The 144,179-nt window shown below is 43.4% G+C and overlaps 2 protein-coding genes across 3 annotated transcripts; one reads left to right on the plus strand and one right to left on the minus strand.

Annotated features, from left to right (window-relative positions):
- Nucleotides 1–14,993: 14,993 nt before the first annotated feature.
- NAA35 (N-alpha-acetyltransferase 35, NatC auxiliary subunit) lies at nucleotides 14,994–88,735 on the plus strand (the record flags this gene model as incomplete). 2 transcript variants are annotated; one of them, XM_080709205.1, is made up of 22 exons in its annotated part: nucleotides 14,994–15,122; nucleotides 31,008–31,041; nucleotides 33,315–33,429; nucleotides 34,753–34,827; nucleotides 37,682–37,849; nucleotides 42,428–42,494; nucleotides 42,576–42,619; nucleotides 44,399–44,449; nucleotides 45,068–45,151; nucleotides 46,473–46,587; nucleotides 56,891–57,069; nucleotides 60,962–61,021; nucleotides 69,192–69,298; nucleotides 73,020–73,086; nucleotides 75,660–75,758; nucleotides 76,499–76,677; nucleotides 82,060–82,196; nucleotides 82,900–82,967; nucleotides 84,295–84,435; nucleotides 85,431–85,553; nucleotides 87,574–87,654; nucleotides 88,676–88,735. In XM_080709205.1, the coding sequence occupies 22 exons, from the start codon at nucleotides 14,999–15,001 to the stop codon at nucleotides 88,733–88,735; spliced, it is 2,178 nt and encodes a 725-aa protein (XP_080565331.1). The 2 variants fall into 2 exon arrangements, with proteins under 2 accessions (XP_080565331.1, XP_080565332.1); XM_080709206.1 differs by lacking the exon at nucleotides 45,068–45,151 and having other exon boundaries at nucleotides 14,999–15,122.
- A 6,712-nt stretch (nucleotides 88,736–95,447) lies between these two features.
- On the minus strand, nucleotides 95,448–121,339 carry GOLM1 (golgi membrane protein 1; the record flags this gene model as incomplete). The annotated part of the gene is made up of 9 exons (XM_080709005.1): nucleotides 95,448–95,749; nucleotides 96,910–97,020; nucleotides 98,894–99,115; nucleotides 99,800–99,929; nucleotides 104,741–104,867; nucleotides 107,575–107,677; nucleotides 110,217–110,271; nucleotides 117,831–118,010; nucleotides 121,211–121,339. The coding sequence occupies 9 exons, from the start codon at nucleotides 121,337–121,339 to the stop codon at nucleotides 95,448–95,450; spliced, it is 1,359 nt and encodes a 452-aa protein (XP_080565131.1).
- Nucleotides 121,340–144,179: the final 22,840 nt, after the last annotated feature.

The following is a 144,179-nucleotide window of genomic DNA, read 5'->3' on the forward strand; positions in this document are numbered from 1 at the left end:
CAGTAGTAATTGATAGTAAGAATATCTAATTAAAAATACTGTGTGAAGCCAAGTATGGTGGTGCATGCCTCTTATCCCAGTACTTGGAAGGCTGAGATAGGAGGATCACAGGTTCAATATCAGCTTCAGCTACTTAGGGAGACCCGCACAATGGAGCAAGACTCCAGGGGTGTAGCTTGGAGGTAGAATGCCCCTGAAAATAAATAAATAAAATAAACTGAAAATAAATTAACAAATAAAATGCATGCAAAAATGTAACCATGTATATATTGTGCCCGTATTGGGGAATGGCTTCAAAGTGTGTTGGGAAATGACTTTGGTATTAATGTATTAGAAATTAATTTCAAAATGTAAAAAAAAAAGCAGTCAGGGCCTGCTTGCTGCCAGGCACTCAGGCCGCTTGTTATAAGGCAGAGTTCCTGGCACCAAAAGTGATTAGCAAGAACTCAATAAAGTCGTAGCCCAAGGCCTTCATATTTTAAAGACAGGTTGACATAATAAATAACTTCTAGCACATAGGCTAAAACTCCTCAAGAACGCAGGAAGATGGGAGACACCGCATTTTGGTCTTAACAAAGACCTGGGCCTACACCTGCATCAAAGCAGGAAGACGGCTTTAGGCAGAGCAAGAAAGCCCTATAATCATAAAAAAGGGGCCTGCATGGAGTTAATGGGTGGGCTCACACCTAGTCCAGTAAGACTACTGGTTGGGCAAGATGAAGCCGGGCGTGGTGGCGCAAGCTTGTAATCCCCGCGCTTGGGAGGCGGAGACAGGAAGATCGCGCTGGTTCAGAGCCAGCCTCGCTGGCTTAAGAGACCCTGTTTCCATATAAAAAAAAGTTAAAAAATAGGTCTGGGAGTATAGCCCGTGGGAGTGTATACCGGAGGTAGAAGGGCTGCCAGGAACCCCAGTACCACCAAAAAAAAAAAAAAAAGATGAAGGATAATGAATCTTTATAAAACTGTTTGGTATTCTAAAACTTCATGACTTATTTTCAAGTCACTCCACTCTGTCACTCTCGTTCTCTCTCTCTCTCTCTCTCTCTCTCTCTCTCTCTCTCTCTCTCTCTCTCTCAGATGTAGTGCTTTAATGGTCTGTCCCTTCTTTCTGCCTTTGTAATAATAAAATTGCTTAAGCTTACAGCAAAAGAGTTCTGGCTATTCTTTTCCAAAATAGCTAAGAACAAGAACCCATGACTACATCTTACACCGTAACATATATAATGTAGATATTCTATAAACATCATGAAGATGATAATTATACACTATTCCCCAATGCAACAATTCATTTTAACATTTTTATAACTTTACTAGACTATTATATATTCTTTTTCTTTTTTTATTGGTACATCATAAATATGCAGAATACTGAGGTTCATTGTGACATATTTGTACATATTATTATGCATTACTATGTAGTCTTATGAGACAATAAATATAAGACTTTAACTGGAACATAAGAAACCTGGTATGGTGGCACATGCATGTAATTCCAGTACTTGGGAGACCAAGACAGGAGGATTGTAGGTTTGAGGCTAGCCTCAGCAACCTAGGGAGGCCCTCCACAATTTAGTGATACCCTGTTTCAAAATAAAATAGGGCCGATAAAGATAGGGTGTAGCTCAGAAATAGAATGCCCCTGGTAATACGGTGAAATATGTTACAATGGAAAGGGAGAAATAATTCCCCCAACAAAACCACATAAAGATAAAAAGCACAGGTTCTTGTCCTGAGCTGATGGCAAAAACACATTAGCTCAGACTCTTGCTGAAGATTTAAAGAAGTTTATTAAAAAGATAGAAATACAGAAGACAGTTAGAGCCCCACGCCATTCAGAAATGGCACAGGAGGGCAGGTCAAGCAAATTCACCAACAATCCCTGCATGCTGAGTGTTCTTATCCAGACCAAGTCTGCGGCAGGTCCTTTGATATACAGATATGCTGCCCTAGCCCAGGTATCTGCTCTGAGGCAGTGGGGGCAGCTCTGTCTCCAGCACAGACCCCACACCTTTTGTTACCCTCCCAAAATGTGTTAAGTTGCTTATCTGGGATCTGAGATTTCCTCCCATCCTTGAGGCAGTTTGTCTCTCTTTAGAAATGTAAAGAAGCTGGGCATGGTGGTGCGCGCTTGTAATCCCCGCGCTTGGGAGGCTGAGACAGGAGAATCGCATGGGTTCGAAGCCAGCCTCAGCTACTTAGTGAGGCTTTCAGCAACTTAGTGATACCCTGTTTCCAAATAAAAAATATAAAAAAGGTCTGGGAGTATAGCGCGGAGGTAGAAAGCCTCTGAGTTCCACCCCTAGTACCACCCCAAAAAAAAAAAAAAAATAGAAATGTAAAGAAGCCCTTTTCCCTGGTGTTCCTGGCTTTCTTTACTTCTCTTTAGAAATGTAAAAAGGCCCTTTTTCCTGACAGTCCTGGCTTTCTTTACTACCAAAGATATATATTTTTTTTAATTGGAAATCTTTCCCAATACTGGTACATTAATACATTTTGAAACCTCTTCCCAGTACTGGTACACCTGGATCAATCTCCTTTTCCTCAAAAGGAATGTAAAAACAGTAAGATTTATAAACTGGCATTAACTGTTACGGTGTGAGATGACATGGTTTGGGGGAAGCTGTCCCCAAGGACCCTGGTTAGGGTTCTGGACACAATTTCCCTCAGAACGCAAAAAACCACAAACAGAAAAAAATGCAGGTTCTTGTCCTGAGCTAAGGGTTAATACACATTACCCTGGCTTCTTTTTTTTTTTTTTTTTTGGAAACAGGGTCTCACTAAGTTGCCGAGAGCCTCACTAAGTAGCTGAGGCTAGCTTTGAACCTGTGCGATCCTCCTGTCTCAGCCTCCCAAGCGCAGGGATTACAAGCATGCACTACCACGCCCGGCACTACAAATATTTTTAAAATTGGAACTCTTTCCCAATACTGGTACATTAATATATTTTGAAACCTCTTCCCAATACTGGTACATTAACTATACTCATAAATAAAAAACAATACCATATTTCTGTCTGTCCTATGATACGGTAGTATATTTCTACTTTTTCCTTTTCTGAAAATGTTTCCCTAAGCCGCCTGATGCCTTTAGTGTATCCTGGATCTCTTTTATATAGCTGTAAACTAAATTAAATCAAATACAAAATTCACTTCTACTTGTAGTTGGCTCTCATGAAACTCATGTTACACTATTTCATGTCACAGCATATTGTCAAGGGACAGCACGAGAAGCTCTGTTAGGTTCCTGGCTTCCATGGTGAAAAGAATTTCAGCACATGCCAGTCAGAGATAAAGGCAGAAGTTTTAATTCAGTTAAAGTAAAGATACATGTTCAGGGGAAACACAGGTCATCTCAAAAGCAGGAAAGCAAGCCGGGCGTGGTGGCGCACGCTTGTAATCCCTGCGCTTGGGAGGCGGAGACAGGAGGATCGCGCTGGTTCGGAGCCAGCCTCTCTGGCTTAAGAGACCCTGTTTCCAAATTAAAAAAATATAAAATACGTCTGGGAGTGTAGCCTGGAGGTAGAAGGGATTCCAGGAACCCCAGTACCACCAATAAAAAAAAAGAAAAGAAAAAAAAAAAGCACAAAAGCAGCACAGAAGAGAGACAAGAGCTGCAAAAGTGCCCCAGAGCTGCCCCAACATGGCCCCAAATGGCACAAAATGGCAAGAGGCTCTTAAAGCTATACTTCTCATAGTATAAGAGCCCTCTAGAGGGCGTGGCCAGGGCACATGGGATGGAGCCTCTTCTCTTCGAAGCATTCTGTTTCATGAAAATTTCTTTTACAAAATTTCTTCTGGGACATGACTCCATAGAGTAAAGACAGGAAGCCGGGTGTGGAGCACTTTTAACAAAAGGTGTAACTTTTGCTGGAGATCTTCCTAGAGACCGGCAAAAGATGAAGCTCTCTCAGGTTTTAAAAGCCCCAGAAATTTTTGAACCAGCCCATTATGATTGAAAAGTATGGGCCTAGCTTTCTTAAGACGAATCAAGCTCTGTTAAGCTGAAGATTTCAGATTTTAAAACCATATCTTGGACTTCCGGTAAGATGGCGACCGAGGAAAGCGGCACTTACAAGTCCCGCTAACAATCGAACTCTATTACCACAAAACCAGCGCCTTTCAGAGCCAGAAAACACCACCAGCAAAGAAATAAAAACGGTAAATACAAGGGACAGAGAAAAAGGGCTGGAAAAACAAGACACCAGAAAAAAACCAGCCCGAGCGGCCGGAGGAGCCAGAGCGGCCAGAGCCGCGGCGCAAAGCGGGGCGGCCGGAGCAGCCGAGCGGAGTGGCCAGACCAGCCAGAGAGGAGCGGCCAGAGCAGCCGGAGAGGAGCGGCCAGAACAGCCGGAGCAGCCAGAGCCGCTTCGCGGAACCGCCGGAGCGGCCGGAGTGGCCAGACCCGCAGTGCAGAGCAGCCGGATCCGCGGTGCAGAGCAGCCAGAGAGGCCAGAGCGGCCAGACCCGTGGTGCGGAGCAGCCTGAGCCACAGCGCAGAGCGGCCGGAGCGGCGCGGCTTACATCTCCTCTAGCAGCACCAGGCTCCAGAGAGGAGGGAGACTCAAAACAGAGCTCAAATCCAGAGAGGAGGTACTCTGGCCTCGCAGCCTAGGATGCAGAAGCAGCGTCTTACCGCTGGCGGCAGCGGCGAATTCACCAGACGGCCCTAGACCAACCCACACAACCAGCCACCAGACGCCTGAGAGGAAGGGTGGACAGCGAGCCAAGGTAAGCCGCTGCTGAACAGCCGGGCGGCAGTCAGCAGTTTCTCCGGTGCAAGGAGCGTCTAAAGCTCCCAAGGGCCGGGCACAGCACACCTGGCAGGGACTCAGCGGAGCTCAAAACCAGAGAAGAAATAGGCCACATCACGGCCGAGGGCGTGGCAGTGGTGCCATATTGCCAGTGGCGGCAGCAGCGAATCCACCGAGTTCACTACAGCTCCATCAGCGCACTCAACAAACGTGAGTCAAATTGTGGCCCCAAGGGGAGAAATCCCAGTACTGCACTCCCAGGGACTTGCACAGATAGTCTCCCTGGGTTGGAGATTTTAGCAGTGCAGCCCAGTGGGGGAGTGGCAGTGGCAGAGATATCATACCATAGTCACAACTCCCTGCTAGAGAACACGCAACTTGGCACCCCCCACGGTCTAAGCAGCCTCAATTGACTCCCTGGGTCTGAGACTTTGTGATACAACTCAGTAAAGGAGTAGTGGTGACTGAGATACCACAGACTCGAGATCCAGAACATCTTAAGTGAACTCGTAGTGACTCAGGGAAGAACCCAGAGAAGGCACAAACATCCAAAATCATGGGAAAGAGAAATAACAATGGAGCAGTGAATGCCCACAACCCCACAACATCAGAATCTGATAACACAGAAATCCAAAGATCTCTAGAAGATCAAATTAGGAAAATAACTCTAGAAATAATAGAGGACTTTCGAAAAGAATTTAGAGAGAGTCAAAAAGAGATAAAGGATGCAATTAATGAAGTGAAGGCTTCAATTCAAAGTATAAACAACAGATTAGACCACATGGAGAATAGAATCTCGCTTCTTGAAGATGACCATTCCAAAAATGAACGCATAGTTTCTAATTTAGAAAAAAAAATCCGACAGCAGGAATCTGACATTGAAGAAATATGGGCCCATTTCAAGAGAGCTAACCTAAGAATAATTGGAATCGAGGAGGGAAAAGAAGGTGAAACCAAAGGGATCAACAATCTCTTCAAGGAAGTAATAGCAGAAAATTTTCCAAACATACAGCAAGAGGTTGATACACAGGTCCAGGAAACTTATAGAACTCCCTTTAGACAGGATCAAAGAAGAGGATCCCCATGCCACATCATTGTCAAAATGACTAATGTGGAAGCCAAGCAGAGAATCTTAAAGGCAACAAAAACAAAAGGCCATGTGACATACAGAGGCAAACCAATTAGAATCACTCCAGACTTCCCAAACCAAGTCATGAGAGCCAGAAGGGCATGGAGTAACATATTCCAAACTCTGAAAGAAAACAACTTCCAGCCAAAAATTTCCTACCCAGCAAAACTATCCATCAAATTAGATGGGGAAATAAGAAGCTTCCATGACAAACAGCAACTGAAGGAATTTATGTCTTCAAAACCAGCGCTAGAGAAAGTACTCAAGGAGATTAACTGCAAAGAGGAAATGGGTAATACACGCCAGAACCAAAGAAACAAGAATTCCCATCCAGCAGACAACTAAGCAAAGAAGAATAAACAGTATCTCAAACAGAAATAAGATCTTAACATGTTGGGAATTAAAAATTATCTCTCTATAATCACACTGAATGTAAACGGCCTCAACTCCCCAATAAAAAGACATAAAGTGGCAAAATGGATTAAAAGCCAGAATCCATCCATCTGCTGCTTACAAGAAACACACCTTACAAGTAAAGATAGGAACAAACTCAAGGTAAAGGGCTGGAGCAAGGTTATCCATGCTAATGGTACTCAAAGACAAGCAGGAGTAGCAACTATGATATCAGACAAGTTAGACTTCAAACCCAAACTTATTAGAAGAGACAAAGAAGGTCACATTTTACTGGTAAAAGGAATAGTCCAGCAAGAGGAAATAACAATAATCAACATCTATGCCCCAAACATAGGGGCAGCTACTTTCATAAATCAAACTCTTTGTGACATGAAGTCACACATAAATCCCAACACAATAATACTGGGAGACTTCAACACACCTCTCACAATACTAGACCGATCTTCCAGACAAAGGGTCAGTAAAGATGTCTCAGAACTAAAGAACACCATTAACCAAATGGACCTGTTGGACACATATAGAATATTTCACCCAACTACAGCAGAGTTTACATTTTTCTCAGTTGCTCACGGAACCTTCTCCAAAATAGATCACATCCTGGGACACAAAATGATCACTAGCAAATTTAAAAAATGTTACATACTTCCCTGTGTCATTTCAGACCATAATGGAATGAAACTAGAAATCAACTATAAGAAGACCCAAAGAAACAACATAAACATGTGGAGGCTGAACACCACACTTCTGAATGAAGAATAGGTCATAGAAGATGTAAGAGGTGAAATCAAGAAATTTCTAGAAACAAATGAAAATAAAGAAACAACATATCAAAACCTCTGGGACACTTTGAAAGCAGTATTAAGAGGAAAATTTATAGCACTGAGTGCTCACATAAGAAAAACAGAAAATCTTCAAATAAATAGCCTTACGACACACCTCAAAGCCCTTGAAAAGCAGGAACAATTGAACCCCAAAGCCAGCAGAAGACGGGAAATTATTAAAAGTAGAGCAGAAATTAATGAAATAGAGAATAAAAAAACAATACAGAAAATCAACAAAACCAAAAGCTGGTTTCTTGAAAAGATTAACAAGATTGATAAACCACTGGCCAACCTAACTAAAAAAAAGAGAGAATCAACCCAAATTATGAGGATAAGGGATGAAAAAGGAAACATTACTACTGACAGTGTAGAAATCCAGAGGACTATCAGAAACTACTTTGAAAAACTATACTCCAACAAAATGGAAAATCTGGAGGAAATCGACAACTTCCTAGATAAATACAACCTTCCTAAACTGAGTCAAGAAGATATAGAACACTTAAACCAACCAATAACAATCAAAGAGATTGAAACAGCAATAAAGAGCTTACCATCAAAGAAAAGCCCAGGACCAGATGGTTTTTCAAGTGAATTCTATAAAACCTTTACAGAAGAGCTAATCCCAATACTACTCAAACTATTTCGGGAAATAGAAAAAACCGGGACTCTCCCAAATACATTCTATGAAGCCAACATCACACTAATACCCAAACCGAATAAAGACAGTTCAAAGAAGGAAAACTACAGACCTATATCTCTGATGAACTTGGATGCAAAACTATTAAACAAAATACTAGCAACACGTATTCAAAACCACATCAAGAAAATCATTCATCACGACCAGGTAGGGTTCATCCCAGGGATGCAAGGCTGGTTCAATATATGAAAATCAATCCATGTAATTCATCATATAAACAGAATCAAAGACAAAAACCACATGATCATCTCAATAGATGCTGAAAAAGCATTTGATAAAATTCAACATCCATTTATGATAAAAACACTGCAGAGAATTGGAATAGAAGGAACATATCTCAACATTATTAAGGCAATCTACAATAAGCCCACTGCCAGCATCATATTAAATGGGGAAAAACTTCAAGAATTCCCCCTAAAAACTGGAACGAGACAAGGATGTCCACTATCACCACTTCTCTTCAATATAGTACTAGAGACTCTAGCCAGAGCAATAAGGCAAGAAAAGGAAATCAAAGGAGTACAAATAGGAAAAGAAGAACTTAAGCTTTCACTATTTGCTGATGACATGATACTATATTTAGAAAACCCAACAAACTCAACCAAAAGGCTTATAGAACTGATCAACAAATTCAGCAAAGTATCTGGATACAAAATCAATCTTAAAAAATCAGAAGCTTTCCTGTACACCAACCATAAATCCACTGAAAAAGAAATTCAGAAAACACTTCCACTCAGGAGCTCCCACAAAAAAATAAAATACCTAGGAATAAATTTGACCAAGGAGGTAAAAGATCTCTACAAAGAAAATTATAAAACACTGAAAAAAGAAATCGAAGAAGATCTTAGAAGATGGAAAGATCTTCCATGTTCATGGATTGGCAGAATAAATATCATTAAAATGGCCATCCTCCCAAAAGTGATCTACAGATTTAATGCAATGCCCATTAAACTACCAAGATCATTTCTCACAGACATAGAAAAATCAGTCCTTAAATTTATCTGGAATAACAAAAAGCCCAGAATAGCCAAGGTAGTTCTCAGTAACAAAAACCACGCAGGAGGAATCACAATACCTGACTTTAAACTATACTACAAAGCCATTGTAATAAAAACAGCATGGTACTGGCAAAAGAACAGATATATAGACCAATGGAGCAGAATAGAAGACCCAGAAACAAGCCCACACACTCTCAGCCAATTGATTTTTGACAAAGGGGCCAAAAACATACACTGGAAAAAAGATAGCCTCTTCAACAAATGGTGTTGGCAAAACTGGTTAACCATATGCAGAAAATTGGATGTTAATCCCACTTTTTCACCCTGTACAAAAGTCAACTCACGATGGATCAAAGACTTGGAAATTAAACCAGAGACTTTGAAGCTCCTTGAAGAGGGCATAGGTCCAACACTACAACACATAGGCACAGACAAACATTTCCTCAATAAGACCCCAAAGGCACAACAAATTAAAAGGAGAATCAATACATGGGATTGCATGAAACTGAAGAGCTTCTATTCAGCAAAGGAAACTATCAAGAACCTCAATCGAGAGCCAACAGAATGGGAGAAGATTTTTGCCACCTACCCCTCCGATAGAGGACTAATATCTAGAATATACAGAGAACTCAAGAAACTCAACACTAAGAAAACAAAGCATCCAATAACAAAATGGGCAAATGAACTAAATAGACACTTCACAAAAGAAGAAATTCAAATGGCCAATAAATGCATGAAAAAATGCTCAACATCACTGGCAATCAGAGAGATGCAAATCAAAACTACCCTGAGATTTCACCTAACTCCAACTAGAATGGCAATCATTCAAAACACAAACAACAACAGATGCTGGCGAGGATGTGGAGAAGTGGGAACTCTAAGACATTGTTGGTGGGATTGCAAATTAGTGCAACCACTTTGGAAAACAGTATGGAGAATCCTCAGAAGAATGGGAACACACCTACCATTTGATCCAGCAATACCACTGTTGGGTATCTACCCAAAAGAAAAGAAACCAAACTACCAAACTAATGCATGTGTATCTATGTTCATAGCTGCACAATTCACCATAGCCAAACTATGGAACCAGCCAAGATGTCCATCAACAGATGAATGGATTACAAAACTGTGGGATATGTACACAATGGAATTTTACTCAGCCATCAAAAAAAACTCAATTACGTCATTTCCAGGGAAATGGATGGAACTGGAGGACATTATGCTAAGTGAGATTAGTCAGTCACAAAAGATAAGAAATCAGATGCTTTCCCTAATATGTGAGAGTTAGGGAGAAAAGAGGAGCAAACAAGATAACCTAAAGGAAGAGAAAGGAGGGGGAAGAGAAAAATCTCTAAAGCACACAATGTACTTAAACATATCGAAGTCAATCACTAAGCCAAGCAAGGAAGGGAGGGACGGGGAGGGAATGGGGTGGTATTTGGGTAGGGATTAAATCAGCGATGAGTACATGTTTATACACACAAGTTTTTTACCCCAATAAGTTGTATGAATATAATGCACCAATAAAAAAAATAAATTATAAAAAAAATAAATAAATAAAAAATAAAAATAAAGTAAAAAAAAATAAATAAATAAAACCATATCTTCCTTTCTTTCCCAATGTGTCTCCTTTTTGTGTGTGTGTGTGTGGGTCTGGAGATGGAACTCAGGGGCATTTGACCTCCAAGCTACACCACCTGCCCTATTTTTTAATAATTTATTTTGAAACAGGGTCTCACTAAGTCACAGAGGGTCTCACTAAGTAGATGAGGCTGTCCGGAACCACGATCCTCCTTTCTCAGTCTCCAGAATGCTGGGATTACAAGTGTGCGCCACCATGCCCGGGTCCAGTGTGTCTCCTTTTTACCTAAAATTTTATTTCTTCTATTCTACCTTATCAATATTGTACCTAGTGCAAGTATACCCAGCTAAATTTTCTCTCAACAGTGTTTACATGTGGAACATTGTTCTGATCAGTATTCTTGCAGCTAAAATCTAAAATACTGATCACATAACTTAAAATAAAAAAGATTTATTTTCTCATAGTCCTCAGTTCAGTCCATGTGAGGCCAGGAACTACGGATCTCAGGACTGGCCAGGTGGGGGCAAAAAAATTGAGAGCACATGGCCTATGCTTTTCACACCATGGAGGCAGGAAGCAAGAGAGAGCACAGGAGGAGGAGGAACCATTTACATTATCCCCATGGTCTCACCTCCGGGGAACCCACTTCCAGCCACACCCTCTGGCCTGGGCTGCCACCTAGATGTGTCCATTACAATGGGTTTATCCACTGCTGGGATCACAACCCTCATGATTTAATTACAGCAGGTCCAGACATTAAAAAATGAGCTTTTAAGGGGACATTTTATATAACAAACGTAGGATTTCATTCACTAGCAACATGATTTAGATTTATAGGAATTAGTTTCCATCTCTCAAATCCACCCTTTTACAATTGGTTTAGGCAAACTATTTGTCAATCAGTTCTTTTGCATCCATTAATCAAATAGTCTATGCCTAAAATGCCCATTATTATTTCAATACTAGGAAACATATTTGATGTAACCACAAGTTATACCTCTGATTCTTAGAGGAAAAACGGTTTTTGGTTGTTTTTTTTTTTTTTTTTTTTTCTTGGTGGTGGTACTGGGGGTGAAACCCGGAGGCTTTCTACCTCCAGGTTATACTCCCAGACCTATTTTATATTTTATTTGGAAACAGGGTCTCACTAAGTAGCTGAGGCTGGCTTTGAACCTGTGGGATCCTCCTGTCTCAGCCTTCCAAAAGTGCTAACCACTGCCTTCTGTGGAGGTACAGTTTTGATCAAAACAGGCAAAATCCTCAGGAAGTATATTCTGTAAGGTAAACACAATGCATTTTTCATCAAAAATCAACTTTATTAGCTGGGCGTGGTGGCGAACGCTTGTAATCCCCGCGCTTGGGAGGCGGAGACAAAAGGTTTGCACAGGTTCGAAGCCAGCCTCGCTGGCTTAAGAGACCCTGTTTCCAAATAAAATATAAAATAGGTCTGGGAGTGTAGCCCGGACGTAGAAAGTTCCATCCCCAGTACTTAAAAAAAAAAAAGGCTGGGGGTGTAGCTCAGAGGTAGAACGCTCCTGGGTTCTATCCCCAGTTCTGCAAAAAGAAAAAAAAAAATCAACTTTATTGAGGTTTGATTTGCAGACAAAATGAGCACGTTGTGAGTATATTTTTCAATACTTTTTTTTTACAAATATATTCACTCAAATAAAACCACCACCATAATCAAGATACAGAATATATCAGTTCCAATCACCAACCTCTATCCAAGTTAATTCTTTCTTGACTATGAGAAGCCACTGATCTATTTTCTGTCAATATAGACAAACTTGCCTTTTTTATACTTTTTTTTGTGTGTGTGTGTCTGGTTTCATATATATATATATATATATATATATATATATATATATTTTTTTTTTTTTGCAGTACTGGGGTTAAACTCAGGGGCATTCTACCTCTGAGTTACACCCCCAGCCCTATTTCTTATTCTTTATTTTGAAAGGTCTCATTAAGTTGCAGAGGGCTTCACTTAGTAGCTGAGGCTGTCTGTGAGCCTCCTGTCTCAGCCTCCCAAGTATTGAGATTACAAGCTTGCACCATGCACCACCACACTCAGCTCTGTGATATATATATAATGGAACCCAGGGACATTCTACCTCCAAGCTATACCCCTAGCCCTGTTTTTTATTCTTTATTTTGAAACAGGGTCTCACTGAGTTACAAAGGGCTTCACTAAGTAGCTAAGGCTGTCTGTCCATGAGCCGCCATCCTCCTGTCTCAGCCTCCCGAATGCTGGGATTACAAGCATGAGCCCACGCCCGGCTCTGCACAATATATTTTTGAGATTCATACATGCTGTATGTCAAGTAGCTGCTTCCTGTTGATTAATAATTAGTATTCATTACACTGTATGAATATGCTACAAGTTGTTTATTCAGTCATCAGTTGGTGGACATTTGAGCTGCTTCCAGTTTCTGATGACTAAAAACAAAGCCGCTCTTGAGGAAGGGCAGAGGACCTGTGAACCAGAGGGATTCAAGCATCCATCTGCGTCCCCCTTTCTGAGTTTGGGGGAGGTGAGCAGGAAAGTGAGATGGATGGGAATTACATCAGCCCACAGATAGAATTCAAATTAGAGACTGAAACTGTGCAAAAGTCATTGGTCCCCAAAACCCAAATCTGACCAATCCTAAAAGAACAGAAAACCTAAAAGAATAGAAAGCCCATTCCCCAAGGGCTTCAAGATCATTCCCTTTCCAGAACCCCTCCACCCTCTTTGGGGAGGCTGCTTTGTCCTCTATCTCTAACTTAAAAGAAGACTTTTCCCCCCCAGTACCGGGGATAGAACACACAGGCATTGTACCTCCGAGCTACACCCCCAGCCCTATTTTTTATTCTTTATTTTGAAAGTGTCTCACTAAGTTGAAAAGGGCCTAAGTAGATGAAGCTGTCCTCCAACCGTGATCCTCTTGTCTCCGCCTCTCAAATGCTACGATTATGAGCGTGTGGCGCCATGCCTGGCTCAAACTTTCATATTTCTGTACCCTCCACTAGTCCTTGGCCTTAATTTGTCCAGTTCCATTGGACAAGAGCCCTAATAAGAGTAAACTATGAACATGAATATACAACTATTTGTGTGAAATGTTTTCATTACTAGGTAAACACCTAGGAATGTAATTACTGGTAAGTATACAATTATGAAAAAAGATAGTTTCCTAACGTGGTGATCCTATTTCGCGCTTCTTTAGCCACACAGGAGAGATTCAGCTGATTTTTCATCTTGCCAATATTTGGTATTTGTTTTTTCAATTTTGGCCAATCTAATGAGCACACAGTGATCAAGCTGTGGCTCTTAGTTGTGTGAGTTCTACTTATGTAACCATTTTATAACTGCTTATTTTATTCCTAAGTTTTAAGGAAAAATTAAAATACACGAGTCTGGGGAAAAATGGCTGGCTGGGCTCTACGAATTATTTTTTCTACGTTCCTTCAGAAAACTGCCAGGCGCTGTCTAGAGATCATAAGCCCGATGTCGGGTAGTACTGGCACCACGGAACTGTCGAGGTCTGTTCTTTCACGACCAGGCTCCATGGCCGACAGGAACCTCCCGGGTGTCCTTCCGCCTCGGTGTCACCTGCTTAAGAATGGCAGGGCCTGCTGCTCTGACCCCGCGGACACCAAGCTCCCAGGCCCCGCCCCTTCCGGGACACGCCCACCGCCGACACTGGGCCTGAAGGTGCGAAAGGAAGGTGACTTCCGGTCTCGCGGTTTCTCTAATCTCGCGAGAAGACGTCCGCCGGCGGCCGAGCGGCGGCGGTGGCGAGAAGGGGGTGTGGCCGGGGAGCGCGGAGTCCCGGGCCTCGAGGGAGGGGGCGGGGTCGCGCGCACCGGCGTACGCATGCGCGCACGCGGCCGGCCGGGCTGGGCTGAGGGGAGGGGGCGGCAGCGTCGTCGTTTCCGCGGCTCGGACGGTGCGTGGTGGCCGCGGGAGAAGTAGGTAGGGGCCGCCCTGCGGAGCCTCTCGGGCCGCGGGCTCGCGTGTCGGGAGCCGCAGACCCCGCCGAGGGGCGGCCCCGGGACGCCGGGTCACCCTGCGGCCCCGGCCGGCCCTCCCCCGCGCCTCCGGCCGCCCAGGCCCGGCCCGCCGCTGCTCCCCGGCGGCGACCCCCGCTTCGCGGCCCGCGCCCCGGTGCCCCGCCAGGGCCCGGGCTGCGACCTGCGGCGCCCGGCCGGCCGCAGGCTCCGTCCCGCGGGAGCTGGGCCCCGGGGCTGGCCAGGGTCCAGGGCAGGGGGTCCCGCAGTGCGCCCTGCTCGTCTGTGGCCCGGATTGAAAGTTGGGTTCTCTGGAGTTGGTTCTTTTTGGACCCGTGATGGGATGGTTTGTGATTCTTCTTTTTAAACAGTGAGAGGGCAAACTCTGAGCCCTGGCAGGTGATGAGCTCTTAGCGAGGAGCAGAGGTGTGAATTAACGTGAGATGCAATTGCATCCAGGTAGTTTTTTGCAGAAGCGTCCCAAGAGTTAGAAGAGGTTTGCTTAAAGAGTTTAGGAAGTCTTTTATACAGTACAGTACTTAAAACCAGTTTTGTAAATACTCTTGTCCTGAAAGCTACGTCCCCTCTCTTAAACCAGCGTTCATTTTACAGGCATAATGGTTATGAAAGCTTCCGTAGATGATGATGATTCAGGATGGGAGCTCAGTATCCCTGAAAAAATGGAAAAAAGCAATACAAGCTGGGTGGACATAACCCAAGATTTTGAAGAAGCTTGTCGAGGTGAGTTTGAATTTTTGGATTAGAAATTCAGAATCTAGGACAGGATAAAGGAAAATTATAATTGTAATTCCGAAACTTTCCTTAATAAGTAAAAACTCAACAGGTAATTTTGGTTTATCAAGTATGTTGACCACTCTTATTCACTGCCCTGTATTTTAACTTGTTTAAAGCCAGTTTGTATTGGATGAAGCATTATCGATGTTGAGGCAGTTTTTTTTTTTCTATTTCTCTAACTTGGAATAACAGGTTAAAGTATATATCAATAATTTCTAGCAGGAAATGCTAATTATTATTTTTGTGGGCTTGTGTGTGGTACTAGGTTGGAAGCCAGGGGCATTCTACCTCGAAGCTACACCCCCAGCCCTGTTTTTTATTTTGAAACAGTCTCATTCATTTGCAAAGGGCCTAAGTAACTGAGTCTTATCGAACTGCAATCCTCCTATTTCAGCCTCCAAAATGCTGGGATGACAAGCATGTGCCACCACACCCAGCTAATTATGTTGACAAAACTAATATTTTTGTATGTTTGAGGTTTAGTCCAATCCCAGTATTCCCGGCTTACAATCTCCCAGTGGCTTGTTGCAGGTAGAATCAAGTGTGGACTCCTTCCCTATGGCCTTATAAGGTCTGGTCTCTGCCTACCACTCAGGCTTTGTTTTTGTAACATTGCCCCACCAGTTCCAGGCACAGATACTTTTTAATCTTATTACTCACATCAAGGTAGTCTCCTAGGGTCTTTGTGCATTTTTTTCCCTCTTTTTTGGTACTGGGAATTGAACCCAGGGCATTCTACCCCTGCTGTACCCTCCACCCTTTTAAAAATTGTTTGAAATAGGGTCTTGCTAAGTTACTGAGGCTGGCCTGGAACCAGAGATCCTCCTATCTCAGCCTCTCTAGTAACAGGAATACATGGTACACCACTATGCCTGGCTACATTTTGTTTTCTTAAATTGCTTGTGCAAGCCTTCAAATCACTGGCTCAGTCTTCAAGCTAAAAATGTTTCCTCTCCACTGAGGACCTTAAAACAACCACTGTAAGCAGATTCAATCCCTCATTCTTCTCTACTTCACTTCAATTTAGTTGCTCTGTTTTGTATTCTTCAGAGCACTTCACTAGACATCATTTTCAATTATTTCTCATTGTGAGCCTCACCCACTGGAATATAACTTCTGTGAGGGCAGAGAACATATCTGTATCCCTAGCACACAGAACATTTGGTACATAAATAAGTTCAATATTTGGAAGTAAATGATTGGAGAAATGAACATATTTGTTTAAGGGGAAAGAGCCTTAGGGAGTTACTGAGGATATACCAAAGGAACAAATAACAGAGTGCTTGCACTTAAAAAGAGAAGATGGAATCAAGAACATGGTAGAGGAATTAGCTTGGGGAAAGCATAGAGGCACAGGGAGGCAGGAATTACTGAAGTCAGGATGGAGAGGTGAGGTGTTGCTAGTTCTTTAGCAGCTGGGGAGGGATGATAGAGGGATTCATACCAGATGACTTCTGTTTCCCCAGAAGCCTGGGTCATGGCGAGGTGGGTGTGTTTGAAGAGTGCTTTGATGGAAGGAAGACTTGGAGCAGCTGCAGGTGGGAAGGGAGCCAGCTGAGTATAAGCAAAATGATAAGTCATTTGCCTCCTATTTGAAATACACATCTAGTTAAAGTATGCCTCAGTGAGGTACTAGAAAGAACATTAGATTGGGAGTTGCCCACATATGTCTGTCTCAAGGAGAAAGAAGGGTAAATTACAGTGTATTTTTTTGCTCAGAGCTCTTAAATTGTGTCATACCTATCATCTTGCACTGATTTTAAGCATCCTTATTAGAGGGTCATCATTATCAACTTAAATGGGGAAAGGTGGCTTCATTTGGGCCTTAAAGGAAATGCAGAGTTTCTATAAGTGAAAGTAAGGGGATAATCAGTCTACACTGAGATGACCATATGAACCAGTTCAGTGAGAGGTTTTTTGGGAAGTGAATAATTCTGCTTGACTCAAGAACAGTTTTCAGTGGAGATCTCAGTTTTTTGTTGTTTTCCTAGCTTGTGTTTGTTTCACGAGCACGTACAGTCTATTAAGAGTTTTGAGCATAGGAGTGAGTGTATCCTCGTGTTGTTTAATAAATGAACTGAGTGGAGTGGCTTCTCAGCAGATAGTAAGCTTTCTAGTCAGATTGGGCAGAAGTGTCAACTCTGCCACTGAAATAGCAGTTACCTCGGCTGGTGTAATTAATGTGAGTCTTACTTTCCTTCTCTGTAAAGCAGAACTTCTACTTTATAGAATTTGGGAGATTAAGATAGTGGGTGTAAAGTATTTGATCTGCTCAGTGATGGTAGCTGAGTGACGGTAGCATGCTCTTGCTCATGGTAGGGGTTGTGGTGTTGAAAGCATAGTATGAAAGCAGCATGGTTTGTGTTGCATCGTCATGGAGAGAGCCTCTAACTTTCCACAAGCTTGCACTCTGCCAGGCTGAGGTATTAGAGCTTTGGACGAGGATAGTGATAGGATGGGATAAAAAGTTACACATGAGAACAAAGACCGGCCGTGTGGCTCTGATGGTGAATATTGGGCGGTGAAAGGAACATGAGAGATGATGTATACCTTAAATATTTTCCTCTGCAAACAGGGGAGTGAGCACAAGTAGTCTTCAACGTCCCCTTCCCAAATCATACGGGTAGCTTTCAGAAAGCCACTCAAATTATAAAGAGTATTAAAACTCTTTATAATTTCCTGTTTTACCTTAGCGATTCATGGAGAAATTTGCACTTTACACTGTGTTGCCCTTTATATTAAAGGTCTTTCCCTTCCATATTGTCATGTATATTTGACAGCTCTAGGCAGCTGTACTATTTTTTTTTTTTTTTTTTGGTGGCACGGGGGTTCATAGAAACCCTTCTACCCCTCCGGGCTACACTCCCAGACCCATTTTTATATTTTTATTTGGAAACAGGGTCTCTTAAGCCAGAGCGGCTGGCTTCGAACCTGTGCTATCCTCCTGTCTCCGCCTCCCAGGCATGGGGATTACAAGCGTGCGCCACCACACCTGGCAGCTGTACTATTTTTTAATCCTGTGTTTTTGAATACTTTTGGATCTTAAGTTCACCCACAGTTGTGCATACCACAGTGTGAAGACTGCAGATCTGCAGAACTTAGTCCCAATTAAATATAATTTAAATAGCACTACTTGTTTTCATATACATGTATATTTTTTGTACTTTTCAGTTAGATGTACTTTTTTTTTTTTTTTACTTTTTCCAGTTGTAAAGAGGATTGCACTCGAGTAAGCAGCTTAGAATACTGGTGGGAGAGATGCTTGGTGTGGCTTCCTGTTATACTGTAAATTATCCCTAGTTCTTTGTGGAAGAACCCTGAGAGTAGAAGATAAGGTGGGATCTGCCTCAGTGTGGATTGAGAGGGTGTGGCATTGCCACATCATACCATCCTATTAATGCTGGCATAATTGGCTCCTGCACTGTCTCAGGCAGCACAAACGCGAGATGTACTTCTTAGAATTAAAAAGTCAATGCAGAATTCATCTTTCTTTATAGACAGACTTAGGACTATAGATTTTTGATAGTTTTTTTTTTTAATTTTTGTTTTCAGGGGCATTCTGTCTCCTCAGAGCTACCCCTTCAGCCTTTTCTATTTATTTATTTATTTATTTATTTAAATTTATTTTTGCGGTACTGGGGATGGAACCCAGGGGCATTCTACCTTCAAGCTGCACTCCAGCCCTATTTTTTACTCTTTATTCTGAAACAGGGTCTCACTGAGTTGCAGAGGGCCTCACTAAGTAACTGAGGCTGTCCTCAAATCACAATCCTTCCGTCCCAGCCTCCCAAATGCTGGGTTACAAGCGTATGCCACCATCCCTGGCTCGCTCTTTTTTATTTTGAAACAGGGTCTTGCTGAGTTGCTGAGGCTGAGTTACTGAGACTGGTCGTATACTTATGCTCTTTCTGTCTCTGCCTCCCAGCTATTGGGGTTACAGGTGTAAACCACCCTTCTGAGCTTCTTGATAGGTTTGAGCCTATATTTATTATTAATAATTGTTCTCCCTCATAATCACATTTATGGTCTTGATTATATTTTAGACTTTAGTGATCTCTGAAAACTTTTTTGGGGGTGGTACTGGGAATTGAACCCAGGGATGGGGAGTTCTACTACTGAGTCCCAAACCTTTTTTTTTTTTTTTAATTTTGAAACAAGATATCGCTTCATTATTTATTGTGTGTTGGTCTCAACCTGCAATCCTCCTGTCTCAGCCTCACAAGTACTGGGATTACAGGCTTGGGCCCCTGCCCCTAAAAACTAAACTTCTCTCTCTTCTTTGGTAACAGTGTGATTGCATGTGGCTGGACTTTGGTGAATTTCTTCATTCTTGGTCTATAAAATTATCTACTCATGACAAAGTTGTTTTCACATACATTTTTACTCATCCTTTCAGTACTTTGGAGTCTTTCAAATCAAATTTAAACTTAAATTTTCATCATTTATTTTATTTAGTGTCAAGCTGGTAGTATCTTTCCCTTGTGCTTCCTGCAACTGATCTTTATGCTCTTTTTTTTTTTCTTTTCAAGTTATTTTGAATATATGGTGACCTCGTTATTTTGCTTGATCAATAATAATTATGTGACTATTATAAGTAATACTTGTAGGTTTCTCTCTAGGAAACCTTGCTAAGTTAAACCACCTCACTTTGCTTTCTGTCAGAAGTCCCTGATCTTCATATTCCATTCATTTTCTGTATTTAGATGCTTTCTGAATTAGAGTCACAACTTAAAAATCTCATTTAAATACATGATCCTAACAGGACTGCTCCTCCTATTAGCTGCCAGATTCCTTCTTCCAGGCCGTGGCCGGCCGGTGCATCTCCTTGCTCCTTGTCCCTGACACCAGCAGGTGTCTAGCGCCTGGATGTAATCCACAGTCACTTCCTTCCTCTCTGGGCTCTAGTTTTGGAGGCCTGTGCCCCAGACCTATCTTCTCATCCAGTTTCCTTCTCTCTTTGGTGCTTTAGTTCACCCAGTTTCTTCTGCTCTTGCCAAGTACTTTAAAATTTTTTTATTGTTCTCTCTTCAGTCTGCTATAGTGTAGGATGCTTCAGCTTAGTCTTTCTCTTCTGTCTTCTCTCACTCAAGACATTGGTAGGTGCGCAGAATGTGTTTGTTTTATAAATAAATGGATAATCTCGGTATTTTTCTCCCGCCCTCTCTCCCTTTCTTCCTCTTTCTTTTTTTCTTTCTTTCATACTGGGAATTAAACCCAGAGGCTACTTATGAACTACATGACCAGCTTTATTTATTTATTTATTTATTTATTTATTTATTTACTTATTTATGGGTCTGGGGGTGGAACCCAGGGGCATTTGACCTCCAAACTACACGCCCTGTTCTATTTTTTATTCTTTATTTTGAACCAGGGTCTCACTAAGTTGCTGAGGCTGTCCGCAAACTGCAGTCTTCCTGTCTCAGCCTCCCTAGTCCTGGAATTACAAGCATGCACCACCAAGCCTGGCTTTATTTTTATTTTGAAACAGGGTCTTGCTAGGTTGAGAGTCTCACTACTTGCTGAGGTTATCCTTGAACCTGTGATCCTCCTGTCTCAGCCTCCCAAGTACTGGGGTTACAGGTGTGTGCCATTATGCCTGGCTCGGTTATGTTTATTTAAAGCCAAAAATATTTGGATCTGAGACTAAAGAAATTTGAGAACTACTGCATTACATCAATGCTGTCGTTTTGGGTGACTACCTAGAACCAGCATAATTATGAATAAAAGCGTGGGCATTAAAATTGTGATACTTGATTATGTTATCATTGAAGTGGTCTGGAATATGCTTCTGTGATCTTTTTGTTTTTTTATTTTTTTATTGGTGCATTGTAATCATACATCACATTGGAATACAAGACTTGAGAGGATATACAAGCACACATCATCCAATTAGCCCTCATCCAGTCCCCATCCCATTCGCTCCCCCTCCCTCGATCCCATGCTTATTTGGTGATTAACTTCGATACATATGTTTATGTACCTCCTGCTTTTAAAGAGGCTCCATCCTCCCCTATTCCATACCCTCTGATTGGTCACCTTAATTGCTTCACTATAGGGCCCTTTCTATAGCTCGACCACTTCCTGTTGCCCCTTTCCTACTAGTTATTGCTGATTAGGGGAAGCATCTGGTTTTTATTTTCTGCGATATTTCTCTGCGCATGCCGCGTTGCAAATACCGATCCCACTCTTGACGGCCCCAGTTGTGGCCTGGCTACCCGGTGGAATGATCCAGACCTCGCTGGCCCCGACACTGGCCTAACCCCTCAGCTGGCTCCGATCCTGGCCTCGGAGGCCCCAGCACAGGCCTTGTCTTACAGCAGGCTCTGATGCCAGCCTCGCTAGCTCCAGCACCAGCCTAGCTGGCCCCGGCACTGGCCTAACCCCTCAGCAGGCTCCGATCCCAGCCTCGGAGGCCCCAGCACCGGCCTAACCCCTAGGCAGGCTCTGACCCCGGCCTCGGAGGCCTCAATAGCGGCCTTGCCTCACAGAAGGCACCAATGCTGGCTGTTGGCCCCAGCACCGGCCTAACCCCTCGGCAGGCTCCAATCCGGGCCTTGGAGGCCCCAGCACTGGCCTTGCCTCATGGCTGGCTCCGATGCCGGTCATTGGCCCTGGCACCAACCTAACCCCTCGGCAGGCTCTGATCCTGGCCTTGGAGGCCCGAGTAGTGGCCTTGCCTCACAGCTGGCTCTGATGCCGGCCATTGGCCCCAGCACCGGCCTAACCCCTCAGCAGGCTCCGATCCCAGCCTCGGAGGCTCCAGCACCGGCCTTGCCTCACGACAGGCTCCAATCCCAGCTTTGCTGTGTCCGTCGCCGGCCTCACCCCTCGGCACGCTCTAACCCGAGCACCCTCTTCGCCCAACCATTTGTCTCACATTCTCGAGGGTGTGTGGTGGTAGCATTCTGCCTCTGGGGTCATTACTTCAAAGGTTCCAGGTGTAATGCATCAGATCTCTGCCTCCCCTGAGTACTGGCCACTGCCATTGCCACTGCCTCCATCATTTCAAATCTTTCCCAAGCTCTTTTTCCACTCTGAATGTTGTCCAGTGTTCCTGAACATGCGCGATGGTAGCATTTGACCTTTGGTGTAATTTCTCCAAAAAAAAAAAAAGGTTGGTAGGATCCGATTTCTGCTTCTCACGTACCCTTGACCTTCTGAGATTGGCTGATCTCACTTACCTTAATATTCTGTAGTTCTATACATTTTGTTGCAAAAGATATGATTTTGTTCTTCTTGATAACTTGTAAGATATAACTCTTTTCACCCTCTGGTTCATTCAGTGGTCTCTGGTATGGCTAGGTTCAGGTTGGGCGTAGCGGGGGTTTCTTGTTTCTTGAATTCTAAGCTATAGAGTGAGAATTGGGGATTGTAATCTTCCTCTACTCTGCTTTCTTTCTAATGTAATCTTTTAAAAAGATTATTATTGAACTAGTTACATAGCATTTTAAAATGAGCAAAAGAGCAAAAATAGATTCTTGATAAGACTTCTGTAGACAGCTTCCCATCTCCAGTCTATGAGTCTAGTTTGATTATTTTTCTAGGGATATGTTGTTTGTTATTTCTTTATTCTAAGAAGGGGTGGACAGAAATTGTCCTGGTAAAAGATCTGGGCCAGCCCAGGACCTTATAACATGCTTATCACCATTCTCTAAAACATTGTGCTCATGAGCTCATATTAATTATAATACAGTAGTCTCTGCTTATCCAAAGTTTTACTTTCTTTAGTTTCAGTTACCAGTGCTAAACCATAATTAAAAAATATCAAAGCCGGGCGTGGTGGCGCACGCTTGTAATCCCCGTGCTTGGGAGGCGGAGACAGGAGGATCGCGCAGGTTCGAAGCCAGCCGTGCTGGTGTAAGAGACCCTGTTTCAAAAATATAAAATAGGTCTGGGAGTGTAGCCCGGAGGAAGAAGGGCTTCCAGGAACCCCAGTACCACCAAAAAAAAATAAAAAATCAAGTGGGAACATTTTATAAAGTTTTTAAAGTTTTTATACTTGTTTTTTTATACATGTCTGTAAACAACTTTTAAAAAGATTTTGTTTTTAAGCAGGGCATGGTGGCGCATGCTTATAATCCCAGTACTTGGGAGGCTGAGACAGGAGGATTGCACAGGTTCAAAGCCAGCCTCAGCTACTTAGTAAGGCTCTCAGCAACTTAGATCCTGTTTCCAAATAAAATATAAAATAGGTCTGGGAGTATAGCCCAGAGGTAGAAAATCCTGGGATCCACCCCCAGTGCCAAAAAAAAAATTTTTTTTTTAGAAATGAAAATTATGTTTTCCTTGTTTCATGCCATGGTGAATATTTTCAAAGGTAGGACCTGGGTGGAGTGGGCAGCACTGGTATTTGTGAATTTACTTTAGTTTTTTATATTATTTATTTATTTATTGTGGTACTGGGGATGGAACCCAGAGACGTTCTACTCCCAGCCCTCTTCTTTTAGTCTTTTTTAATATTTTGAAACAGGGACTCACTGAGTTATGAAAGACCTCGCTAAGTAGCTGAGGCTGTCTGCGAACCGTGGTCCTCCTGTCTTAGCCTCCCTAATTCTGGGATTACAAGAGTGCGCCACCCCACCTAGCTGTATTTGTGAATTACTTTAGATCAGTGGTTCTTGACTGGGGATGCTTTTGTACTACAAGGGACATTGGCCACTGTTTCATGACATTTTAGTTGTCACTGCATGCACATGTGTATGTGTCTTGTGTATTTTAGTGTGTACACATGCACATTCTGGCATTTTGAGGATACTTGCCAGGAATGCTGCTAACATTCAAGTGTGCAAAAAAAGTTCAAAAAGCATTTTTCTCCCTAAAATATTACTAAGTATTACTAATGCTGCTTAATTCATTCTGTTTTGAGTGTTTTGAAGAATGTTCAGCTACCATTCAACTTCCTGGGTTCTTCAGGAAAGGAATGTGGACGTTGGATGGTTTACATGTCTGACAACTAGAATTAACATAGAGGAAGCAGTGTGAAGGGAATGGGACCTTCGGTGCACCTCGAGGGCCCTTCTGCATTGTTGAGTGCATCTTCTCAGATGTTCTCCCAGTCATGTTTTGTGTATCCTGCATTAGTAGCTTCTGGTCAGTAGTAAAGGAGTACCCAGCCAAGCTTGGTGGGCACACTTGTAATCCCAGCATTTGGGAGGCTGAAACAGGAGGATCATGGTTTGTGGTTAGCCTCAGCTACTTAGTGAGGCCCTTTGCAACTCAGTGAGACCCTGTTTGGGTGTAGCTCGGAGGTAGAATGCCCCTGGGTTCCATACCTAGTACCACCAAAAAAAGAAAAAAAAAGGAGTACCTGAAAGTCACCACTTTCTTTAAGCTGATTATTTTGGTATTTATGATTCTGTATAGCATGATTTTATTGTTATTGATTGATCTCTTCTGCCCAATTTTGGCATTATTTATGGACTTCTCTCCATGTAGTTATTGCTACTTTTGGTATGCAGATATTATTTATGGGCTGGGTGTGGTGACACAGGCTTGTAATCCCAGGATTTGGGAGGCTGATAAAGGAGGATCGCGGTTAGAGGACAGCCTCAGCTACTACTTAGTGAGGCCCTTTGCAACTCCGTGAGACCCTTTTTCAAAATAAAGAATAAAAAATAGGGCTGGGGTGTAGCTCGTGGTAAAATCCCCCTGGGTTCCACCCCCAGACCCGCAAAAAAAAAATCCCAAACGTGTGTGTGTGTGTGTGTGTGTGTGTGTGTGTGTGTGTGTGTGTTTGGGTTTATATGTATGTAACATGTACATATATGTATGTTTTTTATATCTATCATATGTTTTTTATATAATATATTATTCATGGCTGAGCCAAGGGATAAAACTATTAGACATTTTCCTTCTTGCATAGTTTATTTTCCACAAAAATTTGTTACACAAAATTTAACATTGATTATGCCTCAGACTCTGCCAGTAGTCTAACTCTCCTTTAACAGTCATTTACATCTAATGTCCTATTTATTGGTTTTATCTCTTTAAAGGACTTTTAACCAGTTGCGGTGGTGCATGCAGTGGTGCTTGGGAGGCTAAGATAGGTTTGTAAGTTCAAAGCCAGCCTCAGCACCTAAGCGAGGCCCTTAGCAACTTATCAAGATCCTGTTACCAAATAAAAATGGGGCTGGGGGTCTAGCTCAGAGGTAAAGTGCCCCTGGCTCAGCCTGGAATGTTTTTTTCCCCTGTGAAACATTATTACTAATTCCTGATTAAAACAATTTTGGAGGCAACAATTTTCCAGGGCTCTGAGTGTCTGAAAATGTCTTTATTTTGCCCTCCTACTTGATTTTGTGGCATCTCTGGGCAGCTTGGAGAATTTGAAGGCATTTAACATTGAATATTGCTTCAGCGTTGGTGTTAGTAGTTTGATTCCTGAGCTTTGGTGGGTAACCTTTTAGGATTTTGTTTTTCCCCAGGCCCAGAACTTTTATAGCAGTTTGACTTGTTGCCTTTGGGCTCTTTACATTTTGATACTAAAGTTCTAGGAAATCGCCTTGAATTACTGGTTTTCTTCTCCTCCTCCTGCTTCTCTTTTTCTTCCTCTTCTATAGGCCCTTTATTTGGCATCCACAGGGTAGATAGATACTGAATCCCCTAGGGTGCGCATCTGTTTTTTTTTTCTCTCTCTCTCTCTTTTTCCTCGATTTCATCTGTCAAACTTTCTATTGAATTTTTCTTTTCTACCGTGTTTGTTTGTGTGTGTGCGTACATGTGTGTAAGCATGCTGGGGATTGAACCCAGGACTTCACACACAGGCTATGCCACTGATCTGCACCCCTGTGGTTTTTTTTTTGTTGTTGTTGTTTGTTTTTTGTGGGTCTGGTGTTGGAACCCAGGGGCATTTGACCTCCGAGCTACACCCCTTGCCCTATTTTTTATTCTTTATTTTGAAACCGGGTCTCACTGAGTTGGAGAGGGCCTCACTAAGTAGCTGAGGCTGTCTGCGAACCATGATCTTCCAGATCTCAGCCTCCCGAATGGAATGCTGGGATTACAAGCGTGCACCACCACGCCCGGCTCCCCTGTGTTTTTAATTTTAAATGTTTTTCTCTGAAGTGTTTTATTCCTCTTTTTTTTTTTAAATGCCATGTTTTTCTCTGAACATTTTCTTTCTCTGTGTTGCACTACGTTATCTCTTTAGTGATAATGATGGTTCTTTTGAATTTTTGTTTCTCTTTGTAATAGATGTATAATATGTTTCCTCCAACTTGGGTAGGGGACTAAATCTGATTCTTGGAAGTGCTGAATTTCTGAGTTGAGACCCTATGACTGTGGATACTACTGTAGCGTGATCTGATCTGACTTTCTTTATTTTTTAGCCCTTTGGAATTTTTTATTCCAAAGGGCTGTAAAATAAAGTCTTGTTAGGTCGCTAAGGCTGACTTTTTTCTTTTTTCTTTTTTTTTTTTTAGCTCTTTCCTCTTGGAAAGACTCTATTCTTTAGAGAAAATTTGTCTAATCTCCTGTCTTCTGGTTGGTTGAAAATTTGACTTGACTGCCAGTGACTTAACAGTTAAGTGAGGGGGAAACCCTGGGGTTGTCAGTGTTCACGTAATGCCCCTCCTAGCACTATACCCTGACCTTCAGATGACTTGTTGTCCCTCAGGACTTGTTTTGCCCTCTCCAGAAGAAGTGTTCAGCATTCTCCAGGCTGTCTTAATAGGTTGTAGGAACCGCATCGTTCACACCTTCTTTTTGTAGATGAGAGAACCAAATCCCAGAGTGACTGGTTTGCTTCCAGCTTATGGAGTATTTTTTGTGCTTGATGAAGCAATTTGGTGACCACGTCCACCCTAAATATATGATGATGGTTATAGCAGTTCTCAAACTGGTTGCAGGATTCCAGTATATTCTAAGTCTGTATATGCCTCTGTGTGTGTGTGTGTGTGTGTGTGTGTGTGTGTGTGTGTGTACATATTAGAATTTAAAACAAATTGGAAAAAATACTTAATTTAAGACAATTATAATAAACTCATTGAATACATACAAATACATATTTTAAATGAAAAACAAATGTGTTCCAGAACAAAAACCAAAAAAGAGTGAAATTATTTTAATTTTTGCAAATATCTTTTGTTTGGGGAGTGAGGAGTACTGGAGATTGAACCCAGGGACATTCTATCTCTGAATGTCTCCTTTTATTTTTTATTTTGAAAGAGGGTCTTGCTAAGTTGTTGAAGTCCTGTTTTTGAAACCCTGTTGTAAAAAAGTGAAAGGGACTGGGGTGTAGATGTCCTCAGAATGTTAAACAGTCATATACTCAAATTGAGATCTAATAAGATTGATCAGGGTGACATGTACTTAAGTTAAAGTGAGTCAGGAACCTACAAAATTGAAGAAGGTAGGAGCTGAAAGAGAGTGCTCCTCACATTTTGTACTGTAGATACCTCTACTTTCCATGCTAGAGTCCTGGCCCTGAGATTAGTAATTTTTAAAACTTTGAGAACATTCAAGAACATTCTCTTTTCTAGTTGTTTGTGTTAAGATCTAACATAAAGTTTCCATCTTAATTCCTCGTAATTATAGAGTTCACTGGTGCTAATACTTTAGTAGTGTTGAGTTACTATCACCACCATCCATCTCCAGAAATCACTTTTCATCTTGTATCCTCAACTCTGTAGCCAATAAGCAGTAACTCCTTATTTCTCCCTTCCTCCGTTCATTGGCAACTACCACTTTACATACAGCCTTCTCAATGATTTTAAGTAAGTACCTCATATAAGTGGAATCACACAGTATTTGTCTTTTTGTGGGTTTATTTTCATTTAGTAAAATGTCCTTAATGTGACATCCATGTTGTCATCCACGTCACATATGTCAGAATCTCTATTTTTTTTTCCTTTTTCCTTGTACTAGGATTGAACCCTTGAACCCAAGGGACATTCTACATCTGAGCTCCATCCCTCCCCCCCAAGCCCAATTTTATTTCTTATTTGGAAACAGTCTCACAATTTTGAAACAGGGTCTCACTAAGTTGCTAAGAGCCTTGCTAAATTGCTGAGGCTGGCTTTGAACTTGTGAGTCTTCTTTCTCAGCCTCCCAAGTACTGAATTATAGCCATACACCACCATACCCAGCTAATCTCCTTCCTTCTTACAATTAATAATAATATTCCATTAGATGTGTTACTATAGTTTGTTTATCTAGCATTTTCGTTGATGGTCACTTAGATTAATTCCATATTTTCGCTATTGTGAATAATGCTGTCATAAACAAGGGTGTACAGATACCTCTTTTGTTTGTGTGGCATTGGAGTTCAATTCAGGGGCATTCCATCTCTGAACTATACCCTCAGCCCAATTTTATTTCTTATTTGGAAATAGGGTTTCACTAAGTTGCTGAGGGCCTGATACGTTGCCAAGGTTGGCTTTGAACCAGTGATCCTTCTGTCTGAGCCTCCCAAGTATTGGGATTACAAGCATGCACCACTATGCCTGGTTTACAGATATCTCTTCAAGACCCTATTTTTAATTCTTGGTGTATGTTCAGAACTAAAATTGCTGGGTCTTATTGTAATTCACTTTAAATTTTTTGAGGAATTATCATATCGTTTTCCATAGTAGCTGTATCCTTCTCCAATATTACCAAAAGTGCACAGGGGTTCCAATTTCTCTACATTCTGTAACACTTGTTATTTCTGGATTTTTTATTATTTGTATTTTATTGTAGCTATCCTAATTGGCTTGAGATGGTGTCATTATAGTTTTGATTTGTATATCCCTAATAGTCATCAAAGACATTCTTACATGAGATTGGAAAAAAATTTTGTCTTACATAACTAGAAATACATGGCAGTACAAGATGGGTTACTAGTTTAGCTTGGGACCTTTGTCTTGACTGGTGCAGAAGCAGCAGCAGTTTGACCACTGGTTTTTTCTCCTTCAGCCATTGCTTTGTATCATCAATACAAAGGTTAACAAAGTGAAAAAGGCAGAAAATAATTTTTAATATCACCAACTCCTAGGTTCCCAGGCCAGACCACCCTTTGAGAATCTCTGGCTTATAAGTGTATGTTCTTATTATGCTTTCTTGGCACATTTTGATATGTGTTTCCTATTTATCTATTTTAGTACCTGGAGCTATTAAATTTTTATGTTATTTAACTTTCATTAGCTAGGAGGATTGGATAAAATTCTGGAAGTGGCTTCTTTACACCTTCTACAATTTGGTCATTGGTTCCCACCTCACACCTGCACATGGAGACCTGGAGTGTGTTAAGACCACTGTGTGCTTTAAGACCATTTTAAGACCCACTCCTAGATGTCATTGGTTTGGAGTGTTGCTGGGATATTTGAATTAAACAAGTTCGCTAGTTAATTATACAGTGCAGGCGAGTCTGAGGACTGCTGCCGTGTGTGTGTGTGTGTGTGTGTGTGTGTGTGTGTGTGTGTGTGTGTTTCTAGAGATTGAACCTAGGGACATTCTACCTCTGAGCCACATCCACAGCCCCCCCCCCCCTTTTTTAACACAGGGTCTTGCTAGGTGCTTAGAGTCCTGTTACATTGCTGAGACTGGCCTTAACCTGTGATCCTCCGATCTCAGCCTCCCAACTCATTAGTGGGATTACAGGTGTACACCATCATGCCTGGCAAGACTACTGCTTTGTGGTAAATGGGCACTTTTGGTTTGCTATTTACTTCAGTGTTTTTTGTTATTTAAATAAAATAGAATTTTTTTCCCCTTCTTTTTGTGGTACTGGGGATGGAACTCAGGCTTCCTACCTCTGGACTACACTCCCAGACCCCCTTTTTAAAATTTATTTAATAAAATAGAATTTTTAAAAGTGATTTTGACACACTGTTCCTTGAATAAAAAGAGATCAGATTATGCTACTGAGTGGCTTAAAAACAACTTGAAAAATAGAAACATTTACAAGGGAAAATGGATATGCTGGTGATTTAATTTTTCATCCCCTTCCCACCCTATACTGGGAATTGACTTGGACACTCTACCATTCAGATATGTCCCCAGCCCTTTTTTATTTTGAGACAGAGTCTCACCAAGTTTCCTGGGCTGGCATTAAATTTGGAATCTTCTTGCTTCAATCTTTCAAGTAGCTGTGATTACAAGTCTGTGCCCCCGTGCCTAGGTTTAAAAGTTATTTTTTAAATTTGTAATCTCAAGCCGGGTGTGGTGGTGCACGCTTGTAATCCCAGCATTCGGGAGTCTGACACCTGGAGGATCGTGGGCAGCCTCAACTACTTAGTGAGGCCCTCTGCAACTCAGTAAGACCCAGTTTCAAAATAAAGAATAAAATAAAAAATAGGGCAGGGGGTGTAATCGGAAGTCAAATGCCCATGGGTTCCATCCCCAGACCCGCAATAAATAAATAAAATAAATAATTAATTAATTTGTAATCTCATTGGAATATTGTGTTTATGATGAATCATTTGTTTTTCCTGCTATTGGGAATTGTGTTCACGGGCATTTTACCTCTGAGCTTTACCCTCAGCCTTTTTTATTTTTAGTTTGGAAACAAGGTTTTGCTAAGTTGCTAAGGCTGACCTCGAAGCTGCAAAATCCTTTTGTCTCAGCCTCCTAAGTACTGGGATCACAGGTGTGAGCCAGCCACCATGCCCAACAGGTCACTGTTAATTCTCAGAAGTTTCCATTTTTTTCTAAACCACTTTGACTCATAATATTCTTAGTATTTAGGTACCACTGTATAGAAGCATTATATTAATAACTGTAGATATAACTGTTTCTCTGAAAGTGAATGTTAAAATAAGACAAGCACATTTCTTAAAAAATACTTATGTTTTTAAAAATTATTTTGGATGTTAAGTATAAATATATTCAAAGACCTTTTTTCTCTGCTTCTTTTAGAATTGAAGTTGGGAGAACTGCTTCATGATAAGCTGTAAGTATTTATCTGTACTTTAAAATAGTATAATATTTCAGTCTATTTTTTCTTCTGTGTAGTATAATTATGTAAATTTATATTTCCAAAGTAATAATGAATAATAAACATTTTTAACTTTGGTAAGATGATTTGGGGTTGCTGACCTGATTTGTGATATAAAATGGTGGTACCTGGTGAAACTGTGACTTACTTTTTTCTTGAGGGTAGAGGTACTGGATGTGGAATTTCTTTAAGAAAAGATAGCATTTGTATGTCATATGTAATAGATTGGTTGATGACCAGATATCTGGTGACTGAAGGCTTGTTATGAAGTAAATTAAGAACATAAGTATAAAGAAGGACTGTGGGTATAGCTCAGTGCTCAGCACCCCTGGGTTCAATCCTCAGAGTAAAACAAAAAATGAAATAAATAAAAAACAAAAACCCATATTGCTGGGTTCCGTCTCTAGAATTCTGTATTTAATAGGTTTGGGAAGAGACCACAGATTTTGAATTTTTAACAGATTTCCAGGTGAAGTTGATGTTGCACATCTACTTTGAGAATTTATTATCTCAAGTGCAATATCACCTTTTTCCTTTATGGCTTCAGACGTTTTATCTGAACTTTTTTCAAATTGTGTGAATCAACGATATCACTTTCTCTAAGTAGTTAGCTATTTTTCTTTCCTCTTTCCTCCTTTTATTTTTTTATTTTTTTGGTGTAATGGGGATTGAACCCAGAGGCATTCTACCTGTGAGCTACACCCCCAGCCCTGTGTTATTTTTATTTTGAAACAAGGTCTCACAAAATTGCAGAAAGGCGGCCTCACTAAGTAGGTGAGGCTGGCTAAGAACCTGAGATCCTTTTGTCTCAGCCTTGCAAGTACTGGGATTACAAGCATGTACCACCATTCCTAGCTGATTTTCTCAAATTAATTAACATATTTATTTATTTATTGCGGTACTGGGGGTGGAACCTAGGGGCTTTTCTACTTCCAGGCTATACTCCCAGACGTATTTTATATTTTATTTGGAAACAGGGTCTCACTAAGTTGCGGAGGGCCTAAGTAGCAGAGGGCCTCACTAAGTAGTTGAGGCTGTCCACGAACCGTGATCCTCCAGTCTCAGCCTCCTGGATGCTGGGATTACAAGCGTGTGCCACCGCGCCCAGCTATGATTGTTTTTATAATGTGATGGCCAAAACTTTGGGCATTATAGACTGTAGTGTATGAGATCATTATACTTTTAAGATATGGAAGAAGCTAGGCTTGGTGGTGCATGCTTGCAATCCTAGTTCTTGAGAGGCTGAGACAGGAGGATCACAGGTTCCCAGCCAGCCTCAGCTACTTAGGACTTCTGCAACTTAGACCCTGTTTCAAAAAATAAAGAATAAAAAATAGGGCTAGAGGTATAGCTCAGAGGTAGAATGCCCCTGGGTTCAGTCTCCAGTACCACACACACACAAAAAAAAAAAGATATGAAGAAGACGAAAAAAGGAAAAGTTATATAATGATTATTCAAAAATATGACTTTCTAAATGTTACAGAAAATTACTTAAGGAAGGCAAATAGAAATCTGTAATAGATCACTTGATGTCTTTTTTCCAAGAGTTTCTACTGCACAACCGTTTTGAAGGAAGTATAGAAAAAATGTTTTAATTCTTTTCTCCCCCACAGTGCATGTAAAATAATTTGAATAGCAAGTACATGAAAGATTTTTTGTGTTAAGAGATAATTAATTAAAATGCAAGTGTTAGCAAGTTAGACTAAATTAAAAACTAGTTATTAAAAGTAGTGTAATAATTCTTGCACTACTATAGAAACCTTGGATTGGGTTCAAAAGCATACTGCTGATCTCGGTGTGGTGGCACACACCTGTATGTATTCCCAGTATTTAGGAGGCTGAGACAGAGGGGTCATAGGTTCAAGGCTAGCCACTGCAACCTAGTGAGACCTTTAGCCAACTTAGTGAAACCCTGTCTCAAAAAACAAAGACAGACAGGCGTGGTGGCGCAAGCTTGTAATCCCAGATCTTGGGAGGCAGAGACAGGAGGATCGCACAGGTTCGAAGCCAGCCTCAGCTACTTAGTGAGGCTCTCAGCAACTCAGTGAGACCCTGTTTCCAAATAAAGCATGAAATAGATCTGGGAGTAGAATAAGCCTCTGGTTTCTACCCCAGTACTACACACACTAAAATAAAATAAAATAAAATACAATAAAATAAAACAAAGACACACACCAAAAAAAAAAAAAAAACCTCAGAAACACACTGGGGGGTCAATTTATTTGCAGATTTGGACTTTTTGAAGCCATGTCTGCTATTGAAATGATGGATCCCAAGATGGATGCTGGCATGATTGGAAACCAAGTTAATCGAAAAGTTCTCAATTTTGAACAAGCTATCAAGGTAATCACATCGTACTTTTTGTTTTCTTTTGTCTTTTGTGGTTTCATATGTTAAAATGTGCTTAATATGAAATCAAATGGAGTATGTTAACTTACAGTGAATATTTTAAAGCATCTCATCTGTATAACCAGTAAAAATCTACAAATTATTTGAGACCTTCATTATAAAATTGCTCTAAATTTGTTCATTTATGTATTTTTCAATTAATTTTGAAAGCATTTGAGTATATATTCAAATACCAAGGTAATTAGCTTAGAAATTATATTTCATAAATTATTAATGTAGTAAGCAAAATGCTAATGGTTATAAATTTAAAATTTACTTACTGAGAATTAGCAATTTATTTGTAACTGCCAAGAGTTTAATTTTGCATGTTTTATGAATAAAGATTAGCTAAGCAAAATGGATAGTATAAACAATTTATAAGTACTATATAACTAACTGACTTCTGGAAAGATTTTTTTTTTTTTTTTTTTTGCGGTACTGGAGATGGAACTCACGGGCCTACCTTTGAGCTACACCCCCAGCCCTCATCTTTATTCTTTATTTTTTGAAACAGGATCTCACTGAGTTCGCAAAGGGCCTCACTAAGTAGCTGAGGCTGGCTGTGAACCTCCATCCTCCTGTCTCAGCCTCCCGAATGCTGGGATTACAAGTGTGCTCCACCACGCCTAGCTAGAAAGATTTTTTTAAAACGCTTATTTTAGCTGGGTGTGATGGCACATACCTGTAATCCCAGTATTTAGGAGGCTGAGACAGAAGGATCATAGGTTCATGGCAGGCCTCCTGAGCAAGTTAGTGAGACCTTCAGCAAGCTAGTGAGGACCTGTTTCAAAATAAAAATGAAAGGGCTTGGGGTGTAGCTGAGAGGTAGAATGTCACTGAGTTTAGGCCCCAGTACCAAAAAAAGACTATTTTTTTTCCTTTGTTAGTAGTTTTGAGTCATTAAAAATGACTCCGTTTTATTAATGCTTAAAACTAATTTGAAGCCATGCATCGTGGTGCATGTTTGTAATCCCAGTACGTGGAAGGCAGAGACAGGAGGAATGCAGGTTCATGGTCAGTTTCTGTATTTCTTATTGAAATGACTTGTTTAATATGTTGTTTCTATAACTATTGGTTATTAAAAATAAAATTTTAAAAAGATGTATAGTTTTCAAGAATCCAGAGTTAACTTAGTTTCTTGGTTTTATCAGATGATCTACATTTTCCTAGAATTGCTGTTTTTAAGTATCTAAGTTTTGGTATCAAAAATGCTACTATACAGAATACTCTAAACCTTAAAAGTGTTTCTGCTTATATGTCATTTTCCCCTTTTTTCAGGATGGCACCATTAAAATTAAAGACCTCACCTTGCCTGAATTAGTAGGAATAATGGATACATGTTTTTGCTGTTTGGTAAGAATTAAAATAACACTGTTATCTTTGAATTTCAAAGTAAACACCAGTATTGAGCATGAAATATATGTAGTACCAGGCCAGTTAAGAGAGAGGTACATAAGATTACCTAGCTAGATGATGCCATAGGACATGTCATTTCATTTCTCACCTCGATGACTTTAAGCTTTCATTTTTTTGTAAAGGGATATTTTCTTTTCAGTAAGATATTAGTGTAACTCTTATCCAAAATGACCTTTTTGTTCTGAAATTACCTAGAGAAACAGATCTGTAATTGGAAGGTTCCTGGACTGTAAGATAAACGTAATTGAACCAAAGGGAGGTTTCAATTGGTTTGGAGAGATTTTTTGTTTTCATTTATGTACTATAAATTCTGGTCAACTGGTAATTTTCTGTGAAGGAAATTTTTTTTAGTAATTTATCTCTGCTGGATAAATGTCCTCCATAGACAGTGTCGTTTAATTGTAGAAAAATTCTTTTTGGTTTTTATGGCTTTTCTCACCCTCTGCATTTCTGACCATCCTTTCTTTTTGAGTTGACATCAAAGCGTCATCTTTAGAAACATGTAAAATGTATACATGTGTTCATGGAGCAGATACTGTGTCAGATGTTAGAAAGAGACACTTGAGTTATCTTACATACATCATTTTCACTTGGACCTTGCATCCACTAGGTACCTGTGTCTTGGTAGATTGTGTAAGTTACGCTGCTGAGAAGGGGATAGCCAGAATCCTGATCCTGGTCATTTGTTCTCACTCCAGTTAGAAGGGCATTCATCAAGAATACAAATAATAAATGCTGGTGAGGATGTGTGAGAAGTAGAGACATTTATACATTATTGCTGGGACTGCAAATTAGTACAACACTATGGATATCAGTATGGAGGTTCCTCAGAAGACTAGGAACAGAACCACCATATGATGTGCATGTACCACCCTCAGTATATTTATCCAAAAGAATTAAAGTTGGCGTACTGTTGTGATACATGCATACCCATGTTTATAGCTGCACATTCACAGTAGCCTGTGTGTCTGTCAACATCTGGTGGGTATGGGTAATAGAAATGTGGAATTACACAGTGGAGTTTTACTCAGCCATATAAAAGAATGAAATTATGTCATCTGCAGGGAAAATAGATGGGGGATGTCATGCTAAATGAAATAAGCCAGAGTCAGAAAGTCAAGGGTTTCATATGTGGAAGTTAGGGGGAAAAGTGATCTCATGAGAACAGAAGGGAGACCAGTAGATTAGATGAAGGACATCGGGGAAAAGGAGAAGGGAGGGAAAGGGAGGCGCTAGGGAATGAAACTAACTAATCATATTACATGTATGTAAGTAGGGATCACAATGAGCTCCGTTGTTACGGGCAGTTATAATGCACCAATTAAAAGTGTTTTTATAAAAGATCTCTCTGGTTGCAGGTATTGAGTTAGAGACGGGAGGTAGGAAACCACTGCTATTTTCTTGTAATCTAGATGAGAAAAACTATTGGTTAAATTAGTGATGTATGAAGAAGTTGAATTAGAGGCAAGAACTTGTAATGATTAGTTGTAAAACTGAGTTCCCCAGTTTTTTGCTTTCATTAATTGCATTGTATACTTGATTGAATTTGAATGTTACATAAAGAAATGGTCTAATTTTATTCCAAATATATTGCAAACTGTGTAGGACTACAGTGTATGAAAATTCTTTCCATAGATGATCATTTATAGTTCAGGTTGAGCATCCTTAATCTGAAAATCTAAAATCTGAATTTTTTTTCCTTTTTTGGTGGTACTGGCCATTGAAACCAGGGGTGTTTTGACCACAGAACTATATCCTTAGTGTTTTCCTTTCTTTTTAGAACTTAATATACTCTGGCTTTGAACCTGTGATCCTTTCTCAGTCTTCCAAGTACTTGGATTACAGGCTTGCACCAATGGGCTCCACTTAAATTCTTTTTTTTTTTTTTTTTTTTGGTGGTACTGGGGTTCCTGGTAGCCCTTCTACCTCCGGGCTACACTCCCAGACCTATTTTATATTTTTGAAACAGGGTCTCTTACGCCAGCGCATCTGGCTTCAAACCCGCGAGGTCCTCCTGTCTCCGCCTCCCAAGCGCGGGGATGACAAGCGTGCGCCACCACGCCCGGCTAAATTCTAAAAATTTTTAAGCACTGACATGATGCTCAAAACATTTGATATTTTAGAGTGTTTGGATTACAGATTAGGGAAGCTCAACATGTAGAGTCTGTGTGGATATTCCAAACCCAAAAAACTAATCTGAAACATTTCAGATGTTGAAATGCAGGGTTCTAAGCATCTCAGATAAAGGATACCCAGCCTGTGTTTGTTTGTCTGTCTGCTGTTTGTTTTGCAGCACTGGGAGTGGAGCCCAGGGGTGTTCTGCCTAGGGTTCTAAGCATCTCAGATGAAGGACGCCCAGCCTGTGTTGTCTGTCTGTCTGTACTGGGAGTGGGGCCCAGGGGCGTTCTGCCTCTGAGCTTCTCTCCTGGTCCTTTTTTCTTTCTTTCTTTTTTTTTTTTTAAATTCTTGATTTTGAAACAGAGTCTTGCTAGGTTCTGGAGGGCCTCACTAAGTAACTGAGGCTGGCCAAGAACCTGCGATCCTTCCACCTCAGCCTCCAGGCACTGGGATTGCAAGTGTGCACCACCACCCACTTGTGTACGATTTCTGAACACCTTTAGTCAGTGAAAGTGAACTCCAGTTTTTCTGTCTCTTCTGACCTTACCTTTTGAGTCTTGTGGTTGTTTCTACTCATTTGGGTCTTCGGTGCTCCAGCCTTTGACGCCTGGACCAGTGTAGACTTGCAGACTCGTGTCATCTCGAATTTGTCTGCCCTTTTATTTCTTTATAGATAACATGGTTAGAAGGCCATTCCTTGGCACAGACTGTATTTACGTGCCTTTACATTCATAATCCAGACTTTATAGAAGACCCTGCCATGAAAGCTTTTGCTCTGGGAATCTTGAAAATATGTGACATTGCAAGGGAAAAAGTAAATAAAGCTGCTGTTTTTGAAGAGGTAAGCTTTTGTAATATAAGAAGTCCTAAAGTTCTGTCCACCGTACCCATGGTAATGTAGTTAAAGTTTTGTGGTACATATTTTTGCTTATATATATAAAATTATGAAGTTTTTTTTTTCTTTTTGTTGTTGTACTGGGAATTAAACACAGGAGCATTCTACCTTTGAGCTACACCCAGCCTTGTTTTGTTTTTTGTTTTGAAACAAGGTCTCACTCAGTTACTCAACTGAACTTGACTTGTCTCAGCTTGCCAAGTACTGGGTCTGTAGATGTGCACCATCATTCCTGGCTAAGATTCAGTCCTTTTCAATGAGGGTGTTAAATCTTAAAACTTTTGAAACGAGCACCATGGCGATATCTATTATAATTTAAAATGGACATAACTTGACTTAGCGGTTTCACTTCTAGCATTTTATCCCCCAAATATTTGCCCTTGTAAGTGTACAAGGACCTTAATCATGCGATTGTTTGTGGTTACCTAAAATCTAGAAACTGTCAATAGCTCTTAATAGAAGATTCATTTTAAGATGCTATATTCCAGTCTCATGGTGTAATTTAGTGGTAGAGTATTGCCAAGCATGTGCACAGCCTTGAGTTTAATCCCCAGCATTGCAGGGGGGGAAAAAAAGATGTTATATTAATACAGTTGAGGATATGCCATCTTTAGAAAGTAGGTAGAGGCTGGGGGTATTACAGCTCAGTGGTAGAGTGCTTCTTGTTTAGAATGTATGAGGCCTTGGATTCCATCCCTAGTACTGCTAGAAAGGAAAAAAATAGGGTAGGTTTTTGTGTACAGATAAGTATAGAAAAGCCTATAAACATTGTGTACCTTTTTTTTTTTTTTTTTTTTTTTTTTTTTAGGCTGGAGATAGGGATACTGAGGGTATCTGCTCACCTCTCCCCCAGACACACATCTTGATTTCAAGCATACTGCCCTTTGATCACTTCCCTTACTTTCTGGTTTTTGCTTATGTATCTGTTGTATGTAGCCTTCCCTGTTTTATTTTTTATTTTGACAGAGTGCCTCATTAAGTTGCTAAGGGCCTCACTAAGTTGCTGAAGCTGGGCTCAAACCTGTGTTTCTCCTGTCTCAGCCTCCCAAGTACTAGGACTAAAAACACATGCCACTGCACCAGCTTCTGAAATATTTTTGATTCCCTCATTCTCAAGATCCTTGAGTTCCACTGTTAACTTCCAGTTCATAGATGCTACCGCTTGATTATTCTGTTATTTTTATTTCCATGGTCCACTGCTGAAATCACTCAGATATCCTCAGTTCTTTTGCCTCGCTCATCATTTGTGTCACTTATCTGGCAAAACCCCAGCCATCTGCCCCCTGCCTCTAAACCCAAGCAGCAGAAGCTGCTAGAGAAAACCCACATCTGTGTGTCTGTTCTCACTTTAATTTTAAGACTGCAAATCTCAGATGGAGATGATCCTGTCGTACACTGCTGTAGGGAATTGGTTTTTTTAGTCTCTGAAACTGCCTTTTTTTCCTCAGGCCTCCAATGCCAAGCCTCTTCATCCTCAGATTGCTTCCTACCTTGTTGAAATGCTAGCTGCAGTCAGATGTTCTTAGAAGTGCCGTCTTTCACTGTCAGAGCTACTAACCTGTCTGTTTATATCCACTACTCTGTACTCTGGCTTCTGTCCTATACTCCTAAGCCTTAAGCTCAGCCTCTCCACTTGTATTCTAGAGTCCATCTCTCCTAGATCACTGCAGTTAGGAGAGCATTTTATTATTAGTGTCTCTTTCACTATTACATTATTTGCATATAAATATGTTTTAATGTCTTTTTTTTTTAATGGTCCTTAGGATGGAACCCAGGGCTATACTTCCAGACCTATTTTATACTTTATTTGAAAACGGTCTCACTGAGTTGCTGAGAGCCTCACTAAGTAGCTGAGGCTGGCTTTGAACCTGTGCAATCCTCCTGTCTCAGCCTCCCAGGTGCTGGGATTATAAGCATGCGCCACCATGCCCAGCTAATGCCATTCATTTAAAAACAAAACACCACAGTTCTTTTGATCCCATGGCTCCCTATATCCAGAAAACCATTTCTCTTTCACCCTCCACAAAAAAAGCTGCTTGAGTGAGTTGTTAGTTTGCTTATTTTACCTTCTCTCTGTTTTTCCTTCAAGTGGTTATTCTATACCACTGTTGAGAAATTGGTCTTTATCTTGTTAAGTCCAGTGTTCCAACCCCTTCCTTTTTTCTTTTTTTTTTTCTTTTTTTTTGCAGTTCTGGGGGTGTAACCCAGGGGCATTCAACCTCCAAGCTACCCCAGGACTATTTTTTTATTCTTTATTCAGAAACAGGGTCTCACTAAGTTGCGGAGGGCCTCACTCAGTAGCTGGGGCTGTCTGGGAACTTCGATCTCAGCCTCCAAATGTTGGGATTACAAGCATGCACCACCAAGCCCAGCTCAGTCCCTCCTTCTTAAACCTGTAAATGTCTGAAGATACAGTTGACCACCTTGAAATACTCTTCTTTTCATCACCTTGAAACTATAGTTTTAGATTTTTTTTTCCACCACACTGGCTAGTCCAGTTGCTGTGGATTCCCTCCTCTTTGATTTCCTCTCTAGGTTGATATTCTCTGCTTCTATGGCTTTTCATGCCAACTATATGCTGGTTAAGTCCAAATGTACATCTCGAGTCCTGATTCCTTCCTCAGCTTCAGACTCAAGTAGGTGCGCTCCTGAAATCTTCACTTGGATGACCGAGGAAATTGCAAATATTGAAATAATAGCCAGGCCGGGCGTGGTGGCTCACGCTTGTCATCCCCGCGCTTGGGAGGCAGAGACAGGAGGATGGCGCAGGTTCGAAGCCAGCCGCGCGCGCTGGCCTAGGAGACCCTGTTTCCAAATAAAAATGTAAAAATTGGTCTGGGAGTGTAGCCCAGAGGTAGAAGGGCTTCCAGGAACCCCAGTACCACCACCACCAAAAAAATAATAATAATAATAATAATAATAGCCAGAATTATAGTCCATTCTGTCCTTGTTTCCATAAACTTTGGCAGCTATAATCCAAAAGATTGACCTTGTAATTTAGAGGAAAGAAGATGTCTTTTCTTAGGGTTTCAGGTCCAGTCCGTGTGAGGTGGGATCGGCAGCGTCAGGGCGTGGCGGGGGGAGGTGGAGAGCATGAGCTGTGCTGTCACACCAGAAGCCTGAAGGAGAGAGCCAGCAGGGAGAGGGTGATCATGTCTATAACCCGAAGGCCACACCCTCTGCCTGGGCCAGGCCCAGATAAAGTCCTTGTACATCAGCCCCAAACATTAGTACATGTGCTCCTTAGGGGACATTTTATATCCTAACTATAACAGCCCTTAATCCTGTTCCTCCCAAAGCCTTTCCCATCTCAGAAAAGGGCAGCATTTGTTGTCTGTTACTCAGACTGAAAACCTACAGATGACCTCATACTCACGTTCGGCTCTGCCATCTCTTACAGTCCCGACCCCGTCCACTCATGGCCTCCTGGTTGGTTCTGGTTTTGTCCATTAGTCCACAAAGCTTCCTGAGTGGTCCTTGAATGGCAGCAGTCTGTTCACATGACTGCACTGCTCTCAGTCTTCGTTGACTTAGGTTAAATTCTTGTTGTTGAGGCTTATGTTTATTACACAAAACCTGTGGTATTCTCCCTGAAAGGTAGTTATTCTTAGACTCTTCTTGGCACACTAATATTCCATACATAAGCCTTAACAGGTATCTGTTTTTTGGTTTATGTATAAAAGATTGACTTACTTGGTTTTTAAAAATTGAACGTGGTGGCACATGCCTGTAGTCCCAGGACTTGGGAGGCTGAGACAGACTTAGTGAGGCTCTTAGCAACTTAGTGAGACTGTTTCAAAATAAAATATAAAAGACTAGGGGTGGAGCTTGGCTGTAGAGTGCCATTTATTTCGATCCCTAATCCCCAAAAAGTGGGGGGAAAATCAGAAGGTTATACATGTTGAAAACAAAAATTTCTAGATTTTTCTTCTGAAGAATTAGGAGGCCTGGCCACACCGGCCACAATGTGGTAAGTACTGGCTGACTTCCCATTAGTAAGCCTTGTTCTCCAGTTTGCCGTGGCCCTTGCCACTCCCCACAGGGTATCTTGTAGCCCCCCAGTTGTACTTAGACAGTAACTTGCCTTCCACGTTTTTTATCTCTACCCTGAAGCAAGTCATTTATTTATTCAACAGATGATTATTGAACAATAAGTATGGTGCCAAGCAATACTCTAAGCCCTGAAGATAAAGCAGTGGGTAAAACCCCTGGGCACATGGGTTGTATATCCTTGAGATCGAAGTAGTCACTGTCTAAGTAACCAGTTGCATGCAGGCCGTAGTAACTGTTTTTGCCATCACTTTGAGTAATTCTGATTGACAGTGCTTAACCTTTATAGCATAGCAGGTCAGATCTGAAGTAAGTCTCATATAAATCTTGAGTGTATGCTTGTAAACATGTATGATAGTAATATGTAGACAAGCTGGATGCCATTTTACTTTTTTCTTATTAAATAGTGATTTTGTGAGAGAAATACTAAGTTTTGTTGCTATACAAGAACATAATTATTCATTTTTTGTATAGGAAGATTTTCAGTCAATGACATATGGATTTAAAATGGCTAACAGTGTGACAGATCTTCGGGTTACAGGTAAAACCATTTATAAACATAATTCACAAGTTTTGTGTTTTGAGCTGTTTTCCTTTACAAGCTTGCTCTTTCTCTTTCTAGGCATGCTAAAAGATGTGGAGGATGACATGCAAAGAAGAGTAAAGGTATATATATATATCTCCCCCATTTGGTGTAGGGCGTTGAAATTCTTCTAAATGTCAGATTCGCTACCTAATTATAAGTAGCTAATATAAGTCAGGTGTGGTGCCACACACCTGTAATTGCAGTACTCGGGAGGCTGAGAGAGGAGGATTGTAGGTTTGTGGCCAGCCTCAGCACTTAGCAAGGCTCTGTTTCCAAATAAAAAATAAAATAGGGCTGAGGGTGTAGCTCAGAGCGATAATGGCCCTGGCTTCCATCCCTTATACTAGAATAAATAAATGTACTAGAATAAATAAATAAATAGCGAATATAGGTAGAACCATCTCTCTCCTTTATATGTTCTGCCTTTTTTGTAATGACTTTGAGAACTAATAGAGGAGTTGCTGATAATGTCATTTTCAGATTTTGAAAACTTAGCCCTCTCAGTTCTTTTGGGTTTTTGCCAGTGTTTTAGACTTTCAGTATGCTATTTTAAGAATAGTATTTACCCCACTGGGGTTTTAAGGTAATCAAAGGTAGACTGTCTTCACCTTTGTATCTTGTGTAGAGCAGGCGAGCTCAGTACATGGTGACACTACAGACCTGAGGAAGCCTTCTCAGTGGCATCCTTCCACTATATGACCCTGGTGGTCTGCTTCTTACAGATTCAGAGGGGGACATGTTACGTTTCTACTGTTATTTTATAATTGTATAATGGTATGGCTGTCAAACTTTATTATATATTTATTTACTTACTTTTTTTTGAGGTACTGGGGATGGAACCCAGGGGTATTCTACCTCTAAACTACACCCCCAGCCTTATTTTTTTTACTCTTATTTTGAAACAGGGTCTCACTGAGTTTCAAAGTGCCTAAGTATTAGCTGAGGCTGTCCTCAAACCACTGTCCTCCTGTCTCAGCCTCCCAAATGCTGGGATTATATGCATGCACCACCAGCCTGGCTACTTACTTATTTTGGTGTGTGGTACTGGGTCTACCTCTGAGCTACACCCCTTCAGCCCTTATTTTTATTTTTATTTTGAAATGGTCTTGCTAAGTTGATGAGTCTCACTTTTTGCTGAGGTTGTCCTCAAGCCTGAGATCTTCCTGCCTCCGATTCCAAGTACTGGGTTACAGGTGCGCCACCATGCCTGGCTTGTTTTCTTTTCATTTTTATAGTTATTCACCAATTAGGCAATTAAACACACAATACCCCACTTACAGGTGAGGAAAATATAGCTCAAAGAAATAAGCTGACTTAGTCTTACTTAAGTGTGCCTACTTATGAGAGGCAGCTCCGCGGCTAGAACTCTACTTCCCAGTTCTTCCTGTGCTAATATCCCTGTAATTCAGTAAAACAGTCAGCTGTAACTATTGTATTGATGAGATGTTTTGCATTGTAGTGCATTAGTGTTGACCATGCAGCTTTCTTTTTATGATGTGATTTTTTTAAAGGTTGCTACTTTTTAAAAAATACTTAATTTTGAGAGTATCAGGAGCTTCAGTTAATAGATCCCTTTAAAGGAAACTAGTACTGTGTGCTTATTGAAATAGCTTTTACTATTTCAATGCCTAATTGTTTTGATCATTTTAATTTATATCAAAGTGAACTTTCTGTATATAACATTAATAGGAGAGAAATAAATCCTGGACATGACTTTTTTTCCCCAGATATTTTTCCTAAAAATAGATTTTTATGTATACTCATTAAATTAACATGGTACTCTCTTTACCTTGTATATTTATAATGAAGTACTTCTCCAGAATTGTATTTGTTTTAATTTACCTTTTTTAAAATTTTAGAGTACTCGAAGTCGACAAGGAGAAGAAAGAGATCCAGAAGTTGAACTAGAAGTAATTGAACTTATTTTCTGGTAGATAATATCAGAGAAGTCTACCTCTTAATATTATAGTTTTATGAACTGCGTTATAATTTATGGAAGCCCTTTTTAAGGTATTTCTTTAAGAATTGGACATTGCAAGGGACTTTACTTCCCTTGTATTTATTTTGATAAAATGATAATACCACTCTTTGAAATACATGATTTCAAAACTCTCCAATATTCCTGTGAGGTAGGAAGAAAAATACCAATCTTTTACAGATGACATAGCTAAGCTTGGCAAAGAACTTCCCACTATCAAAAATTGCTGAGCTTATGTGAAGATGCTCTGCTTATAATACTGTTTAATCCTTCTTTTAAAAATGCTAATTAAATCACTTTTAGATAATAATGCAACTTTAGACTTAGGAAAAATTGTTCCAGTTGCTATAGAAACATTTCTACTTCAGAATAATAGGTTTTGATTTATTATGTTTTCTGCAGCTCATATTTTAGGATTTAAAAACCTGGAAGTATACAGTAGTAAGTTATTGACATTGAGATCAAGGAGTTAAAATAATATATTTTAACGTGAGATTCCTTTGCTGGGGAATTGTGTGTTCTAACTTTTAGTCTTCTCTTGTTTTTTCAGCACCAGCAGTGTTTAGCAGTGTTCAGCAGAGTGAAGTTCACTCGTGTGTTATTGACAGTGCTTATAGCCTTTACTAAGAAAGAGGTAAGGGCGTTCATGTAGTGTCACTTGTCTGTTTTAGGGATTGCTGGATGGAATCCCTTATTGAAGACATGGGCATATCATGGGATAGAATATGAAATTCGTATCACTGCTCAAGAAAATCTCCTAAGATTCCTCGGACCCTAAATACACTGAATGCTGACCTGATGCCAAGCCCTCAGCATTCTGTGTATTTACACCAGGGTCACAGTAATAATTTTCTTGAGAAGTGATACCAGTTTTATGTTCTGTAATATGTCTACTTTTGTTGTCGATTTAAAAGTAACATTTTATATTACATTTTAGTAGTAGAAACTGAAATCCCTTGTGGATTATCATATTTTGTGGATTGAAAAGGAGAAAATAAAAATGAGAATTTTAGGTAGGCCTGTTCAGTTAATAAATAGTTAACTGTTGGATTTGCATAGAATAAAAAAACAGGTCCCAGACGGTATTTTTCGGTATTTTTTCTTGTGTGTATTTTTGCATGGACACAGTCAATTACAGGCAGATTTGTAAATCATAGATGATGAGTAGATCTATGTTACTGTTGATCTAACTACTAGAGTTCCGTATTTTCCTGCTTTATTTTTCTTCCCCACATATTGGTGAACATACCAGAAATGGTGGGACAATAAGATTAATATTAGAACTGCCATGGTTACAAATGCCTATAAACCCAGTACTAGGGAGGCCAGAATAGGATTGCAGGTTCCAGGACAGCCTCAGCAACTTAACAAGACACTGTTTCAAATAAAATGAAAAAAAAAAAAAAAAAGAAAAGCCAAGTGTGTTGGTGTGTGCCTGTAATCCTTGAACTTGGGAGGCTGAGACAGGAGGATCACAGGTTTACTAGCCTCAGCAACTTAGCAAGGACCCCTGCAACTTACTGAGACCATGTTTCAAGTAAAAAGTAAAATAGGGCTGGGGGTGTAGCTCAGAGGCTGACTGTCCCTGGGTTCAATGCCCAGTACCACAGAATAAATAATTAGGAAAAAGAGTGTGTGTGTGTGGGGGGGTGTAGCTCAGAGGTAGAATGTCCCTGGGGTTCAATTTCTAGTACCAAAAAAAAAAAAAGATTAGTACAGTAAACTTGAAGTGTTTCCTAATTTTTTAAATAGATCCTCTAATATAGAAAAGTGAAGGCAAAAAACAATTGTATCCTAGCAGGATCTGGGCATCCTCTATGGAGAGAATAATTTGTAAAAACCAGTATCATTGCAGTAGGCACTTAATTTCATTATTGTTTATAGGATTTTCCTATTTAATGTATATCTTTCAGTGAAAGAATATGTAAGAATGTTTTTGGTGATTTGTTTGCTAGACCAGTGCTGTTGCAGAAGCTCAAAAATTGATGGTTCAAGCAGCAGATCTTCTTTCTGCCATTCACAATTCATTGCATCATGGCATCCAGGCCCAGAACGACACCACAAAAGGAGGTAATTGCCCATTTTGCGCTTGCTTTTTTTTCCTGTAAAATATATCGTATTTGATGTGAAATTTTATTTTAAGTTAGTCTGTCTGGACCTTGGAAGATTTTCTCCAAAGACTTAAAAGAGAATATTTTGAGAGCCGGGCATGGTGGCGCACGCTTGTAATCCCCGCACTTGGGAGGCAGAGACAGGAGGATCGCGCAGGTTCGGAGCCAGCCGTGTGCGCTGGCTTAGGAGACCCTGTTTCCAAATAGAAATGTAAAAATGGGTCTGGGAGTGTAGCCCGGAGGTAGAAGGGCTTCCAGGAACTCCAGTACCACAAAAAAAAAAAAAAAAAAAGGAGAATATTTTGGGCTCTTTGTAAGTTATTTTAGACTGAAAACAGTATTGTAGAACTTGTCTTTCTACTCTGTCTTACTGTCTGGACTTTGCACATGGTCCCTGTCTTGCATTCCTGCTGTGATGTCAGCACTGCTTCAGTTCCCTGCCCTTGTGCTCCGTGGTCTGAGAGGTCGTCACCTCTTGTGCACTCCACCCTCACTCCTGTAGGTAGGCCTAGGTGTCCTGGCTGCCGCCGTGTTGACCCCACACATACCTCTGTTAAGATACTGCATTGTTTTTATTCCTCCTGTTTATCTTTCTAGCTGATGTGACTGCTCTTCTGCAGGGCCTGTGTCATTTGTGTATTTTTAGTGTGGCATGTTGTTGGCGTTCATATTTATGAAATATGCCTTAAAAGAATAGTGTACTTTTGTTGTAAATTTTTCATCCAGGTGAACATTTTAGATACTATGTAGCAACTCTGATTATCCTTAAAAGTCATTAAAATGAAATGTTATTTATATTCTTTAGGCTAGTGTTTCCCACTTGTTGGTCTTATGGCCAGGAAGACAATATTGACTGATTCCCACCCTTTTCCTTTCTACCCCTTCTCTTTTAGGGATGGGAGTCTCTTTTGTGAATTTTATTTAAACATTACAAAGTGGAGCAGTCCAGAGGTGATTGTGTTAGAAAATCAATATTCTCATAATCTCTGTTTCTAGTAAGTGTAGTAAATGTGTAGTAGTGCGTTCACACTTTTTCCCAGGAGGGGGAAATAGTTGATGAGATGTGTGACAGGATGGCATTTTATAACCATGGGACATTGAGCAAAAGGCAGCTCTGATGGATAGCAACCTATGGATGTGTTTACAGAGAGGTGCAGAATATCCACAACTCTTAGAGACCTGGAAGTCTAGTACAAGAATACTTTCTATGAAACTAGTGTGTAATAGATGACTGCAAAATAATTTGTCAGTTTGTGTAGTGAAGATATTAGTGGTACAGAGAAAGTTTTCCAGAGTATTGAAGTGCAGTGCTCCTTTCCCCATAACTGACTACTGTGGGCTCTTCTGCTCTGTGTCTTCAGTCACGTAAACAGGAGGATAAAAACTGCCACAGGATCATTAGTACTTACAGCTTATAGCTTCTTTCTGTTTCAGATCACTGTTAAAAAAAATTCAGCTGGGCATATGTTCTCTACTATTTCTCTGATTTTATAGTTTTTTGACAAACTTCAGGAAAACTATTTCCATAAAACTAGCTTGAGCAAACCTTTTATAAAACATAATCTATGACTAAGCAAGTAAAAAATTTAAATTTATGAATTCTTAATCCTGTCCTTTGTTTTAGCTGGCTTAATTTAATTTTGTAATTATCCCCTAATTATATAAAAGTCTGTAATAAAGGCAATGCCTTCCTAATGTCTGTTCTAAGAAGAATGATAAGAAAACAATAGTGTAGATTAGTTTTTGTTTCAGATTACTTATTTTGCCTTCTGATTATTAGTATACCTCCGGCTAGTGACAGAATGCCTATATAAAGCTTGAAATTACTGTTCATTCATTTTAATTTCTCGCTGAAATAGTATATAATGTGTAGGATTTTGAAAGTAGAAGGAATCTGACTTGATCTAAGAATTACTTGCTGGTGGGTTTATTCAGTGAATGTTAATATCAAGATGCAGAAGTGGTTTGGGAGGTGGATGAGAGGATAGCACAGAGAAAATTTATTTCTTGATGTGACGAGATGGGGCAGTCCTAGTATAGTCAATATTTTACTTTGGAAAATAGAAAACAAATTTTGAAGTCATTTTTGTAAGCATGTATTGAAACTTAGGGATAATGTGATTACTCATGGTTGCTGGATTCAGAAACTTGGGTTATACCTTTGTTGAAAGAACAAAGGACAGAGAATCGGTTAAGCTAATAACTGCTTTTTGTTCTCTCTCGAATTTTATACTTCTTATATCTGTAGAGTAACATAAAAATGGCATTAACACTGGGCATGGTGGTGCATGCTTATAATTCTAGTACTTAGGAGGCTGAGACAAGAGGATCACAGGTTTGATACCAGCCTCAGCAACTTAGCAAGACTCCCAGCAACATAGCATGACCCTGTTTCAAAACAAAAAATGAAAGTGCTGAGGGTATAGCTCAGAAGTAGAATAATGCCCCAGGGAATGGACTCCAGTACCACATTACACACAAAAGGCATTCAGATCATCTCTTGCAATAAGGCTTTCCAGGTACCACTTCTCCAAATATAGTTCTCTGCCGTATCTTCTTGTAGTTCTCTGTGAGTTCTAGTTTACCCATTAGATGGCCACCATCAACAGTTGCTCATGGGAATAAACAATGTTTTTCAATTTAAAGCTATCTGGGGCCAGGTGTGATGGGACACACTTGTAATCCCAGCATTTGGGAGGCTGAGACAGAAGGATTGCGGTTTGAGGCCAGCCTCAGCTACTTTTTAAGGTCTTTTGCAATTCAGTGAGACCCTGTTTCAAAATAAAGAATAAAAAATAGGACTGGGGGTGCCTCCCAGAGGTAGAATGCCCCTGGGTTCCATCTCCAGTATCTCTCACACACAAAAGCTGTCTGGGGCCAGGTGTGGTGGCGTACGCTTATAATCCCTGCATTTCCCAGCATTGGGGAGACTGAGACAGGGGGATTGAGGTTCGCAGGCTGCCTCAGTTACTTAGTGAGCCCTCTGCAACTTAGACCCTGTTTCAAAATAAAGAATAAAAAATAGGACCAAGGAGGGGGGACAGCTTGGAGGTAGAATACCCTTGAGTTCCATCCCCAGTACTGCAAAAAATAAATAGATAAATAAATAAATAACGTCTGGTTAAAGTTGGTAGGTTAGTGGCAGTGGTCCAGCTGTTGAAGAGTGTAAAAACGTGCAGTTGGTAGATTAAGCAGATGCATTTACCTCCTGAAACCCCAGAGAAACAATGAAGATAGGGAAAAAAAAAAAAAAAACAGACATGAGGAAAAGTGCAGGAAAGGAGACAGTAGCAGCAAAAATTAGAAACTATAAAATAAAACGACACATCGTCATCTCCAAATACTAGAATTCTCAGCCTCACTGATAGGCAAAGCCTCCGGCAGCCCATCTTCTTCATGGATCCCTTTAAAGGCTCCATCACTAGTATGTTACCAGGAGGTAAGGATGAGAGTTAAGGTAAAGACAGGAGAACTGGTTGAAAATGTGTTCAGAAGCAGAGGTTTTCTCCATCTTGTTGGGTGACTTCTTTAACCTCAGAATACTAAACGTTTACAGGCCATAGTAAGGAACAGAGGCATTCTGGCTTGAGGGGATATGAGACACAGTTGAAGAGAAAGAAAGCGAGCATCTAAGTACGGAACGGGACGGCCCCCGTGCTTCTGGCTATGGGATGCCAAGGCCATTGCCTCAGAAGTCCAAGGCCACACTGCGCAGCTTAGTGAGACCCTGCCTCAAAAAACAAGAGGGCGCCGAGCACGCTTGTCATCCCCGTGCTTGGGAGGCAGAGGCAGGAGGATCTCGCGGGTTCGAATCAGCCTCAGCTACTTTAGTGAGGCTCTCAGCAACTTAGTTAGACGCCGTTTCCAAATAAAATATAAAATATGTCTGGGAGTGTACCCTGAAGGTAGAAAGCCTCCCTCCCTTACATCCCTAGTACCGCAAATAGGGCGGTGGAGGTGGAGGGGGCTGTAGCCATAGCTCAGTGGCAGAAGGCCCCTGGGTCCCTTCAGTCCACTTTATTAAGAGGAAACAAAACTTCCTAGAATAAAATGATACAGATATCTAGATTGAAGGAGCCAGTAAGCTGGGAATATGGCTCAGTTTTATGTGTAAGGCCCTAGGTTCAGTCCCCAGAACCACAGAAAAATAATAGTGAGTCCACAAATGTTTTTATTCTGTTATTACAAAGTAAGAGAGGGACAGTAAAGAGTCACCCAGCACAGACAGGATGAAAATTGTTTTGGTTTTTGTTTGGTTTCATTTGCAGTGTTGGGGATTGAACACAGAGCCATGTACATACTAGACAAGCACTCTACCACTGAGCTGCACTCCCAGCTCTGAAAATAAGCCTTTCCCTCAAGGCATTGAATAATGAAGTTACAAACTGTAACAGTAAATAAAAGGCCCTCAGGTTTGAAAGAGACAAAAGCAAGTTACAAGACAAGACCACACTCCTCACAGGCCTCAGCAGCAGCGGTGGAAGCAGCCATCGGTGAAGCAGACCACGCTTCCTGCATCTCAGTGCCTAGTGATCAGGATCGCGGGTGCTGGATGGACAGAGGAGGAAATATGTCAGTGGCATAGAACAGAATTGAGTCCCAGAAATGAAACATCATGTTTATGGTCAGGTGGAAGAAGCAGATCATAAAAGGCCACATTTTATGTGATGTCCATTTAAATGTCCAGAACTGATCAGCTCAGGGAGGCATAAGGTAGATTCGTAGTTCTTTAGGATTGTGGGCGGAGGTGGATATGTGAGAAACTGACTGCTGATGGGTGCAAAGTTTCTTCCTGGAGTGATGAAAATTTTCTAACTTTGTGGCGATAGTTTCAAAACTCTGATTATACTAAAAACCATAGAATGGTATAATGTAAATAGGTTACTTATAGGGTTTGTTAATTGTATCTCAGAGTTGTGGGTAAAAGAAAATCACTGGAGTAATCTTTTCAAATTTTTGAGGGGAAATGGTTTCTAATATAAAAACATTTTGAGGAAGGAATTTTAGGCAATTAAATAGTCTCAGAATATTTACTTCCCCCCAAAATTTGGAAGATACAGTCCACTAAAACAAGGCAATAAATGAAGAAAAAGGAAAGCATGGAATTAACATGAAAATAATGAAGGAAATCCCTAGGATGGTGGTAAAGGGAAATCACAGACAACAGCCATACACCATGTATGGAGGCCCAGTCTGGATGTAGACTCACAAAACTGAGGGAAGATGTCCTACAAGAAATGCAGGCTTCCCTTGGTATCTAAAGGGTTTGGTTCCAGGAACCCCTGTGGTAACCAAAATCCTTGGCTGTTCATGTCTCTTCTGTAAAATGGCACGGGATAGCTGGGCACAGTAGTTGCACGCTGTAGTCCCAGTACTTGGGAGGCTCAGGCAGGGGGATCACAGGTTCATGGCCAGCCTCGACAACTTAGCAAAGCTTTTTGCAACTTTGTGAAACCCTGTTTCAAAGTAAAAAATAGAATAGACCTTGGGGGTATCTTCAGAAGTGGAATGCCCAGGGTTCAGTCCCCAGTACTGCATGCACCACACCCCCCCCAAAGGGCATAGTGTTGGCATATAAGCTATGCATATTCTCTCTTAGATTTAAGATCACTAGTAATACCTAACAACGTAAATGCTATATGGTGTATTTTTTAAGGGATTTGACAAAAGTCTGTTCGTGCTCAGTACACATACAAACATCGTATATGTACTGCACAGTCACTGGCTGTTGAACCCTCGAAACTGAAATCTGCAAACACAGAGGACTGACCCACATTTACAAGAAATTGAGGGAATTTGCAAATGGTTTGTGGTTGAATTAAGTGTTAAGAAACAAAACAAAAATGAAACAAAAGTTTGCCTAGATGTGAATATCATTTAACCAAAACAGTGCATGTGTTGAATATTAGTCATAACCAGAAGTTTAACTATATTGTTAAGTGAGGGGATAGAAGTGCATATATGTATTAGATATGCTTGGAATACTTTGTCCTGAGTAATATTTTCTCCTTTGACTGGCTTTCCATCCTTTTGGTCTTTCCTTAGTCCTCACTTCCAGTAGTTCTTTCCTCTAATTTTTCAATGGGCTAGGTGTTCTTGTTGCATCCTGGTATAGCCACAGTAAATTATAATTACTGACTGTATTGTCTAGGTGAGTGGTTCTCTGTTGGGCCCACCCAGGGACGTGTGGCTTAGGTACGTATTTCAGTTCACAACTGGGGCAGTGGTACGAGTAGCATCCAGTGAGAAGAGGTCAAGGGTTCTTCGGGATGCCTTATAGTGTGAAAGGACAGCTGAACTAGTTTCAGAAATCAGTACTGGTTAGCGGGTTATTTTGGTGTGGGAGTGTGTGTTTTACTGGAGATTGAGCCAGGGGACATTCACTTTGAGCTGTATATGCCTAGCCCTCTTTTATTTTTTATTTTGAAACAAGGTCTTCACTAAGTTGCTGAGTGTCTCATTTAATTCCTGAGGCTGACCTGCAGTTCTCCTGTCTCAGCCTCCCAAGTACTGAGATTACAGGCATGTACCATCATGCTTGACTTGATATTGTTTTATACTGTACTTTTGAGTTTGTATAATAATGTACAGAATATATTGTATTCGTTGTTCATTTCCCCCTAGTATTTACTCTTTTCTTTGCTAATAAAGGTTTTTATGAGTGAGTATTGTCCATTTCATCTTCTACTTGTGGTATAGAGACGAAAAAAATCTGTGTATCAAGAATGCAGTAGCTGGGCACAATGGTGCACATCTATAATCCTAGTACTTGGGAGGCTGAGACAGGAGGATCACAGGTTCAAAGACAGCTTCATCAACTTAGTGAGGCCCTCTGAGACCCTGTTTCAGAATAAAAAATAAAATTGGGCTGGGGCTGTCGCTCTAAGGAAGAGTGCTTTTAGACTCAATCTCTAATCTCTCTCTCACACACACACACACACACACCTAAAAAACTAGGTGTGGTAGCACATACTTGTAATCCCAGTACTTGGGAGGCTATAATGGGAAGATAGCTCAGTGGTAGAATCTCCTTGGGTCCAGTTCCTAGTGCCACCAAAATAAATTTAAAAGAATATTAATGGGTAATAATTTTAGATGAGTGTTAGAATGCTTTGAGGAACAGTAAGGAAAATGTACTATTTAAGTATTTGGATACGTGCATTTGTCAGTAAAGTTCAAAACCTGTTTATGTTGTTGTGGTCAAGAAGCTTCTATAGCATTGTTGCTGCTACTTTTACTGCGTTAAATGAAGTATTAAAATCAGAACTTAAAATTTTATTTAAAAAGACTGGTAGCAGTCTTTTTTTTTCTTTCCTTTGTTTTTGTACTGGGGATTAAACCCAAGGACCTTCTACCTCCGAGCTACACTCCAGCCCTTAATCTTATATTTATTTGTTTGTTTGTTTGTTTGTTTATTTATTTTTGTGTGTGGTATGTGTGGTACTGAGGATGGAATCCAGGAGCATTCTATCCTAGAGCTGCATCTCTAGTCCTGTTTTTATTCGTCTTAACTAAGTTTTGGAGGGCCTAAGTTGCTTGCCTCAAACCTGTGATTCTCCTGTATCAGCCTCTCAAGTACTGGGATTACAAGAATGCACCATCACACCTGGCTCCCTAGCCCTTTTTAAATTTTTGTTCTGAAATAGGGTCGCACTATGTTGCTGAGTCTTGCTAAGTCCTGAGACTGGTCTTGAACCTGTGATCCTCCTGTCTCAGCCTCCTACTTACTGGGGTTACAGGCATGTGCCACCACACCTGGTTTCCATTTTATTTCAGGTGTGTTTCGTATTTTGTGATTCAGTAAACATATTCAGTACCTGTTAGGGGCTGGGTGTTTGGGACGCAAGCCACTTGTTTTCATAAGGTCTGAAAGGGACCTAAGGATCTAGTTCAGTGATAACTTCAGGTAGTATTTAGTATATGATCAGGGAGAAGAACTGAAGCTATATCAAGTTTTCCAGGCTAAAAATAAAAGGTATGTTTTACAGGTAGAGAAAATAATTTGTGTAATTTATGGGTCACTGTGTTTACTTATAGTTTATGGTGCTTAGGGAATGGTAAAAGATGATTTTCAGAAAAAAATGAAACCAGAACTCTTGATACAGATATAAATATGAAAATACATTAAAGAATTTTATTAAGCTCATTTATGAGATATAACTGGTTTGCCTTTTTTTTGCCATTGGGGATTGAATCCAGGGGTTCTCCGCCACTGATTCACACCCTTGGTCCTTTAAAAGACGTTTGTTTTGATTTAGCGCCTCCCTAAACTGTCCAGGCTGCCTTGAGGTTGGAGCCTCCTTCCTCAGCCTCTTGACTCACTGAGATTGCAGACGTGCACCGCTGCACCCAGCTATCTAATGAAAACAATTGTGTTTTAACCCAGGGGCATTCTACCTCTGAGCTACACCCCCAGTCCTATTTTTTATTCTTTATTTTGAAACAGGGCCTCACTAAGTAGCAGAGGCTGGTCAGGAACCCTCGATCGTCTTGTTTCAGCTTCCCCAGGCCTGGGATTACACGTGTGTGCCACCATGCCTGGCTTCAAATGAAAAACAACAAACATTTTATGGAGTGATGCACTGGTGAAATATACTGCAAGTGGGCACTCAGAATTGGAAATTCTACCAGTCAGATGGAATTTTCTATTAATTACTTACAATTGATAGGTTTGTAAAGTAGTTCCCATAGAATAAATTTGACAGTGCATAATTTTATGTTGGAGTTTGCTAAAATGTTTGTTTGTTCTGTATGAGTCGAAGGAAATTGTAGAGCACTTGTCAGTACAGTCCCAGAGAATCTGTATTGTATAGGATAGGGAGTGAAAAGTTTGGAGTGAGGAAATGGAGTCAGGCTGTATTTCAGGTAGAACAGTTGAAGCAGCCCGTGTAAGATCAACTTAATGGAGGAGCAGTCACTGCCGTTAGACTGTTGTAGGGGCACTAAGAGTGAAGAGCGGACAGATACGGTAGACATTAGATAGAGTCCTCAGGTGATACTAAGTGAGGAGATGAGGCAGCGAGAAGAGAATAGTGGGTTTGTGTTTTTTTGGGTTTTACTCGAAAAGGGAACATATGGAGAGGGAAAATGTTAGCGGGAAGATTTTTTTTTTTTTTTACATATCCCTTTTGAGATGATTTGGGATATCAAGGTAGAATTTCATTTATGCAGTTAAAAATTATAGACTTTCCAAGAAGAAAGATGGTGAGCTAAGGATTTTAGTCTGGTATTCATCAGTTATATTGGAACTTACATAAATGTAAGTCACACCAGGAAGAAGTTAATGTGGAGAAGAGGAAGAAGTCTAAGAACCTTAGGAAACACCTTTGTTCAAAGAATCCTAAAGAAGAGTCATAGTGTAAGCCTCAGGAATGTTGTTATAATTGGGCTGTCAGTTCTTCTTTGAATTCTTAGTAATAAATTTTGTTCAGCTTTCATTTATCTTTCATTGGCATCTGAAACTGTTAACTTTGAATCTAAAACATAAAGTGACTTCTGACATCCTCATTTTAAATTTCAAGTCGAGAAAGACCTTATTTGGAGCTTTCTACTAACTGAGAAGTGAGATCTCTAGCAGAAAATGAGAAAAAAGAATTCACCCTCAGGTCTCTTTAAAACATTGTGGATTTCTATAATCACATCTCGGCATCAAATGCATTCAGGGCTCACTGGGACCTGGGGGCTGCTCTGCTCTTTGGTATTATTATGTAGCTAAATTTGAGTTGATACTCTTCTTCAGTAATGGAAGGGAAGAAGAGCTGACATTTTTGTTGTTGGTACTGGGGATTGAACCCAGGGGCATTCTTCCTCTGAGTTCTACCCCCAGTCGGTTGCACTAAGTTGTTGAGGCTGGCCTCCAACCGCACATCGCCACAGCTGGCTACCTACATTTGGTATGTGTGTCCCCATTTTACATTTCTTCACAATTACATGGTTTAATGGGACAGTTTCTCCTTTTTGAGAAACTATATTAAACCTGTATTACCACATTCTTGGCATGGAGTTTTTCATCACAACCACCATCATATAGGTAGGAAGTACAATTTTGAAGTTATTGAGTTTGCTTATTTCATTTAAGAAAAATGTGTATGTAGGCATATTGGTGTTATAGATTATAAAATCCATTTATAAGATTTTGTGTTTAGGATTTATTTAGAGGTATCTTTGAAACTGGCATTTTTCTTTTTATATTTAATAGTAGTTACAGTTTAAAATTCAAAGAAACATTGAAAATTTTTTTCCCCTTTCTTTTTTCCTTTTAGATCATCCAATTATGATGGGTTTTGAGCCCCTTGTTAACCAGAGGCTACTTCCACCTACCTTCCCTCGATATGCAAAAATAATTAAAAGGGAAGAAATGGTCAACTATTTTGCAAGATTAATAGATAGAATAAAAACTGTCTGTGAGGTTGTGAATCTAACAAATTTACATTGTATCCTGGTAAGTACAAATCTCTTTTCTGGAGTCTAATTTTTGTTTAATAATAATTTATCATTTTTTAGAAACTGGCTGTCTGAAGGATAAATAATAATAAGTAATGCTTACCTATTTTCTCTGATAGCTAAAAAATTCATTGAGTGTGTGTATATACATATGTATGTGTATATATATATCAATATTATATTTAATTTTTTTGTGGTACTAGGAGTGGAACCCAGAGGCTTTCTACCTCTGGGCTATACTCCCAGACCTTTTTTTAATATTTTATTTGGAAACAGGGTCTCACTAAGTTGCTGAGAGCCTCATTAAGTAGCTGAGGCTGGCTTCGAACCCGTGCAATCCTCCTGTCTCAGCCTCCCAAGCGCGAGGATTACAAGCGTGCGCCACCACGCCCGGCTATATTTAATCTTAGTAAAGGTTTTATACTATTCATTCTAGAGATTAAGGAACTAAATTCATTTTAGAGATGAAGGAACTAAATACCTTGCAGGTTAGGTATTTCACTCAAGGTTTTAAGAATAGGGCTTGAACCCTGGATTCTGACTTTAAAACCTTTTTACAGGGATGTGTATATGTGTGTTTGTGCATATATTCATATGTGCATATTTTTGCATAAAAAATAGGATCATGGTGTTTGGTAAACAGTCACCTAGTTTTAATCACTAACCTGTTAATGGACATTTTCCTTTTCATATCAACAAATAAACATACCTGTATTATTTTAATGACTGATACTCAAGTCTTCCATTACAGGTTGTTGTTTTTGGCTCATCTTTATATTATGTGTTTCTTTCCCCCTTAAGATAAGTTTCTAAAAAATGAAATTGCTGGCTGAAAGGGTATGTACTTTTTTTTTTTTTTTTTTTTTCCCCCCCGGTACTGGGGATGGAACCCAGGGGCATTTTGCCTTCGAGCTATACGTATACCCAGCCCTATTCTTTTTATTTTTATTTTTGAGAAACGGTCTCACTGAGTTGCAAAGGGCCTCATTTAGTAGCTGAAGTTGTCCGTAATCTGCAATCCTCCTGTTTCAGCCTCCTGGATGCTGGGATTACAAGCGTGCACCACCACGCTTGGCTGGGTATCCACATTTTTTAAGCTTCTGTGACTGGTTTATGTGATTTTTTTTGGGGGGGGGGGACCCAGAGGCTTTCTACCTCTGGGCTACACAACCAGACCTATTTTATAGTTTATTTGTAAACAGGGTCTCACTACGTTGTTGAGAGCCTCACTAAGTAGCTGAGGCTGGCTAAGTAGTTGAGAGCCTCACTAAGTAGCTGAACCTGCTCAATCCCGTCTCAGCCTCCCAAGTACTGGAATTACAAGTGTGTGTCACCACGCCTTGCGTGATTTTTTTTTTTAATATTTTAAAATATAGAGAAACAGGGCTTATTTTAAGAACATTAGCCAAGTGTGGTGGTGCATTCCTGTAATCCTAGTACCTGAGAGGCTGAAACAGGAGGATCCCAGGTTGGAGGACAGCCTCAGCAAGTAGTTAGACACTCACCAACCTAGCAAGACGCTGTTTCAGAATAAAAGTAAAATAGGTCTGGGGGTGTAGCTTGAAATAAGGATGCCCCTTGCTTCAATCCCCAGTGCCCCTCACACACACAATAACATTTAAACATTCAAGGATAGAGCTTTTTACTGTAAAGGTAAAACGGCTTATATAAGTTAGTAAGAAGCTAGAAAATATGCAAGATCATGCTGTTTTCTTAGGACGGAAGTACGCTAAGTGCATACACCAGCATTTGACTTACAGATTTGCGTCCTCAGGCACATAATTCCCAGCCTCTGTTCATTTTTTCTGTGCAGCCTTCCTTTGTGGTTGCAGGTTGCCACTATACTCTGTTCCTCGAGGCCGCAGGGATCTAGTTAGATCCCAGCGCCAGCTGAACTAAATATATTACTAAGAATTCAAAGTAGAACTGACAGCCCAACTTAGCAAGACTATCAGCAACCTAGTCAGATCCTATTTCAAAATAAAACATAAAAAGGGCTGGGGCTGTATAGCTCAGAGGTAGAATGCCTCCGGGTTCAATCCCTGGCACACAAAAACAAAAACAAAAACACACGTTCCTCTCCTAGTAATTCATTTAGAAGTACAGTAATTTGCCGGGCGTGGTAGTGCGCGCTTGCAATCCCCGCGCTTGGGAGGCGGAAACAGGAGGATCATGCAGGTTCAAAGCCAGCTACGCTGGCTTAAGAGACCCTGTTTCCAGCCAGGCATGGTAATAGATGTCCCTTGGGTTGAGGCTCTGGTAGTACAAGAGAAACTTGGTAGATTTTGGTAAAATATCCATTTAAACTTGGAGGTCATGAGTTTGGGAATAAGTATAGAAATAAAAGCAGATAAGGGGCATTCATACTTGAGATGAAGAAGAGAAGCTAATAAAAGCTAGAATGAATGATCATAAAGATAGCAAGCATAATTGAAAAGTATAGACTCTCCTCTAAAAGAGGAGAGAATTGTTGGGCGTGGTGGCACACACTAGTAATAATCCCAGCATTTGGGAGACTGAGACTGGAGGATTGCAGTTCACAGACAGCCTCAGTTACTTAGTGAGGCCTGTCACAACTTAGACCCTGTTTCAGAAATAAAAAGGGCTTGAAGTGTTGGTCAAGGTACAATGCCTCTGGGTTCCATCCCAAGAACTGCAAAAAAAAAAAAAAAAAAAAGAATTTACAGTGTAGTGCTTGAAAAGGTCAAGTCATGAGGTGGTAAACAGGGGCCTTTGTACTTCAAGGAGAAAAAGAAAACTTTTTTTTGTTGTTAAGCTAGGGAGCCGGACACCATCATGCATCCCTGTAATCTAAGTACTTAAGTACTTAGAGGCTGAGATAGGAGGATTGCAGGTTTAAGGCCAGCCTCAGCAACTTAGTAAAACCCTCTTTGAGAATAAAGGCTAGGAGTATCAAATAATATAGGTACACACATGCATACTAGGGAGACTTAAGGAGCTTCTTCCTTTCTCACCTTTTTCTACTCCTGGCTTCCCCTTCTTTTTCTCCCCTTTCCCAGCACTCTCCCCAACTTGTGTTAAGTGCTTTACATATAGAGACGAGGAGTGCCCTCGTTCAGTAGCGTTGCTTTACATATAGAGACGAGGAGTGCCCTCGTTCAGTAGCGTTGCTTTACATATAGAGACAAGGAGTGCCCTCGTTCAGTAGCGTTGCTTTACATATAGAGACAAGGAGTGCCCTTGTTCAGTAGCGTTGCCTTTCTGGGATGGAGATGGACGGCTCTGAGTTACTGATGAGTGAGGACAGGGCTGCCCACCCTGACTGACAGCAGGCGTTTCCCACAGGGTAGCCATCTGGGTGACTCTGTCTCTTTCCAGGAGAGGAGCCTGTAAGTCCTATTTATTTTTCACTGGCAGCCTGAGGCAGTGCCAATGGTTTAGGTGTCCCCAAGCCTAGAGACCTATCTTTAACAATCTGCAATCCAAATATTAAAATATGTACATTTTAACTACAAATTGGAAGTATGCAGAGAAATATGATTATCATAAAGGTGATGAATTATCACTATCTGTAGATGTTAATATTCCAGTGAACTTTGTAATCTTTCTTCCCTTCTGTGCAAGTCTGTATCTTGGTTTTTACACAGTCAGAAACAGTCAGTAATGAGAGTCCAGTTGACCTGGTTACTAAAGTTCTACCATTATATAGTTAATTATTATTGATGTTATTTTTATGATATACAAATGTATATTGGTATCCATACAATTCTATTATTGTTCAACTTTAGGCTCTATAATTATCTCATATCTTTTATATAATTATAGAAATGATCTTTATCATATTTTAACTAGTAATATGTCATTTCTGAAAATTATATCTGCAAACATTTTTAATCTTTAATCTATTGTTACTGTCTTTTCTCTATTAGGATTTTTTCTGTGAATTTAGTGAACAATCACCGTGTGTTCTTTCAAGATCTTTGTTACAAGTAAGTTTCACTTAGTATCAAAATTCCTCTCTAAATTATATGTGTAGTGACATGATTTTATTGACTGAAGAGCTGAAGATAGATGCTTTTAAAGGATATCACAGCTGGACATAGGTGCCCACACATGTAATCCCAGTACTTGGGAGGCTAAGACAGGAAAAGTCACAGGTTTCAAGGCAGCTTTAGCAGCTTAGTGAGAATCTCAGGAACTTAACAAGGTCCTGTTTCAAAATAAAAAGGGCTGCTGTATAGCTTGGAGTTAGAAGGCCGCTGGATTCAATTCCCAATACCAAAACAAAAATAGATATTCCACATTTAGTTTTAGACATTTATCAAGAACATGTCTTGGCCATAAAACCTTAATAATTATAAAACAAAGTGACCGTTTTAGGATTAAAGAGGTGACCAGTAGACAATATGTAGAAAGATCTCCAAATATCTAAAAATTAAACAACAGAATTCTAAGTAATTCACAAGTCAAAAACAAAGTTGTATTTGAAAATAAAAATATTTTTAACTGAATGAAAATGAAAATGTAACATGGGAATCTGTGGGATATAATGAAAGCAATTTTTACCTGGAAATTTATAGCATTGAATGTTTATATTTTAAAAAGAACAATTTGTTAATATTTTGAGCTCTCACTTAAACTAGAAAAAAAGATAAAATTACAGCAAGCAAAAAAGAGGAGAAAGAATCAGTAAAATATGAAAAATAGTTGATAAAACCAAATCAATCAAAAGTTGGTTCTTTAAAAATATCAATAAGTTTGATGAATCTCGAACCATACAGAATAAGAAAAAGAAAAGATATGGGCTAGGTGTGATGGCACACGCTTGTAATCCCAGCATTCAGGAGGCTGAGACCAGAGGATCGTGGTTGGCAGACAGCCTTAGCTACTTAGTGAGGCTCTTTGCAACTCACTGAGACCCTGTTACAAAATAAAAAATAGGATTGGGAGTGTAGCTTAGAGGGAGAATGCCCCTGGGTTCCATCCCCAGTACCACACACACACAAAAAAGATACAAATGATTAATGTCAAGAATGAAAAAAGCAACCAAGACATGGTGGTTTATGCTTATAATCCCAGTACTTGGGAGGCTGAGATGGGAGGATCTGGGATCACAGCAACCTCAGCTACTTAGTGAGGTCCTCTGCAACTTAGCGAGACCGACCCTGTTTCAAAATGAATAATATGGAGGAGGAGAAAATAGCGACTGTAAGACATAGCAAATCAACTACTGAGAAGGCAGTTCCCAGACAAAAAAAGTAGTGAAGATATATATGAATGAAAACAGAAAAGGGAACCACTGCAGAATAAAATCCAATAGTCAGAATGCGAGATCAGTAGCAAAGAGCCCAATCATGGGACTGACCTGCTGTGGTGGCCCAAGCCGCATCTGGCTTCACATTCCCAAGAAATCCTGGAAAGAAAACCACAGACTTGAGGCAATCTGTGGCAGAACTCTAACATCATAAGCGGCCAGCACCACACTTCAGGAATGGAGAAGAAGAGCCAAAAGCTCATGTGCTCATCAGAACTCGCCATGCACAGCCGCACCGGGGCCCACAGGACAGTAAGCTAACAGTGTTTCTCAGCAGAGCAGCCCCAGGGGCCCCTACAGGCTAAGTTTGGGTGGTACACCCTTGAGGTGATTAAGTTATAACCTACAGAGACACAGGAAAGGCCCAGAGCGCCCAGGGCACAGTATCATCACAGATTCACAGGGGGTTGCTCTGAGATTACATTGGACATCCTCTGCTGGTGCGAGTAGGGAGGTGCAGGCCCAGGTCTGGAAAGCACAGAGCCCTGTGCTCACACAGAACCCATTTAAGGTGACACCGCCACCCTGACACACAAAGCGGTGAGAAGCGAGAGAGGAGCACACACACTCATGAAGTGGGTTCAGAAACTGACAACAGGTTACGGAGCAAATGAGAGAGATTGAAACATGCTCCAGAATCTACTACAGTGACTAGACATTAAATGAGCCCTGTATGTGTAAGTTGGCACTATTGCTTTTCTTTCTCACTGTAACTTAGTTTTCTTTTTTCTTTTTTGGTTGGTTGGTTTTGTCTTCACTCTTGTTATTATTGTTAGGTTTTGTGGCTTGTTATTGTATTATGGATGTTTGTTTCTTCTCCCATTCCTTTTATAAACTTCCTCTGTCCTATCTACTCTCTTTTCTCAAAACTTTTTTTCTCTTTCTGTATCTCCTTGTTTTATATTCAAGCTATTTCATATTTCCATACCAAAATACTCCATAGTAACTATTAGAATCCTTCTGTATATTCAGTCTCTCATCTCAGCCAGACACTACCTTATAATACTTAGTCTTATTTAAGTTAATCAAATCCTCTACTTTATCCTATTCCTGTATCCATTCCCCCAGTTCCTCCCACCTCCCTGAACCCTCACCATTAGAAACAACACTACTCCCCTGTGCATGAACCTGCTGTCACCTCTAAATCCCTACGGTAAGATTGGATCAGAGAGGCGATCCACAGGAAAGGACAGCCAGACAATAAGGATGAACTAACCCCAGGAGCCTGCACGTCAAGGGTTAGGAAATGCATCGGTCACACCGCTGAGACGACTCTTTATAAAGGTAGAGGAGACAGAATACCTGACCTTACACCTGAAACCTATCAATGCCAGCTTAAGAGCAAGCAGAAGGAACTCCAGAGAAACACATTATTGACGATCTACAAATGGAACAATAGTGGAGTGATAGTAGAAACAGTCTTTAGGGTTAATCTCAAAAGGTGAGCGGCAGCTGGAACTATCTCTTCCAACAGCAATCTAGAACAGCACCTATCAGGGATGACTCACAAAATACCAACAAAAACATTAATGTGAGAATTCTGAAGCTATGAGAATGAGGAACGGTGAGGAAATAAGGGAAATCATGAATACTGACCTACACGAAATGCAAGAAAAAGAATTCCAAATCCTGATCTTCAGTATGATGAAAAGCCTCACAGTAAATATACAGGAAATTGAGACGTTAAGAAACAATCCGAGGACTTCCGGGAAGATGGCGACTGAGAAAAGCGGGGCTTAAGAGCCCCGCTAACAACCAATCTCCATTACCACAAAATCAGCGCCTTTCATAGCCAGAAAACACCATCACCAGAGAAACAAAAAAATCACCAGGCTCCAGAGAGAAAGCGGACTGAGAACAGAGCTCAGAGCCACAGAGGAGATACACCGGCCTCACGCCCGAGGACGCGGCAGCAGTGCCATACTGCCGGCGGCAACGGTGAATTCACCGGATGGCTACAGCAAGCCGAGGTGAGCCGCTGCGGAACAGCCAGGCGGGATCTTTCGGCGCAGGGAGCATCTAAAGCTCCCAGTGGCTGAGCTCAGCACACGCTGCAGGGACTCAGAGTGGAACTCAAAACCAAGAAGAAATACACCAGCCTCACGGCCGAGGGCGTAGCAGTGGCGCCATATTGCCACCAGCGGCAGCAGGAGCGAATTCACCGAGTCCAGTACGACTACATCTGCGTACTCAAGAACAGTGAGTCAAATTGCGGGCCACAGAGGAGAAATCCCAGTACTGCACTCCCAGGGACTTGACCCAGTGGGGGAGGGGTGGTGGCAGAGATATCACACCATAGGAGAACGTGCAACCTGGCACCCCCCATAGTTTAAAGCAGCCTCTATCGACCCCCTGGGTCGGAAACTCTGTGATACAACCCAGTAAAGGAGTAGTGGGGTCTGAGATACCACAGACTCGAGATCCACAGCACCTTAAGCTAAGTCATAGTGACCCAAGGGAAGAACCCAGAGAAGGCACAAACTTCCGAATCATGGGAAAGAGGAATAACACTGGAGCAATGAATGCCCACAACCCCACAACATCAGAACCCGATAAAACTGAAAATCAGAGATTTCTAGAAGATCAAATGAGGAAAATAACTGTAGAAATAATAGAGGTGCTTCGAAAAGAACTCAGAGAGAGCCAAAAAGAGATAAAGGATGCAATTAATGAAGTAAAGGCTTCAATTCAAAGCACAAACAACCGATTAGACCACATGGAGAACAGAATCTCGCTCTTAGAAGATGATCATTCCAAAAATGAACGCATAGTTTCTAATCTAGGAAAAAATATCCGACAGCAGGAATCTGACATTGAAGAAATATGGGCCCATTTTAAGAGAGCTAACCTAAGAATAATTGGAATAGAGGAGGGAAAAGAAAGTGAAACCAAAGGGATCAACAATCTTTTCAAGGAAGTAATAGCAGAAAATTTTCCAAACATAGAGCAAGAGGTTGATACACAGGTCCAGGAAACTTATAGAACTCCCTTTAGACAGGATCGGAGAAGAGGATCCCCACGCCACATAATTGTCAAAATGACCAATGTGGAAGCCAAGCAGAGAATCTTAAAGGCAACAAAAACAAAGGGCCAAGTGACATTCAGAGGCAAACCAATTAGAATCACTCCAGACTTCCCAAACCAAGTCATGAGAGCCAGAAGGGCTTGGAGTAACATATTGCAAACTCTGAAAGAAAACAACTTCCAGCCAAAAATTTCCTATCCAGCAAAACTTTCTATCAAATTAGATGGAAAAATAAGCTTCCATGACAAACAGAAACTGAAGGAATTTATGTCTTCAAAACCAGCGCTAGAGAAAATACTCAAAGAGATTAACTACAAAGAAGAAATAGGTAATACACACCAGAACCAGAGAAACAAGATTTTCCATCCAACAGACAACTAAGATTGGTTATCTGTGGAGATTCATTATTTATGTTAGTCTTTTACCTATCTCCAAATTGTATTGTTTGCCTTTATTGTTGTTAATTTTTAGGATTTTTAGTTGGAATATTAATATACCTTCAGATATAGCATTTGGAAATATTTTATCCAATTCTATTAGTAACTTTTAACTCTGTTTACATTGTCTTTGGATATACAATATGTTTTTTATTTTTTAGGGAGTTTGTATACTCTTCTGTTGCCTGTGCCATTGAAATCATATCCAAGAAATCACTGCCAATTTCAATGTTGTGAGGTTTTATGACCCAAATTTTCTCCTAAAAGTTTATAGTCTTTAGATTTATATTTAGGTCTTTTATCTATTTTGAGTTAATATTTGTATATGGGATTAGGTAAGGGTCCAATTTTATTCTTTTCCATGTAATTATTATTTTTCAACAATATTTAGTTAAAAGATTTTTATTTCCACCACCAAATGTTCGTGGAAACCTTGTCAAAAATAACTTGACAATATAGGGAAGAATTTAGCTCTAGGCTTTTATTTAACTTCAGTGGTTTATATATCTGCCTTTATAATAGTACTATACTGTTTCAATTATTGTAGCTTTATATGATTTGAAATCAGAAAATATCTGTCTTCTAGCTTTGTTCTTTTTCAAGATCGTTTTGGGTATCTAGAGTCCATATTCCATATTAGGATAGGTTTTTTTTCTGAAAAATAAATATATAAATATATGATAGTTTCACCTAAAAAAAATAGAAAAAAAATATTCTCTGGTAAGAAAGAAAGCAAAAAGAAATATTGAAATGTTATCTTTAAGTCATCAAAAGCTTGGTATCAGACAAATGAAACTGTTATGTGAAATTATCATTTTTAATTTTGGATAAATTGCTATAATACTAGATGTCAACCACTAAGCCAAGCATGGGAGGGAGGGATGAGGAGAGAATGGGGTGGGGAAATGATGGAGGCTGACTGGGCGATGTGTGCATGTATGTCTACAAAAGTTTGTATCCCACTATGATGTATGAATACAGTGCACCAATAAAATAAAAAAATAAATAAATAATGTGTAGGTTAACAAAAGAAAAAAGAAAGAAAGAAAGAATCCGAGGCCTAGAATGAAAGAGTCAATAAATGAAGACAGCCATAGAAAGAAATTCTGGAAGATTAGATGAAATGGAAAACAGAATATCACTGTTAGACCAGTTCATTCAAAACTGAAAGCACAGTCAACAACAGTATACAGAAGATATTATAACAACAGAACCTAAATATCCAACAACTGTAGGGCAATATGAAACATTCTAACTTACTGGATGAAAGGCATTGAAGAAGGGACAGAAGCACAGACCAAGGGTATCCGCAATCTCTTCAGAGAAATAATTTCAGAGAATTTTTCAAACATGGAAAGTCTTGGATATCCACATACAGGAAACATACAGAATATCATTAATAAAAGATTAAAGAGGGATCTTTGATTCCTCATGCCATGTAATAATTGAAATGACCAACATAGAGGCTAAGGAAAAAATTGTAAAAGCAGTGAGAACAAAAAAATGGGTGACATTCAGGGGCAAAACAATAAAAATCACTTTAGACTTTACAACCCAAGTCATGAATGCCAGAGAGATTGGTATGATGTAATCCAGACTCTGGAAGAAAACAGCTTCGAATCAAACTGCCATATTCAGCAAGGTTATTATTCAGAATTGATGGAGAAATAAAAGCATTTCAAGATAAGCAGAATCTCAAAAAATTCATGAATACTAAAGCCAGAACTAGAAAAGATATTTTAAAAAATCATAAAGAAGAAAAAAGCACAATTCAGGACGAGAGATGAATTTAATCAGCAGGGCAATTAAACAAAGAACATTATAGCAAACAATATAGAACACAAACGAACGTAACAAAAATAATACCTCAATAGCACTGAGCATCATCATACAACATCTGCCAAAATCTGTAAGACACTTTGAAGGCAGAATGAAGAGGAAAGTTTATACATTGAGTGCCCACTTAAGAACAGAGTCATCAAATAAACAACCTAATAATACATCTCAAGGACCTAGAAAAACAGCAGCAGTCTAATCCAAAAGATGAAAATCAGAGCAGAAATTAATGAAATAGAGACTAACCAATTCAGACAATCAACAAAACAAAAAGCTAGTTCTTTGAAAAGATTGATTGACAAACTCGTGGCCAACCTAACCAGAAGAGAGAATCAACTTAAGTAAAATCAGAAAAAGGACACAATGGGGAAATTCAAAGGATTATCAGAAACTGTTTTGAAAATTTATATTCCAATAAGCTGGAAAACATGAAAGAAACTGATAGATTTTTAAGGACATAAAACCTACCTAAATTGAACCAAGAGACATAGTGAGCCTAAACCAACCAATAGCAAGCAAAGAAACAGAAACAGCAATAAGAATTCTGCCAACAAAGAAAAGCCCAGGCCCAGATGGGTTTCCAGCTGAATTCTACAAAACTTTCAGAGAAGAACTATTCCCCGTACTTGACAACTTGTTTCAGGAAATTAAAAGAGATTTTATATTCACACATAAACACATAGTCACATGTAACGTTTCCGTTAATAAAGGTCAGTCTTCTTCCTCCCCTATCCTTCCTTCCTGGATTACTAAACTGAGATTTTACTCAGCCAGGTAGAAGAACAAAATTATATCATTTGTAGGAAAGTGGACAGAACTAGAGAATATGTTCAGTGATACTAGCCAAGTCTCAAAGTCAAGAGTTATGTTTTCTTTCATTTGTGGAATCTAGAGAGAAATCGGGAAACAAAAGAGGCTTCAGATAAATTGAGGCGAGAGGCCAGTAGAATAGAGGAAAGGGACTAGGGGAGGACAAAAGGGAGACTTGGTGAGGAAAGGGTCGGAGCAACGCTGTGTGCATATATGAAGTTACCGCTTCCAGTCTCAGTAGTACATATAGGGAGAGCAAGAGGATCGAAGGGACCGGAGGGGACTACCAAGTGCTGTGTGCATGTTTCTGTCACACTGACCCTCAGTATGATGGATAATTACAATGTACCAATAAAGTGTCTTTGAAAAAGCTTATCAGCCTGTTTATAGACTTATCAGACTACTACTTTATAGTTTATGGAGCCCTTTCTTAAGTATTAGCTCATTTGACATAATCAGACTAGTCAGTTCATTGAGTACTTCAACTCGGTATTATAGCTCTTCACTTGGGATTGTTATTTCTACATATTTCTTACTCTGCATCAGAACATACCTTAAATAAAAATTAATACACAGTATTCATTGTGGATATCGTGGTTTAGAAAAGTTTCCCACCAGTTTTTGTATTATAATCATTTTTGTATTTTTGTAGTATTTATAGGTAGTATGTTCATGTTTTAGTAATGATAACCATGCATGTGAACAGCATCAGTAATACATGTAACCTCTGCTTTAAGACCACTTTCCTGGTGGATAACAAAAAAGTCTTTGGGACTCATCTCATGCAAGACATGGTGAAAGATGCACTTCGGTCTTTTGTTAGTCCTCCGGTGCTTTCCCCCAAGTAAGTACTGTGGTACATTTTATTTATTTATGTATTTATTTATTTATATTGTGCGGTACTAGGGATGGAACCCAGAAGCAGTCTAACTCTGAGCAGTGCCCTCAGCCCTATTTTTAAATTTTTTTTAATTAATTGATTTTTTTTTTTTTTTTTTTTGGTACTGGGGATGGAACCTGGGGGCATTCTACCCCGAGCTACACCCCCAACCCTGTATTTTATTCTTTATTTTGAAACAGGGTCTCACTGAGTTGCAAAGGGCCTCACTAAGTAGCTGAGGCTGTCCTTGAACCGCGATCCTCCTGTCTCAACCTCCCGAATGCTGGGATGACAACTATGTGGTACATTTTATAGTGGATGTGTTTTTAAAGCCAAACTCCTCTGCATTTCTGATGTATATCCAAAGTGAAATTTGTGTTTAGAATTCAGTCTCCAAATAAAAACAGTACAATCATGTTTAGAGTAATTCATTCTGCCACATAATGTTTAGATTAAAACTTAGGTTTTGTGATGTTGACCTTTGGTTCAATATGAGAGGCAAAATTTACAGGAATTATCAAAAATTGAGTAATCTGTCTTGGACCCTTACTTGTATATGGTAGTTTGGGAAATGATTATTTAAGAATTAAGGTCTCTCGTCAGTGATATGAGTCTAGATAAAAACTGGAAAATACAATTGATCAGTTGTTTTTTCTGTGTATATGTGTGTGGTATTGGGGATTGATCCCATGGGTGTTCTACCTCTGAGCCACACCCCAAGCCCTATTTTATTTTTTGTTTTTAAACAAGGTTTCACTAGGTTGCTGAGTCTCCCTATGTTGTCAAGACTGTCCTCAAACCTGCCATCCTCCTGTCTCAACCTCCAAAGTACTGGGATTATAGGCATTCTCCATCACGCCTGGCTGACAGTTAATTTTATATTATGTTCTCAGTAGAATCAGTGTCCTGTAAATATGGTGTCGTAAGAGGTTGGGAAGGATGGCATGCAGAAAGAGTCATGATTTGAGTTGGCATTTTGAGAAATGTAGGGCTTTTCCAGTGGGTGGAAACCACTGAATTGTTATTTCTTTTTTTTTTTTTTTTTTTTTTTTTTTTTTTTTTTTTTTTTTTTTTTTTGGTGGTACTGGGGTTCCTGGAAGCCCTTCTACCTCCGGGCTACACTCCCAGACCTATTTTATATTTTTGAAACAGGGTCTCTTACGCCAGCACGGCTGGCTTCGAACCTGCGCGAGCCTCCTGTCTCCGCCTCCCAAGCGCGGGGATTACAAGCGTGCGCCACCACGCCCGGCTGAATTGTTATTTCTTAGCAAAGAAATGAGCATGTACAAAACATGAGAATATGAAATGTATTTAAGAACGATTAGTAGTTCAGCCTTTTTAAGTTTGAATCGCTCATGCCACGTGTCATGCCAGCTCTGGTAGCTTCCTGCATTGGGTTGTGTTCCCCAGAAGCTGGCGCTAGGACTAAGATTTATGTAAATGTATCATAGGAAATATCCCCGGAAAAGCCCACAGGGTTGCGGGCAATGTGTGCTCCACAAAGTCCTGTAGGGCTCTGGATACATGCTGTCTCCTTGTGCATGTAGGCAGGTGTGTATGTGTGCCGAGGTCCAACACACAGGTCCTGTGCTGTACGCAACTCTGTTTCCTGCCGCAGTGGTGGCATGCTTGTGATTTTTGTGCTGATCTTACTGTTTAAATTGGTCCCCAAGTATAGTTTCATGGTGTCTAATTTTTCTTAGTGTAAGAAAGCTATGATGTGCCTTATTTATACGTGTATCAATAAACTTCACATAGACATGATTATGTTATGCTTTCATGCCATTAAATTCATTGTTAATGAATCAACAATATACATTAACACGTCTTTAAACTGAAAAGCACAAAAATACTGGCATATGACACTGTTGTGATCAGAGATTTGTAGGAACCTAACCCTAAGTTTCCTCTGGTAGCCTAGTCCTAATTCATGATCCTCGACAATTTTACAGACCATTAACCATGAATTATGAGAATTGTCTGTATTTGTGGCAAAGTTCATTATGTGGTAGCCTATAGCTCTTGTTCCACTGGTTATAAAATTTCAGTGTTACAGATGAGAAATCTGATGCTGGGAAGATGGGGATTGCTCAGTGGTCAAGCACTTAACTGTTTAGCATGTTTGTGCCCCAGTCCTGGGGAGCAGGGCAGGGGGGTCTGATTCTCTTTTTCCTTTGTAACTGTTTTGAAACTAACTTCTGGAGCATGGTGGAGTTTCTCTTTAAGGGTTCAATAATTTTACCATAATATTCATGTGTGATTTAGTCTTATCTGGAACTCAATCATTAAGTATCCAGTCTTCATTTACTGAGCTTTTAAATTTGGAAGTCATTATTTTAGATTCATAAAGTCCTTTTCTTTGCTTATGTGGTACTGGGGATTGAACCCAGGAGTATTCTACCTCCAAACCTTTTTAAATTACTTTTTTTTTTTTTTTTTTTGCGGGTCTGGGGATGGAACCCAGGGGCATTCTACCTCCGAGCTACACCCTCTGCCCTATTTTTTATTCTTTATTTTGAAACCAGGTCTCACTGAGTTGCATAGGCCTCACTAAGTAGCTGAGGCTGTCTCCGCACTGCAGTTCTCTAGTCTCAGCCTCCCAAATATTGGGATTACAAGTGTGTGCCACCATGCCCGGCTTAAATTACTATTTTTTTATTTTGAAACGGGTTTTCACTAGGTTGTTGAGAGTCTTGCTACACTGCTGATGCTGTCCTTGAACTTGTGATCCTCCTGTCTCAACCTTCCAACCACTTCCATTACAGTCATGCACCACCATGCAAAAGTCTTTTTTTAAGTATTTTTAGTCTCAATAATATTTTTACTCTGATGCTAAAGATATATAGAGAGCCTTCCAGCATGTTTTATTCTCCATCCTCTTGTCCCAGGTGTTTTTCTTTTTCTTTCTCCACGCTGTGGGCATACTCTCATTTTCATAGTTGTGGCTGTTTATCTTTGAGGCTCTTGTCATGTTGCTTACTTGTGGTGAACACTTACGAATAGTGAGTTCTCAACAGTGATCTCCATAAATATTTTTTTCATCTTCCTATCCATTCGGCTTATGTAAGTTCCCCCATGGCCAGGTCCTTCAGAACTTCTCAAGAAGATATTTAAAAGAAGTGATGCCCTCTGAGATAGGAACTCTGCAAGGAAATCACTTTGTAAGGACAGAAGATGGGACGTGGAAAGGGGGAATACATGTTGAAGGAATTAGCATGATGGGGAGGCGGATACAAAAGAGGATCATGAGTCAAGGCCAGCCTTGTCAACTTCTCAAGACCCTGTTTCAAGATGAAAAGTAAAGCAGGGCTAGGGGTGAAGCTCAGAGGCAGAATGTGCTGGCTTCAGTACCCAGCACTCCCAAGGATAAAACAAGAATTAGGGTTCTGGACTTTTATGTATTTGCCATTATGAGCACAGTCAGAGGATGTTAGTCATATGAAAATGCAGAGCAGTGGAGTGGGGTCATGACGTGGGGCTTGGGGCTTTTCCTTTCCTTGCTGGTTTGCCCTTATTAGACCTCACTTTGGTTGTCCAAATACAGAACTAAAGGAATTGGAAATCGCGCACGCTATGTGAACAACACAGTAGTAGTCGGTGTCTCCTCATCTAATACCAGCATTCTTCAGCTCAGTGACGTATTTGATTCCGTTTTGATTTTAATGATGTGAATATTACCTCACAGGTGCTGTCTATATAATAATCACCAGGCTAAGGACTGTATCGACTCCTTTGTTACTCACTGTGTCCGGGTAAGAACTACAATTTGGATTGTTGTGATGGATACTTTAAAAATTATGGGGCATGGCAGCACACACCTATAATCCCAGTACTTCGGGGCTGAGACAGAGGATCATAAGTTCAAGGCCAGCTTCAGCAATGTCCTGAGACCCTCAGCAACTTAGCAAGACTCTGTTTCAACATAAAAAGGACTGGGGGTGCCAGGCATAGTGGCACACGCTTGTAATCCCAGCATTTGGGAGGCTGAGACCGGAGGTTCGCGGTTCACGGACAGCCTCAGCTACTTAGTGAGGCTCTTTGCAACTCAGTGAGACCCGGTTTCAAAATAAAGAATAAAAAATAGGGCAGGGGGTGTAGTTCGGAGGTCGAATGCCCCTGGGTTCCATCCCCAGACCTGCAAAAAGAAAAAGGACTGGGTGTGTGGCTTGGAAGTAGAATACCCCTGGTTTCAGTCTCCAGTTCTTCCCTCCCCACCCCTGGTGCCAAAATTATGGGGTATAATTCCTTCAGTGTCATTAATTTCCACCGTTTTTTGTCTACAATTTTTTTTTTTTTTTTGGTGGTACTGGGGTTCCTGGAAGCCCTTCTACCTCCGGGCTACACTCCCAGACCTCTTTTTACATTTTTTTATATTTAGAAACAGGGTCTCCTAAGTCAGCGCGCTCGTGGCTGGCTTTGAACCTGCGCGATCCTCCTGTCTCTGCCTCCCAAGCGCGGGGATTACAAGCGTGCGCCACCACGCCCGGCGTCTACAATTTTTTTAATGCTCCATGAATAAATGAAAATTTTCTGTGATCTCTTAGCACTTGAGTAGATGGCTTTGTAACCTGTAGCCCTCCTGGCAGTTGTTAGAGAGGCACCCAGCTGTGGATGATCTCCACCATAGCTTTTGGGGACCAGAGAAATGAGAAGATGCCACTCCTGGCTGGGGGCAGCAGTTGTTGCTGCAGCTTTTTTGTTGTTTAACAGCAACAAAGAATATTTATAATGTTCCAACATTCCTATGTGCTTATGTTAGTTTGCTTCCTTAATGCACAGTATTTACAAAGTCACAAACTCTTCAAGCTTCAGGTAATTAGGAAAAACCATCCTTGTCTGTAAGGTTTTTGAGTCATTATTCTTTTCATTCTTGTTGCGTAAGTGTTTCTCTTAGAGAACTCAGGCAGCAGTTCTTTGAGTCTGATTTCACCTACTAACTACACATATGTATGTGGTGAAGGGAGAATCAGAAGGCCAGAGTTCTTTTTGCTTTCATTTTGTGGTACTTGGAATTGAACTCAGGAGTGTTTTACTCCACACAACTCCAGCACTATTTTATTACTTTGAAATGGTCTCACTAGGTTGCTGAGGGCCTTCCTCAGTTTCTGGGGCTGTCCTCAAGCCAGCAGTCCTCCTGTCTTAGCCTCCCAAGTACTGGGACCATAAGCCTGCACCACTGTGCCCGCCCAGAGTTCATTTTTATCGTTAACATTTTATCATTGGTCGTATTGCTTTACCTGTCTACAAACATACGTGTTGTTGTTGTTGTTGTTGTTGTTGTTGTTGTGTTTTGGGGTTTTTTTGTTGTTGTTTTGCTGGTGATTAACCTAGGGACATTCTACTTCCAAGCTGGTACCTCTCCCCCTACCCCTTTTGTTTCTTATTTGGAAACAGGGTCTGGCTTAGTTGTTGAGGCTGACCTTAAACCTATGATCCTCCTGTTTCCACCTCTAGTATTAGAATTACAGGTGTGTATGCACCATCGTGCTTGGGTACTTTCTTCTTTATAAAGAGTAAGATGTTAATAAAGGTTATGCATTCCTTAATCTGAAGTGCCCAGGTTAATGATGTTTAGATTTTGAATTTTTTCAGATTTTGGAATATTTGTATAGGCTTTATGAGTTAAGCATCCCTAATCCAAAATGCTTTCAAATTCTGAAAGATTTTAAGCATCATGTCAATGCTCAAATGGTCTTGGATTTTGGAACATTTTGGGATATTGAGTTTTTGAATTAAAGATAATTCAACCTTTACCTCTTATTGATTAAATGAGTTATTGATTAAATGAGAAAATATCAAAATGTATCAATAGAAAATAGTATGTAATTCAAAGATCTATTCATGCTTTTTTAAATAGAGTATCATGTCACACATGTCTACTGTCTGATGAGTGAAATGTTACTTGACATGAGAATACTGTCTAGTGAGGGTAGGAGGAGGTGAGCCTTAGTGTTGGTAGGTCGTAGTCGTTAACTAAGTCATATCATTGTTTGGCATTCTGGTATATTTAAAGTAGCATGGAAACTTCAGCATTAAATACTGGATTTTGGCCTGAAAGAAACAGAAAAATTGTCCTCTTGAAATTGCAGGAAAATATCTAAAGATTGAAAAAAGAGGTTATTGTCATGTGAATACAAGTTTCGCAAACAGCCCCCTTTTCCTAGTTATTGATAAATTCTAGTATTTCTTAAAAAATAAGTACCTTTTTAAAAAAATGCGTAAGTGTGATTCTTATATAGACAGCCAGGTTTTGTGAATTGGAGTGTTGTTTCTTTAGCGAAGGAAGTTTCATGCTGATGGTTAGCATCTCGTCTGTGTCTTGCAGCCGTTTTGCAGCCTCATCCAGATCCACGGGCATAACCGGGCTCGGCAGAGAGACAAGCTTGGTCACATTCTCGAGGAGTTTGCCACCTTGCAGGATGAGGTGAGAGCCACGGTGCCTTCTCTCCTAAACTGGGCCACTCACACTGTCTAGGTCCTTAAAATGACTCTTTGGAAGGATAGTTTGAGTCATTTTCCACCATGAGGAACTAACTTTTCACTTAAATGTAACAGTTTTGTATACCAAAGGAAGAGATTATGGAAGAAACAATACTAATCCAAATTAATAAACGTATCGTTTCTTTAATAGGATAAATTATTGAAATACATATAGAACTGTAGTTTTATAGCAAGTTCACGTTATAATAAAAATGTTCATTTTGAAGTTAATTTTTGTTCAGCAGCAGTGTTAAGAATATATGTAAAATCTTATTTATACTTTAATTATTTAAAGTGAATGTCTTAATTTATGGTGTATTTAGGTAGATGTTAACTCTTGTGAAATGAGACTTTGCATGTAAACTTATCCAAAAATGGATTTAAAAATAGTAGTCCTTTGGGTAGTGAGATTTTAATTATCTGCCCATATTTTAATTTTTCTTTAGCCAGGCGTGTTAAGGCATACCTGTTAATAAAGTATTTAGGAGGTTGAGACAGGAGGGTCATGGTTTGAGGCCAGCTTTTGCAACTGGACTCTATTTAAAAATTTTTAAAAATGGGGTTTGGGGGTGTAGAAAGGTGTAGAAAGGATGTTCCCTGGGTTCAATCCCCAGCACACCTTTCCAAAATTCTCTATTTTATTAAAAAAAAAAAAGTGAATATTGTGACGTTTTATTTTGATAGGCAGAGAAAGTTGATGCAGCACTTCACACTATGCTGTTGAAGCAGGAACCCCAAAGGCAGCACCTGGCCTGTCTCGGGACCTGGGTCCTTTACCATAACCTTCGCATTATGATACAGTATCTCCTAAGTGGCTTTGAATTGGAGCTCTACAGCATGCATGAGTACTACTACATATACTGGTAAGAGGAAGGCTTCAGTTACAGTTGGTGGACAGAGCAGATGAGAAATGAAAGAATGTTTGTAAAATAGAGTGCAGTTTCAGGGTGCTTTTTCATTAGTATTTTTGTTTTTGTTTTCCCAGAATTGGGGATTGAACCCAGGGGCATTCTACCTCTGAGCCCCACCCTCAGCCCTGGTTTTTAATTCTTTATTTTGAAACAAGGTCTCACTAAGTTTCAGAGGGCCTCACTAAGTAGTTGAAGCTGGCTGTGAGCCTGGATCCTCCTGTCTCAGCCTCCCAAGTACTGGAATTACAAGCTTGTGCCACCATTAGCAGAGTAGTTCTTCCCTTCCCTGGAGGACAAGATTAAGAAATCTAGCGTAAGAGTGTTTTGACAATATCTTAGGCATAGAAAAGTTGTCATAGAAAGAAAATAATTTAACCAGTACTTGGGAAATGAAACAAAATGATCTCAAGTTGGAGGCCAGCCTTGGTATCTTAGTAAGACCCTGTTTGACATTAAAAAATAAAAAGGTCTGGGGGCATAGCTCAGAGGTAGAGCATCCTTAGGTTCAATACCACACACATAAAAAAAAAAAAAGGAAAAAGGAAAAGATAATAATTTAAGAAAATTGAATGTTAATGAATTTAGGAAGATCTTGAGTCTTTCTTAGTTTCAGACTATGGAGATGACAACGAGCTGGGCGTGGTGGCACATGCTTGTAATCCCAGCATTCAGAAGGCTGAGAAAGGAGGATCATGGTTCCGGACAGCCTCAGCTACTTAGTGAGGCCCTCTACAACTTAGTGAGACCCTGTTTCAAACATAAAGGATAATAAATAGGGCAGGACATGTAGCTTGGAGGTTGAATGCCTCTGGGTTTCATCCCAGACTCACAAAAAAAAATTAACAATGATCTGTGTTGCCAATCACAAGCACTTTATTTGGGTATATTAGACTTTAATATAACTTGCTGTCTTAACTCATTTAAGTTAAAAATATATTCTTAAATCACTGCTTTGAGGAAAGAAAATAATTCTTTTCTATATTTTTGGCATTGTTTTATTATCATGAGCAGAAAGGGTTCATAATATAACTCTTGGCTTTGAAAAATCGAATTTCAGCACTGACTGGTAATTTGAAAATAATCTGATATATTTTCAACATTAATATAGCTAATTCCAAATAACCCTTTCTGAGAGGTGGTATATAGCTACTTGGAATAGATTTTGTTATTAACTCACAGTAGCTCTCCTTGTTGATTTTTATAGGGAAGCACACTTAGGTTCTTTTCCTTTGTGGCATAAAGCAGCTAATTGGAAACTTTTGCTCTTCATTTCACAGATGAAAGTATACTTGTTATATACTTAAAAAAATGTTTTAATAGTCCTGGGAATTGAATCCAGAGACATTCTACCTCTGAACTACACCCCCTAGCCCTTGTATTTTTTGGTCTCGAACTGTGATCCTCCTGTCTCAGCCCCCCAAATTTCTAGAATTTTAGGTGTGTGCCACCACGCCCGTCTCTAAATGCTTTTTTTTGTACATTTTATTGAGATCTTAATTCAGCAAATTATGATACATACACCATTACAAATTAAAAGTAGGTTCATCATTAACAAAAAGTATTAATAGTATGTAAATACTCTCATGGCCTTCATCTTCATTCTGAACTGAACCAAAAGGCATTTTGGTCTCAAATTTACAGATTGGACTTTCACATCTTCCAAAATAGACTTATTTTTACTGTTGTTCACGGCCAAAGTGGTGCACTCCTGTAATCTGAGGCTTGGGTGGCTGTGACAGGAGGACCACAAGCTTGAGGCCAGCTGGACAATTTAGTGAGATCCTGCCTCAAAATAAAAAGGACTGGGTTATGTTTCTTTATGGCCCCTAAAGCTTACAGACCTTTTAGTTCAACAGCAGGAACAGTGATTCTTTGGCTTTATCATGCACCAGAGTCACTTGCTGCATGCAGTCCACTCCTAACCAGTTCCCAGGTGATGCCTCTGCCGCCTGTGGATAGTGTGAGAACCACCCTATGGAGTTTCAGTATTCAAGTATCATTAGATGTAATTGGGTGTGGATTTTGGTAAAGCACTTGATAAAAGCTCATCGAGTACCAGTGTGCGAAAGGCCTGAACTCTGTCAGCTGTTCCCTTCACTCACCTGCCCCGGGTTAGTTAGAAAGTCCAGAGGTGGAAGCACCATTAGCTCCCATAGAATCCTTCATTGCGTTCACAGATAGGTATTGTGTTGGGGGTGATATTGCTGTGCCTGTGAGAGTATAACAATTTTGAGACCGTATCTCGCTAAATTGTCCAGGCTGCCCTCGAACTTGTGACCCTCCTGTCACAGCCACCCAAGTCTCTGAAATTATAGGAGTGCACCACTTTGCCTAGCCAATAAATAATTTTTTAAATTTTTATTTATTTATTTTTTAATATAGCAATTTATCCAAAATTAACAATGATAATCTCACATAACAGATTCATCTGTCTGCTATCAAACTTTTGATCACTTAGAGATAACATTTCAATATTTCTTATTTTCTTTCTTACCAGAGAATATTTTTTTCTTTTTTTAAGGTGAAACTATCATACTTTTTTTTTTTTCAGAAAAAATCTATCCTAGCATGAAAGATAAACTCTAAATACCCAAAACAATCTCGAAAAAGAACAGTTAGAAGATGTACATTTTCTGATTTCAAACCCTATAAAGCTACAATAATCAAAACAGTATAGTACTGCTATAAAGGCAGATATATAAACCAGTGGAGTAAAATAAGAAGCCTAGAAATAAATTCTTCCTTATATGGTCAATTTATTTTTGACAAAATTTTCAAGAACATTTGGTGAAGGAAATAATAATCTTTTCATTAAAAAGAAAGATAATAATTACATGAAAAAGAATAAAATTGTACCCTTACCTAACACCATATACAAATATTAACTCGAAATAGATAAAAGACCTAAATATAAATCTTAAGACTATAAACTTTAAGAAGAAAACCTGGGTCATAAAACTTCACAGCGTTGAAATTGGCAGTGATTTCTTGGATATGATTCCAAAGGCACAGGCAACAAAAGAATAAACAAACTTCATTAAAAAATAAAAAAAATATTGTACATCCAAAGACAGTGTAAACAGAATTAAAAGTTACTAGTAGAATGGGATAAAATGTTTCCAAATGCTATATCTGAAGGTATATTAATATTCCAAATAGAAATCCTAAAAATTAGCAACAATAAAAGCAAACAATACAATTTAGAAATAGGTAAAAGACTAAAATAGATAATGAATCTACACTGCTGGCAATATAGCGCCACTACCATGCCCTCGGCCGTGAGGCTGGCGTATTTCTTTTCTGGTTTTGAGCTCTGTTCTGAGTCCCTGGAGGGCGTGATGCACTTGGCCACTGGGAGTTTTAGATGTTCTTTGCGCAGAAAGAACTGCTGACATCCGAATGATCCGCAGCGGCTCACTTTAGCTCCTTGTTTGTTTACCTTTCCTATCTGGAGCCTGGTGCTGTGAGGCATGATGGCGCCAGCCTGGCTCCGCCACCGCAATGTGAGCTGGGTTTTTTTCTGGTCTCTTCTTTTTCTCTGTCCCTTGTGTATACATTTTTTATTCCTCTGCTGATAGTATTTTCTGGTTATGAAAAACGCTGATTTTGTGGCAGTAGAGATCAAGTGTTAATAAGACTCGTAAACGCTGCGTTTCTCGGTCGCCATCTTCCTGAAGTCAGCTAATTTTTTTTTAATTCAGTGCCAGGAGTTATTTTTCTTAATTTAAAGTGAAATGCTTTATTTTATCAGATAAAAATATATTTCCCAAAATATAATACCTAGATCTTTCCATTTGCATCTTTTAATTAGTTTCTTTTTAATTAAAAATGTTTTGAGCTGGGCATAGCAGCACACACTTGTAATCCCAGTATTTGGGAGTCTGACAGGAGGATTGCAGTTTAAGGGCAGCCTCAGCTACTTAGTGAGGCCCTTCACAACTTAGTGAGACCCTGTTTTGAAATAAAGAATAAAATATAGGGCTGGGGGTATAGCTCAGAGGTAGAATGCCCCTGAGAAACATTTCCAGTACCACACAAAAAAAGTTTTATATGCTTTAATATTGTAACATACCTTATGTTTTTCTGGAAAATGTTGGGAATAAGCACTACATACTCAAACTTGGTGATAACATCTTTAAATCTTTGATTTTTCACTTAATACAGTGATGGTCCTTAATTTTATTTATTATTGATTATATTACAAAAGATACATATTTATATCCTACATTCATATATACATCCTAGTTATCCTTTTCTGGCTTTAGGAGAATAGATGTGTTGGTTAGTTTAAACTTTGGAACAATAAAGTATCTGGCAGAATACTCTACATTTATTGGATAAAATAAAGTTAATTATAAGCTTTAATGTTCTTAATTATTTTTTAGAATGGTTTTGTATATGCCAGTAGTTTTATAATGATCAAGAAATCTTTTGAGCTCTGAGCATGATGACACATGCCTGCAATTCCAGTACTTGGTAGGCTGAGCCAGGATGATCACAGGTTCAAGACCAGGTCTCTAAAGAAACAAACAGGGCTGGGGGTATAGTTTAGAGGTAGAATCCTGCTGCTTTTGAACTCTATTACCACACACACCCACACACCTACCGTGTGTGTGTGTGTGTGTGTGTGTGTGTGTGTGTGTGTGTGTGTGTGTGTGGTACTGGGGTTTCTGGAAGCCCTTCTACCTGCGGGCTGCACTCCCAGACCTATTTTAGACTTTTTTTTTTTTTTTTTTGGAAACAGGGTCTCTTAAGCCAGCATGGCTGGCTTCGAACCTGCTCTCCGCCTCCCAAGTGCAGGGATTACATGGCATGTGCCACCACACCCGGCCACACCTACCTTTTAAAAAGTTTTAAGATGTAGAAAGGGAAAGGTAATCACTGAATAGATAATGTTTTATAAAAAACATGAAGCATTATAGGAACTAATCATTTGGGGCTGAGGGTCTGTCTCAGTGGTAGAACTTGTGCTGAACATGTATGAGACCCTGGGTTCACTCCCTGGCACCAAAAAATAAAATGGTAAAGCCTGTGCATTTTTTTTGTTAAGGGGTAACTGGGAATGGAACCCAGGGGCTTTCTACCTCCAGGCTATACTCACAGACCTATTTTATATTTTGTTTGGAAACAGGGTCTCACTCAGTTGCTGAGAGCCTCACGAAGTAGCTGAGGCTGGCTCCGAACCTGCGCGATCCTCCTGTCTCAGCCCCCCAAGCGCAGGGATGACAAGCGTGCGCCACCACGCTCAGCTCCTATGCATTATTTCTAATATGTTTGTTGGTAAGGCTGTCTCATGTGGACACCTGTAGTTAACTAACATTTTGCATCTTTAAGGTATCTCTCCGAATTCCTTTATGCGTGGTTGATGTCAACACTGAGTCGTGCAGATGGCTCTCAGATGGCAGAAGAAAGGATAATGGAAGAGCAGCAGAAAGGCCGTAGCAGTAAAAAAACAAAGAAAAAAAAGAAAGGTGTGTGGACTACTTTAAATTTAAGAAATAAAGAACAAATAGATGGGAACTCTGGGTTGTAGTGGGTGACTCGCCATTGTATTTTAGTTGTCCTTCATCGTCCCTTAAGAAATTAGAAGGTAGTGACGGAGCCCCAGATTAGTGGTGTGAGCCCTTTTGGTTCCTCTCCTTTGCTTTCACTCCTTTGCTATTTCACATACTGACAGATCTTAGGTGAAGACGTAGCACCCACATGGAGTGTGCAGACAGCATGAGCTAGGGGACAGGACAATAGGAGCCCGTTGATCTTGGCTGCATGGGAAATGGCCCCCGAGCTGTGTTGTTGCCATGGGTACAGGAAAGTGATAAGGCCCTCCTTTGAGGCGAGTGGCCCTTGAACAGGTGGGAAGGAGTTAACTGTTAAAGCCTAACAGTTTAGCTGGGTCACTGTATTCACAGATGTCCTGTATTAATACGTTAAGTCTGGTGAATTCAGAATGTTTAAAATTTGCTCATACTAGAATTTTATAGTATTAGCTATTTGGAGATCAATTATTTTTGGGAGTTTCAGTTGTATATTATTTGTAGATTTGGGTCATAAAACAATATTTAGATCTTTTAGATTAAACTGAAGTTTAAATTAATGAACAAACTGAAAGATCTTTTTAAATTAAATGTAAGAGGGAGAGAAAAAGAAAATGGAAAAATTTCTCTCTAATTACAGTCCGTCCGTTGAGCCGAGAGATCACAATGAGCCAGGCGTATCAGAACATGTGTGCTGGGATGTTTAAAGTAAGTTGTCGAGAGTGAAGTGGTTTGATGTTTATTGCCAATGAACTCTGCCATGATTCTGTCCAGGTTCTACTCTGACCTTACTTTACGTCCTCTCTGGGAAGGCCCTTTTCAAGTCTAGTCGTTTTCAGCGAGGTTTGAGCCCTTGCTTTGTGTCATGCACTTTGTCCTAGTGCCTTGGTCGTTGTTTCACACAAGCCTTGGCCCAAGTGAGCCATCAGTGAGGAGAGGAGTTTGCTTCTGGGACTCGGGAACGTTTTCATGGAAGGGATGGGCCGGGGAACTTGGGAAGTATATTAGGAGGGGAATGAGCGCCAACATGAACGGCATAATCAAAAGCGGGCTTCTCAGGAGGTACTGAGTCCGGGCTTCACTTATACATGGCAATTTAAGAAATGACTTGAGACAGCTTATATTAAAATGCACAAAGCAAGCCCAGTGCGGTAGTGTACACCTGTAATCCCAGTACTTGTGAGGCAGAGACAGGAAAATCCCAGCTTCGCAGCAAGCCTCAGGAATTTAGCAAGGCCCTCCACAACTTACTGAGACCGTGATTCAAAATTTTAAAAAAGTAGCCGGGCGTGGTGGCACATGCTTGGGAGGCGGAGACAGGAGGATCGCGCAGGTTCGAAGCCAGCCGTGCTGGCTTAAGAGACCCTGTTTCCAAATAAAAATATAAAAAATAGGTCTGGGAATGTAGCCCAGAGGTAGAAGGGCTTCCAGGAACCCCAGTACCACACACACACTTAAAATATATAAAAGTAATAATAAAATAGGGCTAAGGGTATAGCTCAGGTGAATGGCCCTGGCTTCAGTCCCTAGTACCACAAAAACAAAAATGCACAAAGCAAAAGAGGACATTTAAAAAACAAACTATGTCTAAAAATAACATGCTAGTCATTTCTTCGCGGACAGCCTCAGCTACTTAGGGATGCCCTTCGCAGTGCAGTGAGACCCTGTTTCAAAAATAAGAGACTGAAAATTAGGGTTAGAGGTGTAGCTTAGAGGTACAGTGTCCCTGGGTTCCATGCCCAGTAACACACACACACACAAAAAGCTTTTACTTGAAGGCTTAAAAGCTATTATATGAGGCATAGAAGAATAAGGAGTACTGGTGTCATTTTACTAGGAAAAATGGTGATGTATTGAACACTGGAACTTGAAAATTTTCCTTATAAGACAGGGCACATAAAAATGAGTTCATTTTTGTCCTCTTGTTTCTGATTTTCTGAGTCATGAGTTATTATAATGGTATGTAAATAACTGTATTAAAACGAGGCTGTTCACTTCTCCATGCTCTGCTCCCTCTTCTTTCTTCCTTTCCCAGACGATGGTGGCATTTGACATGGATGGCAAAGTGCGCAAGCCCAAGTTCGAGCTCGATAGTGAACAGGTCCGCTATGAGCACAGGTTTGCTCCCTTCAACAGTGTGATGACGCCGCCACCGGTGCACTACCTGCAGTTCAAGGTGAGCCTCCTCTGTGCTCACTGGGCGGCCTTTCATCTTGGACCTTCTAGTGGTGTGCTGTTTGTACCTAGCCATCTTGTAAAAACAGGCACAATAGGTACTCAGTGGGGCAGCTGATAAAAATCACTCTTGTGTGTGTGGTACTGGGGATTGAGCCCAGGGACATTCTACCTCTGAATGACACTTCCAGCCCTACTGTATTTTTGTTTTGAAACAGAGTCTCACTACTTGCTGAGGTTGTCCTCTAACCTGCAATCCTCTTGTCTCAGCCACCCAAGTACTGGGATTACAAGTGTGCACCACCATGCCCAGCTCTAAAAATAGCAACTTTAAATAGTATGAAAATTACTTGGTTTTGTTGGATTTACTCGTCACGTTTCCAGTTATTTAAGTTATAAGAATAATGTGAGAGCCAGACACGGTGACACATACCAGTACTTGGGTGGCTGTGAAAGGAGGAGTGCAGGTTCAAGGCCAGCCTTAGCAATTTAGCAAGGCCCTCAGCAACTTACTGAGACCCTGTTTCCAAGTTAAAAATGAGGCTGAGGGCGTGGCCTAGAGGTAGAACAACCCTGGGTTCATTCCCCATTACCACCACCACCTTAAAAGAAAAAGGAAGCCGGGCGTGGTGGCGCACGCTTGTAATCCCCGCACTTAGGGGGCAGAGACAGGAGGATCAAGCCGCCGTTGGCTTAAGAGACCTTGTTTCCAAAAAATAAAATAGGTCTGGGAGTGTAGCCCAAAGGTAGAAGGACTTCCAGGAACTCCAGTACCACCAAAAAAAAAAAAAAAAGAAAAAGAAAGAAAGAAAAGAAAAAGGAATAATATAAACTTTTAGAATTGCATATTACATAGGAAAAAATAGAGATTGCCATGTGTTTACTTTCATATCTTTATATGAATAGATAGTCAATGAACGTAGAATTCTATAATTAAAAGAGGTATTCTAGAGTTTGTCACAATTCTATCTTGAATAATGGCCCCCTTCTTTTTAGGAAATGTCTGACCTCAATAAATACAGCCCTCCTCCCCAGCCCCCAGAGCTGTATGTGGCAGCTAGCAAGCACTTCCAGCAGGCAAAGATGATCTTGGAGAATCTCCCTAGCCCAGACCACGAGGTAAGACTGGGCTCATCGTGCTTCTAGGGGAAGGTTTGGGAGGAAATGTATAGCTTACTCGGGATGAAAGGTAATCATAATGATGAACTTTACAGGATCAATAAACAGAGCCTGTCGTGTTTTTTGCCAAAGATTTCAAATAGCATTGCCAACCTAACCCTGTTAATATTAAATATAAAAAGCAATCTGGCCAGTTATCACAGGGATAGCATTATTCCACTGGACCATTTAAAGTAAAAGTTACTGGTTTCCAAATGTTATTTTGAGATACAAAACTTTGAAAATAAATATTAAATTTTAGGCTGTTTGGTATTTTAATAATTTGCTGTATCCCTAAGTTGATTGAGACACATTATTCTGTAAGAATTGCCTGTGAGCCAGGGTATAATCTCAGAACTTGGGAGGCTAAAATGGATTGCATGTTCAAGGCCAGCCTTAACAACTTAGTGAGACCCTATTTCAAAATAAAAAATAGAACAGGGCTGGAGGTGTAGCTTGGAGGTAGAAGGCCCCTAGGTTCAATCCCCAGAAACACACATGTATATGAGTTTCCTGTAATACATGTACATGATTTGGGGGAGTATATCCCTTTTTTTTTTCGGTACTGATGATGGTACCCAGGGGCATTCTACCTTCGAGCTCCATCCCCAGCCCTATTTTTTATTCTTTATTTTGAAATAAGGTCTCACTGAGTTGCAAAGAGCCAGTTAGCTGAGGCTGTCCTTGAGCCACCATCCTCCTGTCTCAGCCTCCTCCCAAATGCTGGGATTACAAGCGTGCGCCACCATGCCCGGCTTTTTTTTTTTTTTTTTAAATATTAGTGATTGAACCTAGAGGTGTTCTACCTCTGAGTTTACATCCTCAGCCTTATTTTAGTTTTTATTTTGACACAGGGTCTTACTAAGTGGTGGAGGGCCTCACAAGGTACTGTGGCTGGCCACAAACTTGCAATCCTCCTGTCTCAGCCTCCCAAGTACTGGGGTTATAAGCGTGTGCCCACGCCCGCCTCCGTCAGACTTAAGTGGAGCTGTCACCTGGCAGGTGGGGCCTGACCTGGAGCGAGGGCCGGTGCTGAGCTTGTGGTGCATCCGTCCAGGGAACAGTCGGTGTGAAGGCAAGCAGTGGAAGCTTTGGCTTACTGTTTCACTGTTACTCATATGTTCAAGTGAAGCCTTGTAGACAAGTGGTTGTCAGAAATAATGGAAATACTCCAGGAACACTCCCTACCTGCCAGCTGTGGTTCTGCGGTCTTGATGCAGTCTTGTGGCTCTTCATTATGGAGAAGGTACTGGGAGGCATCAGTAGGTGGTGATCATAGCGTACTTACACAGACTGAGACGGCTTGAGGTGATGTCTTAGGGACTCCCTTGTGTGTGCTCTCCTGTTGACCAGACACCCTTACGCCGCACAGCACTGTGTATATGCACTCATTGAGCAGCACTTGAGTTTATACATTAGCTTCCTTAATCTCTAAAACAAATCTTTGTGCACTCAGTAAAGCTTTTCCATTTTTATAGATGAGGAAAAATCTCAAGGTTAGAGAGCTCAGAGGGCTTGCATCTAGTGAGTGGGGAAGCTGGGGCTGAGAAGACAGCACAACTCCAGCCGCACTCCAGGCTGCACTGTGCCTCCTGTGCAGGACGTGCGCCTAATGTTGCTCTCTTCATGAAAGCAAGATACGGTCGCCCTTTCTAGGGTTCAGAGTTGACTGAAATGGAGTTCTGTGTTATTAAAAGAAGTAGGTTTATTCTTTTTTAAAAATGTGAAAACTAAGCCGGGTGTGGTGGCACGCACGTGCAATCCCAGCATTTGGGAGGCTGAGACCTGAGGTTTCAAAATAAAGAAAAAATAGAGCAGGGGTGTAGCTTGGAGGTCGAATGCCCCTGGGTTCCATCCCCAGACCCGCGCAAAAGAAAAAAAAAAGAAAACTTCTGTTGTGCAGGATTCTTAATCTTTGTCTATAGTACAAAGAAATTTTGACAGTGAACTTTATGATAGCTTAATTTTGTTCATATTTTAGGTCAATAGAATTTTAAAGGTGGCCAAACCCAACTTTGTTGTTATGAAGTTGTTGGCAGGAGGACATAAAAAGGAGTCAAAAGTAAGTACACCATGGAGAAAATTATTGTAAAATTTTAGTTTTCAATGAGATGCATAAATATTACAAGTTAAACCACCTAACTAACAAAAATCATTCTAAACAGTTTTTATCAACAAAAAATAAAGCTTATCATTTTGCTTTGAGACATATATTTTGTGACTTAAAATTTCTGGTCTGCTTTCTGCCCCTCCCATGTATATTTACTGAATAATTTGGGATTAAAAAGAATACTTGTAAAAATAAGCATGTGAGAGAAGTATTCTTTTTTTTTTTTTTTTTTTGTGGTACTGGGGGTGGAACCTAGGGGCTTTTCTGCCTCCGGGCTACACTCCCAGATCTATTTTATACTTTTATTTGGAAACAGGGTCTCAGTAAGTTGCTGAGAGCCTCAGTGAGTAGCTGAGGCTGGCTTCGAAACTGTGCGATCCTCCTCTCTCAGCCTCCCAAGGGCTGGGATTACAAGCGTGCGCCACCACTCCAGCTAAAAACTTGTTTTTCAAGGCTCGGAAGATGGGAGTCTTCCTTGGTAATGTCTCATCAGTGTTATGGCAGCCTTCAGGTTTAGCTTTGCGTGGAGAGGCCAGGGTGGCGGCATGGTGGTGCCTTCGCCCCGTGGAGCCTCCCTGTCAGTCCCATCGTGTCTGTATTGTCTGCCCTCCTGTCCCCTGCTCTCCTCTCCTAGCGACTCTCATCTCATTACCTACTACTATCAGAGACCTCAAAACTGAAAGACATTTGCTATCCTCTGATCTAATTGAGCTCCTTTCTGTAATTAAGTCCATCCTTTGATAACTTCTGCGAAGATGGAAAACAGCAGGTGATGTTTTGTGATGACTTTCATAAACCCCCAAAACTAGCTAATCCATTTTTTCCTGAAACATAACTTTTTTGTCATTAAGCCAGTTCTTATCTTTTGTACTACCTTGTTTCTGAAGACACAAGAAACGCTAAAGTAAAAGCGATGTGTATTCTGTTTGTCTGACTACTAATACATTAATTAGCTTCATGTGTTTTTTTTCAGGTTCCTCCTGAATTTGATTTCTCTGTTCACAAATATTTTCCTGTTGTGAAACTTGTTTGAGACTGAAAAGGTGACCATGAAAGGGTAGAGTCTACTTTCAGACTCCACTCTTAAAGGATACATCCATCAGTCTTACCACATAACGTGAAATGAAATGAATTTCTTGGATAACAGCCCATTATAAGGATTACTTTTAGTTTGACAGCCTTACATAATGTAAATGAAAACTGCTGTTTTAAAGTGGTTTATTATGTTCCATGGATGAAACTGGTCTTATTGAATGCATTGATGAACGTTACATGGTTTTATTACAGATTTAACCATAAATCATTTTTTATGAATGATTGAGTGAAAATAGTGTTTGTAAAGGTAAATAAATTTCTTGACAAAAAAATTGCATCACTGGAGATAAAAACAGTACCACTTTGTTGATACATCTTAAGAACTGAAGGTGTTTGCTCTTTGCCATGTTAGCAGACATGAAGAAACATTATCCAGAAGAAGATTCATAATCACAGGATTTACTAAACACTTTGGCAAAATACATTTAAAAGTCTTAAAAGGTTATACATTACCTTTGCTGGTGATCGGGAGTTAGGATTTCAGGCATAGATTTCAATGTGGCTTACTCCTGTTTGTTTACTGCATATTCAGTCTAACCCTTGAGCCATATTCAGCGGGGCATGTGTCCAGTAGCCTCTGGCTTTGAAAAGTTGACTCCAACCCACCTGTGTCCAGTAGCCAGAGGCCCACCTTCCTCTGCTGCTCGCTCCGCTTCCTGCTCTGGTGCTGGCTCTGGCAACTGTCCAAGCCTCTGGACCTTCCCGTATGTCCCCTTTAGGGGCACTACTCTTAGCAGAGTGGGCTGGAACTGACTTTTGTAGCAAGGTCTAAGACTAATGACAGTTTGGTTTATGGGAGGGGTTTTGTTTTTGTTTGGGTTTTTTTTTTTTTTTTTTTTGGTGGTACTGGGGTTCCTGGAAGCCCTTCTACCTCTGGGCTACACTCCCAGACCCATTTTTACATTTTTTTATTTGGAAACAGGGTCTCCTAAGCCAGCGCGCGCGGCTGGCTTTGAACCTGTGCGATCCTCCTGTCTCTGCCTCCCAAGCACGGGGATTACAAGCGTGCACCACCACGCCCAGCTGGGTTATGGGAGGGGTTTTAAGCTGTACAGTCTAACTCTGAGTGAGTGAGTGAGTGAGTGAGTGAGTGAGTGAGTATGTGTGTGCGTGTTTTCACACCCCAGAACTCAGAGTCTTGTATATGCTAGGCAAGCACTGTACCAGTAAGCTATATCCACAGTCCCTTGACTCCTTTCTTGAAAATATGAGAGCTGGGCGTGGTGGCACACACTTGTAATCCCAGTACTTGAGAGGCTGACACAGGAGGATCTGGGTTTGTAGCCAGTTTCAGCTACTTAGTGAGTCTCACTGCAGCTTAATGAGACCCTGTTTCTGAATAAGGAATAAAAAATAGGGCTGGGGTGTAGCTCAGAGGTAGAATGCCCCAGGGTTCAATCCCTAGCAACACACACAAAAAAAGAAAATATATTGAAACTTTTTTTTCTAGAAATACTTCAGAGCACGTAACATGGCTAGACTTGGCTGCCATAGTAGAGAAGACTAGGGTAAGGATGTTCTGCCTATTCAGCTAATGAAGTGGTCCGGTTCTCTTTCCAAGGACATAACACTTGCTTAACCAGGAATATCTGCTGCAGAGGCTGAATTTTCAGAACCCAGACATCTTGGGAAAACTGGCCTGTACAGTAAAAACTTGTACAATAGAGAGCGTATACTTGTTAACTGAAGAGAGAGAGTGTCGTTATTCTCTAATTAATTTGTTGAGAAGGGTTCCATCCCCAGCACCACACATACACACAGAAAGGGATGGTAGAAAATAGGTGCTAGAAGGAAACAAAAAAAGCAAGGAAGATACAAGGGCCTTGGCAAACACCAAGAAAGAGCCCGAGCAAGTTAGAACGCAGAAGCTGTTCTTCCTCCCAGTGGCCAGGATAGGAAACATACAATGTGTATGTAAGCCGGGCATGGCGGTGCCGCCTGTAGTTGGGAGCCTGAGACGGGATGATTTCAGATACACGGGTAAGAGCACAAGGAAAGCCTCAAACTTACATTACGTATGAATATAACAGCTGCTCTCAGTTAGAGGGCCCTGTGGCATTTTGCTATGTGATTGCATAGGCTAGAGCAGAGGACGGTTACTGAGCAGCAGCTGCAAACGAAGACCATGGAAGCTGTCTTCCGCAGTGAGTCTTCCTAAGAGCAAAGACACTCCTGTTAATTTATTATCTCCTAAAAGGAGACTAGTGCATGTTACTGGTAGTCTTTTGCTTTCTCTTGAATTCTTTTTAAGCAGTATTAGGGTTTGTTTCTGAAGTCTGGGGATGGAATCCAGGGGCATTCTACCTCTGAACTACACCCCTTACCCTATTTTTTATTCTTTATTTTGAAACAGAGTCTAAGCTGTAGAGGGCCTCGCTGAGTGGCTAGTGTTAGGTTTTTTGAAAATAGATTTATATCAGAAAAAAAAGTTGCTTCTTTAGACTTTCAAAAAGTCTACATCCTAGGTACAAAGTAATATCAAAAACAGGAAATGCTACTCTCTCCAATAACAGAGCTTATAAGTTTTTTTTTTTTTTTTTTTTATGGTACTGGGGGTAGAGCCCAGGGGCTTTTCTGCCTCCGGGCTTTACTCCCAGACCTATTTCCTATTTTATTTGGAAACAGGGTCTCACTACGGTGCTGAGAGCCTCACTAAGTAGCTGAGGCTGCTTTGAACTTGTGTGATCCTCCTGTCTCAGCCTCCCAAGTACTGGGATTACAAAGGTGCGCCACCATGCTCGGCTTAAATAGTTATTTAAAGTGTAGCAAGGAAAGTGCAATGTGCTGGTTAACAGTTTGGTCTTTCTTGAATGTTTCCCAAAGGCCCACGTGTTAAACAGGCTCAGTCACAAGCCTGTGGAGCTCTCGGGAGTGGTGCGGGACCTGAGGTGGGGCTTGGGAGAGCACGTGAGGGCATGCCCTTGGAAGGGGTATTGGAACCTTGGGTGGCTTCTCCTGCACCTCTTTCCTTCCTGGCTTCCATGAGGTGAACAGAGCTCCTCTGCCATGATGTCCTGTGCCACCACAGGCCCAAAGCAACAAAGCCAGTGCCCATGGACTTCTCAAGCTGTGAGCCATCATTGACCCTTCCTCCTTTCAACTGACCTCAGGTGTCTTGTACAGTAATGAAACATTACAGTAACAGAGAACTTGTGCACTGATATAGGAGGGCCGCCTAAAACTATAGAGGAAGTCACCATTTTACCCAAGCCTTGAAGGTTCAAGAGGGATTAAAATGGCAGGTTGGTTCTGGAGCTAAGAGGAGACCTGGACAAGTAAATTAAAGCTTTGTGTGGAGGTTACAGTTGCTCAGGAATTGCATTGAGAGGGCCTGAGAATGATCCCAAAACACAGGGTTGGAATGGGTACGTTAAAACATTGGGCCAGGGAGTGGGAGACTGCTGAGCGCGGACGGACAGACTGGGGCAGAGCTCCCCTGAAAAGTCGTGCCATGCCTCTGTGTGGCAATGAATGTTTCACCATTTTCCATGACTGAATTTTCTCGCTAAGACAATATATTGCCTTCAACACCAAACAAAGAGCATCCTGTTTGAAAAGATTTAGAAGAGGCATTTGCCTTGTTCCTCTCTGGCTGTGTTTCTGGGCACTGGAAAAAGAGCGCAAAGGAAGCTTAGAGAAAAATAACCAGAACGTGGGGCCCTAAGCCGCTTGAAGGCCAGGGCCAGGGACCAAAGTGGCCCCTCTGGGCTTGGCGAGTGAAGGCAGCTGGAGCTCAGGGAGCGCTCTTTCTTGGACTCGGGGAGAGGCTGGAGAAGCAGGTGAGATGTAGGAGGTGTGAAGAAATGGGAGACAGCTGGGCTTGAGGGACACTCATTTTCCCCACTATTGGGAGAAGCTTGTGTCATGAGCGGTCCAAGCCTGATTACCTCACACCTTACTAAAACCCAGCTGTTCTCTGCGTGATAACCTTTCTCTACCTGGGGTTGCCTAGCTGGCACCTTCTGCCTTCCCACACGCAAGGTCCTTCTGGCCGGTTTCTCCACATCCCTCAAGTTGCAGCTGAAATACCACAGGCCAGCAAAAGCTCTTCCCACCTGGCTAAGTTGGGTTTTTTTTTTTTTTTTTTAACTAGTATAAACAAGATACTCCTTCCCAGGACTTGGTACATTATGAGATTCATTCAGACCTCACTCACTCAGGGACATGTGGTTTGATTTGTTTTTTTAAGGATGTAAACTGGCATCCTGATGGTCTGACTGGAGAAGGTCAAACACGGGACCTAGAAGAGAAGACAGGGTGGCCGGGGATTGCAGAGGAATTTGGGGGCTGGCATTCCTGATGGAAATTGGTCGCTGTACCTGATATTTGCAATACTACGCTAAACACAGGTTGGCATGTCCTATCTCCAAATCTCAGGAGAATAGGGAACCAGGCTGATTGCTTTTGCTATGAAGGGCTATAAAATAAAGCTTAGGATGACTAGACGTTTTCTGTATCCTCACTAATCCTACACCTGACAAAGGTTGGTTCAGAATGTTTGCTTTTGGAGATGACCTGAGACAGGAAGGCAGATAACCTGTGCATCCATTCCTGTAGGCTTTACTGTGGTCTGTGCAGATACTGCCTTCCACTTCAGGACAGGTCAGCCTGTGCACAGTTCAAACATCAGCCGATATTCAGGGAAGTGGGGTGCTTTGGCTGGGTCAAGAGCTTGTCACCTGTCAACTTAGAGAATAACTCAGATGGGCCCCTCTCTCCCTCAAGGGCTCCACCGTGCCTCCTAAGGCCCAGTGGAGGAGCACCATGGTAATTTTTTATGGATACTGACATCCCCTCTCATTCTTCCCGGGCCTAGTTGTCGGGAAGCTAAAAACAGTGAAGACAGTTTTAAAAGTTGAACCGAGTACTTTATTTCTCAGAAATTTTATTCACATGAAATTTTATTAAACATGAAATGAACAGAGTTTTTTAAACTGAGAAGCAGCCCCAAGACTGGGTGGGGCACACAGGGAAACTGGAAAAGACTGAGCTATAAATCTTACAAAGATACCACATACCCTCTTCACTTGCCTTTTCTGGGTAGAAAAGTTAAATACTAGTGACTTAAATAGATGATGATCACACATGAAGAATATTCAAGTAGGAGACTCCCATGAGCACTCATGTCGGGCCTTCGGTGGCAGCAGAGCTGTGGGCACCACACACCCACAGTGAGGCCTGCAGCTCACCAGCCAGAAGCCCCACAGCTTCTGAGCCCCGTTTTCTTCTCTGTAAATGAGGTTAGCCAAATGACTCCTGAGGCCCTCGTATCTCAGATCCTGTGGGTCCTGCTTACCCCTCAGAGCTTCACTGAAAGTCATTCAGGAATCAGCCAGTGATTCACAAGTGGTAAGAACCTATGAGACCCAAATCAAGGTCCACATATTACCGTGGAATATGATTAAACAGTCATTTTCGAAATTAACAGTAACCCTTGATTTTTCAGTCTTGTGAGTCATTTACCACACGCTAAATGTGTGAATTATGAAAATAACTACAGCATACCTCTTGATTTCTAAGCATCCTCAGTCTGTAACACTATTATCAGTCAGCGTTTGTCTTACAAACGTCCATCTGTCCTCACCGCCAGCCCGCCTGCCTGTGCTCTGCTGTGGGCGTACGGGCGGCAGCTCCATCTTGGCATCTGCCTGTCAAAGTCTAATCCAATCATTGTTCTTCTTGGTGATGCAGACTTACATGAAACCAAGTACAGACCGTAAGTATTCAAATTATAAATCACAACGCAGATTGGTACATCAAGAACGGTAGGCTTTTATGCAAGTCCTCTTTCTACATTTCTCCCACAAAACAGCTCTGTATTTAGGCATGTTTAAACGGTTACTAGTATTTGTGTTAACAGTCAGTGCCCTGGGCCACTAATTGATGGTCATTAAGTGTGTACCAGCAAGAACAGAACCGAGGATTTAGAGCGATCCCAGGGAGTTTTGTGTACAGCCAGTCTGTCCCTTAAAGGTATGGACTCTCTGACAGGCTGCTTTTAAAAAAAAAAAAAAAAAAAAACACAAACACAATTACATTTCAGAATAAGGAAGTATCACTGTTAGCATACTGGAAGAACTTGTTTTCTGTTTTTGGTGTAGACCTTCTCATCATATACCTGTTAGCCAAAAAAGCTTTGACAAATTTTGACATTCTATCATAGACTTTAAAAGTAGGCCCCTAAAAACTGCCTAAGAGACAGTCTTCCTCTCCTATAGAAAGTACGTACTAAGACTGCACAGTAATCATATTTAGATGTACTTGGTATGTTTCACAGTTATGCGTGCTGGGTCACTCATACTTGGAGTGCTGTCTGTTCAGTTCTGACGTGACATGATTCCAGCTTGAGTCAGTACAGGATTCCGCTTTACACGCTGCTCAAGTATGTTTATGTGTCTCTCTTCTGATCGTCAGCATTAAAAACTAAAAAGAAAAAAACAATTTTTTAATATTAAACATTTTGAGAAGCCAGCCAAGGCAAGTCCCAGCTCAGGCAAGTTTCTAGAAACTGTCATGAAAAAGGACTGGATCCCTTTGCAACACTGCCTTGGAATTTCATTCCTAATAAAGGATAAGACAGCAAGACAGACAATTTGGCCAACAAAGCTAAAATATCTAAAAACACCATCATTGTTCACAGCAGTGAAATACTAAGTGTCCATAACCCAGTTGTGCTTCCCGGCTCCCTCCTCCGGGCGCCGCCTCAGAGCCACGTGTGCGTCCTGCAGCCAGCGCCCGGCTGGTGTTGCCACGCCAAAGCTACAGAGCTGCAGCTCAGCCTGGCTGCCACCAACGGGCCGACTTCTATCGTTTGACACAACGGACGTAAAGGGCATGATGGATGCAGATGTTGAAACTACTGCATATGAGGAAGTCAGTTTAATGAACCACATGACTTCTATACTAATAGTGTTTTGTAAAGTTGGAATTATATCTTTTGCATCTAATTTCCCTGGGGGGGGGGGGGACAGTCAAGCTATTTCACTGACATAATCTTATTTGGGGGAGTGTTGAGGATGGAACCCAGGGGCATTCACCTCTGAGCTCCATCCCCAGCCCAATTTTTTATAATTTATTTTGAAACAGTCTCATTGAGTTACAAAGGGCCTCACTAAGTAGCTGAGGCTGTCCACCGCGATCCTCCGGTCTCAGCCTCCCGAATGCTGCGATTACAAGCGTGCGCCACCACGCCTATTTATCTTCTTTACCCTACCTACCTCCTTATTTAAAATCTTTTCCCACTGGGGGGTATAGCTCAGAGGTCGAATGCCCCCAGGTTCCACCCCCAGATGCATAAATAAATAAATAAAATTAGAATAAAATAGAAAAAAAAAATCTTTTCCCAGCCGGGTGTGGTGGCACATGCTTGTAATCCCCATGCTTGGGAGGCGGAGACGGGAGGATCACGCAGGTTCGAAACCAGCCACACTGGCTTTAGAGACCCTGTTTCCAAATTAAAAAAAAAAAAAAAAAAAGTACAAAATAGTTCTGGGAGTGTAGCCCGGAGGTAGAAGGGTTTCCAGGAACCCCAGTACCACCAAAAAGAAAAGAAACAAAAGAAAAAGAAAAAGAAAGAAAGAGAGAAAGAAAGAAGAAAGAAGAAGGAAGGAAGGAAGGAAGGGAGGGAAAATCTTTTCCCAAGGTCAAATCCTGAGGACACCAGTGTGTAGGAGATGTAAGATCACCCGGCTTCATGGAGTAGGACGCTAGCCTCAGTACCATGGCTGTGCGCAGTGTGACAGGGCGTGTGAGTGGCGCCGATGATGTACAGAAAGATGGAGAGACCCGTGGTTGTTCACAACTCCCTGCTAATGTGTTAACCTTTTACCCTTTTTTAAAAAATGACTCAAGGAGTCCATGAAAGTAATTTTAAGATCAAGTTAGGACTTCTCTTTCTAGAAACTAAACTCTGCCAACTGAAATAACTGGCATCGTGAATAAAAATGAAAGATATTTTCTGAAAACAAGCTGTTAAATCAGACAAGCCTCGAGTGAGGGGCTTCCTACTAAACAACCAGGCCACCGCAGTGCTATTACTGACGTTAGCTGGACAAAGTGAAGGACCAGAAGGGAGGAATGAGCAATGAGCCAGCCGACCACCGCTGCTACTACCGTGTACGTTTCTGTCGTTCCCCGCGAGGGCCGCCTGCTTATCTTTCTCTGACTCTGCCTCGTTTTCATCCATGGTGTAGTCATCATCTGCCAGTTTTTGTTGGTTTCTCCCTGTAAAATTAGCACATAAAACCCTCATTTCTTGATGGCACAGGACACTTGCACCTGAGGTTACCCCAGTTGCCATTTATTTATTTATTTATTTATTTATTTATTTATTTATTGGTACTGGAGTGGAACCCAGGGGCTTTTCTACCTCCGGGCTATACTCCCAGACCTATACGCTTTATTTGGAAACAGGGTCTCACTAAGTTGCCGAGAGCCTCACTCAGTAGCTGAGGCTGGCTTCAAACCTGTGCGATCCTCCTGTCTCAGCCTCCCAAGTGCTAGGATTACAATTGTGCGTCCCCACGCCTGGCTAAAAACCTTTATTTATTTATTTTTATTTATTTATTTATCTTTTTTTTATTTTGCGGGTCTGGGGATGGAACACAGGGACATTCTACCTCCGAGCTATACCCCCTGCCCTACTTTTTATTCTTTATTTTGAAACCGGGTCTCACTGAGTTGCGGAGGGCTCACCAAGTAGCTGAGGCTGTCCGTGAACCACGATCCTCCGGTCTCAGCCTCCCGAATGCTGGGATTACAAGCGTGCGCCACCATACCCAGCTCAAAACTTTAAAAATATATATGTGTGTGGGGGGGGGTACTGGGGTTCCTGGAAGCCCTTCTACCTCCGGGCTACACTCCCAGACCTTATTTTTATATTTTTATTTGGAAACAGGGTCTCTTAAGCCAGCATGGCTGGCTTCGAACCTGCGTGATCCTCCTGTCTCCGCCTCCCAAGCGCGGGGATTACAAGCGTGCGCCACCACGCCCGGCAAAACTTTAATTTTTTAAGCATGCCTTAATCTGCTGTAGTTCTGTTTCTCTGAACACACTGCCTGAGACAGAAACACGGTCCTGCGAGGCCTTGGGTGCTCTTCAGGTGGGGTTCCCGGGGCAGGACACATGGGGGCAGCTGCCCCTCGGGTCACCCTGACTCTCCCGCCTCCTGCCCCGCGTTCTGGCGTACGTGAGCCACAGGTTGAGCCCCGAGTGTGCCCCTCCCTCAGCAGTTTGACGGAGTATAATTTTTTGACTGGAACTTGGGAGGAGACGTTCTTCCAAAAGAGAAACTGAAGTGAAACTCAGACTTGAAAGGAACCTGGGTACCTTCTGCAAATTAACACACTCCCCAACTTCTGTGGCTTGGTCCACCCCAAAGCCCAGGTCCGATCTTCCTAAGTGTGCCTGCCTCGGGGGATGGAAATTTTCCACATCTTTAAAGCATTGAAATACATCCCAGAATATTGTGTTGGTCTTATATCCCCATTCTCTGTTTCTGTAAAAAGCTAGGGTTTAGCCAGGTGTGGTGGCGCACGCTTGCAATCACAGCATTTAGGAGGCTGAGACCGGAGGATCGCAGTTCGCGGACAGCCTCAGCTACTTAATGAGGCCCTCTGCAACTCAGTGAGACCCTGTTTCAAAATAAAGAATAAAAAATAGGGCTGGGGTGTAGCTCGGAGGTCGAATGCCCCTGGGTTCCATCCCCAGACCCGCAAAAAAAAAAAAAAAAAAAAAAAAAAAAAAAAAAAAAAAAAGCTAGGGTTTGCGTGCCACTTTCCACCACTGCTCAAGTGCACACTAATGGCCTAGCCCTCCCTCCCTCCCTTCAGTCATTCACCCACTGGCACTGTCTACACCATGCCAGACCCCACGGGAGGAGCAGAGATAGGAGGGTGACCACATGAGTGCCTGCCGGGAGGACACTGACTGCTAAGCACCATCTCCAGGTCCTTTGCCTGCAAGGTCCCCTTGACTTCCTGTTTAGAAACTAGCTAATAATGAAATTGGACAGAATTCAAAGAGACATCAAGTGTTGACAAGAAGGCCATGTGCCTGGTAGAGAGGAACCCACGGGTGACCCAGGAGCCTCACCCACCTTCCTGTTCCTCCTGCCCATCTCGGATAACAAGCTGATCCCGCTCAGGGTCTTCAGAATCCTGATTTTCTGGGCTTGCCAACAAAGTAGCTGGTACCCGTCTGGTTTGGCTGGGCGCTATGGCTTCCCCAATGCTTCTGTCTTCTGCAGCCTGCTCCTGGGGCAGCCCGGGGATGTCTCTTCGAGCCTCCTCACTGACCAGGAGGATCTCGTTGGTTTCCTCTGCACACAAAGCATAGTTAGCTGTGACTTCAGCACTTCCTTTCAATTAAAACAAGCAAAAAAAAAAAAAAAAAAAAAAAACCAGATCTGGTGCCGCTCAATTCCCAGCATGCCCTGCAGTGCAGTGGGATGGGTGCGGTGGGCTCCCGGTGTGGGGAGCAGCGGGGCGGCTTGTTTTGTGCCCAGTATCAGATGGCAGGCCTCTGCACTCGGCTGGTCTTCAGAATGAGGACAGTAGTTTAGAAAGGTGATCCAGGCTAACCCAGCACGCCCACAGGTAGAGGAGGATGACCACCGGGTGAATCTGATCATCTGTCTGGGACAAACATTGGACACCTTTGTTCCCAGAGACAGCTGCCTGGGGCTCAGCTGCCTCCCCTTAAGCCTACAATGCCATGGGTGTCCGGAGTAAAAGTGCAGTGTGGACCTTAAGACAACTCGAAGGATAAGGAACTTAGTCTACAAGGGTAAAATGTCGGTTACACAGAGAAACCCCGTGGTCCCTATCCCAAGGGCCAGGGCTCCCTGTGCATGCCGGCCCCGATACCAGGCCCACCAGCCGCCTCTGGCCGCCTGCTCTGCCCTCAGGGCGCTTGTACGGACCAGTGCTGAGTGTTCCTACGTGTTAAATCTGAAGAGATCTCTGGAAGGTGTGAATTGCCAGGCTCTGCTTACCTTTCTTACCTCTTCTCTTCAGATCCAAAACCCCCTCCTGGCTGGGGGCTGGTCTCTGGGGCTGGTCGTGGCCAGGTACAGTCCTCTTCTCTTGCGGCCCCTGTGCATCCTGTAGTCTGGGCTGAAGCTCGCTTAGGGCCTGGAGAAGAAACAGGAGCAGAGGACAGCCAGGGTTGGCTCTGTGACCCAAATCCCCCGCAGGATGCGGGCAGTGCAGGCATCACCGCACCCTTCTGACCACTGAGAACACGAGCCTGAGAAATCCCTGGTCACGTTCTGTCAGGGGCCTCAGTCAGAAGAGAGGAGATCCAGGTCCCTGGAAAGCATTTCCAGGGCAGAAAACTAGACAGAAAATCCACAGGGGGCAAAGATGGGACAACACAGTGACCAACGACCTGAAACACCCAGAACGCCACCAGAGGAAGGTCCACGTCCTTCCCAAGTGCCGTGGCTTGCCACAGAGCAAGCCTCGCCCAGTGTCAACGACGGAAACCATCCGGGCGCGTTCTCCCAGCAAATAACAACCAATGGAGCCGGGCGTGGTGACGCACGCTTGTAAGCCCAGCATTCGGGAGGCTGAGACAGGAGGATTGCGGTTCGCAGACAGCCTCAGCTACTTAGTGAGGCCCTCTGCAACTCAGTGAGACCCTGTTTCAAAATAAAGAATTAAAAAATAGGGCAGGGGGTGTAGCTCGGAGGTCAAATGCCCCTGGGTTCCATCCCCAGACCCCCCCCCAAAAAAAGTTGAGAAATCCACAAATAACGGAAATTACACAGCACACTCCTAAACAGCCAATGGGCCAAAGAAACCACAAGGCAAATAGGAGACGCCAGGAGAGGATTGAGCACGGAAGCATCGTGAGGCTGGGGCAGGTGAAGCAGGCACAGGGGTCGGTCCACCTTTAACGCTCATCAGAAAGGAGATCTCGGGACGCCAGTCCCTCGTGTGAGGGGCTCAGCAGCCAGCCCTTGGTCCTGAGCAGGACCACCAACTCTGCTGGGATCCTCAAGGGAGGTGTGGACCAGAAGCCCTGCCCACAGAGCAGAAGCAGGGCCACGGCTTCCCACACGGGACCTGGGGGCACCTGTGAACTGCTGGGGGCTCCACATGGACAGGACTGAGGGCTAAGCACCCCGGGGCCCCAGTCATAGGAGGCTCCCAAGCTTTGGCTTTACTGCCCAGGAGTTCAACGAGGTTCTCTCACTGAGAACTAGAGAATTCCTCCAGCTTCTGGTAGCGGGAGGGGCACAGGCACCACCTTGACGCAGACCAAGGTGCTTTTGCCCTCAGCAAAGCCTGCGTGAAGTTACTGCAGTGTTACCGGGGGCTAACAGGACTGGGGGCAGGAAACACGCAAGGACAGCCCAGTTTAGCCATCTCCTCCCACAGGGGGGCGCTGGGCAGTTCCCAGCCCGGGGCCTACGCACAGGATGCAGGCTGCCTCCTCGCCATTACACCTGAGCAGCTCAGCGTGAAGCTATCCACAGCTGTTCCTTCTACCCAATTATTATGCCCAGCCAGCAAGAAAAAAAAGGAAGGCAAACTAAAAGGCACGCTTGTAAGCCCAGACACGGTAGGGATGTTAAGAATTACCAGACCAGAAATTTAAGACAAGCCTGATTAATCTGCTAGAGACTCTAATGGGTAAAGCAGACAGCATGCAAAAAGAGAGAGGCGTATGCAGAGAAACGGAAATCCTAGGGGGAGCCACAAGAAATGCTACACATCAAAACACTATCCGAAATGTAGAGCATCTTCGATGGGCTCATTAGCAGACTAGAAGAATTTCTGAGCTTCAAATATTTAAGTACAAACCTCCCACACTGATGAACTAAAAGAACACAAAGACTGAAAAAATCAACAGAATATCCAGCCGGGCGTGGTTGGCGCACGCTTGTAATCCCCACGCTTGGGAGGCTGAGACAGGAGGATCGCGCAGGTTCGAAGCCAGCCTCAGCTACTGAGTGAGGCTCTCAGCAACTTAGTGAGACCCTGTTTCCAAATAAAATATAAAATAGGTCTGGGAGTATAGCCCGGAGGTAGAAAGCCCCTGGGTTCAACCCCCAATACCACACATACACACACACACACAGAAACTCAGACTATCTAAGGCCTGTAGGATAACTACAAAAGGTAGAACCTAAGAATAATGAAATATGAGAGAGAAGGAACAGGCATGCAGAGAAGAAATGTTTGAACCAATAATGGCTAAGAGTTTCCCCAAATTAGTGTCAGACACCAAATCACAGGTCCATGAAGCTCAGAAAACAAACACCAAGCAGGATACCTGATAAGGAACCTACATATAGGAATATCATTTCCAAACTACAAAATATCAGACATAAAAAAGTCCTGAAAGAGATTTGGGCATGGTGGCACACGCCTGTAACCCCAGTACTTGGGAGGCTGAGACAGGAGGATCGCAGGTTTGAGACCAGTATGTGGTAACTTAGGCAGATCCTGTTTCAAATAAATGGATGGATCCATGCATGGACTGATGAGTCAATGGATGGGCAGATAGGGCTGGGGGTCTAGTTCAAAGGTAGAACCCCCCAGAAACCTGGCAAATAAGAAGAGCCCCTGGGTTTCATTCCTGGTAACACACACACACACACACACACACACACACACACACACACACACGTAGAGCAGAAAAAATTTTAAGGCAGTGAAAATACTTTGTATGATACTATAAAAATGGGCACATGTTGCTATATGCCTGTCCAAAACATCAAAAGTAAATCCAGACACTGGAAATTGGGTACTTACATGTGTCAGGATGGGTTCATCAATTGTAACAAATGTATTGGTATGGCAGGGATGTTGATACATGGAGCTTACCATGTACCAAGTCAAGGGGTATATGGGAAGTCTCCGTGCCTTCCTCTCAAAAATTTTCTATGAATCTAAAAGTGCTAACCGGGCGTGGTGGCGCACGCTTGTAATCCCAGCATTCGGGAGGCTGAGACCGGAGGATCGCGGTTCATGGCCAGCCTCAGCTACTTAGTGAGGCCCTCCGCAACTTAGTGAGACCCTGTTTCAAATTAAAAAAAAAAAATAGGGCAGGGGGTGTAGCTCAGAGGTAGAATGCCCCTGGGTTCCATCTCCAGACCCGCAAAAAATAAATAAATAAAATAAAATAAAAGTGCTCTAGAAAAATAAAGTCTTACCAGAGAGAGAGAGAGAGAGAGAGAGAGAGAGAGAGAGAGAGAGAGAGAGAATGAATGAACCAAATCTCAAATGAACAACTGAATCTTCCATTTTAAGATACTGGCCAGGCATGATAACACACACCTGTAACCCCAGTCCTCTGGAGGCTGAGAAAGCATGGTTCCGGTGTAGCAAGGCTGGGGGTGTGGTTAGGAGGGCTCTGAGCTCATCCAGATAACTGGTGGGTGACTCAATATAAAACTGTGTGTGTAGATCCTAGCAATGGATAATATAAAAATTAAATAAAGAACTCCATTTATAATAGCATAAAATAATAGAGATAAATTGAACAAAAATAGTGCAAGACTTGTGGCTGAGGCTGGCCTCAAACCGGGGATCCTCTTGTCTCAGTCTCCTCAGTACTGGGCCTACGGTTGTGTACGACCATGCCTGGCTGTGCGAGGCTTCTTAAAACTACATAGCATTATGGGAAGAGATTTGTAAAAAATCCAAGGAAGTGGAAGGCCATGCCACATTCGTGGACTGCAAGACTTAATTAGACCCCAAACTGGTCTACACATTTGACGTAATCCCTGTCAAAAATCTGTTGAGTAAAGTGACAAGCTGAGCCTGAAATTCACACGGCACACAGAAGGGTGCAGGAGAGCATCGACCGTGCAAAGCACGAGCAGAGCCAGAGGACTCCGCTCCTGAATCCAGAGCTCAAGAAAAGCTCCAGTAATCAACACCCAGTGGTACTGACCTGACGATAAACAGTAACCTCGAAGAAAGAAGAAAGGGATTCCAGTCCAAGAACAAGCCCTCAGGCTCAGCGTAAGCTGAGTTGCAATGGTGCCAAGAGAATTCACTGGGAAAAAGAAGTCTTTCTTTTCAACAGGATCCTCAGACAACTTGACATCCACGGGGAAAACACTGAAGTCAGAGCCTTGCCTCATACCACACACAAACATTAACTCAGAAGGGATCGCAGGCCTAAATGAGAGCGCCAAGAACGGTAAAACTCTAAGAAGAAACACAGGAGTAAATCTCTATGATCCTGTGTTAGGCAAAAACAAAACCAAAAAACAAAAAGAGTATGAACCCTGAAGCCATGATTTCAAGCCCAAGAAGCTCCCTACAGAGGCCACAAATTGAGATTCCAATGGCAAGAATGTGCGGATAAGAGATAAAATGTAGTTGGTGACAGTCAGTGGCCTTGAAGATCAGAGACAAACAAACGAGGGATTCTTTTGCTGCAAAATATTCTAAAACTGATTGTACTGATAGTTGCACAACTTTTGTGAGTATACCAAAACCCACCAAATTATAGAGTGAACCCTGTGATATGTGTGTTATGTCGCAATATATCGCAATAGAGCTGGTTGTTGTTGTTGTTGTTGTTGTTGTTTTTAGCAAACAAAGGTCTCTCAGAAGGGAGTAAGAAGGTGAAGTCTGAAGTCTGCGAGCCTCGGCTCTTGATGGGCTCTCCCACTGACCAGGTATACACTGGCCATAGGACTTCACATCTCCGAGTGCTTCAATATCCTCAGAACACGGAAACAAGCGCCTGCCTCCTGGGGGGCTGGGACCTGAGGAAACGCTTCCCATAAAGCCCCGCGCGTGGGGGAGCCGGGCCTGCAGCCTGCACGCCTGGCTAGAACCGGGGCATCCGGGGCCAGACTGGGCTCCGTTGTGCACCTCTAGGAGGAGAGGTGGAACGAGGGAGCAGATTAAAGGACTGCTGCCCAAGAGAGGCCAGGACACCATCCAGAAGTCCTGCACAGAAACGCTGCTCTTACCTTCTGGCCTGGTTTGCTCTTCTCAGCCAGGTCTCTGGAAGCGACAGCCTCGCGCCCCTCTCTGACCTCTTTTATCCGCTCCTCACACTGCTCCTTCACCTCCTTCATCTGGCTGATACACTGGCTCCTTGGGCGAAAGAAAGCAAACGAAAGGGCACAGCTTTATGAATGTAGATAGGCGCCACCGGTTTCCCTGCTGAGTATATCCATTGGTAAATTTGCTAACAACGTGTCCGTGAGTTTTCTCCGATTCTTAAAAATGGTCTATAATCCAAAGTAAAGACAGTAGCTCTTTCTAGCCTCCAACATTCTATCATCCCTGTTATGAGTAGATACAGACTACCCCCTGTAGGAACTCATGTTCAGAGCTGATATAATTACATCATGAGGTTATCGTCTCATCTGTGGGTGAGTCCTTTGTGATGGATTTACCAGTGGTAACCTAGACGGATGAGGTGTGGCTGGAGGTGGGCCATCGGCCTTGGAGACTGCTGGTGCCCTTGAATCCCGTTGCTTGCTCTCTCGTTTCCAAGCCCCCACGATGTGAAAGCGGAACCCTTGCACACGCTCTCTCTGCTCCCTGCTCCAGGCCCTGAGCCCGGCAGACTTCAATCGGCCCAACATGGACTGGACCCCTGAAATCTCCAGAACTGTGAGCAGATAAATCTTCCTTCCTCTCAGTTGTGTTGGCCCAGTGTTTTGGATCCTAGGAGTGAGAATAAAACAACCCCAGACAGCTTCTTGCGTCTGGCGAAACTAGTAAAACAGGCATCATTCAGAAAGAGCTTTCAGTCGAAACCATCGGCCTCCGAGGAGAAAAGAGTGTGCACACAGCCCAGGCTGTGTGAGTGCAAACTGCCGGCATGGGAGCCGAGCTTCTCGCTAGGTCAGAATCTTCTGGGCCAACATTTATAAAGGGAGGCCATTAATGGCTTTATGCATCTCAGCCACGGGAGGGAAATGTCAGCATTAAGGATGACTAGTAAGACTGAGGAATTTCGTTTCTGTCTAAATGCAATTCTTTGATTATTAGCCTGATTGAGAGTTTCTCGACCTCACACAACAGACCGTTTGAGCCAGATAAACCTTCACCATGGAGAGAGCTTGAATATTTAGCAGCACCCCTGGCCTACACCTACCAGATCACAGTACATGCCCTGTCCCCCAGGCTGTGAGAAAAATTCCCTGGACACTGTAGTGTGTCGGAGGTGGGGGGGACTGGCCCCACATGAGAACCACTGGGGATGCAGCCCCCTGGCCGAGAGCTCGCTGAGCATGTGCCAGGCCCTGGGTTTGACTGCTAGCACCCCAAGAAAACAAAAAGAAGAGGTAAGGCCCCGCACGTGGTACTTTGTAATTACCTTCCCCTTGTGCTGACCTTGGCTCACAGCCTCTGCATAGCTGTGCACAGTCATACGCCGCATAGCGATGTTCTGGCCACCGACAGCGGTCCCCAAGACCATACGGCACTGACATCGCTGCCGCCCAGTCCGTGTAATCGCCCAACAACACATTTCTCAGAACTTATACCATCGTTGCCTAGCAAGTGACCGAGTGTGGGGCTTCGTGTTTGTAGAGGTTATTTGGTTTAAAAGTGATCAGGAAGAAATTAAGGAGAAAGAACCTGTGTCAGAAGAACCAGGGTGGCCCCAAGAGGTAAGTGGGTGGGGCAGCATATTCTCCTACTCTGCTAATGACGGCAGATCCTTTCAGGAATCACCCAGACCTGTACGCCTACTGACAAGCCAAGCCGACAGCTGAGTGTCTTGTAGAAGGAAATAGACCAAGTAGTTTTTAAATGATGGAATACTTTGGAGCTATATATAAATTTTTATACACAATACAAATAAGTGAAAATTGTTTAAAAGTTATATGGCTACAATTATGTATAAAAAAATCCATCTGGGCATGGTGGAGGATGTCTGTAACCCAAGTACTTGGGAGGCTGAAACAGGATTGCGGGTTTGAGGCCAGTGTGCAGTAACTTAGTAAGACATGTCTTAAAATAAAAATGGCTGGGGTGTGGCTCAGAGGTAGAATGTACCTGGGTTCAATTCCTAGTAAAACCACACATTTAAAAGAAGTCCTATGGCCGGGCATGGTGGCGCACGCTTTTAATCCCAGCATTTGGGATGCTGAAACTGGAGGATCATGGTTTGGGGACAGCCTCAGTTACTTAGTGAGGCTCTCAGCAACTTAGTGAGACCCTGTTTCCAAATAAAAATATAAAATAGGTCTGGGAGTATAGCCCAGAGGTAGAAGGCCTCTGGGTTCCACCCCAGTACCACCAAAAAAAAAAAAAAAAAAAAAAATTAAAAAAAATGGAGGTGTGTTGGCAACATCAGCAACCTAAACACTTTTAAGGTGTCTACTGCAAGCTGGGAGTGGTGGCGCATGCTTGTAATTCCAGCATTTGGGAGCCTGTGCGATCCTCCTGTCTCAGCCTCCCAAGCGCAGAGATTACAAGCGTGCACCACCACGCCCGGCCTCACACCTCCATTCTTTAGACCGTAAGTTACACTGGTTTAGAGTAGGCTCAGCAAATCATCTGTTGAGAACTGCGGGGGTGTGTGTGTGTGTGTGTGTGTGTGTGTGTGTTTTGAATCATTCACCTGCTGACTGACACCTACCCCGTGGCTTCTGAAGCACTGATGACGCTTAATAAAATAAAACACCTAATTTTTGAAGGACCTGAATCCCAAAAGTTACCCTGACTTTCTCGCAGGGCCCGACATACAGCCGAAGGTACACTCTGGGACAGGGAGGCTGAGCGCTGGGCTTGGCCCTCCGACTTGGCCTTCAGGGCATGGCTGCCGTGGCTCCGAGACACTCACAGGTCGTAGGAGAACTTCTGCTCCAGGCTGGTCTGGTTCCTCTGGAACTGGAGGACATCCTGCTGCATCTTGCCATAGCTCCTCTGCAGCGCCTTTAACTGGTCTACACGGAGAGGAGGACAAGTCAGGTCGCCCGCTCCATTCACAGCGAGCCTTCTCCCAGGCCGGGTGGTCACTTCACCACCCAACCCTCTCATCTGGGAAACAGCAGCTTCTCTTGAGGAAATTCACGGCCCATCCCGCTGCCCAATGGGCGCAACTCATGAGAGCTCCGCAGAGAACAGAGGGCTGAGACGGGGCAGGGGAAGCAGCCACGGAGAGCCCGGCCTCCCCGAGGCTTACCCTTCCAACCCAGACCTGCAAGACTCTGTAAGGATAAAATAGAAACGAAGGACTCCATGCACTACGGAGACACCACACGGTGACTCGTCTCTGACACAGCTGGAGGGAACAGCTCAGGGGGAGCTGAGGGGGAGAGGACCCACCGAGGGGCTTGGGAAGGGAGGGTCGGGGTGGGGCGCTAATGGGAACAGCTTGCGGTGCCCAGCTGGTGCTGGGTGTGGACTGAGCACTTGTTAAAATATACTGAACTGTACAAAGGATAAACTTTATATATATATAAATCAAACTTCAGTCAGGAGTGGTGGCGCACACTTGTAACCCCAACATTCGGGAGGCTGAGACCGGAGGATCGCGGTTCGTGGCCAGCCTCAGCTACTTAGTGAGGCCCTCTGCAGCTCAGTGAGACCTCTTTCAAAATAAAGAATTAAAAAAAAAATAGGGCAAGGAGTGTAGCTCGGAGGTTGAATGCCCCTGGGTTTCATCCGCAGACCCGCAATAAATAAATAAATAAATAAATAAATAATAAATTATACTTCAATAACCCCAACTTAAAGGGAAAGACTCCATAACTGAGCTAAGCACAGGCTGGGAACGCTCCCCAGCAGTCAAGAGGAAGGGGCACCCAGTGTGGCACATTGTGGACGAATCGCACCGTGATAATGCTGCGTGAAAGGAGCTGATTCCACGTGCAAGCGCAATTGCTGGAAGTGGAAGCCATGAGCCAGAACCCATACAAATCAGAGCTGCCTGCAGGTGGCGTGCGGAGCGATACCAAGGGGCATGGCAAACTTTTGAAGATGAGAGATATATTTGCAATATTGATCCTGGTGTTGGTTTCCTGACGTGTACACATATTAAAATTTGTCAAACTATACACTAGATGAGTTGTTTGCTAAGTGTCAGGTACACATGATTAAAGCTGTTTAAAAATATTAAGAGCTGGGCGTGGTGGCGCACACTTGTAATCCCAGTGCTTAGGAGGCTGAGACAGGAGGATCCCAGGCTCGCGGCCAGCCTCGGCAACTTAAGGAGCTCCTCCCTACACAACTTACACTCTGTTTCAAAATAAAATAGGGCTGGGAGTGTATGTCAGAGGTAGAAGGCCCCTGAGTTCCTGCCTCAGTACCACACACACACAAAATTAAGGATAGACAAGTCTACAGACCATATCTCATTTTAGGTACGGACCAGTCTCAGTAGCTGATTCTAAATTTTGAGAGGCACCAGCAGTCAAGAGACCTCTTTAACTTTGTGCAACCCTGCATTTACCCTAAGCAAACTATAAAACAAATCTCATATATTCCTGTGCATACTTTTGAGCCTGATTTAGAGTTGACCAGCGTGACCTAGAAAGACCACAGCGCAGCTGCCACATGGGGATTTCACACTTCCTAGTAGCTGTAGTTCTTAGAAACAAAGCCAGATGGAATTAATTTTTTGGGGGGGGGCACTGAGGCTTTTCTATCTCCGGGCTATACTCCCAGACCTATTTTTATACTTTATTTGGAAACAGGGTCTCACTAAGTTGCTGAGAGCCTCACTAAATAGCTGAGGCTGGCTTCGAACCTGTGTGATCCTCCTGTCTCAGCCTCCCAAGCGCGGGGATTACAAGCGTGCGCCACCACGCCCGGCTCACAGATGGAATTAATTTTAATAATAGATTTTATTTAACCTGATACATACAAAATATCATATATATATATATATATATATATATATATATATAATGAGTGTAAACATTTTGAGTGAGATATTTCACTTATTTTTTGTGTGCTACTAGAGATTGAACCCAGGGGCATTCTACCCTCTGAGCCAACCCCCAGTCCTATTTTATTTTTTATTTTGAAACCGGGTATCATTAAACCGCAGAGAGCCTCACAAGATTGCCGCAAGTGGTTGAAAACCCGCGATCCTCCTGCCTCAGCCTCTCAAGGACCGAGCCCAGCTTGAATGAGATATTTTAAATTCTTTTTTTCACTCTAAGCCTTTGAAATGTCGCGTGTATTTTAAAATTAAAGCACATCTCAATTTAGTGGCTAAATTTTAATTTACAACTTGATTAATTAAATTCTTAATTGAATTATTCATAAAATTTACAGTTAAGAAGTGGAATGAAAGTTGGGTCCGGTGGCGCATGCCTGTGATCCTGGTAGCTGGGAGGCTGAGACAGGAGGATCACAGGTTCCAGGACAGCCTCAGTAACTTCATAAGTTCCTCAGCAACTCAGCAAGACCTTATTTCAAAATAAGCAAAAAGGGCTGGGGTGGGTCGGTGCTGGCGCGGAGGGGCGCGGAGCTTACCTTGCAGATCTCGGATGAGTCGCTCACTGGAAGTGATATTGTTCACTAAAACTGCCTGCAAGAAAGAAAAACACAAAGTGAAGTCCCTCGGCCTCACAGCTTGGCCTTCCTGAGCTGTGCGCGCTGGGCATCAGTGAAGGAGCGGCCAGACCCTTCACTGGGAGGCTGAGACCGGAGGATCGCGGTTCGTGGCCAGCCTCAGCTACTTAGTGAGGCCCTCTGCAGCTCAGTGAGACCTGTTTCAAAATAAAGAATTAAAACAAAATAGGGCAGGGAGTGTAGCTCGGAGGTTGCACAATCCCACGTGTGCAGCCAAAGGGCCGCCCTGAGCCTGAGAGCCGAGGAAGGAGGAGTGGGATCCCGCTCCACGGGGCTGCAGGACACGGCTTCCCCAGGCCCGCTTCCTCTGCCCACACTCCAGGTGACGGCAACCACGGTCCACCCTGTTCCGGCTGTGACAGCGCTGAGGGCTCTTTTCCTCGATTGAAATAGATAACTTGAATTGGGAAATTAAAACTAAGAGTTCATTGCAGTTTAAAGAAATCTTTATTACGAAGTCTGGGAAGTAGAAAGGGAAAAGAAAAGCATTGTGCCTGGGAGTCCACCTGGAGAGCCTGAAAATGGAACTTTGCCCCCCCACCTGCCCCAGCCCTTAAATACAGGTTTTCTTATTGCTATGTTCTTATCAGCTTTACCAAGGTATGGGCTAGTAGTAACTTTTTTTTTTCCGGTACTGGGGATGGAACCCAGGGGCATTCTACCTCCGGGCTATACCCCCACCTCTATTTTTATTTTTTATTTTGAAACAGGATCTCATTGAGTTGCAAAGGGCCTCACTAAGTAGCTGAGGCTGTCCTCAAACCTCGATCCTCGCTGTCTCAGCCTCCCGAATGCTGGGATTACAGGCGTGCCCACCACGCCCGGCTGTAACTTATTTCTTAGGCAGGTGGTGCCTCCAGGCAGTGCACTTACTAAGTGCAAGGGTCAGTAATCTACCTTGCTTTTACCTCTGTTGTCCTGGGCTGTGTCAGTTGCCCATCAACTATGGGTGCTTTAAAGCAACACAGGAGATTTACATCTCCCATGCCAAGGCCGGGTCCTAAAGAACAGGAGAGAAACTGAAGCTGTGTGCAATCTCTAAGAGCAAGGCATGAGACCCTTGCTATCACCAGGAAGCCACTGTGATCTTAGCGCTTTTAACTGTCTCTGTACTTTTAAGGCTAAAGGCTTTAATTGCCCTTACTATGGGTAAGCTTAGGACAAAGGGCAGAGGGGAGGAGGAGCTCTGAGGAGTGACAGACAAAGCCGGCGCTTCTCCCTGCCTGGGCCAGACACCCCTGGACCACCAAAGGGGAGGGCTTCATGCTTATAACAATCTTGAGTCGTTTTTAGGAAAGCCATGAAGAGGCTTTCTAGCTTCTTTTTGGAGTCATATTACATAAAAGGGGGAAAAAAACCTGCCTCAACAAAATTGTGTGTGTGTGTGTGTGTGTGTGTGTGTGTGTGTGTGTGTTGTGGGGATTGAACCTAGTGGCATTCTGCCTCAGCCCTGTTTTTATTTTTTATTTGGAAACAGGGTCTCACTAGGTTGCTGAGCCATTCGCTAAGTCGCTGAGGCTGGCCTTGAACCTGAAGTCGTCCTATCCCAGCCTACCAAGTACCAGGATAACAGGTGTGCGCCACCACGCCTGGCCAACAAAATCATTTTTAAGTGGCTCAATAGGTCCCACTCTGCCGGGCGTGGTGGCGCACGCTTGTAATCCCCGCGCTTGGGAGGCAGAGACAGGAGGATCGCGCAGGTTCGAAGCCAGCCGCGCGCGCTGGCTTAGGAGACCCTGTTTCCAAATAAAAATGTAAAAATGGGTCTGGGAGTGTAGCCTGGAGGTAGAGGGGCTTCCAAGAACCCTAGTACCACCAAAATAATAATAATAATAATAATAATAATAATAATAATAATAATAATAATAATGGGCTAAGGGGTGTAGCTCAGAGATAGAAAACCTTGATGCAATTTCCAGTACTACACCACAACAAAAAAACCACCCAAAAAAGTCCACAAATGCTCACAGCAAAATTATTCATAACAATGCAAATATCCATCAAAAGATGAATAGACAGCCGGGCGTAGTGGCGCACGCTTGTAATCCCCGCGCTTGGGAGGCAGAGACAGGAGGATCGCGCAGGTTCGAAGCCAGCCGCGCGTGCTGGCTTAGGAGACCCTGTTTCCAAATAAAAGTGTAAAAATGGGTCTGGGAGTGTAGCCCGGAGGTAGAAGGGCTTCCAGGAACCCCAGTACCACCAAAAAAAAAAAAAAAAAAGATGAATTGACAAATAGCGTACACACCTGTAAATGGTAAATTACACATATAATGGTAAATATATATGATAGCATGTCTGTCCAACCCAGCCATAAATATGAAGGAAGTACCAACACACGCTATAACCTAGACGAACCTAAAAACACCGCACCAGGTGAAAGCGGCCGGGTACAGAGGCCACTTATTGGACAATTCCACTGATGCATGTACAAAACAGATAAATCCACAGAAACAGGGCGGATTGGCCGGGAGAGGGTCTGCGGTCACGGGGGAGTCCATGTTTCACTCCCTGCGGGGCCAGGGAAGAGGGACGGACACGGAATGCTTCCTGGGCATGTGTTTCTTTGAGGGATGAAGAAAATGTTGTATAATGAGATAGTGATGATGTTTGTGTGACACGGTGGACATACAAAACCGACCCAGTTCTGTAGTGATGATGTTTGTGTGACACGGTGGACATACAAAACCCACCCAGTTCTGTGGTAACGCTTTTGAAACGGCGAGTTTTACATCGCGTGAATTTTATCCCAACTTAAGAAAATAAACAAGTGAAATTAACACGAATAGCTTATTTGGTCTAATATGCCCAAACTATCATTTCTAGATGTCATCTCCATGAAAAATTACTACTGAGATATTTTCACTTTCTTCACAATAAATCTTTGAATTCCAAGTGGTGTGTGTGTGTATGTGTGTGTGTGTGTGTGTGTGTGTGTGTGTGTGTGTGTGCTACTGGGGATTGAGTGGAGCCCAGGGGGGCATTCTACCTCAGAGCTACAACCCCAATATTCCGTTTTATTTTTATTTTGAAACAGTCTCTTTAGATTGATAAAAATCAACTATTTACTGAGGCTGTCCTCAAACCCGTAGTCCTCCTGTCTCTGCCTCCAAAGTAGCGGGGTTACAGGCTGGGCCCACCACCACGCCCAGCTGAATTCTAGCATATTTTACCTTTAACAGCAGACCTCAGATGGGTCAGTGCGAGCGCTCAACAGCCACCTGCTGTCAGAGTTCCGCAAAGGGAGGAAGGGGAGAAATGGAGGGGAGGCCCAGCAGCAGGGAAGTGCAAAGGAGCTGCCAAGATCACTCCTCACAATCACTCCAGCCACATAAGGACTCCTGAACACTGGAGCCCCCAGGTCTCTGCAGGCCAAACTGGACCACTGACGGCACGTTCCCATGGAAACATCTGCCTGGCGCATCCCCATGGAAACATGGGTCTGGTGCCCTAAGAAAGCCGGTGTGGCCCTCAAAACCCTAGAACTGGCGTAACTAACTTTTATCATTAAGCGAATACTCGCACAGAAAGGCGAATGCACACAAGGTGAACACTCTTTCCTATGAAGGAATTATTGGATTTTTGGTATGATAACGGCACTCCAAAAGAGAGAAGAGCCAGGCACGGTGATGCACAACTATGATCCCAGTACCTGGGAGGCTGAGACATGAGGATTGTAGGTTCGAGGGCAGCCTTAGCAATGTAGCAAGATTCTCAGCAACCTAGAGGATCCCTGTTTAAAATAAAAAGAAAATAGGCCTGGGATGTAGCTGAGAGGGAGAATGCCCTTGGGTTCAAAAAGAGAGAGAAAAAGAGAGCGAGAAAATCCCACCTTTTAGAGATACAGTGATGTGTCTCTCCCTCGTGTGTCCTTTAATGGTGGGAATATATTTTGAGCGATGCATCCTTAGGCAATCTCATGACTGCACAAGCATTCTAGAGTGTTCTCGCGCAAACCTAGCAGGTCCAAGTCTGTCTTCCTCCCTCCTTCCCTCCCTCCCTTCCTTCCTTCCTGTCTGTGGCGCTGGAGATTGAACCCGGGGCCTCCTCCCACATGCTAGGGAAGGGCTCTCTTTTTTTGTTGTTGTTGTTTTGGTGGTACTGGGGTTCCTGGAAGCCCTTCTACCTCCGGGCTACACTCCCAGACCCATTTTTACATTTTTATTTGGAAACAGGGTCTCCTAAGCCAGCGCGCGCGGCTGGCTTCGAACCTGCGCGATCCTCCTGTCTCCGCCTCCCAAGCGCGGGGATGACAAGCGTGCGCCACCACGCCCGGCGTTTTTCAATGTTTTATACTTTTCTTTGTAGAGGTCTTTTACCTTCTTGGTTAGGTTTATTTCTAAGTATTTTAATTTTTGTGGGATTTCCTGAGTGGAAGTGTTTTCTGGATTTTTTTCCAGTGGATTTTTGTAGTTCTGTAAGCTTTTGGGTTGAGTTTTTCTTTTCTAAATATAATATCAAGTCATCTGCAAATAATGATAGTTTTAATCCTTCTTTTCCTATTTGTACTCCTCTGATTTCCTTCTTTTGCCTTATTGCTCTGGCTAGAGTCTCAAGTACTATATATATATCTATATCTATATCTATATATATATATATATATTTTTTTTTTGGTGGTACTGGGGTTCCTGGAAGCCCTTCTACCTCCGGGCTACACTCCCAGACCTATTTTTACATTTTTATTTGGAAACAGGGTCTCCTAAGCCAGCGCGCGCGGCTGGCTTCGAACATGCACGATCCTCCTGTCTCTGCCTCCCAAGCGCGGGGATGACAAGCGTGCGCCACCACGGCCGGCTGAGGGAAGGGCTCGCTCACTGAGCTCTATCCCGACCTTCTGTGTATACTGGTGCTGGTCCTTGCTCCGTTGCCCAGGCTGGCCTCAGACCTGTGATCCTCCCAGAGTGTCAACACACCTGCTTCCAGGTGGCCCTTGATGAGACTAACACACTGAACATGAGCCTCATGAGACATGAGGCTTCTGCTGACAGAACATGGCACAGTTTTATAAACAGGAGTCTGTTTAAAAAATGACAATAAGCCGGGTGTGGTGACGCACGCTTGTAATCCCCGCGCTCGGGAGGCTGAGACAGGAGGATCGCGCAGGTTCGAAGCCAGCCTCAGCTACTTAGTGAGGCTCTCAGCAACTTAGTGAGACCCTGTTTCCAAATAAAATAGAAAATGGGTGTGGGAGTATAGCCCGGAGGTAGAAAGCCTCTGGGTTCCACCCCCCCCCCAAAAAAAAAAAAGAATAAAAACCATAGTATAATAAATCAGCACCGGGCATGGTGGTGCACGCTTGTAATCTCAGCACTTGGGAGGCTGAGACAGGAGGATCGCACAGGCTCGAAGCCAGCCTCAGCTACTTAGTGAGGCTCTCAGCAACTTAGTGAGACCTTGTTTCCAATAAAGTATAAAATAGGTCTGGGAGTGTAGCCCAGAGATAGAAAAGTCCCAGGGTTCCACCCCCAGTACCACACACAAAAAAATAAATCAGCAAACAGTCATTTATTAGCCAATATTATATACTATATATAATTACATGGTTGGACTTTGTATGTCTGGGGGGTATTCTACCTCTGACCTACACTCCAGACCTAATTTAGTTTTTATTCGGAAACAGGGTCTTCCTGAGTTGCTGAGGCTGGCCTCAAACCTGCCATCCTCATGTCTCAGCCTCCCAAGCAGTGGGATTGAAGGCACGTGGCACTGTGCCCAGCTCTGTGCTGTACACAGAAGGCTTTCTCACACTGGCATTGCCATGAACACATGAGTAATGAGTCGTGCTGCTAAATCTCTAGGAAGACAGGATTTTCCAGCCTCGTTACAGTCTTACGGGACCCCCATCCTCAATGCAGCCTCTCTCTGACTGCAGCCACGGCACACTGCTGTAAGTACACACAGAGACACTTCTCCTGGGCCGCCGTGAGTAACAGTCGGCAGACCTGATGTTGGGAACACAGAGCTCATCAGAGAATCTTTTTTTTTTCCACGTTTGAAATTGCCCATAATTAGCCTGGTGTGGTGGTTTACACACCTGTAATACCAGCAGGATGGCAGGTTTGCCACCAGCGTCAGCAACTCATGGAGATCCTGTTTCAAAATGAAAAGGGCTGGGAAAACAGCCTGGGGGACGAATGATCCTGAGTTTAGTCCCCAGTACAAAAATGAGTTTTACCTCTTAATGATAATGGCCTTTCCTTTTCAAATCATTTCACTAAGGGAAATTTAAAAAGAAAAACAGAAAATCAAGCCGGATGTGGTGGCACACGCCTGTAATTCCAGTACTTAAGAGGCTGAGAGAAGAGAATTGCAGGATTGAAGCTGGCCTCAGCAATCCAGTGAGGCCCTCAGCAACTTAGCAAGGTATTTAGGTATGCAGCAAGACCCTATTTCAAAATTAAAAATAAAATAGAGCTGGGGGTGTAGCTCAGAAGTAGAATGTCTCAGCGTTCGATCCCCACTACCACACAAAAATAGAAAATGATAATTCAGACAATGTATTTTTATTTTTAAAAAAGATAATTCTGCAAAACACTTGATCTCAATCATCAGTTTCTGGAATAGTTAGCTGCATCTGGAAACATGGAAAAAACTAGGTGTGCATGTGTGTGCTATGTGTGCATTCTTACATTTTAATCAGCTAGGAGAGAAAAGTCTGAGCCCTCTCCTGAAATGACTCATTTTCTGGTGAAGCACTGGGCACGAGTTCATACTAAAGCCCAGTCCACACTGCGGTGATGATCTCAAGATACAAACGCCCACCAAGAAATGAACATTCCTCGGGGGAGCCACGGGCATTAGTAAGAGTCAAAGCCTCCTGGATAATAAACGGCCAGGACTCTGAAGGACCCCGGGAGGTTGTCGTAACTTATACCAGCATATGATTTAATAAACAGGGAAGTTCAGCCACGCAATCCTTAGACAGAGCGAGATGTAGCCGGGCGTGGTGGCGCACGCTTGTAATCCCCGCGCTTGGGAGGCAGAGACAGGAGGATCGCGCAGGTTCGAAGCCAGCCTCAGGTACTTAGTAAGGGAGGCTTTCAGCAACTTTTTAGTGAGACCCAGTTTCCAAATAAAGTATAAAATAGGGCTGGGAGTATAGCCCAGAGGTAGAAAGGCCCTGGGTTCCACCTCCAGTACCACAAAAAAAAAAAAAAAGAAAAGAAAAGAAAAAGAAAGAGGAAGATGTACACAGCTGAGATATTTAAGTTAGCTGGACGCCCCTTTTTAATCTGGGCAAGATCTGGGTCTTCAACTTAAAAGCTGACGCTCTGCCTGAGTGCCCCCTTTCTTGTCTGGAGGTGTGCCTTTCCTCCCTCCCTGAGCGCTCTAAGGCCTACACGCCATTCCTTTCTGAGCAGGGAAGAAAGCAAGAAACGCCATCAGGAGGCAGACGGATCCGCCCGGTTCCTTTGCTGCTCTCCTCTTTCTACATGGGGCCCCAGTGTGACTGCAGGCTCCCTCTTGTGACCGCACAGACCCTGCCAGGAGAGGCCCCCAGGGCGGCGGCGGGCCTACCTTCTCGTCCTGGTGCATCTTGTTGACGCTCTCCAGTTGGAAGTTGTGGCTGAACTGGATTTTGTCCAGCTGCTCCCGCTGCTTCTCCAGCTCTCCCTGGAACTCGTTCTTCTTCAGCTCCACGGCGCCTCTCTCTGCAGCCGCCCTGCGGATCCTGCCTTCCAGCTCCAGGATTCGCGTCTGCAAGGAGACCGCTGCAATGAGGGCCGCCCTCAGGCCATCCCGGAGCCTGGGCCGGACTGCCTGGCTCCTCAAAGGGCAACGGGGCCGAAACCTGCCCTAGAGACACACTGTGTGCCCAAGGCTCTGGGGTCTGAGGGGAGATATATAGACACACACACTTGCGCACACACATACACACACACACACATGCACACACACATTATTATTATTATTATTATTATTATTATTATTATTATTATTATTTTGGTACTGGGGATGGAACCCAGGGGTTTTGCCTCTGAGCTACACTCCCAGCCCTATTTTATTTTTTATTTTGAAACAGAGTCTTACTAAGTTGCTGCTGCTGGCCTTGAACCTGCAATCCTCCTGTCACCACCTCTCAAATACTGGGATTACTGAGCCGGGCGTGGTGGTACACCCTTGTATCCCAGCATGCAGGAGGCTGAGACCTGAGGATCGTGGTCCACAGACAGCTTCAGCTACTTAGTGAGGCCCTCTGCAACTCAGGGAGACCCGGTTTCAAAATAAAGAATAAAAAAATAGGGCAGGGGGTGTAGCTCGGAGGTCAAATGCCCCTGGGTTCCATCCCCAGACCCGCAAAAAAAAAAAAAAAAAAAAAAAGACGGGGATTACAGGCGTGAGCTGCCATGCTGGGTTCGACGGGACCTTGTAGGAGCTGGAGCAGGTCTTTGCAGACAAATGCTGCTCTTAATAGCGGAACACGCTCTCGAAGCTCCCATGCCCCCACTGGGAAATGGCGACCGACTGCCACATCCCTCGCAAGGGCTTGTGAGGTTTATATGCCCGTCTAGCATAGATCGCCTGGAGCGTTGCCGGTGTGAGGTGCGGCTCCAATAGTTAAGCCCTCTTCCTGGCTAACAGAACAGTTAACTATTTCATCACACCAAATTTCTGAAAGCAAATCCAATTCTCCGGACACCAAGGCCCATCTAACCTACAGATTAGTCAAAGGACTGCGGCTCCGGATGGGTAACGTGAGGGTGGTGCTGGGGGGGCTGAGACAGAGCTCAGCTGGGGGGCCGCGCCCCCAGAATCCCCACTGCAAGCAAGGGAATATTAGGGACACCACAGGCACTCCAGATAATGGAGGGGAAACGTCTCGAAGGAAGGGGAGGGGAGGAAGAAGGCTGAGGTCCATTCATGGAGGAGCTGCATGTGACCGCGTGATGTGACTACACATTGCTAACCTGGACACTCAGTATCGGGAGGGAGGGAAATGGGGGAGTGGGTGCGGGGGGCACCAAGTACCGTGTGAAGGTATGCCACTGTCAACAGGACCGACTTTATGTGAGACTATAGTGTTCCAAAAGATTAAAGTAAAAAAAGATCTGCCTGTGTGTGGCCTCTGTGAGTTTTGGTTTGGCCCCCTCTGAAGTATGGAAAGTCCCAACTTTGTAGAATTTGTATATAAAAGGAGACAATTTCTGTAAAGCACAGTTAAAGAAAAACTGTGTGGTGACGTCCACGCAGGTAATCCCCGCGCTTGGGAGGCTGAGACAGGAAGATTGCATAGGTTCGAAGCCAGCCTCAGCTACTTAGTGGGGCTCTCAGCAACTTAGTGAGACCCTGTTACCAAATAAAATAGGAGCTGGGCATGGTGGCTCACGCTTGTAATCCCCACACTTGGGAGGCTGAGACAGGAGGATCGCACAGGTTCGAAGCCAGCCTCAGCTACTTAGTGAGGCTCTCAGAAACTTAGTGAGACCCTGTTTCCAAATAAAATAGAAAATAGGTCTGGGAGTATAGCCTGGAGGTAGAAAAGCCCCTGGGTTCCACCCCCACCCCCAGTACCACGCAAAAAAAAAAAAAAAAAAAAAGAAGACTTTAACCATTAGAAGCCAGGTATGGTGGTGCACACTTGTGATCTCAGGATTTGGGAGGTTAAGACAAGAAGATCACAGGTTCAAGGAAAGCTTCAGCAACAAAGTGAAACTTTCAGCAAAATGTTCCTGGGTTCAATCCCCAGTAAAACATAACAAAAGAAAAAAAAGAAAAGAAAAAAAAAAAAGACTATTCCACCAGGGAAGGGAAGCTGCTCACTCCCAACAAGCAGGACACAGAGGGAGGGGTCAGTGGGTGGGCGATCGCTGAGTGGACAGATCATTAGGCCGGTTTAGTAAGATTCCTGCCTGAGGCAGGCCACAGACTCGCGTCAGGGTGAGAGATGGGGAACCTGATCGTACGTCAAGGGCCCAGAGGTGACTTGGAAGATTCTCTGCTGAAACTGGGCTGGGAAGACCAAAGACAGGGGTGGGGACGAGGTCAGGAGCGAGGCCCGGGAGGAACGGGGCTCAGAGGCGCCCCAGTAGAGCAGAGTCTTTGTTGTGCTCAGTGTGGTCCTGACCTATGACTGGCCACGGTACATGAGAGCTAAAATCATCAGCACCCGTAAATGATGGGGACAGAAACTGATACCTTTAAAAACATCCCTTAGGTTTGTTTTGTTTTTGTTTTTTGTTTTTTGTTTTTTGCAGGTCTGGGAATGGAACCCAGAGGCATTTGACCTCTGAGCTACACCCCCTGCCCAATTTTTTATTCTTTATCTTGAAACAGGGTCTCACTGAGTTGCAGAGGGCCTCACTAAGTAGTGGAGGTTGTCCATGAACCGCGATCCTCCGGTCTCAGCCTCCCAAATGATATTTTTTTGGTGTTTTTTTTTTTTTTTTTTTTTGTGGTCCTGGGGATGGAACCCAGGAGCATTCGACCTCCAAGCTACACCTTCAGCCCTCTTTTGTTCTTTATTTTGAAACAGGGTCTCACTGAGTTGCAAGGGGCCTCACTGAGTAACTGAGGCTGGCCACGAACCGTGATCCTCCTGACTCAGCCTTCTGAATGTTGGGATGACAAGTGTGTGCCACCACGCCCAGCTTTTCCTTAAGTTCAGCATTTGAAAACTCTGCCAACACAGCTCTCCAATACCTCGAGTGGACTGAAGGCCCAGGATGGGCTCAACTAAAAAAGCAGAGTAGGAGGTTCCCGCAGTAACCCTAAGCCACCACCCGAGGATCCTGTCCTCCTAAAGCAGATGTGGCCGGGCTCAGGGTAGGAGCCAAGCCTCGCATCTGTGCGTCCACTGGGCACCCTGGGTGACTGTAAACGGCTGAACCCCAGGACCCTCACCCAGCCACACACACACACACACACACACACACACACACAACAAACAGACAAAGCACCTGGAGGTCCACACTCCGGGAGCTCGAAATCCAGTAGTTGAAGCCCAAGACGATGACGCAGGCCACGAGGGCGGCCAGCAGGAGGGGTGGCGACTTCATGCTGCGACGCCCGTTCCCCAAGACCGTCATCTCAAAACCAGGGCTGAGAACCTGCCAAACAAAAGCAAGTAAGCAAGCCTCCACGCTGGGACGGGCATTCCCAACACGGGCCACATCCATTCTCAAACCCACAGGGAAGGCGTCACAGACCGGAGTGTGAGGACGCAGCCGGCACGGGCTCGCGTGGGCACCGCCTGGGACATGTCGGCCAGAGGTGTAATGACAGCATTCACCTCCCCGCACAGACTGAGAGTTAGTAATTCCCTAAATGGCAACAGAAGATATTAAGTGCCTTCACATCACGTTAGAAAGCAGACATTTCCTGGGCTTCTGCAGACAGAGCTTTAGTTGATTCCTAACAAGAGAGGTTTTTTGTTTTTTGGTTTTTTTTAATCTTGACAGAATTACTCAGGATACCCAATTAAGTCATTCTTGAGCCAAATAGGGAAGCCACGCTGGAGGGGAACAGGAATTGCCCCGCGTTAAATCGCTGGCAGCTACGCCACGACAGTGTCACTGATCTGACTGGGCAGCAGAGGCGCCTCCTCCTTCATGACCAGGGACAGGGACAGGAGGTCTTAGATCTTGCGCCAGGACTGGGGTGCGGACCAAGTTCTGTTTTAGGATTTAAGCCTCTGCTCCACGCCAAACAAGAGCTCCTGTCGTCTTCTTCTTCTCCTTCTTCTTCTCCGTCTCCTCCTCCTCCTCCTCCTCCTCCTCCTCCTCCTCCTCCTCCTCCTCCTCCTCCTTTTCGCAGTACTGAGAATGGAACCCAGAGGCATTCTACCCCTGAGGTACATCCCCTGCCCTATTTTTTATTCTTTTCTTTTCTTTTCTTTTTTTTTTTTTTTTTTTGCGGATCTGGGAATGGAACCTCGGGGGCATTTGACCTCCGAGCTACACCCCCTGCCCTAATTTTTATCCTTTATTTTGAAACCAGGTCTCACTGAGTTGCAGAGGGCCTCACTAAGTAGCTGAAGCTGTCCGCGAACCACGATCCTCTGGTCTCAGCCTCCCGAATGCTGGGATTACAAGCGTGTACCACCACACCCGGCTTTATTCTTTATTTTGAAACAGGGTCTCACTGAGTTGCAGAGGGCCTCACTAAGTAGCTGAGGCTGTCTGCGAACCGCGATCCTCTGGTCTCAGCCTCCCAAATGCTGGGATTACTAGCCGGCGCCAGCCACCACGCCCGGCTCGCCCCTGTCTTCTGAACGCGCCCTTCTCCGCCTTTAGAGGTTGTATTTGTACAACAGTGGTGTGATGTGTCTGGGGCAGTGTTGGCAAAGACAGCACCGGGCAAGAACCAGAGGACACCAAATGTGCTGGGAGGAAAGGCGATAGCCATTTTGTTCAAGGGCTTCAACCCAAGACCATATCCGGCTGGATGCAACCGGTGATCGCCAAGAACAAGGAAAATTGACTTTTCCAAATGGCTTTTGCTGAGCCAAATAAAACTACTTTATGGGATGAGGGGAGTCACACGGAAATAATGGTCCCTCTGAGAACACAGCACCTTCTATGCCAGGTGCGGCCAGCACAGGGGGAGGGGGAAGAGGAAAGGGAAGAGGCACCGTTCCCTCAGGGAGAACAGCTAGCGGCCAGCCTGGTGGGCAAATAAACCATCTCCTTGACACAGCGCCAGCAGGACCGGGTCCCCCCGCTCTCCTTCCAGCTTCTGTTCTCTCACAGTGACATGAAATGAACGTTTTTAATTCAGTTATCTGTTGAGGTCAGCAAGTACTAGAGGAAAGTAATGTTTGGAAATACAAAACTTCTAGAGGAGTCTGAGCCGGGCGTGGTGGCGCATGCTTGTAATCCCAGCATTTGAGAGACTGAGATAGGAGGATCGCTGTTCGAGGACAGCCTCAGCTACTCAGTGAGGCCCTCTGCAACTCAGTGAGACCCTGTTTCAAAATAAAGAAAAAAAAAGGGCAGGGGGTATAGCTCAGAGGATGAATGCCTCTGGATTCCATCCCCAGACCTACACACACACACACACACACACACAAAATAATAATAGAAGAGTTTATGGATCTGCTAAAAGTAGGTCTTAGATTATCATAGCTGATCTGGGTCAGAAAACAGTCCTTTCATTTTTTCACTCTTAACTTAAAAAAAAAAATATATATATATATATATATATATATATTACAAATGGGAGAGGGGACCACACACAGTAAATATAAAATTACATCTTCCCCTTGCCACTCCAAAGGAAAGGAACAGTATCTTCTAATGTCCATATGGGAACACCCAAGACATCAGTACCTGGGCCCATCCCTGCATTCTCCAATGCAAGTGGTTTAGGGTTGAGGCCAGGGATTTGGTATCTTTAACCTGTTCAGGTAGTTCCAATGTGCAGTCACCATTCTAGAAGTTTCTTGATGCATATATAAGCATCGCTATGCTTTGAATCCAGCTGGGTGCAGTGGCTCGACTGTAATCCCACTACTTGGGAGGCTGAGACAGGAGGAGCACAGGTTTCGGGGTATCCTCAGAAACTTAGCAAGACGCTGTTTCAAAATGCAAAAATAAAATAGGACTGGGGATATGGCTTGGAGATAGAATGCCCTTGGGTTCAATCCCCAGTACCAAAAAAAAAAAAAAAAAAAAAGGCTTTTAATCAAAACAAGAGCACACCACCCGTACTGTTCCACAGATGTGCCTATCTCTTAACACACCTTGCTTTCCTTTTCCTGGAAGCACATTTTTGTTTGCTCTATTCCCTGTAAAGGACTGAACAGGGCACCACTGTGCACCAGGATTTAATTAGCCAATCCCCTGCTGAGGGACAGTGATGGCCGTCCAGGACTATTTCAGACAGTACTGCCAGGAGCACCCACATACATCCTCCTCCGTGTTTACAGACTCTTAATTACTTGTACAATCCCTTCTTTACAATTCCAAAGTCCAAAAGCCAAAGAGATTTTTCAGAACTCTTCCAGCAATAATACCTGACCTATGTGGTCAAGGCCTCATGAGAACACACCTCAAGTTTATAATCTCACCTTTCTCCCTTCCTGTGAAAAGCAACACACTTCACTGGAAAAATTGCTTCAATTTTTATTTATTTATTTACTTATTTTGGTACTAAGGATTAAACCCAGGGGCATTCCACCTCAGAGCTACACCACCAGCCCTTCTTATTTTTTATTTTGAAACAGCGTTGCACCAAGTTGCTGAGGTTGGTCTCAAACCTGCGATCCTCCTGTCGCAGCCTCTCAAGTGCTGGGATTCCAGGTTATGCCACCAAGCCCAGCTTCTTCAAATATTGTTGGTCTACAGCTGGTTGAATCCTCTGACAGAAAACCTGAGGATATGGTGAGCCAAGTGTATGTGGTTATCTATTGACATTTGAATTATTCATCCAGGGCTGGGGCTCAGGGGAGAGTTTGCCAGGCACACAGGAGGCCCTGGGTGGGATCGCCAGCACCCAAAATAAAATCAATCAGATATGTCAGTGAGTGTATTGCAACTTTGAAAGCAGAAAACAGACTCGACTGTGTTGATGATCATTTCATATTCTGCTTCCTTTAGCCAAAAGATAAAAACTTAGCGAGTGACTCCCATGGGGTCGGCACCGTGCTAGCATCAGGCCGTGTTAGAACACCCTGGCGGGCACGCTTGTAATCCCCACGCTTGGAATATGGAGACAGGAGGATCGCGCTGGTTCGGAGCCAACCTCGCTGGCTCGGAGCCAACCTCGCTGGCTTAAGAGACCCTATTTCCAAATAAAAAAATATAAAAATAGGTATGGGAGTGTAGCCCGGAAGTAGAAGGGCTTCCAGGAACCCCAATGTCACCAAAAAAAAAAAAAAAAAAAAAAAAAAAACACACTGGGATCTGACAGCCACATCTGCCCCTGCCCTGCCCTGCCCGCAAAGCCCACACGACCTGCCTTGCCTCACCGGTCCCTCAGTCCCTCGGAGGGTCTCACTAAGTTACTGAGGGCCTTGCTAAGCTGCTGGCTGTCCTCGAACCTGCGATCCTCCTGTCTGGGCCTCTCGATACGAGGATTACAGGTGTGATCACCGCGCCCAGCTTAAATGCTTGCCTTGGCCCACTCCAGAATTTATGTGAACTGAAGTGAGATAAAAATGTGTGGGAGACATAGTACATCAAACAAATATGTTGATTTAATATTAACTTTAGGTTTTCAAGTATGTTTATGTGCATCTGACATACTGAAAAGTTATCAACCTAAGTCAAATCAGCTTAACTCCATAAGCTCCAGGCTTCCTTGGAGGGAAGCGAAGGGGAGTGCTTCTGAGTTAAGTCTTAAGTTAGAAAAGTCACGAAAAACTAGAGTCTTACCTCTTGGCTTTAGTTTTAAAAATTCAACATAGCCGGGCGTGGTGGTACACACTTGTTATCCCAGTACTTGGGAGGCTGAAGCAGGAGGATCACGGGTTCACAGCCAACTTCGGCTACTTAGTGAGACCCTGTTTCAAACTAAAGGATAAAAAATAGTGTTGAGGGTGTAACTTGGCAGTAGAATGCCCCTGGGTTCCATCCCCACTACTGGAAAAAAATTCAACACACTGATTAAAATTATTGCTTAAAAACAAAATATTTTATAAGATAATACAGGGGCTGGGGATGCAGCCTAGTGCTACAATGTGCACTTTTAGCAAGTGTGAGGCCATGGCTTTCATCCTGGGGAAAAAGATGGGGGACTACCACCTCTACATTTTTAGCTTTTTTTTTAAGGGGTCCTTTTTTTTATTTTTATTTTTTTGTCTTTTTGGAACTGGGATTGAACCCAGAGCGCCACACCTGCAAAGCAGGCTTTTTGCCACTGACCTACATCCTAACCCCTAGTTACTTTTTTTAAAAGTAGCTGAGAGTGGTGGTGCACACCTATAATCCTAGTACTTGGGAGGCTGAGGCAGGAGGACTACAGGTTTGAGGATAGCCTCAGCGACTTAGCAAGACCCTGTTTCAAGTAAAAAAAAAAAAAAAAAAAAAAAAAAAAAGGAGGTAAAATGCCCCTGGGTTACATGCCCATTACCAAAACTCATTTTTGGGGGGATACTGGGGATTGAACCCAGGGGGATTCTACCTTCGAGCGACACCCCCAGCCCTATCTTTTTATTTATTTTTTTATCTTGAAACAGGGTCTCACTGAGTTGCGGAGGGCCTCGCTAAGTATCTGTGGCTGACTGCGAACCGCGATCCTCCTGTCTCAGCCTCCCAAATGCTGGGATTACAAGCATGCGCCACCACGCCTGGCTCCAAAAATATAAAATAAAATAAAACAGGGCTGTCATAGATCTCAGAGGCAGCATGCCCCTGGACTCCATCCCCAATACCACACACACAATGTATATATATGAAAATAGATAACTTGTCAAATGTACAAACACTTGTATTTTCATCTTTTAAAAAAATCTCCTTTTTTTGATACTAAAGATGGAATCCCGTGCATTTTACCTCGGAGCTACATTCCCCAGGCATTTCTATTTCTTATTTTGAAATAGGGTCTTGCTAAGTTACTGAGGGACTCAGTAAATTACTGAGACTGGGCTCAAGCCTGCAATCCTCCTGTTTCAACTTCCCAAATACCAGGATTATAGGTGTTTGCCACCGCACCTAGCCAAAAAAAAAAAAAAAAAAACTACTTTTATATGGAGGTTATAATCATACAGTCGAATAAATATGAACAATCAGACCAGATGAACTTGGTTGACCTTTGTCACCCATTCAGAAAAACCCTACTTCCCCGAACAGGTGGGGCTGCAGCCCTCTCCTTTTCTCAGAAGGACTCAACCTGAGCCTAAGCCGCTCAGCAGGAAGCTCGTCAAAGTGCAATGAGGAAGAAGCCCGCACACACCCTACACTGGCAGTGAAGGCTTGGTTACCAGCCCGTGGGGCAGGGTGCAGGGGATTGAACCCAGGGGTGTCCCACCTCCAGCTACACACCTGGCTCTTCTTTATTTATTCACTTACTTGTTTGTTTGTTTCTTTTGTTTTGAAACAGGGTCTCACGAAGTTATTGAGAGTCTAAGTTGCTGAGGCTGGCCTTGAACTTGTGATCCTCCTGTCCGAGCCTCTTATGTACTGAGATTACAGGCCAGGCTGGCACCAGACATTTCGGCCATTTAAAGGATTCTGCCCTGTTCTGAGAACATCTCTAGGTCAGGGATTGGCAAACTGGCCCATGCTAACCCAGCCAGGCCCATTCCCTTAATATTCTCCAAAGCTGCTTTCTAGCAGGAAGGCAGAATTGGACAGCTAAGAGCAAGAGACTCATACACAGGAGCTTTATAATAAGGTCAAAACACCATGTGGCCACTTAGGGAGCACCCATCAATTCCTCCACAAACATGAGGGTTCAAGAACCCAGTCCACTGTGTTGCTTCACAAACGTACCGGGCAGTACCCGAAATCCCCTCTCACTTGTAAACGTCATGCTGTCCCCAATTCTGGAAGCTGACAGCTTCTAGAAATTAAAACTTTTACAAATGAACATGTACGTTTAGTGTTGGGCGGCGTAAGCACCAAGCGCAAGGGGCGTGAGTGAGTATGACCGAGACAACCAAATCCCATCCCGTTTTATCCAGCACTTGGAATTTCCTGGCTCCCACCCACCCCTGGTCTCCAAAACCACATGTTGGCCAGAACTCCCAATCTATCCTCTAAGTCCAAGAGAATCAAACTGCAGCCCGAGGCCCAATCCTGCAGGCCACCCACAAGCTAAGAACAGTTGTTACATTTTTTAAATAGCTGAAAAAAGGTCAAAGGCTATTTCATGATCCATAAAAATTACATGTAATTAAAACTTGTGTCCATAAATAAAGCTTATACAGTTGTCCTATATACAGTTGTCGTTTATTCCAGGAGTCCTTGTGGATGCCAAATGGTGCAGTGTTTGCATGTAAGCTACGCACACCTTAGACTTCAAATCATCTCTAGACTAATTATAATACCCGACACAGTGTACATACTGCCTAAGCAGTTGTTGTACCACATTGTTTAGGGAATAATGACAAAGAAAAAGAAGGCACATGTCCAGTACAGAAGCAATTGTTTTTCCTTAGTATTTCCACCCAAGGCCGGTTGAGTCTGTGCATGAGGACCCCAAGGATATAAACTGTTGTGATTTGGACGGAAAATGTCCCTCAAAGACCACGTGCTGAAGGTTTGGTGGCCAGCATGCAGTGAGTCCTCCGGGAGGGGCAGAAACTCTAGGAGGCAGGCTGACCTGGTGGGGGGGTGTCTGAAGTCCACATTTTGTCCCTGGAAACTTCCCCTCCACTGTGAGACTCCCTTGCTCCACCACAGGCTCCCACCATGATGTTCGGCCTGGCCTCAGGCCCAAGTGTTGGGGCCAGGCAGTCATGGACTGAAACCGTGAGCCAAAATAAATCATCCCTTTTTTAAGTAGATTTTTCTCAAGTATTTTGTCACAGTAATGGAAAGCTGACACATGGGCCAACGATACTGTCTATAGCTACTGGGCTACAAGGATTGAGTAGTTGTGACTGCACTTTTCACCTTAAAACCTGAAATATTATTGATAAGTCGGGTCCCTCCCGTCTCCCATGTGATCTCGCAGAAGGAACAGGAGGCAGAACCCTGGAAGCCAGAAGCGGAGATATCGCGAGACTTCAGGTGCCGTGTGACATGCTTAAAATCGCGAGACTACTCAGCCGTCTGATCAGGACTATGCGCATCTCTCCAGACACGTGGCCCATCAGTCTCTCCCCCCACGGCCGGCTGACTCCCTGGAGGGTGCCGGGTTGGGTCCAAATAGAGCAGCGATCTCTGATAACCCGGTTGGTGTTTTCACCTCCCTCCTAAACTCCCTAGCTCTATTTTCAACCTTTCAATTATATCTGGCCCTGTACAGGAAAGGGTTAGCGACCCCTGCTATCACCCAGTGGCTCTCAAAATGTGGTCCCTGGCTCGGCCACAGCAGCATATCTTGGAATCTGTTTTAAAAAATAATAGTAAGTTTTCTGGCCCAACCCAGACCTATCAAATCAGAGCTGTGGCCCACCCATCTGTATTTAAAAGCCACACTCGGAGTGCCAGGGAAGGCTGAGGACTCACTCCCCATCCTCTGCCTCACCCTGGACGATCCTGGCAGCTGCCTCTGGCTCTGGCTGCATCCTAAGCAGAGAGCTATGTCAAGAAGGATGGTATCTATACCTGGAGAAACAGCTGCCGTTCCCCCACCACGCAGGGGCTGAGCTTCTGTTTGTTTTCCCAGCTCTTTCCCCGCCTCTTGGATTTATTCCACAATCGCCCCTCTGACCAGCTGCAAGGCAATGGCAGACATTTTTCCTAAACCTTATCTCCTACTGTCTGCTCTCTGGAAACAAGGTTTCCTTTTACTTTGGAGAAAAGCAAAGAGTAACCTGAAATAGACTCCATTTAAAGCAACTTCCCCTTCTAAGGTTCTTCTCTGAATCAAAGGCACTGTCCAGGGTTAGACAAAGCTATCTCTTCTTTTCTCAGAATAAATTGACCACAGAGTTCAGAAGAGTCTCCAGTCTGCAAAGACTCTCCCTGGCTGATTCAGACAGAATGGGGGGAAGAAGGAATTATCTGACCACTGCCCAGGACCACTAACAGAGCACGAGAAAGGATGGCCTAGGAAGCCCAGTTCTGAGAGCACCAAATTCAGACAAGGAAAGTTTAAACTTTCCTCTAAATCAACTGATCATTAGTGTCTTAGTGTTTTATATATTCTATGAATTCAGTAAGGCAATACTTTTAAAAACCAGTAAGAGCGAATGAACCTTCTTAAAGTCTCAGCCCCCCAAATTGAGTTCCTTCAATGGAGAAGAACCACCCTGCTGAGCCCATCAATCAAAGAATCAAAAAATCAAAATGTGATTTTTTTTTTGTTACTAAGGGACATTCTACCTCTGAGCTATACTCCCAGACTATATTATTTTTATTTTGAAACCGAGTCTCACTGAGTCACTGAGGCTGGCCTCAAACCTGCAGTCTCCTATCTTAGCCTCCCAAGTACATGTGTCCCACAGCTAAAACTGCCTTTGCTTTTTATCCCCCCCCAAATAGGATGGATACTACATTTCACTAATAAGCATGATATGAAACATTTATATAAATACACATACCACACTAATTATATTTTACTACCATAAAATATGACTGGTACTACCGTAAGCAGAAACTTATACCGTATCCTCGCGACGTCCCCTGTTAGAGGGTCACCTGCCAAAAACCACACGGAGGAGCTTGGGTGTGTAGAGCAGTTAGACAAGGCCCCCCCACTCCCCTCCCTCACCTTCAGCCCAATACAACTAACTAATTGGCACATTAATGGAGGGGTGGATGTACAGATTACCTAAATCTTTACAAAGCACAGGATGCTTTTAAGATTCCTGTAACTGAACCAGGCGTGATGGCACATGTCTATAACCCCAGTACTTGGGAGGCTGAGACAGGATGATCACAGGTTCAAGGCCAGGCCTCTGGAACTTAGCGAGATACTGTTAAAAATAAATAAATAAATAAATAAATAAAATAAAAGCCAGGTGTAGTGGCGCACGCTTGTAATCCCAGCATTCGGGAGGCTGAGACCAGAGGCTCACGGTTCAAGGACAGCCTCAGCTACTTAGTGAGGCCCTCTGCAACTCAGTGAGACCCTGTTTCAAAAACCATAAAAAACAGCCAGGCATGGTGGTGCATGCTTGTAATCCTCACGCTTGGGAGGCTGAGACAGGAGGATCACACAGGCTGGAAGCCAGCCCCAGCTACTTAGTGAGGTTCTCAGCAACTTAGTGAGACCCTGTTTCCAAATAAAATATAAAATAGTCTGGGAGTATAGCTCGGAGGTAGAAAGCCTCTGGGTTCCACCCCCAGTACCACCAAAAAAAAAAAAAAAAAAAAAAGAATTAAAAAATGGGGCAGGGAGCTCAGAGGTAGAATGCCCCTGGGTTCCATCCTCAGTACTGCAAAACTAAAAAATAACAAATAAATAAATAAATAAATAAATAAACTAAAAATTGGGACCAGGGGTGTAGCTTTAGGTACAGTAGTGACTCTGGGTTTCATCTCCAGTACTGCAAAAAGAAAGAAAGAAAGAAAGAAAGAAAGAAAGAAAGAAAGAAAGAAAGAAAGAAAGAAAGAAAGAAAGAAAGAAAGAAAGAAAGGAGAGAAAGAAAGAAAGATAGACATTACTGTCTGCCCTGGTACACACCTGGAACCCCAGCGTTTGGGAGGCTGAGGGAGGAGGTTCGCAGCTCAAGGCCAGCACCCTGGTAACCCAGCCAGACTGGGGTGTGGCTCAGACCTTGAGCCCCCGGGTTCACCCCCCAGTGCCATGGGGGAAGAGCCGGTGCCTTCTAACTCCTAAGGGTCAGGTCAGGGCGCTTGGCCACACCCCAACCCAGCCTCTTTTCTTCTCCTTTCTTTCATTTTTGCGCAAAACCTATTTTGAACCAGGCGATAACCCCCTCCACAGGGCAAAATTCGTGTGAAAAGCTACCCTTTTCTTTAACCGTCCTAAGGGTTTAGCTTACTCTTGTCCCCCACACCTCGAGAAGTCTGCGGCCTGAGAGCAGGAAGTCTCGGCAAGTTCCTGGTTTCTAATTACAAAAAAAGTAAAATCCTTCTCGAGGAGTAACAGGAGCTCAGCGTAACGTTTGTGAGCAGAGAAGGAACCAGGGTGCGTTCGGAGCCCCGGAGCGCACCGCCCGCAGAGGCGCCTCCCCGCCCAGCGCGCGTCCCCGGGCCAGGACTCCGGGCCGCCGGAGGGGCCGGTCCCGGGACCCGCTGCATCCGAAAGACCGGCGGGAGGCAAGAGAGAGCCACCGGGCGTGCCCCTCCCGGCCGAGACGCCGGGCCCCCAAAACGACGACCGGTCATCAGAATCGGTATTTTTCCAATTTCGCTTCACTTTTACAATTTTACCAAACAAAAAAAAAAAAATTTTTTTTTTAAGTGGGAACTAGAAAGCGCCCAAACGCCCTGGCTACTATTTTCACAGCAGACCAAAAGTTGTGTGACCCCCCCACACACACACCCGGCCGGGGGGGGGGGGGGACCTGGGCTGGCGGGGCTCGGCTGGGCGCCCGCGCGGCCCCGGCCCGGCATCCCGAGCCCCCGGGCATCCTCCGGGCCCCCAGGGACCCCGGGCATCCCCCGGGCATCCCGGGCATCCTCCGGACATCCTCCGGACATCCTCCGGGCATCCCCCGGGCATCCCGGGCATCCCCCGGCCCCCGCGCTCTGGGCGGGGGTACCGGCGCGGTGACAAAGCGCCATGCAGCCAGCCAGGCCCCGCGCCGCCAGGCCGCTCCCGACCCGATCCCGACCCGATCCCGACCCGATCCCGACCCGATCCCGACCCGATCCCGACCCCGATCGGCCGCGCGCGCCCGGGCACGGCGCCCCACTCACCTCCGCCGCCGCCCGCGGGAGGGGCCGGGCACCCGGGCCGCGCCCCAGGCCGCCGCACACCTGCCCCCCCCCCGGGGCGGTACTCACCCCGCGGGCTCCCCCCTCGCCGCATCCCCGCCGCCTCCCGGGCTGGAGTCTGAGCCCGAATTTAAACAGCGCCGCGGGCGGGGGGGGGGGGCGGCGCTGGGCGGGCGGGGGGCGGACCGCCCAGGGAGGACGCCCCGCGCCTGCTGGAAAGTTCTTGGGAGTCTGCTCCCCTCTGGAGGCTCTGGCAGGGGTCCGTTATTTGGGAAGGGGCTTTTAGGGCGCTCACGTGCCGGGGTTCCCACCCTCGGAGTTCTGAAATCGAATATTGCTTTATTATTATTATTATTATTATTATTATTATTATTATTATTAGGCTTGTTCTATAGCCTCCCAGATAATTTTAATATGTGATCAGGATTGAGAACATTTCTAGCCTTTTCTGTGTCCAAGCTTTTCTATCCCCGTTCTCCGCACATCTCCCCAATCCAGTAAGAATAGGTTTGCCGAGTGCAGAAAATCCTGGGTTCCAAAGAAGTGGGGAAGGAGGAGGGATGCTCTTCACTTGGGAAGGGCTGCCAGGACCGCCACCTGTGCGTGAGGCCACCTACCTGCAGGAAAAGTCTTCCCGAGCAGAGAAAGCCTCTTCACTACATTAAAAACTGACAAGAAAAAGTTAGAAAAGATGCCGGTGTGGTGGCCCCTGCCTACAATCTGGTGTTTGGGAGGGTGAGACCGGCTGATGGCAGGTTTGAGGCCAGGGTGCCATAATTTAGTGAGACCCTCTTCCAAAATAAAGAATAAAATAGGGGGGCCTAGCTCTGTGCAAGAGTGCCTTAAATTCCATCCCCAGTACCAGAAAGGGGGAGAGAGAGAGAGAGAGAGAGAGAGAGAGAGAGAGAGAGAGAGAGAGAGAAGAAAGAAAAGAAAGCTGAACGGTGGCACACACTTGTCATCCCAGCATTCGGAGGCTGAGACAGGAGGGTCGCAGTTTGCAGCCAGCCTCAGCTACTTAGTGAGGCCCTCTGCAACTCAGTGAGATTCTGTTTTCAGATAAAATAATGAAAATAGGGTTGGGGGTGTAGCCCAAAAGTAGAATGCCCCTGGGTGCTATCCCCAGTACCACACACGGGCACACACAAAGAGCTGACAATAAATGGTCCCTCTAGGATATTTTTAAATGAGATTTGTTGCTTGTAACCGTGGCATTATTGCCTGGACTAAACTTCCAGACACTGAGGCTCTGTTGGACCCTGGCCTTGGCTTGGCCAGTGAGGAGTGGCGCGTCACTGCTCCATTGTCCTGCAATCTTAAGCGACCACAGTCAGGATTGTTGGACAGGTCTGGTGAATTGCGCCTCTTTGTCTCCTTTGTCTCATCTAGTATGGATTGCATTCCTAGACTGGCGGGCTGTAACCTCCACCTCATGAGCCTCTAAGGAGGCCTCCCTTAGGGTCACTCACTCACCAGCAGCTGTGGCTAAGTTGATGATTCTTTTTTTTTTTTTTTGGTGGTACTGGGGTTCCTGGAAGCCCTTCTACCTCCGGGCTACACTCCCAGACCTATTTTTACATTTTATATTTGGAAACAGGGTCTCCTAAGCCAGGGCGCGCGGCTGGCTTCAAACCTGCGCGATCCTCCTGTCTCTGCCTCCCAAGCGCGGGGATTACAAGCGTGCGCCACCACGCCCGGCAAAGTTGATGATTCTTACATGCATCATGGCACAGCTCTGTCTGTAAGTGTAGATGCTAGGACTCAATGAGCCGAGTGTGGTGGCGTGGCACACACCCGTAATCTCAAAGGTAATCTGAAACCTTTGGAAGGCCAGATTTTTTTTTTTGTGTGTGTGTGTGGTACTGGGGTTCCTGTGAGCCCTTCTACCTCTGGGCTACACTCCCAGACACCTTTCATATATATATATATATATATATATATATATATTATTTGGAAACAGGGTCTCTTAAGCCAGCAGGGCTGGCTTCGAACCTGCACAATCCTCCTGTCTCTGCCTCCCAAGCACGGGGATTACAAGCGTGCGCCACCACTCCTGGCTTGGAAGGCCAGATTTTTATAGTACAAAGAAAAATAGAAATTCCTGATCTTAATCCTCATGGTAGACTAGATGCTTCTTATAATTTTAGATATTCAAATAACTATCTCCAGTCTCCTACTGACTGGAGCTATAAAACAGTGTGATTAAACCCTCAGAATGTCATGATCCTTAATGTGATAAAAATTGAGAAAGGCATATTAGTTTTAAAAAGCCTCCTGCTACTGGGAAAAGACCATAAAAAGATACTTGAGTCTATTGTGAGACTTACATCTTTAAAACTGGTGCTTTCAGAGCCGGGCGTGGCGGCGCACGCTTGTAATCCCCGCGCTTGGGAGGCTGAGACAGGAGGATCGCGCAGGTTCGAAGCCAGCCTCAGCTACTTAGTGAGGCTCTCAGCAACTTAGTGAGACCCTGTTTCCAAATAAAATATAAAATAGGTCTGGGAGCATAGACCGGAGGTACAAAGCCCCTGGGTTCCACCCCCAGTACCACCAAAAAAATAAAATAAAATATGCTAGACATGGTGGCCCACAAGAAGAGGATAGAAAACTTGAGGCTAGCCTGGGAACTTAGAGAGACCCTGTCTGAAAATATAAGTAGGTAGATAGGTAGGTAGATGGGTAGGTAGAGAGAGAGAGAGAGAGAGAGAGAGAGAGAGAGACAGACAGACAGACAGACAGACAGACAGACAGACAGACACACTGGCTAGAAGCCAGGCATGGTGATGCATGCCAGCAATTCCTGTACTTGAGAGGCTGAAACAGGAGGGTCACAGCTTTGAAGCCAGCCTCAGCAACTTAGGGAGGCTCTCAGCAACTCAGGGAGACCCTTTTTCCAAATAAGAAAATAAAATGGGTCTGGGATGTAGCTTGGATTGTAGAATGTCCATGCCATTCAATCTCCAGAAACACACACACACACACACACACACACACACACACACACACACACACACGGCTGGCTGTGTAGTTCAGTGATAGAGGGCTTGCCTAGCTTGCCCAGGGCCTGGGTCCAATTCCTAGCACCTCAAAGAGCAATGACAATCAAAAACAGATGCTCTCAGAACCCAGCTCCTTGCTGCATTTTCTCTGCGGCATGCGTGGTACCCACGGGGAATGGTCCAAGTGCAAAGGGTGATGGAGGAACCCGCCAGAGGGGCAGGACAGGGCCTCATACAATGCCTGCCAGCTTCCCTGGGCAGGGAAGAAGAAAAATGGCCAAGCTGGGAGGGCGTCCTGAACTGCGGGGCCAGCCGAAGACTGGAGATGCAGGCACAAAGACAATCGCCTGGTCCAGTGAACGCGGGACCAGTATGTGTTCCTGGGCCAGGATGAAGGTGTTCTAGGAAAGGTGGTTCTTCCTCTTTACTGACTTTTGTTATCAAAGTGTGCTCCCTGGCTTGTCTGAAATAGATAAATTCCTTAACCTTGACACACGTAACTAAAGAATGAAAAGTTTAAAATTTACTCTAACTTTGCAGCATAAGTGTCCTTGAGGCGTGAGGGTGAAACTCAGTGGTAGAGCACTTGCCCAGTACGTGGGAGGCTCTGGGTTCAATCCCCACCACCACACACAAAAAAGAATACTTGAAAACTTATAAATTTTGCCGGGCGTGGTGGCGCACACTTGTAATCCCCGCGCTTGGGAGGCGGAGACAGGAGGATCGCGCAGGTTCGAAGCCAGCCATTCTGGCATAAGAGACCCTGTTTCCAAATAAAAAGTATAAAATAGGTCTGGGAGTGTAACCTGGAGGCAGAAGGGCTTCCAGGAATCTCAGTACAACACACACACACAGACACACACAAAAACTTATAAATTTAAGTTGTGAGCAATGGGTATGTTAATTAACTTGATTTAGCCAAAACATAGATCAAGCAACATGTGCAGCACCATACATATATACAATTTTTATTTGTAAAGCAATATTAATCGTCTTGATTTAGCTAATCCACAATGTAAATATATATCAAGACAAACTGTTGTACAATATAAATATATACAACTTTTCTTTTTTTTTTTTTTGCAGTACTGGGGATTGAACTCAGGGGCATTCTACCTCCGAGCTATACCCTCAGCCCCATTTTTATGCTTTATATTGGAATAGGGCCTCACACATTTGCGGAGGACCTCACTAAGTAGCTGAGGCTGGCCGCGAACCTGTGATCCTCCTGTCTCAGCCTCCCAAATACTGGGATTACAAGCATGGCCACCACATCCAGCTAATAAGTTAATTTTTAGCTGGGCACAGTGGCATACAGCTGTAATCCTAGGTACTTGGGAGACTGAAGCAGGAGGATAGCAAGTTCAAGGCCAGCCTGGGTGACTTAGCAAGATAGTGTCTCAAAAGAAAAAGAACAAAAAGGGCTGGGGGTGTATCCCTATGGTAGGCTGTCTATGGGTTCAATCCTCATCCACACACACACACACACACACACACACACACACACACGCACACACACTGCCTGGCTTAATGACTTGTTCTATGGGCTACTTTTTTTTTTTCAGTACTGGGGATGGAACCCAGGGGCATCCTACCTCCGACCTAAACCCCCAGCCTTATTTTTTTATTCTTTATGTTGAAACAGGGTCTCACTGAGTTGCAAAAGGCCTCAATATCCTCACTAAGCAGCTGAGGCTGTTCACAAATCACAATCCTCCAGTCTCAGCCTCCCAAATGCTCGGGTTACAAGCGTGCGCCACCATGCCCGGCTCCTATGGGCTACTTTTCAATGGTGTTTGAAAAAGAAGGCTATTTCTGGAACATACAGCTTGAAATGGCGATGGCGGTTGCATTTCGGTGGTGTCTGTCCTTAATCTGAATGTGTATTCTTTCAGCCCAGCAGGTGTGGAACAGACTCTCGGTGGCCAGTTGTGCTTGGGTTTGTGTCCTCCGTGACTCGCTCACCATCTTACCAGTTCTGGCAAGTTCTTTGCACCCAGCAAGGTCCTCTCACACTGTCCGCTGGGGGTGACGTGGCAATGTCACTCCTTGGTGGGTGTAAAACGGGTCATGCCTGGTGCGAGTTGTCAGAAGGGAAGAGCTTGCAGGTGACGCACGCTTGTAATCCCCGCACTTGGGAGGCAGGGACAGGAGGATCGCGCCGGTTCGAAACCAGCCGCGCTGGCTTACGAGACCCTGTTTCGAAATATAAAACAATAGGTCTGGGAGTGTAGCCCGGAGGTAGATGGGCTTCCAGGAACCCCAGTACCACCAAAAAAAAAAAAAAAAAAAAAAAAAGAAGGGAAGGGAAGAGGGCCAGTCTCCCATTCTGTGTGTGTGTGTGTGTGTGTGTGTGTGTGTGTGTGTGTGTGTGTGTATGTGTAATACCGGTGATTGAACCCAGAGGCATTCTACCTCTGAACTATACGTCAGCCTTATTTATTTATTTATTTATTTATTTATTTATTTACGGTACTGGAGATGGAACCGGGGGTATTCTACCTCTGAACTACACCCCCAGTCCTATTTATTTTCCATTCTTTATTTTTGAAACAGGGTCTCACTGAGTTGCAAAGGGCCTCACTAAGTAGCTGAGTCTGGCTGCAAACCGTGATCCTCCTGTCTCGGCCTCCCGAATGCTGGGATTACAAACGTGAACCACCACGCCCGGCTCCTATTTTATTTTCGTTTTGAAACAGGGTCTCACCAAATTGCTAAGGCTGGCTTCAAACCAGTGATTCTCTTGTCTCAGCCTTCCGAGTACTAGGATTACATGCATTTGACACCACACTCAGCTCCTTTTTATTTCTTATTTTAATTTTGAAACAGGGCCTCACTAAGTTGCTGAGGCAGACCTGGACCCTGTGATCTTCCTGGCTCAGCCTCCCAAGTACTGGGATTACAGACATGTGCCACCGCTCCAGGCTGAGACTTCTGCTTTCAGCAGTGACTTGTGAGGATGGGAGAGAAGTCGCTATCTAACTTGATTTTGTATCTTGCACGATGCTTGTGTCTCCCATTGCTAACAGCGCTGAACAGCCTTGATGGACCCCAAGCAAGTGGTGCCCAGTGAAGCTGGTCAGCTCCCTGGCCGAACCCCAGCAGCGGTAATGAATGACCGTGTTCTTAGGCCATTACGTTCTGCAATGGCTGTTGTGCAACAACGGATAGCCAGCCCAGCCCGCAGAGCTCTGATAGGCTAGTAGTGATCTGCCAGCCCTTCCTCAGGCCAGTGAGTGGAAATCAATCAGGAGAGGCACCAAGGACACAGTAATCAGGGCCCAGAGGAGGGACGCGCGGGTGCGCCGTAGGGCAAGCCGCGGCTGCTCTTCTAAGCCAAGGGCATCTCCCTCGGCGATCGCCTTGCTTATAAGTCACGTGATGTGCATCCATCATTCATGACCAGAAATAGAGATGGGCAAGTCTCCAGAATCTAAATTATATGCATCCTGACTTCCTTTTTTTTTTTTTTTTTTTTTGCAGTACTGGGGATGGAACCAGGGGCTACACCCCCCAGCCCTATTTTTTTAATTGTTTATTTTGAAACAGTGTCTCACTGAGTTGCAGAGGTCCTCACTAAGTAGACGAGGCTGTCCGCAAATCGCCATCCTCCTGTCTCAGTCTCCCAAATGCTGGGATTACAAGCGTGCGCCACCACGCCGCCCTTGACTTCCATTATCATGGTGGGCAAAATTGTGAAGGGGCGCCTTGTGGCTCTGTTTCTGGGCTCCCTTTGCTTCCGGTTTCCCCCTCACCCTGAGTCTCGAGAGACTCAGTGTCTGCTTTGGGGGCCAGAGTCCACCCTCCCACCCCCTGTGTTAGCTGAGGATCGTGGACCGCAGACCCTGGAATCCTGAGGATGCAAAGCCTCGCTCAGCACATCCCCCGTGTGCTTTGACACAGAACCGTTTCACGGTGTCCCGGGCGGCAAACACAGCCGCTTTCTTTCAGAACTGACCTCACCCGCCTCCTGGGGTTCCATGGGAAATAGTGCAACGTCAAGGGACGGTCTCGATTGGCCCGTTGACACGCAGCGCCGTCTCCTTTGGGACGTCACTCCAAAAACACGTGGACGTTTAGCTGCCATTGTAAAGGTTGTAAGAGATGAGGGGATAGGCCCGAGGTGAATGTGTAACACTGCTAAGTCGCCTAGGGGGTGGCGTAGCTACAGAGTAGCTCCCCCCACCTGCGTGCTCTCAACCCTGGTAGGACCCAGCCAGTAGGCCCTCACCTGATGCCGCCCCTTGATACTGCACAGGAGGAGGAGGGAGGCCGAGGGGGCCCGGAGGGGCTGCTGGAAGACGGATCTGCTGCTTGGCTAAGAGTCCCAGGACCTCCGTGTCCCTTTAGGCTCACTCTCAGATGAGAAAACCAGAAAGTCAAGACCTTCAGTAACGTGGACCTCGAAGGACAGGGCTTGCGATGAACATCTCCGAGACCCCCACCCCCCGGGGCGGGGGGTATTAGGACTCACTCCTCCTGGGGCTTAGGGAACGCCCATTTCCCAACTCATGCTGAAAGACACCAACACACCAAATTAGGTACAGATGCTCTTACGATGGGGTTATGTCTTGTCAATCACATGAATTAAAACGATCACGAGTCAAAAATACTGTCAATTTAAAATACATTTTGAAGCCGAGCGTGGTGGCGCACGCTTGTAATCCCAGCATTCAGGAGGCTGAGAATGGAGGATAACGGTTCACGGACAGCCTTAGCTACTTAGCTTATTTTTTTTTTTAAGGGGGTCTTTTTTTCTTTTTTTCTTTTTTTGGTCTTTTTGGACTGGGGATCGAACCCAGGGCGGTGCTTGCCACTGAGCTACATCCCAGCCCCAGCCTCAGCTACTTAATGAGGCCCTCTGCAATTTATGAGACCCTGTTTCAAAAGAATAAAGAATAAAAAATAGTGCTGGGGGTGTATCTCAGAGGAATGCCCCTGAGTTCCATCCCCGGTACTGCCAAAAATATAAATTAATAAAATACATTTTAATCCGCATAACCTAGGTAACCTCACAGCGTAGCAACCCAGGGCTTTGCACAGCGGTGGTGTCTCCCCTGCCGCTTCCCTGGCTCATCGGGGCTGCGGCTCCCAGGCCATTCACAGGGCATATCACTAGCCCAGAAAATTGTCAAAATTTTTTTAAAAAAGTTTTTTGTGTGGTTCTGGTTTGTTAAACCAAGTTTGTTAAACTCAAGGGCTTTCTACACCTCCCAGACCCATATAATTTTTATTTTGAAAAAAGATCTCGCTAAATTACTGCACACTGGCCTTGAACCTATGATCCTCCTGCCTCAGCCTCCCAAGTACTAGGATTACAGGTATGCACTAGCATGCCCAGCTAAAATTCAAATAATTTATTATTATTATTAATTATTATTAGTAGTAGTCGTCGTCGTACTAGGGATTGGATCCAGGGACATTCCACCTCCAAGCTACACCCCCAGTGCTTTTTATTTTTTATTTTGAAGCAAGGTTTCACTAAGTTGTTGAGGATCTTGTTAAGTTGCTGAGACTGGCCTCAAACCTGCAATCCTCCTTATCTCAGCCTCCCAAATACTAGAATTACAGTAGTAAGCCACTATGCCTAACAAGTTACTAGAACTCTGAGAGGCCATCACCACATGGAAGTGTCAGGATGGCTGGTGGCAGTTATGCCTGGCTCCTGGGTTGTGCTCTGGGTTCTTTTTCTTCCTTCCTTCCTTCCTTCCTTCCTTCCTTCCTTCCTTCCTCCCTCCCTCCCTCCCTCCTTCCTTCCTTCCTTCCTTCCTTCTTTTCTTCTTCTTCTTCTTCTTCTTCTTCTTCTTCTTCTTCTTCTTCTTCTTCTTCTTCTTCTTCTTCTTCTTCTCTCTCTCTCTCTCTCTCTCTCTCTCTCTCTCTCTCCTGTCTCTTTCTTTTCTATATGGGGATGGCAATAGCCTCAATCTTCTCTTCTCCTCTCCTTTCCTCTCCCCTCCTCCCACTCCCTTCATCCCTCCCTCCATCCCTCCCTTCCTTCCTTCCTTCCTTCCTGGTGGCAGGAAGGTTCACTGGGGACCAGGCCTCCGTCGTGAACCTTTGAGCGACGCACTCAAACGGCCTCCCAGCCGCAGCTGCAGAGTGGGCTGATCTGGGGTTGGCTAGTTGGATTATTTCCCCCGGGCTCTGGGGTGCCGGGCTGTCCCTGGTGGCCCACTGCCTGGCTCAGATGGACAGGGGTCTGGAGGCAGGAGGTACTGCCCAGGCGTGTTGGCTGGCATGTGAGAGGCGCACTTGAGGGGAGACCTTGCTGACTCTAGGAATTAGCTCCCTGTGAGGGGCGGTCACTTCCCACCCATGAGTCCCCAGATGCCAGAACATCCAGAATACAGAACCCTGGGGAAGAGAATAGTTAACACACGTACCAGCTACAGGCTCCCTCCGTCTCCCCCGCAACCCTGGTGCCTCTCTATTGGAAATTGCATCCCACCTGAACCTCTTACCCGTGATGAGCCAAAATTAAGTCTGTGGCTATTACATTTAAGAACAGCATGTCTTGAGCCGGGCATGGTAGCACACATTTGTAATCCCAGTACGTAGGAGGCTGAGACAGGAAGAGCTCAGGTTTGTAGACAGCCTCAGCTACTTAGTGAGGTCCTCTACAACTTAGTGAGAACTTGTTTCAAAATAAAGAATAAAAAAGTAGGTCTGGGAGTGGAGCTCAGAGGTAAAATGCTCCTCTCCATCCCCAGAAAAAAAAAGAAAAAGAAAACAAGAGAGCATGTCTTCCAGCCTCAGCAAGGCAGCAACACTCAACAAGCAACTTAGTGAAACCCTGATTCAAAACAAACCAGCCAGGCATGGTGGCACACGCCTGTACTCCCAGGACCTGAGAAGCTGAAACAAGACAATCGCTGATTCGAAGCCAGCCTTAGAAACTTGGTAAGGCTGTCAGAAACTTAGCAAGACCTGTTTCAAAATAAAAAATAACAGGAGGATCGCGCAGGTTCGAAGCCAGCCGCGCACGCTGGCTTAGGAGACCCTGTTTCCGAATAAAAATGTAAAAAAAAGGTCTGGGAGTGTAGCCCAGAGGTAGAAGGGCTTCCAGGAACCCTAGTACCACCAATAAATAAATAAATAAATAAATAAATAAATAAATAAATAATAAAGTAGGGCTGGGAGTATAGATCAGCGGTAGAATTCTCCTGGGTTCAATCTCCAGTACCACCAAAATATTTAAAAATTGCATGTGTTTAGTGGGAAATAGAGAACCAGAAAACTTCATATTCTATTTATTGAAGTATAAATCATATCAAGTGAGATCTAGCTAGGAACTAGTTTGCTTTGTGATTTTGTTTTGTTTTGTTTATAACACATAATCAAGAACTGGTTTTATTTTCAATATACTGGTTTTTTCAGAGTGACAATTCATACTCATAGAACTAAAATGTCTCCTCATCAGGGTTGGGGTTGTCTTGGTGGTAAAGCATTCCCTAGGCTCTGGATTCAATCCCTAGTATAGAAAAACAAAAGTTACCCAAACATGCTTTAACTTTTTATGATTTGCTTACTAATGGGAGCTCGTATGCGTTCGTAGGGCTGCCATAACAATTGTGTTAGTCAGCGTTCCATGACGGTGACAAAATCCCTGAGAAAATCAACTTTAAAAAGAAAAGATGTGTTTTGGCTCATGGTTTCGTCCGTGGTCGTGTGGCTGCATTGTCCCTGGTGCTGTGGTGAGGAAGAACATCTCAAAGGCCAGAGGAAACCTGCCCACTCTGCAGCAGCCAGAACGATGGGAGAGAGACAGAGACAGACAGACCCCTGGAGGCCCGCCCTTCCCCTAACTAGGCTGCATCTTCTGAGTTCCCACCGCTTCCAAGAGCTCACCTGCTGGGGACCACGCCTTCACCAAGGACCCCTGGGGACGTGGGGTCGGCCCAGGTGTGTGGCTTGCACGGTGGAGGTTTGTTCTCCACCCTTCTGGAGGCTGGAGATGTGAGATCGAGGTGTCAGCTTGTTGGTTTCCTCTGCCTGGTTTGCAGACGGCTCCTTCCTCTCCTTATATGGACATTAGCCATACTGGGTTAGGGCCCTTATTTTACCTTAATGACCTTTTTTTCCTTTTCTTTTTTTTAATCCAAAGATTAAACCCACCCAGGGGCATTCTCTGAGCGACACCCCTGCCTATTTTATTTTTTTATTTTGAAACAGGGTCTCACTGAGTTGCAAAGAGCCTCACTAAGTAGTAGCTGAGGCTGACTTCGAACCGCATTCCTCCTGTCTCAGCCTCCCAAATGCTGGGATCACAAGCGTGCGCCACCACGCCGGGCTCAAGTCCCTGTTCTTCACATGGAGAAACGGAGGTTCAGGCAGCTTAAGTCACAAATTTATGCTCACATCCAGCAAATGGCAAAACACCCTTTCCCTCTCCTCACAGCTGCGCTTCCCAGGCTCAGGTGAAATGGCTGAGAGGACCTTGCGCCAGGCGTTCACGCCACGCAGGTCTCAAC

Source organism: Muscardinus avellanarius (genome assembly GCF_963383645.1).
Source record: "Muscardinus avellanarius genome assembly, chromosome: 13".
Lineage (NCBI taxonomy): Eukaryota > Metazoa > Chordata > Mammalia > Rodentia > Gliridae > Muscardinus > Muscardinus avellanarius.